Raw genomic sequence first — 127708 nt, forward strand, 5'->3', positions numbered from 1 at the left:
TTTTGTGTGTGTGTGTGTGTGTGTGTGTGTGTGTGTGTGTGTGTGTGTGTGTGTTAGCGTAATAAAGTACCAGATAATTTGTTTACTTTTATCCCATTACCATACTGTTTTGGTTATTATAGCTTTATTGTATATTTTGAAGTCAGGTACTGTGATGCATGCAAGTTTGTTCTTTTTAAGATTGCTTCAGCTATATGGGGTCTTTTGTGGTTCCATATAAATTTTAAGATCATTTTTTCTATTTCTGTGAAGAATGTCATTGGTATTTTGATAGGGGCTGCATTGAATCAGTAAATTGCTTTGGGAAGATGTACAATATGAACATTTTGATGGTGTTATTTCTTCCAATCCATTAACACAGGCTATCTTTCCATTTATTTTTGTCCTCTTCAATTTTTTCACTAATGTTTCTTTTCTCTTGCTGCTTTCAGTATTCCTTCTTCGTCTTTGTTTTTTGATAATTTGTTTATGATGTGCCTTGGAGATGTTTCTCTTTGGACTGAATTTAACTGGTGATCTCTGAGCTTTCTGTTCCTGGATGCTGGAAAATTTGTCTTTTTATGCCTGCACCATACTGTTTCATTTACTATAGCTGGATATCTCTCTCCAAACTTGGGAAGTGTTAGGCCTTTATTTTCTTAAGTATCATTTCTCTTCCTTACTTCAGGTATACCAATTATGCAGAGGTTATTTCACTTGAAAGTATCCCATAATTGCTGCAATTCTGTTTCATTTTTCCTTATTCTTTTATTCTTTTTGCTCCTCTAATTTGGATAATTTCATGTTCTGTCTTTGAGTTCATTGATTCTTTCTTCTGTTTGATCAAGTCTACTATTGGAGGTTTCTATCAAGTTTTTCAGTTCAGTTAATGTAGTCTTTATTTCTAGAATTTCTATTTGTTTTTTTAATTGATTGTATTTCTTTGTCAAGTTTCTTGTTTTGCTCCTGGATTGTTTTCCAAATATCATTTACTTTTCTGTCTGTATTTTCTTGTAATTCCCTGAACATCTCTAAGAGGAATGTTTTGAATTCTCTGTCAGACATTTTATAAATTTGCTGTTTTTCTGGGTCCATTGCTGGCACTTCGTTGATTTCTTTTGGTGGTGGTATATTTCTCTGTTCTTTCTTGATGTTTGTGTCTTTACATTGATGCCTATGCGTTTGAGGAGACAGATACCTCTTCCAGGTTTTATAGGTGCTCTTTGGTGATGTTAGACCTTTACTGATCAATATCAGAACTTCATCTCTGGTCTGTTTTTTTTTTTGTGATGGATTAACAGCACCCACCACCACTTAAGCACTGCACTGAAACTAATTTGATATAGTTAATTCCTGGACTCAGGGAAACTTCCTGCAGGGACTGGAACTTGAATTCTGTGCCTAAGGTAAATTGCTGCCTTACTGTTTTTCTCAGACTGGAAAAACTTTTTGTAGGGACCAAATTTTAATTGTCAGCCTTTTAGTCACTTCCAGGTCATGTGGGGTCACCACAGACACAACTGGCCTTGTGGAAATTTTGGCCTGGGACTGAGTCTTTCCTGAAAACTGTGCTCCCGGCAGTTCTGTCTCACCGACTGGTCTCCACTGTGTGGTGCCCCTACCCATTGGAAGGCAGATCAGCTGCCTGTGCTGCTTCCCAGTGCACCCCTGGGGGATCAGCCACTCCCCCTCCCCCAGCACTGCAAGTGTTTCCCATGAGGCAGGAATTTTTTTTAAGGAGTTGCTCCAGGGTTTACAATATCCATTTTTAATTTTTCACAATATACCTTCACATAATATTATACCTCTTCAACTGTAGTATAAGATGCATACGACACTATACGCCCACTTACTCCTTCTTTCCTTTGTGTCAGTGCTGTCATACATTTTACTGCTATGTATTTTATAAACTTCAAGATACATTGTTTATATTTTTGCTTTCAACAGTCATCTTCATAAGAAATTTTAAAATGTGAGAAAAGGTATCTTTCATGTTTACCAACATTTTTCATCTTCAGCATTCTTCACTTCTTTTTGTAGATCCAAATTTCCATTTGCTATTACTTTCCTTTTGCCTGATGAACTTCACTTAGGATTTCATTTAGTGCAGGTCTGTTGGTGATGGGTCCTTTTGGCCTTCAACCATCTGAAAAAAGGCTTACTTTTTACTTAAAAAATTTTTTTTATTCAGGTAAGAACATTTAACTTAAGATCTAACCTCTTAACAAAGTTTTAAGTGTACAATACAACATTTTAAACTTTACAACATTTACACAACATTGAGCAGCAGATCTCTAGAACTTAATCCTCTTGCATAACTGAAACTTTCTACCTGCTGGATAGCAACTCCCCGTTGTCCCCTCCCCCAGCCCTCGGACACCACCATTCCATTCTGTGCTTCTATGCATTTGACTATTTCATATCCTTCACATATATGTTCTCATGCAGTATTTGTCCTTCTGTGATGATGCCTAATTTCACTTAGTGTAATTTCCTCAAGGTTCACCCATATTGTTGCATATGTTAGGATTTCCTTCCTTTTTAAGGCTAAATAATATTCCATTGTATGCATATAGCACATCTTCTTTAACCATTCATCTGTCAATAGACATTTCGGTTGTTTCCACATCTTGGCTATTCTGAATAGTGCTGCAATGAACATGAGAATGTTAATGTCTCTTTGAGATCCTAATTTCAATTCTTTGACAAATAACCAGCAGTGGGATTGCTGATTCATATGTTATTTCTGTTTTTAACTTTTTGAGGAACCTCCATATCATTTTCCACAGTGGCTGCACTCTTTACATTCCCACCAAGAGTACACAAGGGTTCCAGAATCTACACATCTTTGCCCACACTTGTTATCTTTTTTTAAAATAACGGTCATCCTAACAAGTGTGAGGTGATATTTCATTGTGGTTTTGACTTGCATTTCCCTGTTTATTAGTGATTTTAAGCATCTTTTAATATACTTGTTGCCTGTTTGTATGTATTTTTTGGAGAAATGTCTGTTCAGTTCCTTTGCCCATTTTTTAAGTGGTTTATTTGTCTTTTTGCTATTGAGTTGAAGAAGTTCCTTATACATATACTTGTTGCCTGTTTGTATGTATTTTTTGGAGAAATGTCTGTTCAGTTCGTTTGCCCATTTTTTAAGTGGTTTATTTGTCTTTTTGCTATTGAGTTGAAGAAGTTCCTTATATATTTTGGATATTAACCCCTTATCAGATACCTGGTTTACAAATATTTTCTTCCATTTCATAGATTGCTTTTTCATTTTGTTAATTGTTTCCTTTGCTGTGCAGAAGCTTTTTAGTTTGATATAATCCCACTTGACTATTTTTTGCTTTTGTTTCCTATGCTTTTGGTGATATATTCGAGAAGTCATTTTCAAGACCAGTGTCATAAAGCTTTTACCCTATGTTTTTTTCTAGGAGTTTTACAGTTTCAGGTCTTATGTGTAAGTCTTTGATCCATTTGAGTTGATTTTTGCATATAGTGTAAAATAAGGGTCCAATTTCATTCTTTGGCATGTGGATATCCAATTTCTCCAACACCATTTGTTGGATCAACTATCCTTTCCCCATTGTGCATTCTTGGCACCCTTGTCAAAGATCAGTTGACTATATACGCATGGTTTTATTTCTGGCCTCTCTATTCTGTTCTGTCTGTATGTCTGACTTTATGCAAATACGAGGCTGTTTTAATTACTGTAGCTTTGTAATATATTTTGATATCGGGAAGTGTGATACCTCCATCTTTGTTTTCTTTCTCAAGATTGTTCTGGCTATTCAGGGTCCTATGTGGCTCCATGTGAATTGCAATTTGGTTTTTCCATTTCTATAAAGAATACCATTGGGGTTTTAATAAAACTTACATTGAATCTGTAAATCACTTTGGGTAGTGTAGACATTTTAACAATATTAAGTCTTCCAACTCATAAACACAGGATGCTTTTCCATTTATTTGTGTATTCTCTAATTTCTTTTATCAATGTTTTATGGTTTTCAGTATATAAGTCTTTCACCTCTTTAAGTTTATTCCTAAGTTTTTATGCTATTTGATGCTATTGTAAGTGAGATTGTTTTCTTAATTTCCTTTTTGGAAAGTTAGTTTTTTAGTGTACAGAAATGCAACTGATTTTTGTATGTTGATTTTGTATCCTACAATATCACTGCATTTATAAGTTCTAACAGTTTATTTTTGTGTGCATGAACCCTGAGGGTTTTTACATATAAAATTATGTCATCTGCAAACAGAAATAATTTACCTCCTTCTTTCCAAATTGGATGACTTTTATTTCTTTTTCTCAATTAATCTGTTTGCCTTCATTTCTGAAAGATTTTTTCCCTTGGCTAGATAAATTGAAATTGACTTTCAAAAGTCCTTTCAGCACTTCAAAGATGTTGTCACACTGTTTTCTGGTTTGAGTAATTTCTGACAAGATGATGGGTGTCATTCTTTCTCTGTTCTGTTAAAAAACTTTTTTTTTTTCTGGTTGCTTTAAGATTTTTCATACAATCACTTGTTTTCATAAATTTGATACTGTGTGCCTTTGTGTGGTTTTCATTATGTTTACACTGATGGGGGTTGTTGAGATTCTTGGATTTGTGGATTTATTTTGGAAACTTTTTGAGTGCTATTCTTTCAAATATTTTTTCTCTCTTCCCTTCTTTCTTGGATGCCAATTAAATGTATTTAGACTTTGTGATACTGTCCCACAGTTCACAGAGGCTCTGTTCTTCTTTTAGTTGTTTAAGTTTTTCCTTTTTGTATGTTTCGAGATAGGTAGTTTCTGTTCCTCTGCCTTTCAACTCACTATTCTTTTTCTTCTGCAGCTTCCAACCTGCAGTTAATCCCATTCAGTGTATTTGTTATTTCAGGTATTATGTGTTCATCGCTAGAAGTTCCATTTAGGTCTTTGTTATATATTTCATTTCTCCCTTGATTATACTCACACTTTTCTTTATGTCCATTAGCATATTTATCATACTTGTTCTAAGGTTCTTATCTGCTATCATCTCTCTCAGTTTTTAATCTATTTCTATTGATTTATTTGTCTCCTGGTTACGGATTACATTTCCTGCCTCTTTGGGTGCCTGGTAATTTTATATTGTATGGTAAACATTGTGAATTGTATGATGTTGAGTGCTGGGTTTCACTGTATTCCTTTAAAGAATGCTGTGTTTTGTCCCGTAAATAACATGGTTACTTTACTAGCAGATATATTTATTCCTTTAGAGGCTTTCTTTTAAGCTTGATAAAGTGGGTCCAGAGCAAACCTTCACTCTAAAGACATGGCCCTTCAAAGAACTCTGCCCAATGCCCTGTGTATTAGAAGCTTTTTCCATTCTGGTTGGTGGAATGAGAACTATTGCCAGTCTTTTGTGAGCTCTGGAATTGCTTGGTTCATTCTCTCTGATGATTATTTCCTCAGCATTGTGGGGTTTTGCCCCGCACAAAGACAGATCGGTACTTAGCCAAAGATTTAAGGAGCCCCCTCTGCAGCTGTCTGAAGCTTCTGCTCCGGGCAGCTGCTTCCTCTTCAGTATTCTGAACTGCACATTCTAGCTGCCTTGGCCTCCCTAAACTGTCATTCCTGTCTCCTCAGGTTCATGAGACTGCTGTAATCCTTTTAAATGTCCTTGCCCTGCACTGCAGCCTGTAAAGCTACTGACTGGAGGCAATCACAGAACACACCTGGTTTGTTTCTCTTCTTTCCTGTACTGTCTGCTGTCCAGCGTCTTCTAGTTCTTTGGTGCAGGAGGATAATTGCCAAAGCAGATGATCTGATTCTAAGTCTCTAATGTGCACATTTATTACAATAAATAAACTTTCACTCATAATTATTAAGTGTATTAGTTATCATAAATATAATAGCCCAATAAAACAGATACTATTATTATCATTATGTTCATTTCTAGATAAAGAAACGAGACATAGAGAAGTTAAAAATCTCATCTAAATTTGTATGCCTGAGAAATTTAGAGCTGGGGTTTGAACCCAGGAAATCTGGTCCACTTTTAAGCACTATACTGTACTGCCTCTTAAGGAAGTATAAAAATACAAAAACCTCTAAAGCACACTTAGATATTTGAAAATGGAGTAGACTGTAGCCCTTATCTCAAACTTAAAGAAGATGATGAATACAAAGTTACGGACTGTAGACAGGAGTTATTTTCACACCTACAGAATGGTTTGGGCCTGGATGCAATCAGTGCAGATCAGGATCAGGCTTGTGGGGGGTGTTCCATAAATACTGACACCACTGCTAGGGTAGGCAGGAGGAGAAGCATCCTTCCAATATAGAAGAATGCCCCCTGGACTGACCTTGACAAAATCGGCATTCCAAAGAGTGATGTGCTCAACTTGCCCAGCAAGGCTGAGAGTCAGCAGTTTGCAGGACAAACATGATTGTCTAGAGAGCAAATCAGAGAGGACACACTGCAATTAGGGAAGATGCTATGCAGACAGCAGAGTCAGGGTTCTACAGGGAAAGAAGTAACTGCTGACCGTATAAAACGGTCACTATCTCACGACCAAAGGTAACAGACCTGATACCTGACTTAATTTCCTTCATACTGGGGGAACTGTCTCCATTCATCATCCTCTTAGACTTACTCCCTTCTGGCAGTGAATGGGGTCCTCACAGTTCATCAAGTGCCTGCCCTTGCCTGTACAAACATCAGTCTTAGATTCTCCAGAGATGTCAAGAGTTCAGGGGATAAACGCTTTGCGTAGTAAATCTTATTGCTATTCTTTTGAAATTAATAACTAAGGATGCTTCCTAAAGAGTGACCTATCCTTTTGTGGCTGAATTTCTCAGCTATATTAACTCTGTACTGGGTAATTCCTCAGCTGAAAACCTCTCAGCCGTCTGCATATTATTTTTTTCCACAATAGGCTTTATAACACCTTGTCTTGCTTAACCTTGGAGGCCGACTGCATTTTATAGCTATGCTCCCAGATGTCTAGTTGTGCAAACCTTCCATTTCTTAGGTGCAAATGCCTCTCTTAGTCAATCTAACTTCCTTTCGTGTGAAGATGGTTTGGGCTTCTTTCCATCTTTTGGATGAAAAATGTACTTTCCATCTGTGCCAGTTATTAATTTATCGTCTTTCAGCTCCAAACCCACTTTTTCTTTATCCTGTTTTGTAAAATTGGAGCTGGACTATTGCCAGCTGGCTCGACATTATGTTTTGACAGTGAATGTGGATGGGACAACGCAAGGCTGGAAGTGGAAGGGGGGCCTTCATCTCCATCCAGTTTTCTGTTTTTCCATGCAGTGGCAAGTGGGTCAGCATGCAGGTGTCCCAGCCACGTTTCACAGCAGTGGGTGCCCTCCAGACAGTTTCCTTGCATGAGGACTGCAGGTGGCATGTTCCTGTGACAACCGGGAACTCTTCTCACAGGGCTGAATCGAGTCTTGCAGGGCCCCTTTCTGTGAGTTTCTAGGTTCCTTCCTTGTTCACTTAGTCCTAGGTGTAGTAGCTACTTTCTGCAGTTGCCTGCCTCTCTACCCTTAGAGTTCTCTTTTGCCCCTTTTAATAATTAACAACCCTTTATAATAATCAACAATTCTTTATATTAAATTTTTCCTATTCAAATTTCTGCTGTGATTTTTGTCTCTTGCCTCGACTCTGAATGATATAACAGCTCAGGACACTTTGGTCTTTGATTTTTATTTTTGAAAGATCATGACAATAATAAAGGAGTTTTTATTAGGATGTGTGTGTGCTCACCATCAATACAGTTTAAAAGAGGCAGTGTTGACAGTGGATAAGAGCATAGGAACTGAAGCCAAATAGACTTTGCAACTCCTAGCTGTGTGTTCTTGGGCAAGCTGTCTCTGTGCTCAGTGTCCCCACCTGTACAATGGCGATAAATGGGGCTGCCAGATAAAATACAATATGCCCAATTAAATTCAAATTTTGGATAAGCAACAAATAATTTCTCAGTGTAAGTATGTCCTAAATATTGCATGGGCATCCATCCTGTATTTTTATTTGCTAAATCTGGTAACCCTAATATCATATCACAAAAGGTTAAGTGAGTTAATGGGTGTACAGGGCTTGGAACAGACTTGGCACATAGCAATCTCCCAGTGGTTAGTAGTCCTTTTGTCTGTTACAGTGCACTAGCACCCTTTTCCTAGGATACTCTGCTGTGACTTGTGATGTTCCTGCTTCATTTTTTGCTCCCGCTAGGTGTGTTGCCCACAGCACCCCACCTTCCGTCTTTTTTTTTTTTTTTAAAAGATGACCGGTAAGGGGATCTTAACCCTTGACTTGGTGTTGTCAGCACCACGCTCAGCCAGTGAGCAAACTGGCCATCCCTATATGGGATCCGAACCCGGGGCCTTGGTGTTATCAGCACCGCACTCTCCCGAGTGAGCCACGGGCCGGCCCGCCACCTTCCGTCTTTCTAAGTAGCAAGGCCAGGTAGTCTTTTGGGCAGGAGTGGCCACTGACCAGGTCAGAGTATACATCTGACCCAAGGTAGATCAGTCATAGACTGGGCATCAGTCCATGAGGCAGCCTGACAAAAAGCACACTATCCAATCAGAGCAGTAGGAATGAGCTAAGCCAGTCAGAATCTAGGTTGGAGAGTATGGAAGGAATGGATCAGTGAGTATGGAAGGAAAGAAGCAGACGTGCAGAGATGAGAACGTTCGTCATGAGAGGTGCCATGAAGCGGAGAGAAAGAGGGCAGGTATCTTAAAACCACTGAAATCCTGATAAGTTGTCCAGCTCCAGTTCTCAGGTAGTCCTACAACAAACCCCTTTTCCTTGAGATAGCAGGAGTAAGCTTCTGCTTTGGCAAACAACACACATGCACACACACATACACACACATACACACACAATCTAGTAAATAAGCATTCCTACTTTATTTAACAAATTGTATGTCGTGCACTTTTAAAGGAAGGTGGGGATACAAAGTTGGGAAGCACCATCTCTCTTCTAGAAGACCTTGGAGTTTGGAGGATAAGGAATGCAGGGAGGACTTGTTCATACATAAGGGACAGTATATTACTCCCTTATCTATACATATGAGGGGTCTTCAAAAAGATCATGAAAAGATTCGTATTATCTTTTAATTCTATTTTCCAGAAACTTTTTGAAGTACCTTCAATGTGTATTTGTATATACACACATACACACACACACACACACACACACACACATGTTCTCATGCTAGTAAACTATGAGATGGGGCAAATTTCTTCTTTTCTTTCTTTCACCTCCATGCATTGAACTACATCTGACATTTGGTGTAATGTGAATGTTCTGGAGATTACAATCATGCAAAAGCAGAGAACACAGGAAGTAGAAAGCCTTAGGTAGCAGGAGAAGTAAGGCACTTTATAGCTTAGGGTAATATAAGTACAAACACCATATTTTAAAAAGTACGAACATGTAATTTCATGCACGTGTGTGCGTGTGCACATGTATACATGCATACAAACACATATATCAAAGACAGACTGAAGCTAAATGGATTTGCCACATCTAGAATGTTTAGAACACAGCTGGACAACTCCCCTTCGATGCATCACAGAATCATGTTTTCTGTGATTTCTAAATATTGTGAATGGCTAAATTGCTCTTAACCAAAGGCTTGGAGTCACATGAAAGAGAACAAAGAAGAATGGGGAGAAGGGAACTGGTAGTGCAAGCAGCAGCCACCAGGAGGTAGAAACACAATAGAAAGCAAGAACCACGCTTCGCACATTCTGCTAGAAGACTCCCTACAAGTGGGTGAAGCTAGCAAACCTGCTGGGACGGTCTTCATCACTCACGGGCTCAGGATATGTCAATCCGTGGCTACCAAATAAGCCAAAAATTCGCTGCGCCCTCTAGTGGAAGTCGGTGGTTTGTCTACAGGATGGATTACCGCATTGTACATACGAGAGGACAATCGTTTCTCTTGTTTGAAGAATTTACCGTGACACTTCGTCCCCCGAGGCCTCTAGCTCCTTGTCCATGTGCAGGATTATACACAGGCATCCCTGACTGAGGGGAGTCAATACTGTTCTAAGAACCCCCCAAAATATTTCACTTCCTCCTTGGTCAGTCATTCCAACTACCCACAACTTTTCTTTCCAGAAATTTATCCCTACTTTTTTCTTTTCTTTTTTTTTTATCCCTATCTTTTCGATCTAGTGCTGATGATATCTTGAAGGGATTATTACAGTTGAATAATGGAATGTTGCTATTCATTCACATTTTTTGAGCTTACCCTGTGTCAGGCACTGTGCTGTGTGTGTGTGTGTGTGTGTGTGTGTGTGTGTGTGTAATAGTCCAGGCTGTGTCCTAAGCACTTTACATATATTAACTCATTTAACCATCACAACAGCCCTAGGAAATAGGTACTATTTTACTGATGAGGAAATTGAAGGACAGAGATCACACAGCCAGCTAGAGCTAGAGGCAGGAGTTAAAGCCAAGCTGTCTGGCTTCAGAGTCCATACTCCTAGTCAGTATGCCATGCTTCCTTGGATTACAAATGTATAGCACAGGCCTTATCCTCAAATAATTTAAAAATCCAGTGGTCTATTCCCAGAGTTTGTTATCCTTTCAACGTAGAAGCTCTAAGTTCCAGCTCCTCCTGCCCTATCATCTCAAGCACGGAGGATAGTAGGGGTTGGAAACCAAGACAAGGGCTGCTGAAGATAAACCTGTTTTCTCTTTTCAGCTTCCCACTGTAGAACAGGCCAATACCCACTCTGAATGATAATTCGACGATCTTGTCAGGCTTTGTAATAACAAAACTTCAACCAAAGATTGCTTTAGGGTGATTTATTTGATCCAAGAAAATGATGTACAAATTAAACTACACTTTCCCAAAGAATTACACTATAAGTGCAGGGAGGGAATTTATTACTTTCTTTAAAAGGAGTCTGAGCAGATGAACACATCTGATAGAAAAGCAGGAGACTCACCGGAGAGCTCAGTGCAGAAGGCCCGTGGGCAGTGCGCACTGCAGGTCTAAGGATTTGCTATTTCTGATGTAGCAGCTAAATACACCGCAGCCTTGTCCTCTGTGAACCAAGTCTGATCAAAATTTCCCCCACAGTGGGTTAACGATCCAAGATGAGAACAAAACAAAACTGAAGAAGTGGAAAATAAACTGTCAAACTGCACTGTTGACAGAGGGATCCTATTTTCAGTGGTTCAGATGCCAGAAAGGGCAGGACAAGAATTAACTCCACAGATGGTTGGAATGCTAGAGCCCCCAGGTTGCAAAGCAGTAACATAAACTCAAATACCAGGGTCCTAAGCACCTCTATAGCTTCTGGCACCTAGCAACTCCCCCCCCCCCCCCCCCCCCACCAGTAGAAAACCTGGGGAATTGTCTCCTTTTTTTTGCTAAGCAGTAGTTGGGGTAGGGAAAGGTAGGCTTGGGCAGCTGAGATACCAGGACTGACCTTGAATGTAAATACAGTACTCAGTTCCTCATACAATTTAATTTATGTCTCCCTTATTCCAGTGAACAGGGCTTGCTGTCCCCTCATTGGAGGCTAATGTTTTTGGCCTCTCCTCCTTGCAATATATATATTTTTAATATTTTATATTCCTGAGTGAGAGAACTTATACAGCACTGTGTGTCGGGGCTGGGCTTTGGAGTCAGACGTGAGTTCACATCCTTATTAGCTATCTGACCTTGGACATGTCACAATCTCTTGGCTTTAGTTTGCTTATTTGTAAACTTGGGATGATGATGCTTAGTCCATTGAATTTTGAGGGTTTATTGAAACAATACACATGATTAGAGTTATTATTCTGTTATTACAGAATTCACATTGAGGTGTTACTTATACTTGTAAGATCTGTGTTTCCAAAGAAAGGTAAAATGGTGTAGTAACATCACAAGCAAACCCAGACTTCTAAAATTTCTGAGCTGGAAGAGGTTCTGGAGATCACCTGGGATAGGAAGGGTACTGAAAGGAGGAAGTGTGTGGAAAAGGAAGGTGAGGAATTGAGGAATTCAAAAGACAAACTTCATCTGAATTTAATTTATTCACTCTAAAAAAATTTTTTTAAATGTCTACCACTACAAGGGACATGCTAGACATTGTCATTGCCCTGAAGATTGTTGGAGTCTAGTAGGGGAGACAAGGTACAAACCCATTTTGTACTAAGTCTCGTGAGAGGACAGTTCTAAGGACAAGCACTTTGTTAATGACCCCAAGGCAAGCAGTATCACAGCTGCCCTTGGTCACCAATTGTGTGTCCCAAACTGTAACAGGCAATTCTTTCTAACGTCTAACTAAACATCTCGTGCTGTAGTTTAAGTCCAGTTCTTCCATCACAGAAGATGGAGAGCAGCTGGCCACCGTCTTCTGCGTCATCACCCTCTGGGGAGCTAGAGGCTGTTGTTAAGTTCCTCTTGAGGTCTGGATGCATCATCCATCATGGTTTGATGGAGAAAACAGGATGCAGACACTGTACTTCATTTTCGTGGCAAGTGAGCTCCCGTGGCAGCGTAGCGACACGGAGAACAGTGCGGGTTTGGCCACTGACAAGACGCTGGGGTAGGCAGCCACCAGGCGGGCGGTGCCTTCCCCTCAGCATGGTAAAGAAACGACGATGCGTCCTGATGCAACATTCCATCTCTGTCAGAACCACAGAAGTCCATTCCACAGCTTCAGTTTAGAGGACGGGGAAGTTTGCTTTCCATCCAGATAGTCAGTCATCTTCTTAGGGAGAACCAGATGGTAAGATGAGGAGTAGAGAGAATTCAAGACTGTATTTTAGTTCAATCCTGATTAATTTGATCTCACATTATCGATTATTTAAAAAGACACCTTTCTTTTGTATTAATCATGCCTTTTATTTTGTATGTTTCATGGTACTTTGACATCCTGCAAGCCCTGCTGGCTGGGAAGAGACTGCCCCTCCCTGGGCCAGCTAATTCCTAGACATAGAAAGGACTCTGCTGAGTGCGCCTTTCAAATGCAAACCAATCAATCCAAAGACCATACCCCCAACTGCTGCCTTTATCTAACACTCCTGTACCAAGCCAGTATTTCCCCGGCTCTAAATCACCCCAGGGCCAGGTGCCAAACAACCAGCGACCACCCTTAAAACCCAGAGCCTGCTGAAAATACTCAACTATTCCACCTTGCCTCACCATTCCTTCCCTAGAAAACCACAGCAAAGGCTCTGGGCCATGCTTTCCCCTCTCCTCCTTCTGCCTCCTGACTGACCCTGCCACTTCCCCATGTGGACTTGTATGGCACGGCATGTCCCCTTCCCTTGGGAAGTGTAAGTAATAAAACTTCTCTCAATGGCATTGAAGTCTCTGTGTCTGTTACCTTAGCACACCTGGTTAAAACAAATCCTGGGTGTCTTAGTCTGTTTTGTGCAGCTATAACAGAATACCTGACACTGGGTAATTTATAAAGAACAGACATTTATTTCTTACAGTTCTATAGGCTGGGAAGCCCAAGATCAAGGTGCTGCCATCTGGTGAGGGCCTTCTTACTGTGTCTTCACATGGCACAGGTCGAAGGTCGAGAGAGAGTGAACCCACTCCCACAAGCCCTGTTTATAGCAGCATTAATCACTCACGAGGGTGGAGCCCTCAGGACCTAACCACCTCCCAAAAGGCCCCACCTCTCAATACTGTGGCATTAGGGATTAAGTTCCAACACGCGAATTTGGGTAAAAATCTTAACAATTTATCACCTCTTAAATCACTTGGATAATATGCCTCAAATGGTAGTAATTTTAAACCACAAGGCACTGAATAGTGTTGCAGTAATCGTGCCCATTACTGAGGTAGTAACTTCCAGTCCAAGAAATGCTTTGTTATTTGCAAATACTGACCATTAAGCTTCCTTGTATTTTGTTACACTTCTCTCCCGGAAGCTCCACATTTTATACACATAAGCTTTCAAGAAGTATTCACAAGGTAGCTCATTCATCATTTCTCTGTCTAATGGTGGTCAGATGGATCTCTTCTGTCCTTTAAGAACTCTATGAAAAGGAACTGAATTTTGTTAAATACAAACGGTATTTACATGGTCTGCAAATGTATCGTTTTGCTATCATCAAAACACAAAACATCGATGAACATGCATCTCAATTTCTTTGTCAGCATTTCCATCTTCCTTTTTTGCTTTTCTCCCTTATTTTTTCACATCGTGCTGTCAGTGCCTCTCAGTTTCCATCTGAGGTTCTTTCCAGACATTTATCCTTTAAAAAGTGCTTTGCTTTAATCTACTTTCTTTCTCCTGCAGCAGAATCCAATAATACCTTGTTTGCATTACAGCTGGTCTCCTGAGACCAGACCTTCACATAAAGCAAATTCAGTTTGGCACACAGGGGAAGCAAGAGTCCTGGTTAAAAATTTTGTCTTGGTCAAAATCATACAGTGATGCAAAAGCTGAGTTCAGGGCTTCTGACTTCCAGGTAACTAACAGGAATCTTGGGCAATAATGTCTGTTATGGAGTGAATGCTTGTGTACCCCAAAATTCATATGCTGAAATCCTAACCCCCAATATGATGGTATTAGGAGGCGGGGCCTTTGGGAGGTGATTAGGTCATGAGAGTAGAGCCCTCATGAATGGGATTAGTGCCTTTGTAAGGAGACATGAGAGCTTGCATGTTCTCTCTGGTCTCTGCCATGTGAGGATACAAAGAGAAGATGGTCACATGTGACCTAGGAAGCAGGCCCTCACTAGACTCTAGATCTGCTGCACCTTGATTTTGTACTTCCCAGCCTCCAGAGCTGCAATACATTTCTGTTGTTTAAGCCACCCAATCTGTGGTATTCTGTTATAGCAGCCTGAACTGCCTAAGACAACATTCCTCCTAAAAAGTGTAAAACCACATCTGCATGATATGATCTCTTAAGAAGCCTTTTGGTCTGGATATATTTTCTGATAATATACTGTTAGAAATTAATACGGTGATTAAATAATATATCCAGGTAGGTCTGGGTTACTATGACCTCAAATTCCGTGCATTCCTGGATATTTACTACAGCCCTCTGTCCTTGTCCAGTGTTACAAACAAATTTATCTCCTGTTTGGCAGATCCACTTGTGGATGACACAACGGCTGAGGGCTGGCTAACAGTCGGGCGACAGAATTAAGATAAACCCTGCATTTTCTTTAACATTATATTTAGGCACTTTCCCATGTCCTTATTCTTCAGGAAGACACGTGATATTCCATCTTATGTATATGCTACAATATATTCAGCATTCCCCTATTTTTGGTCAGGTATGCTGTTTCCAATTATTATTTACTTATATATTATGCTACAATGGCCATCATTTTATATAAAAATAATTTAATAGGGACAAATGTAAAGACCTTTGTTTAGGCTCAAAAACTAAATCATATAATTATAGACACGGTTTTTGTGGTTTTCCAGCGGTTTCTAAATAAAAAATCTAGGATTTTTTGTTGTTGTTTACAAGTGCAGTATTTCCCAACAGTGCAATCAGCATGGTGTTCAGATCAGGAAAGCATTAATTCCATTGTGCTCTGTGCCAGTCACATTATATCTGAAATACTGTGTCTGTTCCAGGTGTCACCCTTAACAAGCAACATGGATAAATATTTAGAAGAGTTCAATAAAATTTGACAGTTATCAGATGAGGGATGACTAAAAGCAGTGAGAGATTTAACCCTGAAGAAGAAAAAACTTAACGTTATGAGATCTTAGATTTCAAATACAAGAAAGAACATTTTGGGGAAGATTAAACTTACTCCAATGCCTGAAAGCTGTGAGGTAGATTTTAGAAGAGGTGGCGTAGTGTGGTTAAAAGAGAAAAACCCCAACACTAGTGACACCCTAATGGACTTTAGTAGTCTGCCTTCCTGCCACTGAGGACCATGAGACTGGAAGAGCTGGCTCAGCTCAGAAGCGGCCCGAGTGTGACGCGCTGGTCCCTGCTCCTCCGCAGCTCTCACTCTTGGAGGCGGGCATTCTTCAAGGTTCCATTCCTGACCTCTCATCACTTTCTACTATTATCTTAGGTGAACTTAGCCACTTCCACAGCTTTAACAACCACTTATCTAAAGATGGCTTTTAAATCTGCATCTCTAGTCCAGACCTCTCTTGAGCTCCATTACCATGAGAAAAGTCTTTTCAAATGTAATATACCAGAAATCAGAGTGAATTATCTTCCTGCTGTCATTAGTCAGGACTCTTGGTTGTGTATGTCAGCTGGCTTAGGCAAAAAGAATAATTTATTGGTTTGTGTCAACCAAACCAGCTTCTTGCACATATAAAAGACTACTAGACTCTCTCAGTTTGTAACTTCCTGGATTCATCATCAGATTTTCCTTAGTACTGACTCACAATTCAGAAATACTAGGGAAGGCCTCAGATTGGGTCACATGCCCACACTTCAGCCTTTGGGAGGCTGTGGTCAGGGTACACAGTGTGAGCTACTGTGATGGAACCAGCTCGAAACTAGCGTCCATCCTGAAACAATCACTATAGCTAAGGAAATAGGGTCATGTAAAAAAAGGGGGGAGGGGGAGAAAGACTTCATTAGGTTCATGGACTCAGGTTGGGTCAGGGAAGAACAGGAAAGGGAAAAGGGAACAGTGCCACGTAGACAAAATAGCAAAGCCCACCACACTTCCCCATGCTGCTATGTCTTCTGTATTCTTAATCTCAACCAATGACATCTCTACCTACCTGGTCTTACAAACTGTGCCCCAACTTCTTAACAAACTTTCATTGGTTCCCCAGACAAAATCCAACCTCCTCAGCTGACCATCCAAATCCCTTCCCAGCCTGGCCCCAACCTGTCTTCCCAGCCTTGTCCCCCCTCGGTCTTCTGTTCCACTCCCAGCCTCCCCCTCACACCCGTACGCCACCGCTGCACTTGCTACAGTCCCACAGCACACGGGTCTTCCCAGCCTTGTCCCCCCTCGGTCTTCTGCTCCACTCCCTGCCTCCCCCTCACACCCGTACGCCACCGCCGCACTTGCTACAGTCCTACAGCACACAGGTCTTCCCAGCCTTGTCCCCCCTCGGTCTTCTGCTCCACTCCCTGCCTCCCCCTCACACCCGTACGCCACCGCTGCACTTGCTACAGTCCCACAACACACGGGTCTTCCCAGCCTTGTCCCCCCTCGGTCTTCTGCTCCACCGCGGCCTCCCCCTCACACCCGTACGCCACCGCTGCACTTGCTACAGTCCTACAACACACAGGTCTTCCCAGACCTGTCCCCCCTCGGTCTTCTGCTCCACCGCTGCACTTGCTACAGTCCTACAGCACACGGGTCTTCCCAGCCTTGTCCCCCCTCGGTCTTCTGCTCCACTCGCTGCCTCCCCCTCACACCCGTACGCCACCGCTGCACTTGCTACAGTCCTACAACACACAGAGCCCTGTTTTAGTCCTCCACATCTGCCCGCACTCATCCTTGGCCAGGACTGAATTGCCCTTTCTCACTTGTCACCCAGTATTTTCCTTCAAGATTTAGGTAGAATGTTGTCTTATCCTGAGGTTGAGCCTGCCCTACTCTCCGGGAATATCTGATCCCTTGACCTTCCGTGTTTTCCATGACACTGAATTCATATCTCTCACCAGAGTTTTATTTGTTTACATACACTCTCCAGGAATATCTGATCCCTTGACCTTCTGTGTTTTCCATGACACTGAATTCATATCTCTGACCAGAGTTTTATTTGTTTACATACACTCTCCAGGAATATCTGATCCCTTGACCTTCTGTGTTTTCCATGACACTGAATTCATATCTCTGACCAGAGATTTATTTGTTTACATATCTATCTACTCTCTAGGCCAAGAGCTCATGGAAGGCAAGGATAACAACTTATTCATCTTTGAAGTTAGTCCTAGCACAGGGCCTGGCATGTGATTGCTGGCTCATAGTGGATGGTTGTACATGTTTGATGATGAAAGGGACAATTTAAAATTCCAAATTTTAAAGATTTGGTAGTATTAATAACAGAAACCATATATTAACAAAGTTAGGGCTTCTTTCCCTCCTGCTTTTCAGAAATGAGAGTGGATTAAAGGATAATGAATGTGTTAACTTGGTTTCATGATTTGTACCTCAAATACTTGAAATTTATTAAATGCTATTGTAGCACCCACTGCCCAGTATTGCCATATACTTCTGAAGCTTTTCCCCTGTCATATTAGGCCAAAATGTAGGTATATTTTATCTTCCCTGGATTCAAAAGTGTACACCACGCCACTGGCAGGCAAATGGACAATGTACTTGTGGAGCTGGCCACACACACGTTAGACCATCTATTAGACAACTTGAATACACATTTTCAGTAATTAGTTTCCTTCCCTAGATTAGATTTCAAGAGTAAAGATTCCAAACAGTTGCAAGGTTTACAAGTACATTGTTATTACTAATACAGAACCTTTATATGTGAGTGCCATAACTTTGCATAGGCACTAGACTTTTTTCAGGATTATCTCTATCCCATCCTCTCTGATTAGCTTTCTCAGTGGGAGCTGAGAGCACGAAGCTCACCCAGCTGCCTCCTACCAGCCCAGCACATTACCTCTGCTTTGGTGGTGACGTGCCACTCATCAAGTTGTATCATTTACAACTTACCTTGCATTGTGTCATGCATTTGGGGGAATTCCTCAAAATCTAAGGACACCTATGAGGATGTTTTCTGCCTGGAGATGTCATCTAATCTATGTGGTCACAGGAGGAACACCTGAGAAGTGACACGCTGGATCTCATGGTCCTTAGTAGTATCGTTCCTCTTGTTAGAATGGATGGAGCTCTCAAAGGTCTACTTGCAAGAGGGAGGACCAACTTTCTCTAAAACAACTCCAGGTACACGGAAAATACCTGCAATCTCTGCCACTTTATCCTTTATTTTTGTATATTTTGCTTACTAGATTTTTTTTTTTTTTTTGGTCTGTTCTCCGTTTTATGGTCCACATCAGATCCTAAAGTGGAAGGAATATGAACATAAATTGATGTGCAGAATTGGTATCTCATTTTCATAATGACAGAGTTGAGAGAGTCAAAGGGGAGCAGAAACTGTGTATCACAGAAAGTCAGAGCTAGAAGGGACCTTTAGGCAACCCCCTTTATTAACAGATGTGGAATTGAGGCCCAAGAGGAGGAGGTGACCTGCCAAATTGGTAGAAGAGCCAGGACTAGATCCAAGATTGATGTAATTATTTGTAAAACCAACAGATATAAATGTGGATATTTGAGGCACTGGGACAGGCACTACCAGAAGAACAGAGAAAATTAAGTTACAACCTGGCCCTGGAAGACTTTACAGAACAGTGATGACAGGATACTTAACTCAAGTCTATGACAGCCTCCATGTTGCAAAAGCGTTAGTGGCTACTGTTGCTGCTGCTCATGTTGGCAATGAAAAGGTACAAGGGATATCCAAAATCACACTACCCTATCCACAACCCTGCCTGCCCCCCCAGCCCACTAGGGTTGACTGGAATGGTTGGATACAGATGTCTGGAAGCCAGGGGAATGGGCATTAAGGACTCTAAATCACAGACCTGTTCTCATTTAAGTTGCTTGGGCTTTCTGTGGCTTGGTTTTTCTCACCTACATCCCAAGTTCCTTGCATTTCTTGAGAGGAGGAGGATGGTGGTGAGATCCAACAGCACAGCACAGCAGTATGAATTCTCCTGGACCACTTGGGCCTTGAATCATGGTCCGACATGGGCCCTTCTCTTGGAACAACCCAGCTAGCAGTTACTGGTATCTGAGTATTGAGCAACTAGTGTATGTTAGACATACACAGTTAGCAACTGTGCATCCTAAGTCACACAGCCTCAGGTAATCCTCACAACAGCATTAAAGGCAAGGAATTAGCAGTTCCAAGAAGTTCATCAGTTTCTCTAAGGCTACACAGCTAGAAAGTAGCAAATCTGGGTCTGTAACTAGGATGGTCTGACTCTAAAGCCTATGTTTTTCATTAGAGCGTACTGCTTTTCAAGCATAAAATTATATGACATGTATCTTTTTAAAGTGCAAATCTCATGATATACACATATTTTAAATGCTGGATATCATGGTGCAACAAAGTTACATTGAAAGATAGATCCCTGGACTGGGAATAAGGATGCATGGGATCTTTGCCTGGCTTTGACATTGAAACATGACCACGGACACTCCTTTCTTCCTGTCTTTCGCAGTGGCAAATTATTTGACCTCACCTCAATTTTGTAGGAACAGCATAAAAATTACACCTTTAAAAAATCTGTAGTGCACCAAGTTCAACTCCTCAGACTTTGAGAGAAGTATTTCAGAAACATGCAATGTTGGTATGTCATAGGTTCCAATTTTAAGCTAAGTTTATGTTAGCTTAAAACTACTGTTTTAAAAAAACTGTTTCTTACATACATTTTGTAAAGAGCAAAGACTATTGCGTATTGTATTCTGAGGTGTTAACGTTACAACTTTGAGAACCTAAGTACCTTACTTGCGCCAAGGAGGATGGCAAAACTTGGGGGCTCCATAACCTGAGAATGATGTAGAGCACTGTAGATGGATAGAGAGTTGGGGAGTAAGGCAAGAAGGACCGCAGAGGATTAGGACTGGGGTGGATCGCTGAAGAAGTTAGGTTCAAAGGCTGACTCATCGGTAGTTGTCTTTGTGTTTACAGACTCAGAAAGGGCCCAACAATGGTTTGTTGAATTAAATCAAATCTCATATGAGGAAAGAAGGGAAACAATGAGATGAGAGCACGTGATATGTTTGTTTAGGAAGAACTTTGAACAGGCAAATCTCTAAGACATTAGAATAGTTTACTACTGGGATGGGGTCCACTTTTCCTAGCAATTATTATAAATGGGAAAAATACCTATCTAGGTGGATTTGACAAGGGGCTGTCCCACCTGGGGTAAGGCGAATCAACTGGGTAATTTCTGGAAGGTCCTTTTACCTGTTTTCTAAAATTTAGCTATGAACTCAGTGCCCAGGTTTTGTTGTGCCAGTTCTGAAGTACAATGTTGCCATCTAGTGTTGTTGCTGTCACATGCAATAGCACCCAACTGCCTATACACTTGTCTCATTAGGAAAACCCCCAACAGTGCAGTCTTTGCCCTTTCATGGGACAAAATAGACCTAAATAGTAAAGCCATACAGAAAATGGAATCAACATGAAATTATTCATTGAATTAAAATATTCTTTTGATAAGGATGTAAGAGTAGTTAGTCCAGCACTGTAACATGAAAATCCAGGGTTCGCATACACCGTCCATGGACTGACTATGTAAGGGTGCTACAGGGAACATGCGGGGAACTTGTTCTGTGTGCCTCTAATGGGTCGATATGGACCCCAGTGGTGGTGTGGGGAGAGAGATTACAGATCAAGCAGAAGTTTCCTGTGACTGGGAGTATCCAGACGTAGTGAAGTACTTTGTGGGAGAGGAGAAGAAGGCATTTAATTTAGCAAAATGGTTGGTCGAAACAATCTAAACCTCTTGATCCTAGAGTTGAGCTCCTTGAAGGCAGAGTTTTTACTGTCGCGTCCTGCGTTTAGCATAGTGCATGGTATGTTGTAGATACAGGAACTCACTTGGTGTTTTGTTGAATGAACATACAAGGGTACTTCAAAGAGTTTGTGGAAAAATAGAATTAAAAAATAACATGAATCTTTCCATGAACTTTTCAAGTACCCTCATATTCACTTACGATTTCCCTGAAGGAAAAAAACTAGCCCAAATAAAACTTGGACAGGTTGAGAAAGAATGAAAGAGCAGCCACTGCCATTAAGAGACCGGCCAGGCACTCACAGCTAAGCCTTGCCACTCTGTTGGACCTACACTATCTCACAGGAAACCAACCTCAGGCAAGGTTGCTTGGAGACCACGATAACATGACAAAACAAGGCCACTTCACAATTTTGTCTAAGCACAGACAAAAATAAGGTCACTGTGCCCCCCACAGAATACCAAACACCCTTTCTCTCAGCCAAAATGTGGCTTCTGCTTCTCTTTTACTGATTAGAGTTTATCCTTGGCTAGTGTTCCCTTCCTATAGACAGGATTTATAGACATACCAAATCACAGAATTGGCCCTGCTTTCTGACAGTGTCCAATCTACAATGAAATCCCAGTTCCTCAAATCACTGAAGCCCAAATCCTATAAAAAGTTCTAACACCCTCTTCCCAGGACACTCCACAGTCCTCATGGTGTGTCCTTCCTTGCTGCAATGAGTAATAAACCTAACTGCTTTAACTTATGGGGTTGTTCCTGGTGGTCTTTGAATGAAGGGCACTGACCAAGTAAAAGCTAAGAAAAAAAGAGCATGTTCCTAACCTCAAGTGCAGTATAAATCCCATATGAATCCTACCTTTGTGAAGGCTGTTAGTTACAGAACACCTCCTGAAAGAGGAGGGGCCTTACACAGTAATACCCATGAACACCTACTGAGGATGCTTTCTATGTGCCAGACATCACCTGCACACTTTACATGTATTACTTCATCTAATTCTCACAACAACCTACCTTCTGGGGCAGACACTACTATTATCCCCATTTTGTAGATGAAGAGACAGAAGTACAGAGAGGTTAAGTAATGTTCCCAGCATCAGACAGCAGCTAAGTGGTGAAGCCAACCTGGACATCTGACTCCAGAGCCCATGCTTCAAATAAATAGGGTTTTCAAGGCAGCGGGGAGGAGTGTGAGTGTGTGTTCTGGGGGAGGCAGAAAGCACGAGCAAACAGCAAGGCCAGGAATACAGGTCAGATCAGGTGGCTCCCAAGTTGGTGCCTGATCTTATTCTTAAAGGAATAAAGTGGAGGTATTGGGCTTGGACAGTGATTCTCTGAGAGTATCAATCAAACGTGGCTTATAATGCCCACAGCTTCCACATGTTATCTACGAGACACTAAAACATCATGAGCCCTTCAGAAAAGATATTTTTTAAAAAGGAACAGAAGAGGGCCGGCCCGGTGGCGCACTGGAGAGTGCGCCGCTTGGGAGCACGGTGGCACTCCCACCGAGGGTTTGGATCCCATGTGGAGACCGGTTCCCGCTCACTGGCTGAGCGCGGTGCGGGCGCAACACCGAGGGTTGCGATCCTGTTGCCGGTCAGTAAAAAAGACAAAAAGGAAAAAAAAAAAAGGAACAGAAGAACATAAGAAGTGCAGTTGGGATTAATTAATATTGCAAAAATGATGTGAATTACATTCTGGATTGTGACTCTCCTAAGCTGCTTTGCCACAGTGAAGTCAGCACAAGCCACTGTCAGAATCAGCTTCCTGTATGACCTCCTGGCAGAGGGCACAGCAAAGCTAAGAAGCTGCAGAAAACACAGATGGATCTGGCTTAAAACCTGTGTTCCAGTGTCATGAGAAGCCACTTACAAAAGAGTAAGACCAATGCTAAATTCTTAGATACACAGCTGCAAGTGAGAGAGTTCAAACAAGCCAGGCTCTCAGGCTGCAGTGCTGAAGGGTTAAAGCCGAGCAGTCAGAGTTGACAAAGTGAGTTACACGGTCTTACAGCAGGATACCAAGAGCACTTACAGCGAGGAATGTACTGTCCGGGTGTTAGGAATAGTCAAGACGTCTCTTCACCTGAGATGGGTGGAGCACAGTTCGGTATAGGAAGGGGGTAGGGGAAAGAGAGACTACATGAGCTCCCAAACCACCTTCCATCCGACAGCGTCTGGAAACATGAGAAGTAAACCACTGCTGTGAAAAGGTGAAGGTTAAAAGATGAACTTTGAACTTCTTTCCTAGATATTTAGGGCTTACCTTTCTCTGTATATATTACTCACTCTAATCAGGCAGCCCCAAATAACTGTGTACTCCACATTTCTTCGAAACACTCATTCCTTCCACCTGTACTGCCCCGAGCAACGCCATAAAATTACACTTAGGGAGGGGCTGTGGGCTGCCCTTGTTTGCCACACTCTTCTTGCATTTAGTGCAAAGGCATAAAAATAAGTAAAATTACTTCACTAAAGTTTCTAATCAAAAATTATTTTTGACAAGGATTTTGTTTTTCCTTTCCTTGCCGTTTCTCCCTTACCTTTTATTTTTCTCTGTTACAAGTATTGTACATAATGTATAATTTCATCTAGAAATTGACTCTTTGTTTTAAGCAAACAAAATATTTACTTAAAAATAAACAAAATAACCTTCCCAAGCAGAAAGGAAAACCTGGGGACTAAAGCACAACTAGACCATTATAAGACTCCCTTTTGTGTTATTCCCCACAACCTGGGAGGTGATCTCAAATACCTGAGTAGCCAGGATCAAAATCTGTAAAGATGTCAAACTTCTACATCATCAATCAAAGCTCAACTGAAGTTTTATCACAATGATTCTTAATAGTTAGCCCAATGGGAAACTTGACATCTTTCCACAGGTAGCATTGATCTTCCTGTCCCTTTCTCTCAGCTCTAAAATTAGGATATCCTTTGATACCTTCCTTTTTTGCTAATGGAAGATTGAAGATTAAATGAAATGTTTAACTGGCTTCAACAGGAATGACTAGACATGCTGGGAGTAGCTTGAGGTTGGATGGACTGTGGGAAGTATGCTCTTTGGGTGAAATAGATGCACCTCCAGAACTGCTCCTTTGAGCGCAGGCGCATACCAACAGTAAGATCAAGGACCAGGCCCTGATCTGTTCTGGAATTTTCGACAACGCACAGTAAGTGATTTTCCCAACAGGCTATCTGATTAGCTGTTGCTCATGATGATTCAAAGTAAAAACAAGAGACTTCCCCCATCTGCAAGTGGGGTACATAAAAGGTACAGGCAATAAATTCCTGAGAGTCCATTAATTGTAAGCTAAAAACTTAGTTATAAACAATGCAAGGTGGTGTTGAGACACAGAACTTACAGAAACAAATACGTGGTTACTCAGACAGCCAAGAACTGCTACGGAAGGCTTTAATCACCACATGTAAAAACAACATATTCATATATCAAAAATGGCACCAAATTCTTTATCATCACCATCAACATTCTAGAAATGAAATGATGCACTTCTACAAAACCTTCCTGTTCATAACTGAAAGATTTATAAAACTGTTTTTATAAACACTTTTTAAAAAAACCCTGAGGCTGATATCATTAAAGTGCAAAAGAAAAGTCACTATCAGCTGGAATTTATTCAAGGTTGAGTTTAAAACCATTTATCATTAATTTGCAATGTCTTCTCTCTACTCCTTCCTTCCACATTACCGTGGTGACAAAAGGGAAAACTGGCAAATGGCTGTGTCATATTTTATTATATACAACTAATCATATAATTCTCAACTCAATCTACTGACCAAAACAAGGAAATAACATTTTCATATCCATTAACTCTACACTATATTTTAAAATAGAGCGTACTTCAAAAAGTTGATGGAAAGATTCGTATTATCTTTTGACTCTATTTGCCATGAGTTTACACCCCGAGATACCCGCGTACGTATCAACGTCAGTTCTTCCTTGCAAGCGGTCGGCAGCACGTTCACAGACGAGAGTGGAACGCGCACTTTCCCAAGATGGCAACGGAGGACGCACGGCGCTGAGCTCACTCCGAACAAGCCAGCGAGGTGAGCGCCAGGCCTGCATGGCCTGCCTTGCAAGCGTTTTACTATGGGCTCTTGGTCACTTTGAGATAAGCTCTGCACATACCTAAAAGAAAAATACCTCCCTAATGTTACAACAGTTATTCAAGTGCTGACAGAGGAGGTGGGCATGTTAAATTGTTAAAAAGAGAGCCATGTTGAAGGGGGAACTATGTCAACATTCTTTAAATGTAAATAACAAATAAATAGAAAAAAATGATTTTCAAAATCTGAATTTCTAATGTCTCTAACAGTGTTTTTTGTGACTGAGTCTAGAGCCACGGCATGCTACCTCTTGCAAGACAGCCTAGTGACTTTGCCTCCAGTTATCTCCATGATGATCTCTAAGTTTTTAAAATATATTCTTTCTAAATATTCCCACACTTCATCTAAACTGGCAGTTAATCTGCACATCTCAGTCAAGAATCTTTGTTGCCACTTTGTTTCAAAGTTTTGTACATGCAAGTTCCTGTGTACCACCTACTTTCCACTGCACAATTATATGTATTCAGGGCTGTAACAAAAACTGGGGATATATGGCACTTTAAGAAATGCCATCCCTCCAGTGCGCTCACTGGCTGAGCGCAGTGCGGGCTACACCAAGCCAAGGGTTGCGATCCCCTTTCCAGTCACAAAAAAGAAAAAAAAAAAAAAAAGAAATGCCATCCCTAATCCTATTCTATACTCTACTTTTACTATTTCTTCATGCCTTCCCAATTGAAATGACTGAAGTGAATATAGGCATGGACACTTAACCAGAATTTTTTTTTGAAAAGTTAAATTGTGTTCACTAATTCTCAGCCAATAAAGACTCTGAACAATTATATGGGCAATTCCCCATCTGATACTTGAACTTCTATAGAACATCCCTATCAAATTGTTGTCTTGCCTTTGCTAGAATACCTTGAAGGGCAGGAATCTGTTCCAATATTACTTATTCTTCCTTACAATAGCATAGAGAAACAGATGGAACTAGGTAAACAAACTTCCATGAAACCTGAGTATGAATTGTATCTAACTTTTCAAGAGAGTCAGTAGACTGTCAATTGCTACTCAAAAGGATAAACCAGACTCATCCCAAGCATCCTGTGCTTTCTGCAATGATTCAAAATGGACTCAAAATACAAAATGGATTCAAAACACAACTTAGAAATATGAAGTTTAGAAATCATTGTTGAATGTGTATGTGTCGTAGGGGAGCAGATATAAACATCTTAGAAGTGACCATTGTAGCGACTCTAAAACAAAAAGTAATAAATGTTTTGAATAATAAAGAAAAGTCTCACTTTGGAGATGCAATAAACATCTTACATAGCAAGTCTTGGTGCAAGAATTCAAGAGCCCTGGCGGATGAACTGTAGGCCGATTTCAGTCTGCAGCACTGTCAGTTCAGATGCAGGAGGTGAAGACAGTGACGGGAGTGAGTCTGAAGCTGCAGCCTGCTATGCTAAGGCAACGGGAAGTGGGGCGCTCTATTTTCTCCTTCTGGCTTGTTTGCCAGCACTGCAAATAATTTTCTTGTTTCTGGTTTCTCTCAAGGTACTCAGACTTTTCCAGGGTTTTAAATCTCCCCTTCAGAAGATCAACAAAGCAACGTGTTGATTGATGGAACTCATAATACCAGAATTCAATTTACAAAGGATTGATTCCTCTAAAGGGACAAATTTATGTCAATATTTTTATTTTTTGAACATATATATAAATAAGTCTATTTGAACTAAAATCATTTATCCTGATAACACGCATGTAAACTTTAAAGACTCTGAATGACCTTGTTGAGATTCAGCTGATTCAATTTTGAATATCTTTCATCCCTATATGTTAAAATGGCAATGGTATCTATTTTTAACAAAGACTATGAGTAACAGACAAAAACAAAACAACAAAAAACCAACCTTAAAGTCAGAATGTATTTTTATATGGAGGCCACTTTTTTTTCGTATTGGTTTCAAAAAGTATCAGATAATTAACATTTAGTGGCTGGATGACAGGAGAGCAAATATTCCTGCAAAAAAGAATAGAATTTCCTTGATCACTGAGATCTGGAAGTGAAATCAATGAAAGTGTATCAAGTACTCAGGATAGATTTGGTTGGCATCAAAAACCACAAAGATCTTTGGATTCCAGGTATCATCCACACAGCTGTCATATAAATTTACATAGCTCCCGTCTTTGGAAGGAGGTCGCATGTATTTGGAGTCTCCGTTTATGTAATCTCCAATTAGCACTCGAGCAAGAAACATAGATTTATATGTTCTAAGTAGATGCCGCTGTTGCAAGCTGACACCGTGAATTTGGAATGTGTTTCCGTGCTTTATGTCATCTTTGCAGAAGCGACTGGAGTAAGCAGCATCTCTAGCAAAATAGGTTCCTTAAACAAAAAGGACCAAAAAAAAAAAAAAAAAAAAAAAAAACCAAGATTACTCCTAAGAATATATTGAACACAAGCAAAAACATCCTAATTGTCAGGAAAATAGACACGTGGAACGGTGTAACAAAAACAGATATGGGACTTCCTCATCTGCAGACCTTTAGAAAAGAATGGAAATCCATCTGTTATGGACAGCTGTGGTGCAGACGACCATAGGGATAGATTTGCTAGTCAAAAACATCCTAATTGTCAGGAAAATAGACACGTGGAACGGTGTAACAAAAACAGATATGGGACTTCCTCATCTGCAGACCTTTAGAAAAGAATGGAAATCCATCTGTTATGGACAGCTGTGGTGCAGACGACCATAGGGATAGATTTGCTAGTATAGACCAGTCCTCACCACACCCCCCACCACCCCCACCAAAATGTCACTCCCAGACTTCTATTTTCAAAAGAAATCTTACAAAGAAACCCAATAAATAAAACAGATAAAAACTGTCCAGTATTAAAAGTGTGGCAAGACCTGAGTTCTTACTGCTTGCTTGGTCCTCCCTCCCATTTCTGTTTCCTCTACCACTTTCTCACCTCACTCCCCTTGTCCAACATCCAGTGAAGCACTGGAGAGCACAATGAAAACTACCAGTCTACAAAGATTATTTCAAACCCCAAGAAACCATATTTCTATGATAGAGTAACAATTCAATAATATTTCTGGAAATTATAGCACCCCATATACAGGAAAAGATTTCTCTGACAGTGTGATGCTATTCATATCTGAGTACTCCAAAGGAAAAGTTTCATGGTTCACTGACTAAATATGAAAACTCAATGAAGCAGCCAACTCTTCTGAAATGGTAGTCATGAGAAATTGACATCAAGGGAAAACTTACTCTAAAAAATTTTGGAAATGAATTGCAAAGTCTCATATTCACCCAATATTGACTGGAATTTTGTTAACACTTTTCTGATCCTCTTACCGTTAAATAAATGGTAGTAGTTCAGTAGTTCTTTTAAACATTAATTTACTTTTTCAAAATGTAGCATATCCTCATCTTAAGTGGTAGTCAGTTCTCTTGCTGGAGGTAAGGTACAAAATAAGGACCAGAAAAATAAATGTCCATCCCTTACCTTTTCCCTCACATCTCTCCTTAATTTGCTTCAGTAGTGGACACAGATTGGAGAACTTGGCCTTTCACAACATTAGAAATAAGGTAAGGTATTCCCCCATTATTCCTTATTGCTCATTAATATTCTTACCTATCATTTTCTAAAAAACAAAACAAAACAAAAACACTAGTACCTATACCAGTGCACAATATAATTAATTTGTTTTATCATTCTTTATATATTTGCCATAAAGCAGTTTAGTGTGTCAGCTTATATACAGAAAGAACTTACACATGGAAATCAAATATAATGCAGAAATTGGCTAATGTGGACATGATGCCTTATCTCGATTGGGACTTGTAGATCTATTTAAGCTGGTAAAGGTGTAAGACTATTAAGATTCTTCCAACTTATACATGTAAAAAGTGACTATTCTGTGGCTGTGTGCCTGGAACCTAGTACGGTAACTTTTACCTTAGTGATTACCAAACCCCTGAATTATAAAAAATCAGTTATCTCTACAAAGAGGAAACTCTCTCCTAGGACTCAAATTGGACATGGAGTTCTGATAATTACCTTTTCCAAAGAGAGCACCATGTATACCATTTATTCTCCAATCGAAGTTATGAATGCAAATTGCTTCCACAAATTCACTGCTGGTGCCATGAAACAGCATTTGTTCATTAATCTGAGGAACACCTCTTTTTTTCTTTAGCTGAGCCTTTTTCCTAAAAACACAATACATGTAGACATAACAAAAGCACACATAGAAATATACTATAAGTAGCATTTATTAGCTTTTTAAGGAGCAAAGTTCAATAGAAAGAAAGGGTGAAACAGAAAATACTTCAAGATAAATCATAAGTGGACAAAGCAGCTCTGGAAAAGAAATAATTTCAAATGCTCTTGGACACATAAATCTTCCCATCAAAAATTATTAGTTAACATTGAGACTTAAGGTTAAAAGTTATATCAAAAATTGTAGTTATCCCAGACTATGTGCCATCATAGTAAAGGTAATTGATTGCCTAAACCTAAAGGCATGGTTTAGATACAAGCTTTACAGATACCTAAAAATGGGACTATAAACAAATAAATAATACAAACTTTAGAGTCTTTAGACACTGAGTTCCTTGAGCAGGAAACACATCTTACTTTTTTTATCCTGAGACTAGAAAATGTTGGTTGAATTGTACTGAATTTTGAACCTTATGGCTGGAAGGCACATGAAACCATCCAGTTTAACTCTCTTCCCTATGGACAAATCTCTTTTAAGACATAAAAGGATTATAACAGAAAAAAACCAAAAACTAAAAACAGCCTAAAATTCTTTCACAGAGAAATAAATACATAATTACATATTTATACAAAAAAGTTAAAAGCAATGACCTAGATCTACGTGCATTAACATGGTAAATCTTGAAAAATAATGTTGAATGTAAAAAGAATGTTACAAAAAGATATGCAGCTCAAAATAATACCATGCACTGTATTTACTACTATAGGTAGTAAAAATATAAAAATATGAACAAAAAGGCATTGCACCAACCTCAGGAGGAAAGGAGGACAGGAGGATGGAGATGGGGCAAACACTGCACCTGTATCTGTAATGTTTGTATCTTTTAAAATGTGAAGATGAAGAAAATGAGACAATCGTTACATGTTAAATTTGACTGGCAGGTACACGGGTGTCTGTAAACTATTTGGTACATGTTTATTTTGGAAATATTTCATTAAAAAGATGTTTGAAAAATTAAAAAGAACCTCCCACTTACGTGTCTGATAGCTAGCTATTCAAGGCCTGCTTCAGTCCATTTCAGTGTCAAGTGCTCGTGCTTTGCAGGACAGCATGACCTATCTGTGATCAGCTGTAGTTGTTAGAAAGCACATTCATCCCAGCAGTGAACCAAAATCTGCCTTCCCATTACTTCCACTGACTGGTCTCATTCTCTTCCGAACACAGAACAATTCAAATCACTCATATAAAACAACTCTGAAAATATCCCAAAATAACCATGAACACCTACTGAGGCTTTCTTCTCTAGGTTAAACATACACCTTCCCCTCAACTATTCCTCACATAGGATAGCTTCCAGGCTTTTCTCCATCCCAGACAGTCTTTATTAACAAGAACCTGCTGGATACCATCCAGTTTATCAATGTTGGTAAGAAACAGAAACAGTGTCCAGATATCAGACAGTGCGACTCTGCTAGCACCACTGAATTCGTCTTTGTAGCAGTGCCATCAAACTGCTTACAGAGATGTACAATTAAAACTCCCAGGACTTTTACAACCATACTTATCTTTTCTTGCTGTTTTTGCACAACTGATTTATAAACCTAATGTTGTAGTAGATTTATTTCTGTTAAGCTTCACTTGATACAGTAATTTTAAAAGTAAACATTAAATAATAAAGTAAAATATCTATGTCTCAGACAGGTTTTATAAACAACATGCAGCTTAGTGAATATGTGGGGGAATGGATACTTACATTTAAATGATGATAGAAAAAAAAAGGAAAACCATCTTTCTCAAGAGTCATTTGGCAAAGTGTATCAAAATTTAAACATATATGCTTTGATCTACTGGCTATAGTCTTTTCAGACCATTAAGCACGACATTAGAAGTATGTATATTAAGCAAATATTTACATCACAAAAAGCATGTTTTCAGTAAGAACGAATTATACTGACTCTCTTTTTCAGAACTTTATGTACTATCATTTCTTAAATGAACATTTGTTCCTTTTGTAACTAAGAAAAACAGATTTTTTTAAAAAATAAAAGATAATATTTGTTTTGACCCAGTTTCAATCTTCTGAGGTCTTTCTGACTCCTGATTCACTCACGTAACAAATAAGCTACCCCTTCTAGTTCTGAATCTTTCACAAGTGCGATAAGCAAGACTTCTGCATTTTCACCCACGTTCTTGATAAAAATGTTGAAGGACTCAAGAAGAAAGCATGGATACCATTTAAGTAATTCTTTGCATAAGACCTGGCATACAATTCTCCATCATAAGAAACTTTCTCAGCTACTTTATAGAAATCAAGTTAGATTGTCTAAAGGGTTTACCCATTCTCTCCTATGGTTATCCTATAGTTAGTTTGGCATTAGTGAATCTACATTGGTTTTTTCGAAGTAAGCATTTGTTTAATACATATCCTTCTAATGTCAAACTTCATGGTCTATAATGACAAGAATCCACTCTAAAAATTAGGATATTCACTTATCACTACTTTTCAGGTACAGATTAGAATGAACTTTGGTTAGAAAATTCACTCGAGTCTCTCTTAGATATTATAAACAAATTGTGGGTTAAAGAGCCTGAAGTAGAGGCACTGGCAGGCACTGAAAAAACTGCTTTATTACTGGATTGGATAGAGCATATATACCAGCTGAAAGCAGAGCCAGGCAGGGTGGTTAAAACTTCATACCCTCCACAGTATGGTTTACTCTAGTGCACACTACTAAGGTACCCATGATATGTGGACACTCAGAGGCTATGACTTTGGTGTGTTCCAGAAAGGCTAAAGTTGAGTTCCAGGGCCTCCTGAATGAACTTCAGCTAAAACTGCAAGTAAAGTCATAGGACTACACTACATTTTTCACAACCCTGCCCATCTTTGCCCAAACCCACATGCATTTCTGAACTTACTGAAAGTGCTAGGGCACCAGCTTCTCAAAGAAGTCTCAAATTTTGCATTCTCTTAGGACCTGGAGTGCCAAGAGAGCTAAATTGTGTATGCTGCGTGCTCTGCAGTGGAGCAGGAATATCTTCATGTTCTGGATTGACATGTTTGCCTAGGTTTAAACCAGTGGTGCTCCATCCTGATAACAACAGAATCACTTGTAGAACTTTTTAAAAATAAAAATAAAAAATAAAACATCTGGGTTCTGATTCAGTAGATCTGGGATAGGTGACAGATACCGCTACTTATTAAAGAGCTCCGTAGTGATCTGGACATGCAGCCCTGTTTGAGAATCTCTGATCTAAATCCACATTCTTGAAGAGAAGCACCTTTCACTGCTTACTTCCTTGCTGTCTTATCCTTCTCAACCCTGGATCAATACAACCATCTCCCCATCTGCTCTTATGTTTGTATTGCTGAAGTACATCAAACAACATCCCATGGTTTCTGCTACAAATACACATACACCAACTTCAGCTAAACCCTCGAGGCAGATGGAAATCCTATGGTTCCCGACTTAGCTCTTTCTCCCCCATTTCCCACAGTGGCCATTCCAAGTCCTCCCTTTCCCTTTTTCCTTCCCTCTTATTCACACCTCTCTAACACTGCATTCTCTGCAGATGACTTGACTTCTTATTTCACCAAGGAAACTGAATGTATTAGGAAGGAAATCCCTCACCTGACACCTCTCTTCATACCCTACCTCTGCTGATCTATAAACATAACTGGACCTCCCTTGTCTATCTCCTTCCTGACACATGTTCTCTGAATTCCACCCCATCACACCTCTTTAGAGCCTTAATCCACCAATTACCCTTCCCCTCTTCCTCCTGTCTTTTAAATTCTCCTTCTCTATAGGTTCTTTCCAATTACAGTGCTCATGTCTCTCTCATCATTAAATTAAAAAAACCTAACATAACAAAACAACAACACTCTCCCCAACTCCCCATTACCTATCTTCTCACACTTCTCATCCTCTTCACCGCCTTACTGAAAAAGAAGTCGACATTTGCTGTGTACACAATATATATAGTGTCTACCAACATTGCTTTCATCAAGGTTACCAATGACCTTCTTATTGCAAAATCCAAAGGATGTGATCCTGTGGAGGACACCTGCTTGCATAAATCACTTTCCTCCTCTAGCTTCTGTGACCCCACACCACATTCCACTGATTTTCTTCCACTTTCTATGGTTGGGTTTTTTTCTTCCTTTGTTCATCCCTTTCAGAGTTTGGTCCCTGGTCATTACCCCACATATTCTAACAACTCCAAAATCTTTGTCTCTAGTCTATATCACTCTCCTTAGCGTCTGATCCATGTATCAGCTGCTATCTATCAACCACTACTCCCTTCCCATCATCCCTAAAGACCAAGACCTGTTCCTACCCATATTCCTTTAGTCAATTAAAACAAGCTAGAAACTTGAGAGTTGTCCTTGCTGTCTCCTTTACCCACCCCACTGCACACGTTAAATCAAGCACCAAGCCCTATCATTCTACATCTTTAATATCTCAAAACTGTCCTCTTTGCTCCAAAACAGCAGACACCACTTCGGTTCAGGGCACCCAATGTGTCTCAGTTTAATTACTGAGACAATTTCCTAAACTGGTCTCTCTGCTTCACATGTGATCCCTTTAAATCAAGGTTTCTCAACTTCACCACTATTGATATTTTGGGCTGCATAATTCTTTGTTGTGGGGAGGCTGTCTTATGCATTGTAGGATGTTTGACATCCCTGGCCTCTATGCAGTAGATGCCAGTAGCACCATCCTACCCCATCACATGACAATCAAAAATGTCTTCAGTCATTACCAGATATCCCCTGATGGGCAAAATCACTCCAAGTTAAGAATCACTGCTTTAAACCCTTCTCCACAGTATGGCCTGATGAATTAGTTTTCTAAAATGAAAACCAGATCCATCACTCTCTTGCTTAAAGTCCTAAATGGCTTTCTACTGTACCAGAAAAATTCCCAAACCCCTTAGTTTAGTTTATAAGGGCCTGCATGGTCTGGCCCCTGCTAACTCTCTGACTGACTTCCACTCTGGATCCATTCAACTCAACTAAGGCTAGTGAAGAAAATCACACAACCACCCCAGTGGTTCAGCTACAAACTCCTGCATGCTCTGCCTCATGACTACCTTTCCAGTCTCCTTTCCTACTGTACATCCTAATTTCTATTATATTTCAAATTCTCTAATTTTCTTTATTCCCTCTTGTATCCATACTTTGGCTCATGCTGTTCCTGATGCCTGGGATGCCTTTGCCCTACCCTGTGGCCAGGTTAAGTGACACCTGCTTTAGAAAGTGCTCCTTAACACTCCCCTCTCCAGTGGCTGGCGACAGCTGGTGCAGGGCTGCCAAGAGCAAGAGGTGGAGTGGGTGGTGTGGCCAGGGCATGATAGGCAGTGCCAAGGAGTGGCACCCCACGAAAAGTGACCCTGGGTCTTCACTGAGCTTAAGGATTTGAGTGCCAAGGAGCCCAAGTAGAAGATATATGGAGTTTAGAGCCTGAGAATTTAGAAAAATTAATGCCAGTTCATGGGTAATTTTTCTTTTCAAGTGGCAGCCAGGAGAAGAACTAGAAGGCTCTGTGATTCATGACTCCAGACTTGACATGGTATTTTTTGCCAAGCAGGTAATTAATAATGCTTGTGCTACTCAAACTATAGTAAGTGTGTTATTAAACTGTACTCATCAAGGTGTCCATTTAGGAGAGACATGATCAGAGTTTTTAAAGAATTTTCACAAAGTTTTGAAGCAGCAATGAAGGGCTTGGCACTGAGCAATTTAGATGTGATTTGACAAGTACACAACAGTTTCGCCAGGCAGCAAATGTGTGAATTTGATGCATAGACATCAAATTTGCTGTCAGTTATATTCCTGTTGATGGAAGACTCTATGAATTAGATGAATGAAGAGGAGGACCGATTGATTTAGGTGCATGCAATCAAGATGACTGGATCAGCGCAGTGAGGCCAGTCATAGAAAAAAAGCATACAAATTACAGTGGAGGCAAAATTCCATTTAACTTAATGGCCATTGTGTCTCACAGAAAAATGATATATGAACACGAGATAGCAGAGTCACAAAAACAACTTGCAGAGAAGGAACCCGCAGATACAGATCAAGGCAATAATATGTTAAATGCTATTCAGTCAGAAGTTGCCAAAACTTGGATGCTTATTAAAGTACAGAAATTAAAAAGATACAAGATTGAAAATATCAGAAGGAAACATAATTATATGCCTTTCATTATGGAATGTTAAAGACTTTAGCAGAACACCACCAGTTAATATTACTGGTAGAAAAGGCAAAAGAAAAACGGAATGCAAAGAAAGCTCAGGCAAACAAATGAAGAGGATGCTCTGGGACGTGTACACATTTCTGCTTCTGCATTTATTTTCATGGAAACCATTAAGTATAAAGAACTTTAACATCCTAATTGGCTCAGTGCACGTTTGGCCACAGTACCAGTCTGACTTGTCTTTAATGCACACATTCATACACTTCCCTACCTGTATCAGGTACATGTAGTGCATATTAAATAAAAGTGATACTGAGAGTGTTTGCCCAAATCCCATTATTTCATATTGGATCTGAGAATTGTTGGTTTTCCTGGATATATAACTATTATAATGATCTTTAGAAAATGCACAAATGATATTTCCTACCTTTAATTATGCTTATTAATCTTTTGATCAGTTAAATACTTACAATTTATAAATGTGAGATCTTGATTAAACTAGATCTCCTGTTTATTCTCATCACTAATGGAAAAGAAGTTAGTATTCCTATCTTTGATACCTAAGTGTTTTGAGGATTTTAAAACTGAGTTTTATCTCCTATACCAATTATTTGAAAAAAATACAGTATTAATGCAGATGATTTGAAAAGAAAAAAGTACAATTTCTAGTGATTTTCACTGCTGCCAATAGAAAAGGTAGTAAACATTCCAATTTTAAAAAAAAGTACTCTCCACTCCACAACACACACCCTACTTTTGTTGACGAGAGTGGACTGATACCCTCACTTTGTGCTCTGTGATGTCATGTGCTCACCCTTACATTTCTGTGTTGCAATGGCTTGGCTCCTTGTCTATGCCACGGTCCTGCACACCATTATATCCCAAGTGCCTAGAATAGTACCTGTTACAAAGTATGTGCTAAAATATGTTTACTTGATGAAGGAAGGGAAGCAAGAAAGGCCTGGGCAGTGTGAAACTGATGCCCATAGACTCATGAGGGCCTGACTACCTATATGGTGAGTCATAGGTTATGTGACAATGAGATCGACTAAGTTATTTGCATTCTTCAGGAAGATGTCAAAATGATAGGCAGCCCTTACAATGAGACTCAGTATTTTGTACTGTTATGGCAGGTGGCAGGTTCATTTACTGCCATAAATTTCTAAAGGCTGATGTATGAAATCAATGCAGTTTTTACCAGAGTAAAACTGTTTTCAGTGAAATCCTTAGTATTAAATGTTTTGGAGATTCACTGGTATAGCTTTCCCACTAGGATTTAATTGAGGACTCAAATTACGAGGGAAACCAATATGAACTCCACTTCAGAGGCCTGATTAAGAATAACAAATTAAGGGGCCGGCCCGGTGGCGCACTGGATAAGTGCGCCGCTTGGGAAGCGCGGCAGCGCTCCCACCCGAGGGTTCGGATCCCACATACAGACCGGTTCCCGCTCACTGGCTGAGCGAGGCGCGGGAGCAACGCCGAGGGTTGCGATCCCGTTGCTGGTCCCCGGTCCGGTACGGGGGCAACACTGAGGGTTGCGATCCGTTGCCGGACACGGAAAAAGACAAAAAGACAAAAAAAAAAAAAAAAAGAATAACAAATTAAGTTTTCACCAGACCATTTTAGAAAAACATACTTTATTCACTGAGAGAATAAAATCAAAGAAGGTAGAGGCTTCTATCTTCCTCTATGAGACAATCATCTAAACAAACACTAAATAAAACCTTCTAAACTCAGTTAATCTCAGTTATTGTCAGAAATAAAAGTTGGTTTGGTCCAAAGACTCAAGACTATAAAGAACAAAAGCTAAAAGTCCCTTATTCAGGCCATATACTAACTAGTCAGAACTGTGAAAATATTCCATGTACCATTACCAAACAAAAGTCAGCCTAGTTCTCAAGTATGAGTATATAGAAATGAAATAAGTTATGGTCTGGAGTTTGCTTTAAAATATTTTAGCAACAACAACAACAACAAAAAAAGAGATAGATTACATGTAGTGAATCTTGATAAATGAACCAGCATGGGGTTCATTCTATTAGACCCTCTGCTTGTGTGTGTTTTTGAAATTTTTCTGAATTAAAAAATTAAAAACATATTAAAAAATATTAGAAATCAACTCTTCCACAAATATTAATTAAAAATAAAAAATCACTTATTTTAAGTATAGGTTGGTATAAAAATGATACAGCACAACAGGTTAATCTGGACAATACCTTAAGGTTTTCTGTAATGGGCTTTATTTTTAGGGTAAGTGCATACTGAGCAATCCAATGGGTCATTTCCAACCTAAATCTAGTAATGAATTGAAATTTTAAATCTACAGCATAAACTTTGGGTTAAGCAGGAAATCTGAAGGTATGTTTTAAAGTGTTCTTTAAAATAAAAAAAGGAAATGGCTACAGGCAAGATAGTGTGATTGTTAAAAAAAAATTCAATGTTTCCAGAGATTACAACATAAAAGGCTGAGCCAATGAAGTCCTATCAACAAAGCTAAATAGCTCCAGAGATTCTCTTGTAACTCTGACTTCAGACAAGAAGCACAGTTCTAAACCTTGAAAGGGGAGAGGGCTTCTCGCATCACAATACTGCAAGTAAAGCCTGGCATGTACTTTCAGAGCCTCTCTCTGCCACTCCTTGAGGGTGCTAAAGAAGAGCGCTGAGAGACAGGGCAAAATATGGCAAGAGAGAAAAACATAGCACTTCTATACCACTGAACATTAATACAATTAAGCATCTGTGCTTAGGTAAGGAGAAGATTCAGATTAGAAATGTCTCACCTACAAAAGAACTCCCATAAGTCTAGGTTTTGAATTCTCTGAATTCTTTTAATTCGGTTGCGATCCATTGTTTTCCCAAAGAGACCAGCAACTTCATTATATTCATGTGTTTGATTGTGCAGAGGAATAAGCTGGAAAAAGAAGTTTGAATAGTTTTATTAGGGTTCTTTCCAATTTCTTCCACAGTAGAGTTAGTCAGTTCTGCTCTTACCTGATAGGGTATGTCAGTATTCACATTCTCCCAATGTGGTGGCATAGGGATAGCCTCGTTTTCACAGATATAACTTTAAACAGCAAAAGACAAAACAAAATATTAGAAGCTAATTATAATTAGTGTCAGTGATTTAGCCTTTTCTCCACAGCTGACTTTTCACATTCAGAGTATTGTGACAAGTGCAATTAAGTGTAGCTCTTGGTTTATTTAAAAATATTTTTTGAATGTCCACTGTGTGCTAATTTTTAGGTGCTGAATTGTGAACTTTGATGGAAAATATCCATCCCTACAACATCAAAATTTCAAAAACAGTTGTTTAATTCTGTCTTGTTTTTTGGAAATTTTGGAATTTCCAAAAATTTCAAACCTATCTTTAACTTACTCTTTTCAAATCCATTTTAATTTGGGGTATTCTTTCAGAACTTCTTTAGGTTAATACCAGCCAAGCTTATCCCTCCACACAAATGGTAGCATTAAAGCATACATTTTTTGCACGTGTTCTTTTTTTTTTAAACTTAATATATTCTCAGAGATCTTTCCATATGAGTACATAGAGTATCCTCATTCCCAGAGCCTAAACAGAACCTGGGACATGGTAGACACTCAATAAATACTTGCTGAATGAATGAGTGCCTTCTATTTTAAAGAGGCATAGAATTCTATTGTATGAATATACTATAATTTATTTAACCAGTCCCCTATTGATGATATTTAGCTTGTCTTCAACTTTTTGCTACTATATTAAGAATGCTGCAAAGAACATGTCTGTGTATTTGTCATTTTACATGTACATTAGTCTATTTGTAGAATAACATCTTTGAAATAGAATTTCTGGATCAAAGGATACATTTATTCATAATTTTGACAGAAACCACCCAAATGCTGTCCTCAAAGGCTGTACTTATTGACATTCTCACCAGAAATGAAGGCAATGCCAACAACCTCTCCAAAAAGGTGTGTTGTCAAACTTCTGAATTCTGTCAATCTCATCGTAAAGAAATAGTATGATTTAATTTGTATTCCTCTTATTTATGAATGAAGTTGTATGAACTGTTCAAATTCTTCATCCACATTGGTCCTTTACTTAGAGAGTCCTAGAAGTACCTTATGTAATACAGAGATTAGCCCTTCAACTGTAATAATGAGTAAAAATATTTTCCTAATTTTTTCTCACTTTGCCAAAAGTACTTTTTAGCTATGGAAAAACATTTTTTTGTTATTTTTGTGTAGCCCATATCCCTAATTAACTCCTTCCCTACAAGAAGCATGTATTATGTGCTTTGCATGTAACAAATACTCAATATATTCTCACAATAAACAAATAAACATTTCTATCAGCTCCTACTGATCTTCATCACTCTACTGCATCCTACCTAACTATTCCTTTCCTTTTATTATCTTGCTTATTGTCCTCCATTGCGTTAATTCTCTCCCTCTCCTGTCTTTGCTCTAGGGTTTGTATAATTTGTGACAGGACAAAGTGCTTGACCCCCTCATGTACTTCTTCCCCCACAAAAGCATACCAGATATAACAACATACCACGGCAATCACATTTTCCATTACTATGTCTCATTTTCCCCCCAGATTGCACACGCTTTGAAGATAAGCAATTCCTTTTTTATATCCCTTGTTCTGAAGAATGTGGAGATGTAGCTGGTAAGGAAACAGTATTCTCTATATTTCACAGAATTACTAGAGCACCCATTTATAAATACTTGAATAACTTTTAAATCATGATGCTAAAATATAGGTCAAAAGTCTTGAGAAATAAACTGATAGAAACTTACATTGTTTCTTTCTTGACTTAATCCTTTCAAAATATCTCCGTGGGGGTAAATGAACATTACCTACAATTCACATGCCACCATTTTTTTTTTTTTTAGTTTTTTTAAAAATTCTTTGAACAGAAGGAATTTAAATACTTGCTTGAGGAATCATTACAGAAAACAGGAGACATGCTCTAAGATTTTTCCCTTCAGTTCCATTCGCATGAATAACAGATACTTATTCTCTCTTGGCATTTATACCTCTTTTTTCAGACTATATGCAGAGAGAGCAAGAAGGAAAATTGCAGCCTGGATCCAGGGAGCAGGCAGCTGTAGTATATAGTCCCATTGTGCCACCATCTTCCTTAAGCTCTTATTTAGTTGCTACGTTTGAAGTTACTTTCAGTAGTCGACCAGTTGGGACCAATGGAGATAGAGACAAAGTGGGCAATTTTCTAGGATTTATGGCTCAAATAACTGCATGGCTCTCTGAGTATATCCGGGGTCTTCAAAGAGTTCATGAAAAGATTTGTATTATCTTTTAATTCTATTTTCCCACAAACTTTTTGAAGTGCCCCTGCATTTCCAAGTTAACAATTCAAACCTACCTCAGCGGGTTATTTTAAGGATTTATAACTGAGACCATAGGCATTTTGCAACTACCATGCAAACTCTTCTAAAGAACTGCAGAAACATAATATACAAGGAGAAAGGAAAATAATAAAAGAAAAGGAAATAGCAATAATAATATTGCTATTTTGTCATCAAAAAAGAGATTAAATATTTAAAAGATCAATATTATGATCATTAAATGACCTACCCAAACATTTTTGGTCTATTTATATTTCTGTAAAATAGTAGGAAAGAGAAGGGAGAGGAAAACCCCACCCTTTCTACCCCATTCTCTTTACAGTACCTGAAAGCACTGATAGAAAAGGGGGCTCTTTTTATTAAGCGCTGTTTTCCAGTGATGAGATTCATTTGCTTCATTTCTGTATACAAAGACAAAGGTATTAGATACGTCAGAGAAACGTAGCGTGATATAAAGTGTCATGAAGATTACTAGCCACACTACATGATCAGTATGATGGAGCTTTGGGAGTGGCTGACCAGCATAGCATATTAAGGATACTTTACCACACATCTATTTGTCATGTCATAAAGGTGCTATTCAGGGGAGCACAGGTTCACTGTTTGATCTAAGCTCACACATAAAGATGCTAATTTCATACACTGCTCAGGATGCAGGTTCTATTCTTTTCTATATTTCATTTAGGTAAAACTGACACTAAAATATAAGAGCTCTAAACTTAGGAAAGTTAAGAGTACTAGAAAGAGAAAGAAATTATAGTATTAAATCTTCTGGCTGGTTTATTAAGTGGAAAATGTACTTTGATTTCCCCCAAAATTGTAAAAATGATAAAAGAGAAGTGATAAAAGATAAATTTACATTACCATTATAAAACTTGCACAACCCACAGAATTTCAAAAATTTGTACATTTCTTGCCTTCTCTTTAAATTGTATACCTAAACCAAAAAAATAGAAAACCTGGCTAGACCCAATAATACTTACATAAAAGATTTAGTGATCAAACACTAATTAACTAAAGGTATCATTTTCTTCTTTCATCTATGCCTCAGCAATGGCAATATTTACCAGATACATTTCTTCATTCCCACAAAGTTAAGTAGTAAATCTTAATGGAAGATTCTAGCCAGTTTATCTTGTCTAATTGACATCATTCCATTCTAAAATAAAGGGGTTCGCCCACCCAGGCAAATGCTAATATACAGTGTGTTCTGCCTTTACTGTATTCTCCCAGACTCTGCACACACTGGCATTACACTGTTCAGGGAAAAAGCAAGATCATTTTAGCACATGGTGCAAAATCTGCAGTGTCATCTTCTTAAACCATCTCATTTTGAGTTTACTTTTCACCATTTTTATAGAGAGACCTTGAGTTGGCTATTGGCAGAATGGTTGGAGCTAATAACTGCAAATAGTACATGTGAAACACTAATACCTAACCTTTGAAACAATATCATTATATAAAGGGTTGGGGAACTTGAGTTATTAGTATATGTGACTCCTATTTTTGATAAAAATATTTTCTAATAAACGGCATTATCTGACAGGAAGCTTCCAAAAAATACAGTTTGCTAGATAATATTCTTTTAAAAACACATGGCTTGCTGTACTATCTACCAAATGCTTTACCAAACTTCATCCTCTACATGAAGGCTGATGTCTATGTGTATCATTCTGTTTCAGTACTGCTTCAAAAATAACACATGTACACATGACTAAAAATGTCTACCAGACACCTCTGCCTAGACTGCAGCAGAAAAACAAATATCAGGACCTCCATAAAGGCAGCCTATTTGCCTAATATTAAAAAAAAAAGTCATAGTTAGTCAGGAGTAAGAATCTAACTGTTTTAACTTTTTAACTCTTGATAATAATAAAAAAAAGGCAAGAAAAACTGAAAAATTGGTGGGGCGATAATCATTAGATATTTGGTTGTATCAAATCCCCTTCACCATTTCTGGGTCTTCACTCATTCAAGGAAATTTCCTAAGTTTTCACCACCCTAACCAACCACAACACACTACTAACAGTGTCATAAAGACACTACTCACAGAAACTGGGAATGAACAGCTAGAGAAGTAAGTTGTGTAGCAAACAAAATGCACTTTTATTAAGAAAGCCTCCCCATTCAGGTCTTGTTTGCCTCTAACCAATAAACAGCTCATGTTAGCAGCTTGAAACTTAAGGGCCTGAATCCAACAGGTTTTTCAGGGGGTATCTAAATGCATACCCGCATATCATGGATGAAATCCAAAGTGGGATTAGCTGGCTAATCTGTGAGAGAGACCATTAAATCAGAAGATGGCAGAAGGCAATGTCCATTAGAGAAACAGTTTTCTGGCAAATACACCAAGAGCAAGGTCATGCAGCTAAACGGTGGTCTTGAAACTGTCACGAGCTACTGACTTTCTCACTTCATGCCTCAGTTTGATCCTTAAAATAAAAAAGTTTCTACCTATTTCAAAAGACTGATGGGGCGATGAATAAAATAATAGCTATAAAGTGTTTTGTGTTCTTTAGAAGACAAGCATTACATGAACTCAAAATACATGATAATCTCCACATATATTAATACATATAAGCATATAAACTTGCCTTTATAACAGGCAATGTTGCTCAAGAAGATTTTAAATCTTGAGTTTTTATAAAGGTATTTTTATGTGTAACAAAAAGGATTTACTTCACTGTTGGCAAATATGTCAACTAATCCTGATCTTCAGAGTTGTAGATTTTACTATATCAATATACTAAAAACACACAACTATTAGGGAAAAAAACATACCTGCAAAGTCTATCTTGTAGCTGAATTTGGAAGTAGTAAAAGAAATGGAGCCACAAGGGTTTGTTTTGAAGCTTTTTTCGATATCTTCACTGCTAACTGAACACTGAATGTTGGTGTCCGGCTTTAAGACAAACCAGAAAGTTTCATTTATCAGCTGTTCACATTATTGACTTGGCCACAGAGGTGGTACTGTGGTCACAGAGACAGAGAATATAGGGATGAGGGAAACTTCCTAATCACCTATTCTAGTTCCCAACACACAGGAAGGATCACAACTAAGCCAGCATATTGAAAATAGTTTAAGGAAAAATTTCCAGCAAAGAAACAAATGGTCGTAGTTCCCATCAAAAACTAGTTATAGTCCCTTTTTCTCAATTATTATAATTTTTACAAACTATTTCAATAATTATATTTTCTAAATGGCTCAAATTAAATCTTTAAACATTTAGATAAGGTTAAAAAAAAAAGACTGCAGTTTTTTGAGTATGAATTCAAACCTCAACTGAACTAGCTGTGTGACCCTGGACAAATTATGTTATCTCTTCCGAATTTCACTTTCTTTGACTGTAAGACAGTGTTCACATCTGCTTCTGAGTTGCTGTGAGGATAAAGGATATGATATATGTACAACACCTAACATAATACCTAACGTACAGAAGGTGCTTAGTATGGACTTGTTCTTCCCTTTCTCTTTGTCCACTCAAACTTGCAGTTGCTCAGATGTACTGATACCACGCAACTCTCAGTCACATTCGCCCTCTGTACACACAGTAAACACACACTGCTTCTTCTAAATAAACGTTTGTGGAAACCTGGGGAAAAGAAAAGGAAAAGAACTAGAAGAATTTCTACCTTTTCCTTTAATGAAGTTATTTGATTTCCTTAATGTTTGATTTCTTTCAAGTTCTGCATTCATAGTCATTTCGTGCATTAACAAGGTGATGCTAAGTGGAATCTAAACCCCTTCTGCTAAGTTCAAGGAAAGGAGATACCTGAAACATGTGCCATTTCCCACATTCTGCCAAGTAAAACCAGCCCCACTGGGTGTCTGATGTGTCCATGTCATCCACTTCACTATCTGTTGCTTTGGAAAAGCATTCTTCTGCTTTGTGAAACATCTCCTGAAAAGCCAGAAAGAGGCAGAGGAAGAAATAATTTTATTAACAATCAATATTCTTTTTACAGATCATTTTACCTCTTTACAAAGAACTGTATTCCAAGTGTCTTTCACATAGCAACTCTTTAAAAACAGCATTCTATTGTGCATATTGGCTCTGAAGATAAACATTTTAAAATATTGAGTATCACTGCTTAACAAATCAGGCAAATGATCATCATCTTAGGTAGGGTATATCGATGCCCATTCAACCATTTTAGTAAGCTACATCAGTATCTATGAGCACTTCAGTATAGCCCTTTCAGAATAGCCCTAAGAAATTTGTTTTATCATATATTCTCGTTATTTGTCAAAAGGATCCATGCCATCACAACTAGTTAAGATCAAATGCATCTGATTTTTTGTTTTAAACAGTCATTATTTCATTTAATGACACACAAATAGTATAATCCAATTTTAGTAAAAATACATCTATATTTACCCACATGAATGTATGTGTATATATGAGTATATGTCCACACACACTTAAAAAAAGTATGGATGTATATACAACAATCCGCTATAGTTTTTTCTAAGTGTTAGGATGATAATAATAGTTAACTCTTATATAGCTCTTATGTGCCAAATGCTACTGTAGGTACTATACAGATATTAACTCATTTAGGCTTTACAACAACCTATTTAAGATAGGTACTATTAATGCCCTAAATTTATAAATGAGGACACTGAGGCACAGAGAGGCTATACAATGGGGAAGTGAAGATTCATACCTAGGCTATCTGGCTCTAGGATCTGTGCACTTAACCACCATGTACACCCTTATACTTTGTTATCTACAATTTTATAATTTTGACTATACCAATTAACTCATGTACACATTGTCTTTGAAAAGATTTAAACATTTTGGGCAGTTATTGTGATGAAGAAGTCACTCGAAAGAGGACAAACAGGCAGTCAAAGAAGATTAAACTTAATGCTGAATTTGGGTTCCTGCCTTCATTCATAAAGGTTTTAAAATTATTGATTTAAATTTGTACAAATAATACATGAAAACATTCTCCTGGCCAAAGAAATCATAACATTCAAGATAAAGCTAAAGGTGTTTTTGACCATTCCTTCTATTCCTGGTATCTTCTCACCTTATTTCTCTAGGGTTTACCAATGCTATCAATTTACTGTGTATCTTTCAGATTCTCTCTCTCTCTCTGTGTGTGTAATCACATACATACATACAAACATATAAAGTTATTGGTAATTTGTTAAAAAATTTAATTCCCTGTATTTTAATTTTTTTTTCCAAGGAATATGTACTACTAGGTAATTTGGAAAATATTTGTTCACAATTTCATTATATAAAATGTCCATCCTGTTTCTAAAAGCTGTGTAGCCTGGGATAAGTCTCCATTACCTTGCCTAGGCCCCAGTCTCCTCTCCACAAAATGAAAACTTGAAGGCCCCTCTCTCAGGATTGCTGTCACAAATGACTGAGACAGTGCCGCAGGCAGTGCCTAAGCTCAGTGGAGGGGCTTGCTATTTTTTATTCGTGTTTGGAACACCAACGAATGATTTATAATTATGCTTTATAATTACTTTCTGTTTCTTTTCCTTCATGTTTTAAAGTTGACTGGCTGCTAAGATATGAAAAACAGAACACCCTAGGATCAAAAGTTTCAGGTTTAGGACTGTGTGGCTACTGTTGGAATCTTGCCGACATCGCCAATTGCTGTGCCAGGGGCTATGGCTAAGGCAAATGTCTGGAATCCTGCTCACAGCGCCAATTGTAGCACTCTTAATCCTGTTTGTGATGCCAATTGTCTAGCTCCATGACTATGCCAGTTGTCAGGCTCTTTTACCTGCTGGTAATCCTGTACCAACTGGGCTGATTGTTGAGCTAAGGCTGGGTCTGGAGCCCACCAGACCCCTCAAGCCCATTCACAGACTGGGTCGCAAACCCTTCACATGCCAGGCTGGGTCCCCAGACCGTTCACTTGCCAGGCTGGGTCACCAGACCCCTTACACACAGGTCTATGAGCTAGTTAACTGGCCAAAAGGTCCTTGGAGCCATAGGTTGGAAAACATATAGCCCACCCACCTGCTTCACTAAAACACATTCTCTCTCTCTTCCTCTCTCTGAAGAACACAAGAATAGCAACAAAACTAAAAAGATACATTGGCCCGCATGTGCACTAACTCCACACACACACACACACACACACACACACACACACACACACACACACAAAATTTGCTTACAAAGGATGTGCTAAAACCACACCCAACTGGACCCAAGGTGAGGGTCCTGACCAAACTATTCTATTTTCCCAACAAAGCCCCGCTATTTACTTTACATAGTTTAACCAGATAAAGAAGAAAATGATTTAAAATTTAAGATCAGTTGTACAGTCATCTATTCACACTCCTGTTTCTTCCTTCTATTATTGCTCACATCATCTGGCCATTTCACTGTGAGAGAGAGAGAAAGCAAGGGTGACCTAAATTTAGTTTTTCTTCTAAAAATAACTAGGAAATTTTGGAAAGATGACATTGAAGCTAATAGTTAAGATAAAAATTTGGCTTATGCGTTCTATCTTTTCTCTGTTAGAAAAGCAAATGGAAAATAGAATATGTGTGTGTTGTGCTACATAACACTGTACCTATGATCTCACTTCAAATTTTACAAAATTCTTTGGCAATTTACAGTATTTTGTTCCTTCACAACCCAATGTGCAGGAGAGAGAAATAACTATTTTTCAGGTAAAGTCAGGAAAAAACCAAAGCAGAGAATAATACAATTATTTTGTCCAGAATCATAGTTAGCAGTAGAAAAGACATTACAGAAACACCCAAGGCCTCCTGAATATCAGTTCTGCCCTAAGTTACAACGACCACTGCCTCATCTTCACATACAGATAGTCATTCCTTCTCTCCTCTGTTGCCAGAGCCTAATTTAATTGCTTTGCTTCACTGATACTCTGGCTTTCTTTCAAAAGATTCATTTCATGAGACTAAACTTTACAATTTTCTACAGTAAGTTTTCTCTCCAAAGGAATGGCTATTTTGTATAAAGAGGTTCAAAGAGTCAGTCAAGTTTAAATTAATATCTTAAAAGACTATAACCGTAGCAGTAATGGCTCTAGCTTAGAATACATTTATAGGTAATAAAAAGAACATGTACAAGTTATCAGCCATGGAGTAGGCATTTAATAAATGTTAGATGAATGAATTATTTCAGTCACAATGCCATATTCTGTCTGATTTTCCTGTTTTTAATTGGAAGATAACAGCACTTTATGCACAGCAGGCTGTGAAAGGAAAAAAAAGCTAGTATAGAGTGGCAAAACATTTCAGAAATTTTCAAGTGCAATGGGTGTACTGGTGGAACCTGTCTATAATGCTCTGTATTCTAAAGAGAATATTGACAGAGCTAGGAACAGTCAGCCTGGATCTTCACATTGAAAGGCTATGTGAAAAATGAGCTGAAAGTTAAAATCCTGTCTATATAAAGAAAATAACGCTGCCTTCCAGATTAGTTACAAGTTTTCTGATTAGATTATTACAACAAAGTATCATTTATTTTGTTAGTATAAACACAATACCTTGAGGAAATCATACTTGGTATTGAAAACTTCCTTGCCTCTATATAAAGAAGATCAAAACCTGACATTAAAGTCTTAAAAATGGGGCAGAACTTGCAAAATAACAAAGTAAGGAGTTCGGTGGACCCTCTCCCCAGCAAAACCACATTTTAACTTGTGAAAATTATTTTTACAACAAACATTTAAAGATTCTGGAAATTGTCATAAGGACATACAGCATTTGGAGAAACATTCATTCAAGAATATTTACTAAATCTCAAAACAGGTGAGAGTCATTAGCATTCGAATTATGGTCTGCACTGTTACCCCCATTCCCTCAGTTCTGTATGGAAGCTCAACCCCTAGCATGTGGAGTCAAAACACAGGAGCTCCCTCTCCCTCCAGTTCCCAGACTGCGGCTAGTTTTACCCTAGGAAGGGCAGGCTGATGGTGTTTCTCATTCTCTTCAGCCCAGAGGTGCAGAAGAAGTCACTGGTTAGATGACACAGAGGACCAGTCTCCCTTCCCCTACCTAGCCTCCATTCAAATAACGGAAGGTCTATTCTAGGTCCCGCAGACTGAGAATACTGTACTCTGATTGCCACCGCCCCAGTTTGCCCCTAGGTTGGAGGTTTCATGCCAAGAGCAGCAAGCCGAGAAGACCAGACCCACTGCCCACTCAAAGAGTGGGGTCACCCTGAAAAGAAAGGGCTCCCACCCCCAGCTGCAGGTGCAGTGGCACAGGGATTCTGCCTGGGGGAGAGGCATGCCATAAGGACAAAGAGCTCCACAACTCTGCCTGAGGGGACTGACTTTATTTGGAACAGAGAGTAGAGAATCCCATGACTAAGAGCATTATTGAAAACAATGGAGATCTTGATGAAAAACAATTAAGGAAAGCAAGGATGAAGCAAGGAGAATGGCAGAGCCGGCAAAGGTTTAATACAGAAAACCAGAGACAGCCAAGAAGAGCCCTCCTGGGATCACAGTCAAACTTTAAAGTCAAGAATGATCAAAGCATGACATGAGGCAGACTTGGAAACATTTCCTAAGCGGCACACATACCCACCAACACAGGGTGGGAACTTAACTGGCACAAAGGGCCTACACACAACTTCTGACCAAACACTGACTGAACAGTAAGCTACTCTGACCCAGGGACAACTCTTATGAAGCCAAAATTAAATATCCTTGGTGGTCTGGAAGACTGTGTGCATGCCCAAGGTTTGGCCCTCTCAGCAGCAATCCAGGAGGGAACCTCCACGCTACTAGTACTTAGCTAACTGTAGGACAAATAAATGTAAACTCCCCCAACTGTGACAGCAGCCTCTAAACAACTCACACATCCCACAGCCAGGAGTAAAAATCGACTCCCTAAGGGGACTTAAGCACAACTTTTGATGAGTAAGTGGTCTCTGGCAATCAAGGAGTACCACCTAAGTAGTCAGGCTAAGAGAAAAAAACAAGGGGGAAAATCTGAGCAGGGATATCAAGCTGCACACTGTAAAGGAGACAGATTTATAGAATTAGTTTAGCCAAGTCACTAAAGATAAACAAATAACCAAACAACCAACCCAATAATAGGAATTATTATCTACAGTTGCTACAATATGTTACCTAAAATATCCAGTTTTCAACAAAAATTATCACACACACACACAGAGCCCAGGAGGAATTTCTGCCTTCATGGGAAAGGTAAGAGAGCTGTGCTGCAGAATCCTGCAATTCAAGCTACAAATGAGCTGCACAGCCCTTGCGGTTTGTGAATTCAGTGTGGGGAGCTGCTAGGAGCCACATGACTGCATTAATCCAGGGAAGGAGTGAGTGCTGAGGCCCGCCCCACTCCCTGGATCCTGGGCTGCCATGGCATTCGCCATTTTGGGATCAGAGCCAACACCCGGGTGCATTTTTCCCAGCATCTCCACAACCCTGAGGCCCCCACATCACCTGAGCCCATGCAGCATCCTGCACCCTGGGAACAGGTGGTCCGGCATAGTGTGGAGGCCACGCTCAGGACAGAGGGAGTCAGTTTGTGCACATTCCGGAGCCAGAGAGCTCATCAATTGGGGCCTTCTGCCACTGACTGCAGCACTGCTCCCTTCAGTGGAGCACCTGTGCATCTCTCACAGAGGCAGTGAGTCCCTCCACAGCTCCAGCAAACCTGCCCAGAGCCATGTACTCCAGCTAGGAAACTGTGGAGTGCCTGCATGTCTCTCTCACAGGCACAGAACCCTGTCTGCAGCTCCAGTGAACCCTCCCACAACTACCCACCCCAGCAAGGGAGCTCTAGAGGGACCCAGAATCTCTCTTGGAGGCATAGGTGCCTGCTCACAACCCCAGTGACCTTGCATGGAGTAGCCCACTCCAGCTAAGGAGATGCAGAATGACCCAGTGTCTCTCTTGTGGGTGTGGGGGGCCTATCCATGACCCTGGAGACCATGCCCAGAGTGGCCCACTCCAGCCAGGGAGCTGCAAAGTGACCCAACATCTCCCGTGGAGGCACAGTGGCCCACCCACAACCCCAGTGACCCTGTGCAGGGCAGCATACTCCAGCTGAGGAGCTGCAGAATAATCCAATGTCTCCCTTAGGGGCATACAGGCCTGCTCACAACAGCAGCGGCTTTGCCCAGAGTGGCCCACTTCAGATGAGCAGCTACAGAAAGCCTCAGCATCTCTCCTGGGGGTGCACAGTCCTGCCCACAACCACAGTAATCCTTCCCAGAGTGCCACACTCCAGCCAAGGAGCTGCAGAGAGACCCACCATTTTTCTTGGGGGCATAAAGCGCACCCATGACTGCAGAAGCCTCACCCAGAGTGACCCACTCCAACAGTGGTGCTGCAGAGCAACCCAGTGTCTCTCTTAAGAGTGCAGAGCCCTGCCCACAACTCAAGCAGCCCCACCCAGAACAGCCCATTTCAATGCTAAAGCTGCAGAGTGCCACAGTATCTCTCTTGCGGGCACAACAGTGTGCCCACAATGACAATGGCCTTGCCCAGAGTGGTCCACTCCAGCTGAGCAGCTGCAGAGCACTCCAGCATCTCTCTTGGGGCGCAGGGTCCCACCCATGGCCACAGCAACCTTGCCCAATGTCACCCACCTTAGCTGAGGAGCTGTAGAAAACCCCAGTGCCTTCTTTGGGGAGTAAAGGATATGGCCCCAAGCACAAGTGACCTCAGCCAGAGTCATCCACCTTAGCTGAAGAGCTGCTGAGCAACTCATTGTCTCCCTAAAAGTCCAAGATCCTAATCTCAACCCCAACAATCCTGCCCAGGGTCACCCATTTAAGCCAAGAAGCTTCAGAGCACCTGAGTGCACCTATCAGGCACATGGGATCCTGGCCAGGGCACCACCATGCCTGTGCAGCACACTCCAGCTGACGAGCAACAGAGCATCCTGACACTTTTCCCAATATTCAAGACGTCATACAAGACCCCTGTGACCCAGCTCAGTGTCACCCACTTCAGCAAGGAGCTGCTGAGTGCCAAGCGCCTAGGCCATGAAAGCACTCATAGACAACTCTGACATTGAATATAGCTGAAGAAATCACATGGACATTACTGTGTTTAGCTGGAACCAAACCTAAAATACCCTACCCAACTGTCACTGTAGGACACATCTACAGGAAAGAGTCTCTCCCTTCAAATGCTACTGCAGAGTATTAGAAGAAGTGACAGCTCCACCAGATCCACAGACATTAATGTAGGGATACAAGAAACAAAAAAACCCAAAAAACAAGGAAACATGACACCCCCAAAGGAATACAATAATTTTCTCCTACCAGCCTCCAAAGAAAAGGAAACCTATGAAATGCCTGAAAAGATATCTCAAATAATAATATTAAGGAAACTCAATGAGATGCAAGAAAATACAAAGTCAACACAATGAAATGAGGAAAACAATTCAGGATCTGAAGGAGAAATTCAACAAAGAGATAGATATCATAAAAAAAGAACCAAGCAGAAATCTTGGAACAGAATAATTCACTCAACAAAATAAAAAACACAACTGAGAGCTTAAACAATTAGGCTAGATCAAGCAGATGGAAGAATTTCTGAACTTGAAGACAGGCTTTTTGAAATAATCCAGTTTGGGGGGTGGGGAGCAGGAAGAATTTCAAAAAATGAAGAAAGCCTATGAGATCTATGGGACAATGTTAAGTGTACAAACATACAAATTATAGGTATTCCAGAAGCGGAAGAGAAGGGAAAAGGCATAGAAAACCTATTTAATGAAATAATAGCTGAAAACTTCCCAAGTATTGGGAGAGATATGGACTTCCAAATCCAAGAGGCTCAAAGATCCCCAAACAGTTTAACCCAAAAAAGTCCTGCTCAAGACACATTGTAGTCAAATTGTCAGAAGTGAAGAACACAGAGAGAATCCTAACAGCAACAAAAGCATCAGGTTGCTTGTAAGGGAATCCCCATCAGACTAACAGCAGATTTCTCAGAAAAAAACTTGCGAGGAGCGAGTGAGATGATATATTCAAAGTGCTGGGGAAAAAGAAAAAACAACCCAAACAAAAAACCTGCCAGCCAAGAATACTGTAAATGCTGTCCTTCAGAAATCAAGGATAGTGTCTTTCCCAGACAAACAAAAACTGCAGGAATTCAGCACTAGACCAGCCCTATAAGAGATCCTTAAGGGAGTCCTACATCTGGAAGCAAAAGAATGATAACTACCACCATCATAAATGTGAAAGAACAAAACTCACTGGTAGAGCAGATACAAAACGAGAGGGAATTTATATCTTATCACTACAAAAGACAACCAAGTGATAAAGACAAGCCATAAATGAGAAAGAAAGGAACAAAAGATACAGAAAACAATCATAGAAAATTAATAAAATGTCACAAGTAAGGCAATACTTTTCAATAACAACCTTGAATGTAAATGGATTACATTCCCCCATTTAAAAGATATAGACTGGCTGAATGTATTAAAAAAACTAGACCCAATTATATGCCACCTACAAGAAGCTCACTTCACCTGTAAAGACACAGAATAATAGTGAAGAGTTGGAAAGATATTCCACACAAATGGAAACCAAAAATGAGCAGGAGTAGCTACACTTATATTGGATAGAATAGACTTTAAACCAAAAACTGTACAAAGAGACAAAGAAAGACATTATATAAAGATAAAGCGATCAATTCAGCAAGAGGATATAACAATTGTAAATTGGGGGAAGGCACCAAGAACATACATTGGGGAAAGAACACTAATTGGTGCTGGAAAAACTGGGTATGTGTAGAAGAATAAAACTATCTCCATATCTCTAACCATTTACTAAAACCAACTCAAAATGGATTAAAGACTTAAATGTAAGACTTGAAACTATAAAACTTTTAGAAGAAAACACAGAAGAAATGCTTCAGGACATAGGACTGAGCAAAAATTTTATGAGTAAGACCCCAAAACACTGGCAACAAAAGCAAAAACAAATAAATGGGATTATACCAAACTAAAAATCTTCTGCATAGCAAAGGAAACAATCAACAGAGCAAAGAGACAAGCTTCAGAATGGGGGAAAATATCTGCAAACTAAGTATCTGAGAAGGAATTAATATCCTGAATATACAAGGAACTCAAACAACTCAATAATAAGAAAGTAAATAATCTGATTAAAAAATGGGCAAAGGAGCTGAATAGACATTTCTCAAAAAAGTGCATACAGATGGCCAACAGGTATATGAAAGAATGTTCAATATCACTAATCATCAGAGAAATGCAAATGAAAACCACATTGAAATATTATCTCACCCAATTAGATTGGCTACTATCAAAAAGACTATTATCAAAATTGGCTATTATCAAAAAGACAGAAAATAAGAAATGCTGGCAAGAAAAAGAGAAACTCTAATACATTGTTGGTGGGATTGTAATTTAGTATAGTTATTGTGGAAAACAGTATGGAGGTTTCTCAAACAACTACAGATAGGACTACATAATATCCAGCAGTCCCACTACTGGGTATATACCCAAAGGAAAGAAAATTAACATGTCAAAGGGATACCTGCACTCCCCTGTTTACTGAAGCTCTATTCACAACAACCAAGATGTGGAACCAAACTAAACATCCATTGACAGATGATTGGATAAAGAAAATGTGTGTGTACACACACACACACACACACACACACACACAATGGAATACCACTCAACCATAAAAAAGAATGAAATTCTGCCATCTGCAGTAGCATGGAAGAGCTTGTAGAAAATTATGTTAAGTGAAATAAGAAAGAAACATACCACATGTTCTCACTAATATGTGAGAGCTAAAAAAAAAAAGTTGAACTTTTAGAAGTAGGGAGTAGAACTGTGGTTATTAAAGGTGGTAAAGGAGAGGAGGGTGTGGGGATAGTGAGAGGTTGGTTAATGGACACAAAATTACAAGCAGATAGGAAAAATAAGTTCTACTGATGTACAATAGAGTGCTAGGCATCTATAATTAACAATGATTAATTATATGTTGTCAAATGCTAGAAGAGAGGAGCCTAAATGTTCTGATCACAAAGAGATGAATTTTTGTGATGAATTTGCTAACTATCCTAGTTTGATCACTACACATTGTGTACATATTTATTAAAATATAACTCTGTACCCCATAAATATATATAATCAATATGTTTTGGTTAAATAAAAATTTGAAAAGTTTAATATAACAAATTAGATGTATACTTGCTCTACTTTCTTTTAATATCCTCCTTAAAAGACGTAAGATTATATAAAGTAATAATGATAAAAATGCATTGTTGGGTTTAAAACATATATTGACATAATATATATAGCAGTGATAGCATAAAAAGGTAGGGAGGGAATAGAGCTACACAAGAGTAAAATTTCTATATTTCATTAGAACTAAATCAGTATAACTCTGAAGAACATTCTGCTAAGTTAAGACACATATATTAAGTCCCAGAGCAAATGCTAAGAAAACACATCCAAAAAAATTAATTTAAAAACAAAAGGAATTGAAATGTTACAATAGAAAATATCCACTTAACACTATAGAAAACAATAAAGAAATGGAGGAACAAAAATAACATGTAAAATGTGGCAAATAAAAGAAAAATGGCTGATGTAAATAATAATATAACATGCAAATAAACAATAGCATTAAATTTGAGTGAATTAATCCAATCAAAAGGCAGATTTTCGGATTAGATTTAAAAAAATGAAAGATCCAACTATATGCTGTCTTTACAGGAATATATTTTAGATCTATGCACCAGATGGCCTCTGCCCAAAGCCAAGAGGGTGGGGCCACCCAAAGCCCTGGGGGTGGGGTTACCACCCTTGTGGGTTCAGAAGGCAAGATCTCTTCCCCATTGAGCCTAGAAAGCACAGCATTATACCACAGGGGATTATTCTATTCCTCGGCCTTAAGATTTCATGGTGCTTGCTTGGAACCTGTCATCCCTTCCTTTGTTCCTTTTTCTCCTTTTTTGTAGTGGAAATGTTTATCCTATGTCTATCCCACCATTGTATTTTGGAAGCACATAACTTGTTTGGTTTCACAGGGTCACAGCTGAAGGGGAAACTACCTCAGGATGAATCATACTTTGAGTGTCACCCATATCTGATTTAGATGATATTTAGATGGGACATTGGTCTTTACATCTTAAAGTTGATGCTGGAATGAGTTAAGACTTTTGGGGTGATTGGAATAAAATGAATGTATTTTGCATGCAAGAAGGACATGAATTTTGGGAGGACCAGAAGCAGAATGCTATAGACTAAATATCTGTGTTCCCTCAAATTCACATGTTGAAATTTTAACCCCCAAAGTGATGTTATTTGGAGGTGGGGCCTTTGGGGGATGAGGGGCCCTAGTTAATAGAATTAGGGCCCTTATAGAAGAGACCCCAGAGAGTACCCTGTCCCTTATGCTATGTAACAAGCATACACAGCAAGAAGACAGCTATCTATGAACCAGGAAGTGAGCCCACCATATACCAATCTGCCAGTACCTTGATCCTGGATTTCACAGCCTCTGGAACTGTGAGAAACAAATTTTTGTTGTTTACAAGCCACCCAGTCTATGATATTCTATTTTAGCAACCCAAATTGACTAAGACATACATGTACTAATAGAATAAAAAACAAAACACATGGGGGCCGGCCCGGTGGCGCACTGCTATAGTGCGCCGCTTGGGAAGCGTGGTGGCGCTCCCGCCGAGGGTTCGGATCCCACATACAGACTGGCCGCTCACTGGCTGAGCGAGGGGCGGGAGCAATGCCGAGGGTTGCGATCCCGTGGCCGGTCTTGGTCCGGTATGGGCGCGACACTGAGGGTTGCGATCCGTTGCCGGTCACGAAAAAAGACAAAAAAAGGAAAAAAAAAAACCCCAAAAACCAAAACACATGATCATCTCAATACATACAAAAAAAGAATTTGACAATAATCCAATATCCTTTCATGATAAAAACAGTCAACCAACTAAGAATAGAGTAGAACTTCCTCAATTCAATAAAGAACATTTACAAAAAAAACCCCCATAGCTAGCATCATACTTATATTAGTCCGTTTGTGTTGCTTATAACAAAATACACAGAACTGGGTGATTTATAAAGAAAGTGAAATTTATTGCTTACAGTTTTTGAGGCTGGGAAGTTCAAAGTCCATCTGGTGGTGGCGATAGTGACCCTGGGGTCTCACACTGCAAGATGGTGGAAGCAGACAGAGCAAGAGAGAGCAAGACAGACTCTTCTCTTCTTTTAAAGCCCCCAGAACCACGCCCCTGACCACCATTTTTAATCCATCGACTACTGGATGGTCCTACAACCCAATCACTTCTTCAAGGCCCCACCTTACAATTACCATAATAGGATTTCCCACCCTCTTAACAGTCACAGTGAGGGCTAAGTTCCTAATACATAAAACTTGGGGGACACAACTCAAGCTTCAGGGAGTTTTGGGGGGACATAATTCAATCCAATATAATACTTAATATAAGACTGAATACTTTCCCCCTAAGATTAGAAACAAGATGAGGATGTCTGCTCTCACCACTTCTATTTAATATTGTACTGAAATTTCTAACCAGAACAATTATCCAAGAAAAAGAAGTAAAATGCATCTAAATTGGAAAGGAAGGAGTAAAACTGTCTCTATATGCAGATGACATGGTTTTGTGTAGAATATTGTCAGGAATCCACTGAAAAACTATTAGAACTAATAAACAAATTCAGCATGGTTTCAGGATACAAAATCAATAAAAAACTCAATTATACTTCTGTACTTTAAAAAAGAACATTCAAAAATACAATTAAAACAATTCTATTCACAGTAACAACAGAAAGAATAGAATATTTAGTTATAAATTTTAAAAAGATGTGCAAAACACAGACATTGAAAACTTCATAACACTGCTAAAAGAAATTTTTTAAAATCTATATAAATAAAAAAGACATCCCATGTTCATAGATCAGAAGACTTAGTATTATTAAGATAGCAATACCTACCAAATTGATCAGATTCAATGCAATCCCTATCAAAATCCCTGCTGGTCTTTTTGCAGAAATTGACAAGCTGATCCTAAAATTCATATGGAAATGCAAAGGACCCAGAACAGCCAAGCAATCTAGGAAAAAAAAAAAAAAAAGAAGTTGGAGAATTCACACTTCCTGATTTCAAAACTAACTACACAAAGTGTGGTACTGCCGTGAGGTACATATATAAGGATCCTTCAAAATGTTTGTCAAAATGGAACTAAAAGATAATACAATGTTTCCATGGGCTTTTTGAAGCCCCTCGTACAATTCAATAAAATAGAACTGACAATCCAAGCATAAACCACTATATTCGTGGTCAATTGATTCTCAACAATGGTGCCAAGACAATTCAATGGGGGAAAAACAGTCTTTCCAACTAATAGCTTTGGGACAACTGGATATCCACATACAAAAGAAATGAACATGAACCACTATTTCATGTCCTACACAAAATTAACTCAAAATGGATCACAGACCTAAATGTAAACATCAAAACTATAAAACTCTAATAAGAAAACATAGAAATAAATATTTGTAACCTTGGGTTAGGCAGGTGGTTCTTAGATACAATACCAAAAGCACAAGCAACAAAACAAAAACATAGGTGAATTAGGCTATAACAAAATTAAAAACTTTTGTGCTGCCAATGATACCTCTTAGAAAGTGAAAAGACAACCCTTGTATTTGTTAATATTCTTTTTCTTAATCATAGAATATAAGATATTTGTATACAGGATATATAAAGAACTCTTACAACTCAATAATAGACAAATAATTAAACATAGCCAAAGGATATGAATAGATATTTCTCCAAGAAAGAAATATAAATGGCCAATAAGTACAAGAAAAATACTCAACATCATTAGTCATCTGGGAAATGCAAATCAAAAGTACAATGAGATACTACTTCACACTTACTGGATGGCTATAATAAAAAAGATAGACAATAATAAGTATCGTTGAGGATGTGAAGAAACCGGAACCTTCACACATTGTAAGACATCTACTGGTGCGAACATACAATGGTGCAGCTGCTTTGAAAAAGTTTGGCAGCTCCTCAAAGAGTTAAACATGAAGTTACCATATGACCCAACAATTCTACCCAAGAGAAGCAAAAACATACATCCACATGAAAACTTGTATGCAAATGTTCACAGAAGCATTATTCATAATAGCCAAAAAGTGGAACAACCCAAATGCCCATCAACTGATGAATGGATTAAAAAAGCTGTGGTACTTTGATACAGACATATCTTCTTTTAATGTGCTTCCATTTACTGCAGTTCTCAGATATTGCAATTTTTTTTTTTTTTGTCTTTTTTTTTTTTTCCGTGTCCGGCAACGGATCGCAACCCTCAGTGTTGCCCCCGTACCGGACCGGGGACCGGCTACGGGATTGCAAACCTCGGCGTTGCTCCCGCGCCTCGCTCAGCCAGTGAGCGGGAACCGGTCTGTATGTGGGATCCGAACCCTCGGGCGGGAGCACCGCCGCGCTTCCCAAGCGGCGCACTATCCAGTGCGCCACCGGGCCGGCCCCGATATTGCAATTTTTACAAATTGAAAGTATGTGGCAACCCTGACTCCAGCAAGACCATCGGCACCATTTTTCCAAAAGCATGCTCACTTCGTGTCTGTGTCACCTTTTGGTAATTCTCACAATATTTCAAATTTTTTTATTATTGTGATATCTGTCACGGTGATCTGTGATCAGTGATCTTTGATATTACTACTGCAATTATTTTGGGGTGCCACAACCCAAGCCCATATAAGACAATGAACTTAATTGATAAATGTTGTGTGTTCTGACTGCTTTGCCAACCAGCCATTTCCCCATCTCTCTTCCTCTCCTCAGCCCTCCCTATTCCTTGAGGCACAACAATATTGAAATTAGGCCAATCAATAACCCTACAGTGGCCTCTAAGTTTGCAAGTGAAAGGAAGAGAAATGCATCTCTCACTTTAAGTCAAAAGCTAGAAATGAGTAAGCTTAGTGAGAAAGGCATGTTGAAAGCCAACATAGGCTGAAAGCTAGACCTACTGCACCAGTTAAACAAGTCATAAATTCAAAAGAAAAGTTCTGGAAGGATATTAAAAGTGCCACTCCAGTGAACACACAGATGATAAGAAAGCAAAACAGCCTTATTGCCAATATGGAGAAAGTTTTAGTGGTCTGGATAGAAGATCAAACCAGCCGAAACATTCCCTTAAGCCAAAGCCTAATCCAGAGCAAGTTCCTAACTCTCTCCAATTCTATAAAGGCTGAGAGAGGCGAGGAAGCTACAAAAGAAACATCTGAAGCTACGAATGGATGTTCAGCTTTCCCAGCACCGTTTAATGAAGAGGAAGTCTTTTCCTCAATGTATGTTCTTGGTGCCTCTGTTGATGATCAGTTGGCTGTAAGCATGTGGGCTGATTTCTGGGTTCTCTATTCTGTTCCACTGGTCCAAGTGTCTGTTTTTACACCAGTATCATGCTGTTTTGGTTACTATGGCTTTGTAGTATAATTTGAAGTCAGGCAGTGTTATGCCTCTGGCTTTATTTTTTTCCTCAGGATTGCTTTGGCTCTTCAGGGTCTTTTGTTGTTCCATATGAATGTTAGGATTGTTTCTTCTATTTCTGTGAAGAATGTCATTGGTATACTGATGGGGATTGCATTAAATCTGTAGGTTGCTTTGGGTAGTATGAATATTTTCACAATGTTAATTCTTCCAATCCATGAACATGGAGTGTCTTCCCATCTTTTTGTGACCTTTTTAGTTTCTATCAGCAGTCATTTGTAGTTCTCATTGTAGAAATTTTTCACCTCCTTGGTTAAATTTATTCCTAGCGTTTTTTTTTTGTGTGTGTGTGTGTGTGTGTGTGTGACTATTGTTAATGGGCTTCCTCTCTTGATTTCTTTTTCTGCTAGTTCATTGTTGGGAGTATAAAATACTACTGATTTTGCATGCTGATTTTGTATCCTGCAACTTTACTGAAATTGTTTACCAGCTGTTTAAGAGTTTTTTTGTAGTTTTTAGGTTTTTGTATATATAGGATCATGTCATCTGCAAACAGGGACAGGGTGACTTCATCTTTTCCAGTCTGGATGCCCTTTATTTCTTTCTCTTGCCTGATTGCTCTGGCTAGTACTTCCAATACTACATGAAATAGGAGTAGTGAGAGTGGGCATCCTTGAAACTAGATCTGTACCCCTTGCCATATGCCAAAATCAATTCAAAATGGATTAAAGACTTAAATATAAGACCTGAAACTACAAAACTCCTAAAAGAAAACATAGGAGAAATACTTCAGGAAACAGGTCTGGGCAAAGACTTTATGAATAAAACCCTAAAAGCATAGGCAACAAAAGAATAAAACTCAAACAACAATAACAACAACAAAATGGTATTATATCAAACTAAAAAGCTTCTGTACAGCAAAAGAAACAACAGAGCAAAAAGACAACCTACAGAATGGGATAAAATAGTTGCAAACTATGCATGTGACATGGGATTAATATCCAGAATATATGAGGAACTCAAACAACTTAACAGTAAAAAAACAAATAACCCAATTAAAAAGTGGGCAAAGGAGCTGAATAGGCATTTCTCAAAGGAAGATATACAAATAAGTTTTAGCACTATATAGGGTGACTATAGTTAACAACAATTTATTACATAATTTCAAATAGCTAGAAGAAAGTTGAATGTCCCCAACACAAAAAAATGACAAATGTTTGAGGTGGTGTATATGCTGTATCTTGATTTTGACCACTGCACATTGTACACATGTATTCAAATACCACATTGTATCCTATATATATGTAAAACTATTACATGCTGATGGAATTTGGATGTGTTGTCCCCTCCAAAACTCATGTGGAAATTTGATCTCCAATGTGGCAGTGTTGGAAACTGACTAAGTAATGGGGGCGGATCCCTCATGACTGGATTAATGCTCTCCCTGGAGGAGAGGGGATTAATGAGTGAGTTCTCACTCTATTAGTTCCTGTGAGAGCTTGTTGCTTAAAAAGACCCTGGCACCTTCTCTCTCTCTCTTGCTTCCTCTTGCCATGTGATCTGCTTGTACCTGCCAGCTGCCAGCCACTTTTCTGCCATGAGTAGAAACAGCCTGAGGCCTGTGCCAGATGCAGCTGTCCCAGAATCGTAAGCCAAATAAACCTCTTTCCTTTATAAATTACCCAGTCTCAGGTATTTCTGTTATAGCAACACAAAATGGACTAAAACCGAAAACAGGTACCAGGAGTGGGGTGTTGATATACAGATACCTGAAAATGCAGATGCAGCTTTGGAACTGGGTAATGGGCAAAGGTTGGAGGAGTTTGGAGGACTTAGAAGAAGAGAAAAAGACAAGGGAAAGTTTGGAATGTCTTAGAGACTTATGTGGTGGTGAGCAGAATGCTTATAGAAATGTGGACAGTAAAGGCCATGTGGATGATGAGGTCTCAGATAGAAATGAGGAACTTATTGGGAATTGGACAAAAGATAACCCTTGCTACACCACAACAAGGAATCTGGCTGCATGGTGTTCATGTCCTTGGACTTTGTGAAAGTTGGAACTTAGGAGCTGTGTAGCAGAGTATGTGGCCAAAGAAATTTCTGAGCAGCAAAGCATTAAGGATGCTGCATGGCTACTTCTAACAGCCTACTCTGAGTTATGGTGGAAAAGGCATGATATAAAGCCAGAAATTAAAAGGGATGCAGAGAGTAAAGTTTTGGAATATTTGCAGCCTGGCCATGTGGTAGAGAAGCAGAGAGCAGGAGAAAAACACAAGGGTGAAGCAGATAAACTGGTTGCTAAAGACATTGCCTTGGCAGTGAGGCAATCAGATGCTAAGAACCAGGACAATGGAAAAAAATGTCCTAAAGGCATTTGAGAAGTCTGGAAGGGTGCCCCACCCTTCACAGGCCCTGAGTTCTAGAAGGGCTGAGTTGTCCCAGAGGACAGACCTGGGGCACAGCTGCCCTGGGGAACCTGCTCCCTGCATCCCAGCTGCTCCGGCTAGAGCGGCCCCAAGTGTGGTTTGTGCAGCAGCCCTGGAGACTAGAGGCTCAAAACCTCAGTGGTGTCCAAGTTGTGTTAAGTCTGTAGGCTGGCAGGACGTGAGAGCAGTGGAGCCATGGCAGCCTCCACCCAGATTCCAGAGGATGTATGGAAAAGCCTGGAAGCCCAGGCAGAGACCTGCTGCAGGGGCGAAGCCACCACAGAGGTCATCTACTAGAGCAATGCCAAGCAGAAAAGTGGGGTTAGAGCCCCCACAGAGAGCCCCCACCAGGGAAATGTCTAGTAGAGCCAAGGCAGCAGGGCTGCCGCCAGGACCCCAGAACTCTGGGGCCACTGGTAACATGCAATGTAGGCCTAGAAAATCCACAGGTACCAATGTGGCCAACTGGGCTGTGCCTGGCAGAGATGTGAGAACAAGGCTGCCTGATGCTTTGGGGGCCCAGATGCCCAATTGTGGCCAGGATGCAGGACTTGGAGTCAAAGAACATTATTTTGGAGCTTTAAGACATAATGTCTGCCCTGCTGGGTTTCTGACTTGTTTGGGGCCTGTTTTTCCTTTATTTTGGCCTATCCCTCCCTTTTGGAATATATACCCAATGTCTGTTCCACCATTGTATCTTGGCAGTAGATAAATTTGGTTTTGTTTTTCAGGTTCATAGCTGGAAGCACTTTTGCTTTTGGTTTCAGATGAGACTTTGGACTTTGGACTTTTAAGTTGGTGCTGGAGGAAGCTAAGACTTTTGGGACTGTTGGGATAAAATGATTGTATTTTGTATGTGAGAGTGACATGAGTTTTGCGGGGCCAGGGGTAGAATGATAGAGTTTAGATGTGTTGTCCCCTCCAAAACTCATGCGGAAATTTGATCTCCAATGTGGCAGTGTTGGAAACTGATTGAGTCATAGGGGTGGATCCCTCGTGACTGGATTAATGAGTGAGTTCTCACTCTATCAGTTCCTGCGAGATCTTGTTGCTTAAAAAGACCCTGGCACCTTCTCTCTCTCTCTTGCTTCCTCTCGCCATGTGATCTGCTTGTACCTGCCAGCTGCCTGTCACTTTTCCGCCATGAGTAGAAACAGCCTGAGGCCTGTGCCAGATGCAGCTGTCTCAGAATCGTAAGCCAAATAAACCTCTTTCCTTTATAAATTACCCAGTCTCAGGTATTTCTGTAATAGCAACACAAAACGGACTAAAACACATGTCAATTTAAAATTTAATTTAATTTAAAAAATCCAATTTTACAAAAAAAGACTTCACTAGAGGAAGTAACTGCAGAAGTAATGGAAATACCAAAAGAACTAGAATTAGAAATGGAGCCTGAAGATGTGATTGAATTTCTGCAATGATAAACTTTCAGTGATAAAACTTTCACGGATGAAGAGTTGCTCCTTTTGATGAAAAAAGAAAGTTTCTTGAGATGGAATCTACTTCTGGTGAAGATGCTGTAAACATTGCTGAAATGACAATAAAAGATTTAGAATATCACATAAACTCAGTTGATAAGGAGTGGCAGGGTTTGAGGGGATTGACTACAATTTTGAACTAAGTTCTACTGTGGGTAAATTGTTATCAAACAGCACTGCATGCTATAGAGAAATCTTTCATGAAAGAGTCAATGGATGTGGCAAACTTCACTATTGTCTTATTTTAAGAAATTACCAGAGCCAACCCAACCTTCAGCAGCCACCACCCCGATCACTCAGCAGCCATCAGAATTGAGGCAAGACCCTCCAACAGCAAAAAGATTATGAGTAGCTGAAGGCTCAGATGATCATTCATTTTTTAGAAATAAAGTTTTTTTTTTTTTCCTTTTTGTCTTTTTTCGTGTCTGGCAACGGATCGCAACCCTCAGTGTCGCGCCCGTACCGGACCGGGACTGGCAACGGGATTGCAACCCTCGGTGGTGCGCCCACACCTCGCTCAGCCAGTGAGCGGGAACCGGTCTGTATGTGGGATCCGAACCCTCGGCGGGAGCGCCACCACGCTCCCAAACGGCGCACTGTAGCAGTGCGCCACCGGGCCGGCCCAGAAATAAAGTATTTTTAAATTAAGGTATGTATATTGATTTTTTTGACATAATGCTATTGCACAGTTAATAGACTACAGTATAGTATAAACATAACTTTTATATGTACTAGGAACCCAAAAAGTTTGTGTGGCTCACTTTTTTGGGATACTTATTGTGGTGGTCTGGAACTGAAGCTGGAATATTTCCGAGGGATGCCTGTACAATGGAATATTATTTAATCTTAAAAAGGATAAGTACTGATAAATGCTGCATGGATGAACCTTGAAAACATTTTGCTAGGCGAAAGATACAAAAAGCAAAAGACCACAAATTGTATAATTCCACTGAAATATCCCACAAGAGGCAAATCTACATAGACAGAAAGTGCATCAGTGTTGCTTGGGGCTGGCAAGGAGTAGGACAAAGGGAAATGACTGCTAATGAATAGTTTCTTTTGGGGGTGGTAAAAGTATCCTAAAATTAAATGGTGGGAATGGCTGCACAATCCTGAGAATATATTAAAAAATAGTAAGTTGTATACTTTAAGTGGGTGAATTGTATGGTTTGTGAACCACATCTCAATAAAGCTATCTCTTTGAAAAGCCAAGAAACCAAGAATTTGACTCTTACAGTGAAGTAAAAAATAAAGGTTATTCCGAAAAAATGTTTCCAAAGCAAAGCATTCTGAAGGAAATGACAAAGAAATTCTAGAAAATGTTAGAACAGAGATAATGAATTAAAAGAAAACTATGAAATCATAAATAAATTACTTGGAAGGATTTATAGATTAGATAGATAAAAATCAGGTAACTATGTAAATTTTCTAGAAAAACACAAGTATCAAGGGTCAAGTCTCATAAGTTTTCTCACTAACTCCTGTATTTTTATGCCAGGAATGGGCCTCCATTTGAGACCACAGTATCTTTTACTTAGCCCCAAACACCATGAAGCATTTTATAAAGTTTTACTTTCTAGACTTTGTATTAGAAAACAATAGGTATCTTTAACAGCTTGATTGAGATATAACTGAGAAACAATAAACTGCACATACTTTAAGTGTACAATTTGATAAGTTTTGACACATGTACACATCCACAAAACCATCATCACAATGAAGATGATGAATATGTTCATCACATCCAAAAGTTTCTTCATGCCCCCGTCCACCTCCAGGCAACCACTAATCTGCTGTCCCTATAGATTAGTTTGCATTTTCCAGAGGTTTAGATACATATAGTTTGTGTCCTTGTCTCTCTGGCTTCTTTAACTCAGCATGATTATTTTGAGATTCATCCATGCTATAATGTGTACCAAGAGTTAATTCCTTTTTATTACTGAGCAGTATTCCATTTTATGGATCTATCAGTTTGTCCACTCACCAGTTGTTGGACACCTGGGTTGCTTTCAGTTTTTACTATTACAAATAAAGCTTCTATAACATGTATGTACAAATGTTTGTATAGATATACACTCTTTTCTTTTTTTTTTTTTTTTTGTCTTTTGTCTTTTTCCGTGTCCGGCAACGGATCGCAACCCTCAGTGTTGCCCCCGTACCGGACCGGGGACTGGCAACGGGATCGCAACCCTCGGTGTTGCTCCCGCGCCTCGCTCAGCCAGTGAGCGGGAACCGGTCTGTATGTGGGATCCGAACCCTCGGGCGGGAGCGCCGCCGCGCTTCCCAAGCGGCGCACCCATCCAGTGCGCCACCGGGCCGGCCCCTACACTTTCTTTTCTCTTGGTTAAATACCTAGGAGTTCAATGGCTGGATCATATGAAAAGTGTGTGTTTACATTTTTAAGAAAGTGATAAACTTTTAAAAAAGTGTATGTATTATTTTACATTCCTACCAGAAGTGTATGAGAGTTCTAGTTGCTCCACATCCTCACCAAGACTTGGTATTGCCAGTTTTTAAAATTTTAGCCAATCTAATAGATAGATGTCCAGTGGTATCTCACTGTGGTTTTAATTTGCATCTTCCTAATGACTCATGATATTGAGCATCTTTTCATGTATTTGTTTTCCATTTGTTTGTCATCTGTGGGAAAGTGTCTGCTCAAATCTTTAGCTTGTTTTTTAAAATTGGGTTGTTTTCTTTTTCTTGAGATTTGAGAGTTTTTACATATTCTGGGCACAAATCCATTATCTGATATATGCTTTACAAATATTTTCTCCTATCTGTGGCTTATCTTTTCATTCTCCTAATAGTATGTTTCGAATAGCAGAAGTTTTTAATTTTGATGAAGTCCAATTTATCATTTTTTTCTTTTATGAATCATGGTTCTTGTATCATGGTCAAGATATCTTTACCTAATCAGTGCTACAGAAATCTTTCTTCTATGTTTTCTCCTGAAATTTGAAGTTTTAGGTCCAGCATTTAGGTCCATGGTCCATTTTTCAATTAATTCTTATATGGTGCAAAGTATGAAATGAAGTTCATTTTTTCTGTTTTTGCATATGGATATCCAATTGTTCCAGCACTATTTGTTAAAACCTTCCTTTTTCCACTGAATTTCACATTTATAAAAAATCAGTTGTCTATATGTTTGTGGGTCCATTTCTTGATACCCCATTATGTTCCATTAATCAATTTCTCTATTTTTGGGGGTGGGGGATTAAATCTTATTTATTTTTTTAAAAACAAAATCATTAGGAAAATATACCACAGCCTTGAAACAGCAAACAGACTGACTATATTATCAAGTAGTAAGTTGGTAAAAAGACAACAAGGTCCTTATCAAGATGATAAGTTGCCATGCTGGGGCAAAAACACTGCATGCTGCAAAGGCCCAGGCAAAAATGGTATCTGGTAATGGGGGCTGCCCCTCCTCTGTTCTAAAGGAGTCACAGCTTGCCCTAACCCAAGTTGCTTACTTTTGATCCCTTGACCTTCCTGTTGCCAGGGGATTGTCTCAATAGGGCTCTGTTAATTCAGAGGGCTAAGCAAGCAATGCTGGGTTTAGGCTTCTTTCACTCTATTCTGTTCTGTGAAAATCAAGTTTTTCCAAATCCAGTACTTCACAACTCTCTTAAGTAACCAATAGTTCCTCATTACTGTTCATTCCTGGATATTGCTATATATCACAATCAAAACCCCCTTTCCCCTCAAGGGGAAAGTGTTACTGCAAGATTGTCCTGTCACCCTGCTGTGACAGTCTCAGAGCACATCAGGCAATGAGAGGGAAGCTCATTTTTCCCTCTCTCTCTTTTTTTTAATATTGTCTTCAGGTTAAAAGATTCAGAGTGTAAGAATTTCAAGGAATGCACATTTACATCTTGATGGCCAGAAAAGGAACCAAACTACTCTCCCTTTCAACTCCACATCTTAAATCAACTTCATGCCCTGTATATAAAACAAAACCAAAGAAAAGCAAAGGTCCAGAAATCCTTTTCCGCCTTCTAAATTAGTGATCTCATGGATTTTGTTTTAAAGCTTATGGAAAATGGTGTGGTGACAATTCTGGTAAACAGGAGGCTGGCAGCAAACAGAAACATGTCTCTTCAAACTCCACCAGATCATAGGCAAGTTAGAGGAACATGCCAGCCTGTTAGTACCTGCGCTTGTGTAGTAAGAAGAATCTGGTAACTTTGAGGGCTCTGGCTTGGTATAAGGGAGATACCTACTGCCAGGACAAGTACTTGCCACATGAAATTTAGACTCTAAAACACTCTCCTGTACTATCTCTGACCCAAATTTTAGCACCTGTTTTTTCCATTTCACTTTCTAGGATTTAAACAAAAGAACCAAGTGTCCAGAGGCAAATGACATATGCCTTAAACTTGCTGCCATCAACTTTACTTAAAAGACTAAAATTCCCATTCCTCTTTTTAAATAGATTCCTGCCCTCAGTCCGGATGGCCACTGGCAAAGACTTTTATTTCCCAATGGATAATGAGAGAGACTCCTTCATCTTCTTGGTCTCAGTCAGGATGAGGTGCATGGGGTCATCCACACACTTGGTCACACACTGTCTAGCTGCTGCTTCACCTGAAGCTCCTTACTCCCTGCACCTATTGAATCTTTGGCTTTGTCGCTGTGATGCATGGTACACTGGGCCAGGCGGTCCTGGAACTTCTCCAACTCATTGGTCACCAAGGCCTGGGCTTGAGCCAGAGGCACATGGCAGCTCTCGATGTGCTGGTGCACCTGCTGCATGGATGCCTGGCTGTCCTCACAACAGCTGGCGCTGCACCGGAACATGAGGCCCTGCATCCTCCGGATATTCGCTCTCTCCAGACTCTTCACCATGGAGTCCACTGCCTCCTGCACCCTAAGCTGCTGCAGCCCTGCCACAGCGACCCCGCGCTGCCCTGCGCCTCTGGCACCCACATGGTCTCAGCAACGGGCCCGCCCCTTCGCCACCGTGGCCTGGCTCCCCATCCAATTTCTCTAACTTGATGCCAACACTACACTATTTTGATTATGGTAGTTTCCCGCCCAATCTTTAAATTAGGTAGTGTTAGCATTCCAAATATTTTGTTCTTTTTCAGAATTGCTTTGGCTATTCTTGTTCCTTTAAATTTTGATTGGTATTGCATCGAATATATCAATCTATCTGGAGAGAACTGACATCTTAACACTGAGTATTCCAACCCATGAATGAGTCATATCTCTTGACTCATTTAGGTCTTTTAAAACCTTTTTCAGTAATGTTTTGTAGTTTTTAGTGTACAGATCTTGCATGTCTTTTATGCAAGATTCATGCCTAAGTATTTCATATTTTTGTTACTGTTGTAATGGAATTGCATTTTAAGTTAATTTCTAATTGTATATTGTTAGTGTATAGAGATACACTGATTTTTGTATATGGACCCTGCCTGTACCCAGCAACTTAACTAAGCTAATTTATTAGTTCTAGGAGCTTTCTGAAGATTCCACCAGATTTTCCATATAGGCATCATATCATCTGAATAGAGACAGCTTTCTTTCCTTCTTATAGTATATAGATTCCTACTTTTTTTCTTCCATTTTTATATTGGTTAGAACCTCCAATACAATGTTGAATAAAGAACGGGCAGTATTGCCTTGTTCCTGATCTTAGGGAGAAAGTATTCAGTCTTTCCCCAATAAGCTGATGTTAGATGTAGGTGTTTTGTAGATGCCGCTTGTGTCAGGGGCCCCTAAGATAACCCATAGGGTTAATAATTAGCTAGAAGAACTCACAGTACTCATGGTTATAGTTTATTACAGTGAAGGCATACACAGTAAAATCAGCAAAGGGAAAAAGCACATGGCATGAAGTATGGCAGAAACCATGTACAAACTTCCAACTGTCCCTTCCCAGTGGAGTCACATGGGACACACTTAATTCTCCCAGCAATTGTATGTGACAACATATGTAGTGTTGCCAACCAAGGAAGCTCAACTGAGCCTAGATGTCCAGGGTTTTTACTGAAAATCAGTCACATCAGCATATGGCACCCATGTGACTAAGTGTTACTGAAGCTCAAGAGCCTCAGAGGGAAAACAGGTGTTTACCATAAGTCACAACACTAGTATAGACTATCTGGACAAACTGGTACAGCATGCATGGCTCAAGGCCTCAGGCATGCAAATACATTCTTATTAGACAGATCATTTCAAGAGTTTAGTTCCTGGTACTGGGCAAAAAACAATCATGGAACAAGTTTTTCTCAAAAATGTGCAGAATTTGAGCAACCTAGGCTTGCTTAGTTAACCTCTTTCCCCCTTCACAGGTTGAGCAAGCTCCTTTCTATTCCTAGGTTGCTGAGAATTTTAATCAGAAATGAATATTGAGTTATGTCAAGTGTCTTTGTTTTTTGCATGTGTTAAAATGATCATATGGTTTTTCATTTTAGTTTGTTTAGATGGTGAATTACATTGATAGTTGTTCAAATATCAAACCATTCTTGCATTCTTGGAATAAATACCATTTGGTCATGATGAATTGTTTTATATATTTTTAAATTTGGTTTGCTAAGATTTTGTTAAGAATTTTTGCATCTATGTGCATGCAGGATATTGGTCTGCAGTTTTGACTGGTTTTAATATCAGGGTAAAGACAGCCTCATAGAGTGAGCTGTGAAGTATTACTTCCTCTTCAATTTTCTAAAACTTTGTGTATAATTAGTATTACTTCATTAAATATTTGGTAGAATTTCCCAGGGAAACCATCTGGTCCTGGAGTTTTCTTTGAGAGTAGGTTTCTTCTAAAAATTCAAACTCTTTAACAGATATTGGGCTATTCCTGTAATATGTTTCATCTTCAGTGAGCTTTGGTAGTTTGTGTCTCTCCAGGAATACGTCCATTTCATTTAAGCTGTTATATTAATTTACATAATGTTGTTCATAACATTCCATTAATATACTCTTAGGGTCCTTAGAATATGCCGTTACATTACCCTTTTCACTCTCATTACTGGTAATTTGTGTCTTCTCTCTTTTTCTCCTGATCTGTCTGCCTAGAGGTTTATCAATAGTATTGATGTTCTCAAAGAATCAGCTTTTTGTTTCATTGATTTTCACTGCTGTTTTCTGCTCCAGTGATTTTTACTCTAACTTTTATTATTTCCTTGCTCCTGCTCAATTTAACTTACACTTCTTTTTCTAGTTTCTTAAAAAGAAAGCTGTAGTCATTGATTTGTGACATTTCATCATTTCCAATATATGAACTAACTTAGCTATATATTTGTAAATTTATAACTAAGTGTAGCTAAGCACATAACAGTACTTCAACACTGTTTTAGCAGCATCCCATAAATTGAATTTGTATTTTCATACTTTTTACTTTTCCTTTTTGAATCATGGTCTATTTTAAAGTGTGTTATTTATTTACAAAATACTTAGAAATTTTACATATATATTTTTGTTATTGATTTCTAATGTAATTCCATTTTTGTCAGAAAGCATATTTTATATGACCTGAATTCTTATAAATTTATTGGGACATGCTTTATGGCCCAGAATATGGTCTAACCTGTTAAATGTCCTCTGTGTAGTTGAAAAAAATAAACAAACATGAATTCAGCTGTTGGTGAGTGGAGTATTCTATAAATGTCAATTAGATAAAATTACTTAAGTGTTATTCAAGTCCTTTATATCATTGCTTATTTTCTATCCACTTATTCCATCAGTTATTGAGAGAGATCCATTAAAATCTCCAACTGTAATTGGGGATTTTTCTATTTCTTATTGCTATTCATTAGTTTTGGTTCCTGTATTTTGAAGCTCTATTATTAGCTGTATAAATGTTTAAGGTTGCTATTGATTAATTGACTTCTTTATCATTAGGAAATGGCATTCTTTATCACATCATCACCTCTGAAATCTACTTTAATATACCACTCAAGTTCTCTCTTGACTAGTGTCAACATTATATATCTTTCTCTATTTAGTTTTATCCTATCTGTGTGTTTATATTTAAAGTGTGTTTCTTTTAGACAGCTTATACTTGGATCCTATTTTTCTAATTCAGTCCAACAATCTGTCTTATAATTGGGGTGTTTGGAGTATTTACATGTGGTATTATCATTGATATGGTTAAGTTTGAGTTTATCATCTCACTACTGCTTTTTTTTTTGGGGTTCCACCTGTTCTTTGTTCCCTTTTCATTCTTTTTCTATTTTTTTCTAATATTTTGGTAACTTTTATCTCATTTGTTGACTTATTAACTATAACTCTTTGTTTACACACACTATATGTTTATTTCTTCACTCTCTATGTACTCCCACATCCACTCCAATTTAACTTTTCTAGCTTATGGCCCACTACTCCCACCCCACCTTTGCTGAAAAAGAAAAAAAGCACTTGCTAGGATCTCTAATGAGCTTCATGTTGTTAAAGTCTATGCACATTTTTCAGTCCTGATCTTACTTGATCTCTCAGTAACATTTCACAGTTTACCAAACTCTGTCCTAAATTGCTCTTCTCTTAATGTCCATAACATCACACTCTCCAGATCATCTTATATTTTTGTCCACAAATTCTTAGTCTCCTTTACATCTTGATTTCTACTCAGACTAACTCTTAGAGCTCCTCATGGCTCAGTCCTAGCCCTTCTTCTTTGCTTTCTCAGCATCCACAAAACACTGTCTTTAGGGATTATAAAATAGTTCAAAGGCATTTTCAGAGGCAAAAGTAATAAAATACACTTGTTCACATACATTTTGTAAAGTAGAATTGTAAAATTAATGACAATTTTCACAAGAATCCCTTTATTTTCTTTAAAGTTACCACTCACTATTGCTCATTATGGATATGGAAGAATGATGCCAGCAAGATAACAAATATAAGTTCTCTGGCCTCACTCCTCCCCATCCCATGGTAAACATTGAAAGTACTGGCAGGAGTAGACCACCCGGGGTCAGTTACAAACAATGAACAGGAGTGGGGCTCACAGAACCAATGGAGGTACCACACCAGAGAAACTAGCCAACAGCACTATGCTGCAGGAAACATAGTCCACAGGTCTTCCAGGCTTAAATTGCTAGCTAGCTTCCCACACAGTCTGAGTGCTATAGTCAAGTCTTCTACAGACCAGGAAGAAATTTAGGTCAGTGATTACAAACAGAGGGAGTACGTGGCCTGCCCAACCTTCACAGCAGAAAAGTGATCTGACTAATCGCTGGTGCTTTCATTAAGTCTTCCTCAAGTCAGGAGGCAACTGCAAGTCAGTGATTATCAGTAGAGGAAGTACCTGGCCCCATCCAACCCCAACTGTATAGTGATGATTCCAGCAAACCTTGGTGCTCTGCTTATGCCTAACCTAACCTGGAAGGCAAGCCCAAGTTCACAAATATCAGCCTCTGCCCCTGCCCACTCTGTGGCCAAGCAGCAATCCCAAAGATCTCACCCAGCCTTGGAGCCCACCACTTAGCCCTGCCCAACTACAGATTCCAAACAACAGTACCACCCAGCCAGAGAAGAAAACCTGAAACCCTACCTGATCAGATACAATCACATAGCCCAGCCAGCAGCCCCATCTGATGGCAAAGTCCAGCCAGTGATCTCATCAGATCACAGAGCCCAGCCAGCAATATCATTCAACCTCAGAGCACAGGAAGTGGCCCAACCCAACTAAAGAACCCCACACTAAGGTCTGCTTCTCTGGTGTTGCTATCAGCCAATCCATCCAGAATCCCAGACTAGACAAAACAGTAAACATCCATCACCACCAAAGAATATGTGCAAAGGCCAGAAGAGGTGACCACCACCAATAGAAACTAATAAAGCTCCTCAAATAGACCCAGAAGAAATAAAGATCTATGAAATGACTGACAAAGAATTCTCTTAAAGAAGTTCAAGGAACTATGAAAAAATATGAATAGAAAAACAAAATTTGGAAAACAGTTCATAAAATGAGAAGTTTGACAAAGAAATATAAATAATTAAGAAAAACAAACAGAAATCCTAGAGATAAAGAACACAATAATTGAACTGAAAAATTCAATAGAAAGCTTCAACAGCAGACTTGATCAAGCAGAAAAAAGAATCAGTGAGCTAGAAGACAGGACACTTGAAACATCTAATCAGAGGAGCATAAAGAAAAAAGAATCAAGAAGGCCTAAAGAAATTATGAGACACCAACAAGCAAACAAACCTTCACATAATTAGAGTTCCTGAACGAGAAGAGAGAGAAAAAGGCCTAGAAAGCATATTTAAGAAAATAATGGCTAAAAATTCCCCAAATCTGGGGAAAGATGGCAACATCCAGTACAGGAAGCTCAGGGGTCACCAGTCAAGTTCAACCCAAAGTAGAGTTCACCAAGACACAGCATAATCAAATTGCCAAAAATCAAAGACAAAGAAAATATACTGAAAGTAGGAAGAGAAAAGAAATATATCACATTCAAGGGAGTCCCAATAAAGCATTCAGTGCATTTCTCAACAGAAACCCTGTAGGCCAGGAAACAATGAGATGATATATTCAAAGCAGTAAAGAAAAAAAATTTCAAAAATTAAAAACTGTCAACCAAAAATACTTTACCTGGCAAAGCTGTTCTTCAAAAATGAGGAATCAATAAATCTTTCCCAGACAAACAAAAGCTAAGGGAGTTCATCACCACTAAGTCTTCTTTACAGGAATTGCTAAAGAGTGTTCTTTAAAATGAATGAAAGGCTGCTAATTAATAACAATGAAAAAAGAAAAACATATAAAAGTAAAAAACTCATAGGTATAAGTAGTCATACAGAGAATTCTCTAATACTGTAATGAATATGTGTAAAGCAATTTTATCCCTACTAGGAAGGTTAAAAGACAAAACTGTTAAAAAATGACTGTAGCTACAATAAATTGTTAGAAGAATAAATGTAAATTTTGACATCAAAATCATAAAAAGGGAGGTGGGATAATGTAGAGTTTTGTATGCAATTAAAGGCAAGGTGTTTATCAGTTTAAAGTAGTCTGTTATAAAGATAAGATACTTTATGTAAGTCTCATGGTAACCACAAAGCAAAAATCTATAGGAGTTCACATAATACAAAAAGAAAGGATTCAAAGCATACCACCACAGAAAACTACCAAACATAAGTTAGACAGCAAGAGAGAAAGAAAGAAACAAGAATACTATAAAATAATAAGAAAACAAATTACAAAATGGCAGTAGCAAGTCCTTACCTATAAATAATTACCTTTAATGAAAATGCATTAAATTCCTCAATTTTTTTTCAACAGAATGGCTGGATGGGTAAAATAACAATATCAAACCATATGCTGCCTGCAAGAGACTCACTTTACTAGCAAGGACACATATAGACTGAAAGTGAAGAAAGAAAAAAAGATATTCCATGCAAATGGAAACTGAAAGACAGCAAGGATAGCTATATTTGTATCAGACAAATAGACTTTAAATCAAAATCTTTGGAAAGAGACAAAGGTCATTACATAAATGATAAAGGGGTTAATTCACCATGAAGACATAATAATTGTAAATATATATGCACCCAACATTGTAGCACCAAAATACGTAAAACAATTATTACATGATCTGAAGGGAGACTGAGACTGCAATAAATAGTAGAGGACCTCATACCCCACTTTCAACAAGGACAGATCATCTAGACAGAAAGTCAATAAACACTGGACTTGAATTACACTTTAAGCTATATAGACCTAACATACATATACATAACATTCCATCCAACAGCAGCAGAATATACATTCTTCTCAAGCATATATGGAACATTCTTCAGGAAAGATCATATATTATGCCACAAAACAAATCTTAACAAATTTTAAAAGACTGAAATCATATCAAGTAGCTTTTTGGATCACAACAGCATGAAAGTAGAAAACAACAACTGAAATCGTGGAAAATACACAAATGTGGAAATTAAACAACATGTTCCTAAACAACTAATGGGTCACAGAAGAAATAAAAAGGAAATCAGAAAATACTTTGAGATGAATAAAAATGGAAACACAATGCACCAAAACTTACGGGATATAGCAAAAGGAGTCCTAAGAGGGAAATTGTTAGTGATAAATGCCTACATCAAAAAAGAAAAAAAATCACAAATAATCTAATGCTACACACCTCAGACAACTAGAAAAAGAAAAACAAACTAAACCCAAAGTTAGCAGAAGGAAGAAAATAACAAATATCAGGACAGAAATAAATGAAATAGAGATTAGAAAAATAGAAAAAAAAATCAACAAAACTAAGAGTTGGTTTTTTGAAATGAAAAACAAAATAGACAAACCCTTAGCTAGACTCACTAAGAAACAAAGAGACTATTCAAAGTAATAAAATCAGAAAAGAAAGAGGAGACATTACAACCAATACCACTGGAATACAAAGGATCATAAGAAACTACTATGAACAAGTATACTCTAACAAATTGGATAACCTAGAAGAAATGGATAAATTACTACACACACACAACCTATCAAGACTCAGTCATGAAGAGAGATGGAAAATCTGAACAGAACAATAATGAGTAAGGAGATTGAATCACTAAAAAAATCTTCAACCAAAGAAAAGACTAGGACTGGACAGCTTCACCAGTTCTACCAAACATTTAAAGAAGAACTAATACCACCAATTCTTTTCAAACTCTTCAAAACATCAAAGTAGAGAACGTACTTCCAAACTCAATTTACAAGGCTAGCATTACCCTGATACCAAAACCAGACAACAACACTACAAGAAAAGAAAATTTTACGCCAATATCCTTGGTGAACATAGATGCAAATATCCTCAACAAAGTATTAGCAAACTAAATTCAAGAATACTTTAAAAGAAACATTCACCATGACCAAGTTGGATTTATCCCTGGGATGCAAGAATGGCTCAACATGTGCAAATCAATAAATGTAATATATCACATTAGCAAGATGAAGAAAAAAAATCACATGATCATCTCAATAAATGCAGAAAAAGCATCTGACAAAATTCAATTCCCTTTCATTATTTAAAACTCAACAGATTAGGTATAGAGGGACTGTTTGTCAACACAATAAGGGCCACATATAACAAATTTGTAACTAACATTCTCAATGATAAAAAATTGAAAGCTTTTCCTCTAAAATCAGGGACAAGACAAGGATGCCCACTCTTACCACTTCCTTTGAACCTAGTACTGGAAGTCCTAGCCAGAGCAATTAGGCAAGAGAAAGAAATAAAAGGCATCCTAATAGTTAAGGAAGAAGTGAAATTGTTTCTTATTTACTGATGACATGACCTCATATAGAGAAAAACTCTGGAAAAAAAAAAAAACCAACAAACCTGTTAGAACTAGTAAATGAATTCAGTAAAGCTGCAGGATAGGAAATCAATATACACAGATCAATGGTTTCTATTACCAATAGCAAACTATCCAAAAAGGAAATTAAGAAAACAATCCCATTTACAATAGAACAAAAAAATTAAATACATAAGCATAAGTTTAACCAAGGAGGTAAAAGACTTGTAAACTGAAAACTATAAAACACTGATGAAAGAAATTGAAGAAAACAGAGATAAATGGAAAGTTATCCTGTGTTTGTAGATTGGAAGAGTTAATATTGCAAAAATGTCTATACTACCCAAAGCAATTTACAGATTCAATGCAATCCCTATCAAAATTCCAATGTCATTTTTTCACAGAAATGGAAAAAACAACCCTTAAATCCATATGGAACTGCAAAAGACCTCAAATAGCCAAAACAATCTTGAGCAAAAAGAACAAAGCTGAAAGTATCACACTCCCTGGTTTCAAAACATATTATAAAGCACTCACAATCAAAACAGCACCTACTGGCATAAAAACTGACACATTAATCAATGGAATAGGATAGAAAACCCAGAAATAAAGCCACACATTTACAGTCACCTGAATTGTGACAAAAGTGCCAAGAACATACAATGGAGAAAGGACAGTCTCTTCAATAAACGGTGTTGGGAAAACTGTATATCCACAAACAGAAAAATGAAATTAGGCCTTTATCTTATACCATATACAAAAAATTGGCTCAAAATGAACTAAAGACTTACATATAAGACCTGAAACTGTAAAACTACTAGAAGATATCATAGGGGAAAAGCTCCACAACATTGGTCTGGGCAATGATTTTTTGCATATGAGCCAGAAAGCACAGGAAACAAAAGTGAAAATAGACAAATGGGATGGCATCAAACTAAACAGCTTACACAAGACAACAAAAAACCCCACAATTAACAAAGTTAAGAGACAACCCACAGAATGGGAGAAAATATTTGCAAACCATACATTTGATAAAGGGTTAATATGCAAAATATGTAAGGAACTCAAACAACTCAACAACAAGAAAACAAATAACCCAATTTAAAAAAAGGCAAAGGACCTGAACAGAGAATTCTCAAAAGAATACATATAAATGATCAATAGTTACCTGAAAAAATGCTAATGATCACTAATAATTAGGGAAAGGCAAATTAAAACCACACTAATATATCAACTCACATCAGTTAGAATGGCTTTTATCAAAAAGATTAAATATGTTGGAGAAGATATATAGAAAAAGGTACTCATACATTGTTGGTGAGAATGTAAATTGGTACAACCATTATGAAAAATGGTATGGAGGTTCCTCACAAAACTAAAAATAGAGCTACCATATGACCCAGTAATCCCACTTCTGTGTATACATCCAAAGGAACTGAAATCAATATGTCAAAGGTATATCTGCACTTCCATGTTCATTGCAGCATTATTCACAATAGCCAAGATATGGAAACAATGTAATTGTCCATCAACCAATGAATGGACAAAGAAAATGTGACATATATAAATAATGGAATACTACTCATCCCTAAAAGGGAACAAAATCCTATCATTTGCAACAGTATGGATAAATCTGGAGAACATTATGCTAAGTGAAATAAGCCAGGCAAAAAAAGACAAATACTGTGTGATTTCACTTATATAAGTCAAATGCAATAAAGTTGAACTCACAGAAGTAGAGAGTAGAATGATGATTACCAGAGGCTGGGAGTGAGGCAGTGGGGAGGGAGGGAATGCAGAATTGTTGATCAAAGTATACAAAGTTTTAGATAGACAGAAGGAATAGGTTTTGACATCTATTGCACAGTAGGTGACTAGAGTCAATAATAATGTATTACATATTTCAAAATAAGAGAGTAAGTTTCAAATGTCTCACCATAAAAAATAATAGGTAAGCCAGGTGATAAATGTTAATTAGCTTTACTTAATCATGCCACATTGCATACATGTATCAAAACATCACACTATACTCCATAAATGTATATAATTATGATTTATCAATCAAACATTTAAAAAATTTTTGTTATAACATCAAGGTCAAGGATTTGTATCCCTGTACCAACCAGCTGCCAAAAAAAAAATTTGTTTTAAAAAATCCCATTCTGTTTGGTCTGTGTTGGTCAGTTCACATCAGCTAGCATTCACTAAATATGGTCATGTAAAACCAAGTAAACTTTCATATTATTTTCATACAAAACCAAAACTCCACTTGCTTTGTTGGTAAGGGTAGAGAAGAGACCAAGACAAAAGAGGCATTCCTCAGCTAAAACAGGTAAAAGTCTTGATATTGCTGAGAAGCTTGTCAACTCAAATTTAATGCCAAATTGAATACCCAAGATAAAAACAAGCTCTTGACAAATTTCTTTATGAAATGATTCTGCTGGACGTCACACACTATCAATGGCACATCACATGGAAGAGTAATTGCAATTATTATTCATATACATGAGTTTTTGTCATATATTTTGTTTACAATTGGACAAACTACTTGTGGAGAAAATATGAATCACTCTTTGACAAATATATGATATGTGATGAGGTAAATGTACTTAAGAACTTTTTGTTCTGCTTATCAGTGGAAACTCACAGTACAAGGCAAGGTAGTTTTGATTTAGACAATGATACTTTTATGAGATATGTGACAGGTTGAAAAAGGTGCAACACATTCAAAACTGACATCAGAGGGGCCGGCCCGGTGGCGCACTGCTACAGTGCGCCGCTTGGGAGCGCGGCGGCGCGCTCCCGAGCCATATGCATATGTTTCAAAAAGTTAGTTAGTAAGAAATTATTCATGATTTCCTATTAATATTAAAAGAAAAAATACAAATTATCAATAATAAATATAAAAGATTTAAAATATCATGTAAAAGTTATTTAAATTAAGGGGCTGGCCCGGTGGCGCACTGCTACAGTGCGCCGCTTGAGAGCGCGGCGGCGCGCTCCCGCCGAGGGTTCGGATCCCACATACAGACCGGTTCCCACTCACTGGCTGAGCGAGGTGTGGACGCAACACCGAGGGTTGCGATACCGTTGCCGGTCCCGGTCCAGCACGGGCGCGACACTGAGGGTTGCGATCCGTTGCCGGACACGAAAAAAAGACACACACACACACACACACAAAAAAACAAAACTGACATCAGAGCTATACAGATAGCAAGAAAAGGTGCTGCTATATTACTAAATGATTCTTTAAATATTCACTGTGCCTCCTGATTGTAGCTGACTGTTGAAGGAAATAATGGAAACCGAATATCCTCGAATCTTGACTACTCAGAGAGCGTACTCTCAGATGTTGTGGAAAGAAAGGGCAGTGTTTTCAAGATTACTCTTTCCACTCAGGTTTGCTGGGTTGTCAAAGAAAAAAGTGCCGACAAGAGTTTCTGAAATGAGGGACAAGATAAAAACATTTCTTCATGATGCTGATAATACTAATACAGTCATTCCATGATTTCCAGAGGCCTGCTTATATGGAGTATAGCAGAGATATATTTAGAATTCTAAATATTCTGAACCTACTGCTTCAAAGCCAAAATACCCCAATTTTTAATGCTGAGAATAAGATGTCAGATTTTTCAAAGTCATCAAACTATGGTGCTAATGGCTCAATTGCCACAGTGTGATTACTCCCCAAACCTGACAGTTTTCTTCACTCACAGAGTGAGACTGGCTACACTACTATGGATATATAAAGAACACACGCAAATATTACAACAAAGCATGAAGATTCCAGACACTGAAGTATTCAAAAAATGACTTATGAATCCATTTGCTCCTATCTTTCAAACAATTGGGGGGATGAAGCATTCACCCCTATTGCTGTTTAATATATTTGTCAATTTGGTAACTAACATAGCACTAGAAAGCACTAGTCTTCAAGGAGAAATCTTCCCAGTTTCTCAGTCTATATTTGATCTTGATATTCCAAAACATCTCACAGAGCCAGCAAACACAAGCTGCAGTCTTGACAATCTATAATTGTGACATGGAACTTCCTAATTTCATAGAAATATAGGGGAAAAACTCAAAGTATCTAGGTCTAACCTTCATCTCAAGCTATCTATCACTAAATTTGATATAGATACTTTGTATAAGGCTGCAAAAAAATCATCCTTTTCAATAATAATAAAAACAATTTTTAAAATACTGATTTATTGCTTAAAATTGGTAGTCTGAATGGGTGTTAAAAGTTTGAAAAATACTGTCCTAGGGAATCTTATCTCCTCCCTTGATTTTAAAGGCCACCTATAGATGCTGAGGCTCACATTTCAATTTCTAGCCCAGCCTTCTCCTCTGAGCTCCAGACTCACCTCCCTACTCCAATTGCTTCAGTGACTCCACTACTTGGTGCCTCATGGGCACATTAAATCGAATGGGTTCAAAACCAAACTCTTGATATCCTCCATATGTCTTCTCGTTTTCCAGTCTCCTCCATCTCAGTGAAAATATCTCCTTCGCAGCTACCTGTGCCAGAATCCTGGCATTCATCATCCAAAGTGCAGCCTGAACTGATCCACCTCTCTCCCTCCTCCCACCCGTTCAGTCTAAGTCACCTCCACCTGTACCTTGGACTACTCTATAGCCTCCTAAATGGTCTTCCCACAGGCTCTTTTTCTTTTTTTGGCAGCTGGCTGGTACAGGAATGAAACCCTGGACCTTTGGTGTTATCAGTACCCTGCTCTAACCAACTGAGCTAACTGGCCAACTCTCCACAGCCTCTTATGTCCCTCTGTATTAGTTTTCTATTGCTGCTGGAACAAATTACCACAAACTTAGTGGCTGAGATAACACAATTTATCTTCTTACACTTCTGTAGAAGTCTTATATGGGTCTCACTGAAACCAAGTCCACCTTTCTCAAGGATATAAGAGAGAATCTACTTCCATGGCTTTTCAAGCACCCAGAAGCTACCCACATACCTTGGCTTGTGACCCCTTCCTTCATCTCCAAAGCCAGCAGTGTTGCATCTCTGACCATTCTTCCACAGTCACATCACTTATTTTGTCCTCATCTTCTACTTTTAAAGACCTTGATAATTACATTGGGCCCCCAAGGATAATCCAAGATAATCTCCCTATTTTAAAGTCAGTTGATTAGTTGATTAATTCCCCTTTGCCACATAACTTAACATATTCACAGACTCCAGAGATTAGGAAATAGATATCGTTGGGAGGCCATCATTCTACCTACCATACTCTCTAATACATAACTCATTTTCCACACAGCAGCCAGAGTGATCTTTTTTGAAACACAAATATGTTCATGTCACGCCTCATGTAAAATCCTTCAATGGCTTGCCACTGCTCAAAGGATAAAGTTCAAAATCCTAAACATGATCCACAAAACCATGCATGGTCTGGTTCCTATCTACCTGCTGGGCTCGCCTTCTGGTTCACTGTGCTCCAACCACACAGTCTTCTCTGCTTCTCAAGCGCCAAGCTCCCTCCTTTCTGCCCCAGGGTCTTTGCTCACAATATTTCTGTGGTCTGAGCAGCACTCCTTTCCTCCCACCCAACCTTTACCTGGCTAACTCTTGCTCAATCCCTCAGATCTCTATAAAAGTCACTTTCACGGGTAGCCTTTCCTGATCTCCTAGTCTAGTACTAGCTACCCCTACACTGTCATCATACTCTTTTTCCTTCATAGCTTTTACTACAATTGTAGTTAAATATTATTTGTGTAATTATTTATTTAATGTCTGCCTGCCTGCACCAGACTGCAAACCCATAAGGGCTTGGGCTTATTCTGTTCTGTTCATCACTGTAAACCCCGAGACTTGGCATCGACTGGCTTGTAATAGGTGTTCAATAAATAAATGAGTGCCATCAGATGTTATTTCAACAGCAGGTTCAACTCTTGGAGGTGAGTTGCATAAGCCAAAGACCACAACTTCTGACACAGCATTTTAAACCAGGTGGATTTTCTTACCCTATTCCTTCAAACCTCTACTACAAACAAGTGCTTCCAGCCTGTATCTCAAACTCTGTTTTCTTCCCTGATACTGAAAACTATTATAGTCCACTCTTATCTGTGGGGGATATATTCCAAGACCCCCAGTGGATGCCTGAAATGTTTGCGGCATCAAACCCTATATGTACTATGTTTTTTCCTACACATACATACCTACAATAAAGCTTAATTTCTAATTAGGCATAGTAAGAGATTAACAACAATAATAAAATAGGACAATTATAACAATACACTGTAATAAAAGGTATGTGAATGTGATGTCTCTCTCTCCAATATCTTGATATGTTTGAACTGTGGTTGACCGTAGGTAACTGAGACTGTATAAAGTGAAACTGCGAACGAGGGGGGACTACTGTATTTGACTCATTGCCTTGGCCTTGTGCTGTACCTGCCATGTCAATCCTAGGGAAGGACATGCCATTGCTCTACTCCTGCTCATGTGTTGCACTGCTAGAAAAAGGTTCTAAAAACATGGAGAGTTGGTGCCACATAAAAGTCATGCTTTTTTGTGGCTTAGGAACCCTGCCTCCATCTCTGACTCCCCCTGATTTTCCTCACAGGTCCTTCTCTACTCACTTCAAATCCTATGTCCTATTTAGACTGGAAAAAGTATGTGCTCTGGAGCCAGAAAGTTCATCAAACTTTAAGCCTTAGTATCATCACTAAAAAATGAGGACAATAATTTAATAATTATTTAATGATTCCTGTATCTCAGAGTTATTAGATAAGCCAAGTGTGGGCATACTTTGTTCAGCATTGCCCTAGCCACCAACACTGGCACGTCACACTACTCCCCTCAGTACACTTCTGCCATTAACACCATGTTTTCCTGGTGAAGGGTTTGTTTCCCAGGAAATAGTTTCATTGTTTTGAGTCTCAGATAGATATGGATCATGCTCTAAACTTAGCTAAATCCACAATTAGAACAATTACAAAGAATGCCAAGAAAATAAAGATATCAGTAAATGAATCTTTGACTGCATGTTGGTCCTTGGTAATAAATTACACTGTCAGGAACACATCTTCACAGACACTATGTTCTCTATAGAACTTTCATTTCCAGGAACTCATCCTACCTCCACTCTCACCTCAGCCCGTGCGTATATATGTAAAATATGCTGCCTGACTCAGAGTAGACATTCCAAAAATATTAGTCACCACTGCCCACAACCCCTCTTTCTTCGTTCTCTGAAGATGGCCACATTGAGCCTCTCATCATCAGACACACACTTTCTCCACTTCACTCCTTTAGCCAGACTGTACCAGCCATTCTTTCACTTGCATGGGCTTTGGTCACTTTGCTTCCCTTGACCTCCCCATAAGACTACTTCCATTAACTTGAAGACCTTGTTCAAATGTAACTTACTTTGGTAAACCTTCCTAGTCCCCCAGATACCCTTGGCTATCAACTTCTCTCCCAATCTATATTGCAAGTCCCTTGAGCGGCAGGCTCTGATTTGATCCATATTTGTATTCCCCCTCCCTAATGTCTTGAATGGTGTTTATTTTACATATAGTAGATACTTACTAAATATTTGCTGACTAAGTTTGGTTTACACATACTATGTTTGAACTATTAGAAGGACAACCAGTGGAGTTGTCTGCCACCTAGCTCAGGAGAGGGGTCAGAAACAAGGATGTACATCTGGCAGGCACACATTTACTAGAGTAATATTTAAAGCCTTAGAGCTCACCAAAAAAGGACGTGCTGAGAGAAAAAAAAAAAAAAAGATTAAAGGTTGAACATTTCAGAAGCAGAATAAGGCAGTACAGCTAACTCAAGATTATAACTCAAGGATAAATCATAGAAAAAAATCCATAGCAGTTCAGTTCCAGGGAAACCAAAAGGGAAGAATTTTAAGGAAAACTCCTAATGGCATCAAAGTTGCGGAAAGACAAAAGAGGATAAGGCATATAGGCTGCCACCGTATGTGGTGATTCAGAGGGTCTTGGTGACCACCTAGCAAGTAGTGTTGGAGGTAGAAGCTGAGCTTAAGGAGATGAGTATGAGTAAGAACAACAAAAAGTATGATTGCTCTTTCAACAAGCCTGGCAGCAAAAGGAGAGAGTCATTGCTCTAGGGTAGAACAGAAGCAGCTGTGAACATAAAATAACAGGGAAAGATGTCGCCACAGGTAAAACACTGCACTCATATAAGAGGGGACTTCAAAAAGCTCACGGAAAATAGAATGAAAAGGTAATACAAATCTTTCAATGAAGTTTTTGAAGCACCCTCATGCAAATGTTATCACTGCTACCACCAAGGAATGGAGTGGAAAGAGGACATGGGTATCAAGACAATTCTGTTGCTTAATCACTTGTATGATCTTGGGAAAATCACTTTCCCTTCCCTTAACTAACTAAACAGATTATTCTAATAATATAAGTTAATATAATGAGAAAGAATTTTGAAAGTGTTTATTACTTTCTATAAAGTAAGGGATTATTAGTACAATAGACGATTTATACTCTTGAATAGGTGTTTGTCATTTTCCAGTTCCTTGAATCAGTGTGACAGAGAGAAACTGCAACTCCTCATATCTAATACTGATCTTATTCCAGTCTCAGCAAAGAGGGATAAGACAATGACAAAGAGGCAGAGAAAAGCAGGATAAAGTCAGGATACATAAAGTCAAGGCAGGAATGGCAACCCCTCCAACTCCTTCCTTCAAACGCTGCCTCTTTCCTAAAGTAAGGAACATTAGTCATAGGCTATCTCCCATCAGGTGGATGGAGAAACACCAAGAGTTCATGTAAAACGTGCCTGCTGCTTCTGTCATCTGGCCTGCATTGGCAAGAACCTTATATTTACTTCAAGATTCCTGGTCAGTGAAAGGTGTGAATAGGATCATCACAGACCTTACGTCTGTCTTGAAAACTAAAATAAAATTGTGAACTGAGATAAAGTTTATTTATAATTCCTTGGTTACCTTGTTTGGGGTTTTCCCCCCAAGGAAATGTTGCAAGTCCAGTGGTGATTTTCCACTAACCATTTCATGGAGACTTTTCACATGGAAGGATAGGCTGCTTCTCCATAGTACCATGGCTAGGGTCAGTGTAACATTTCCTCAAAACACTTGTAAGTGGAACACGGTATCATGCGATAAGTATTTTTGCAATAGGAGGAATAGGAGGTCTATCTGCAGGTCACAGTGGCACATTAAGATCATGGATGCTACCAAAAATATACAGGGAGAATTTAAGCAGAATTCTTCAATTAAAGCAGTTAGCAATGGCCTTCCTTCACAAAATAGAATTTATTACCTCACTCAATGGAAGAGAATGGTGAACAGTGATTTAAATTGCTGGACAATGCAAAAGTCATCTACATTTATCTGTAGGACGCACTGTGGGGTTTTTTCGGTTTTTTAAAAAATCTTCCTAATTGTGTTTGGCTTAAGGTAACATTAAAATTAACTTTTATTCCTCAAACACAGCTAGACAGACTATCCAGATGCCCCTCCTATTAAAAGAAACTAACAAATTAGTAGAGAAACCCATATGCAGAATGTTGATTTTTTAAAACTAAACTGTGCTGGGCCGGCCCGGTGGCGCACTGGATAAGTGCGCCACTTGGGAAGCGCGGTGGCGCTCCCGCCCGAGGGTTCGGATCCCACATACAGACCGGTTCCCGCTCACTGGCTGAGCGAGGCGCGGGAGCAACACCGACGGTTGCGATCCCGTTGCTGGTCCCCGGTCCGGTACGGGGGCAACACTGAGGGTTGCGATCCGTTGCCAGACACGGAAAAAGACAAAAGACAAAAAAAAAAAAAAAAAAAAAAAAACTAAACTGTGCTTACTGACAGCATTAATATGATCACAGGAAGAAAAATAGGATTAGTAGGTAATAAAACACAGTAGTGGTAAGACATATTAGGGTGGCATATGGGCCAAAAGAAGAATGTGGGATTATATGTGAAAGGTTCACCACTATCAACAAAACTCGGCCTGCTTTGCTGAAATCAAGCAAAATCATAAGGGTAATTTCAGAGTAAACTGAGCATTCCTTACAAAGAATTCTCACAAACACACAAATGATACAATAGCAAATTCTGATGTATGTGTGATGCAGGAGGGAGAACTAACGGTGAGAACAAAGGACTCTTTCTAGCACAATACAGATACAGATAGATAAGAGATAGAAAGATACAAATAGATAGATATAAAATAGAGATTGTCAGTGGCAGATAGTGAAACTGAAAATATGAACATATGTACGTAAAGAGCACGTTTTTATAATTCTAAGTTATTTTTGCTAAAATCAAATGCAAGCAATTACTTTCCTATAATGTGGCTTAATTAGAGCATTATATGTATGTATCAAAAGAATCTTTGATGATGACTACTGTTACACCATGAACTGGGATGGAACCACAATGTACAACTACCAAATCCAGACGAACAGACTAGTTTCTGCAGGATAATAACTTAAGAACATAAGGAAATTTATTGATAAACTAACTTATCTGCAAATATATTCCAGAAATGGGGAGGACGGAGGAGAACTGATTATAGTAAAGGAGTTACTGCAAGGATGGAAACTGAGGGTTTTAAAGTAAATTTAGGCAGTTAACTCAGCATATGGGGTAGTTTCACATCTTTAGCTGAATAACTTGCTGGAATGTGACTCTGCCATTTTCTCCATCAACTCTTAAGTGGTAAATAGTGGACATTTACCGTGTTACTAGGAGACTTCAACTGTAACAAGAGATGAATGGCATGCTACCGGCAAACAGAGCCCACTCTTCCAGGGCAGCAGTGTAAATAAACGTGTAAAGCAAAGGAGTCAAAAATACATGCAGACATAACGCAAATACCAGAGTCAAACAAGGAAGGAGACAGACTTGGAGCTGAAATGTTCCAGATCATCAGTCTGTCCACTGAAAGAAGACATCTCAGAACTTCACCATCTTAGAACATACACTCGATCCCCCAAGTTTTAAATGGCTGGCTGTCCACCAAGAAGGGAAAAGGAGTACTGACGGTTCCTCTCAGGCCATTCAAGGCACAGGGGTCGCAACCCCTCGCTTTAGGTGGGTGGGACTGGCAGGTGCGCCTGAGGCAAAGGAAGATTAACAGGTTCCAAAGACAATAACTCCAGTTAGAAAGCAAAACACAAAGTTTAAAAAAAGGACGAAGGGAGAAAGGCGGAGAAACCACAGGAAGTAAAATAGTAATTGTCATAAGAAAGCAATGAAGCGTTGAAGAACCCCCGGGGCCATCTCCACAGCTCAGAAGGAAGAGACTGCGAGGCCGCAAGGCCCCCGGAACTCAACACCCGGCCTGACGCGGTGCCGGGGAGCGGTTCCCGGGAGCCCCCACCCGCCCTCTTCTCACAACCCCGCCCACTGGGCCCGCCCCGTCCCGCCCGGCTACTCACTGGATTCGCTTCCCACATAACGGAGGCGCGATCGAGCGGGGAGAGCCCGTGAGAAGGGGCTAGCCGCGGGGCCGGGATGGTGGGTTTTTTCCGAGGGTCCCCGGGAGCGAAAGGGCGGAGGGACAACCTTTACTCAGGCCGTCTCTCTCCCCCTCCCTGTCACTAACCAGCGCCTTCAGCCCACCGAACCTCCGGACTTCCGCCCGAAGCCGGCCAGTCAGCGCTGGCCCCGCCCACCCCCCGGAAGCTTGCCCCGCCCTGCTACTCTCTCTGTCAGGCTCGTGTGAGCTGGTCGTCACAGGCGGGGCTTGTGGCTGTCTGGGCGGTGAAGGAAGTTGAAGAGCCTCTAGCCCAGCCACCCTGCCCGTACCGCGTGCCAACCAAGTTATCCCAAGCTTCGGCTGGTTGTATTTCCTTCCTACAAAACTCTAGTGAGTGTAGCGGCCAAGAGTCAGAAGTCCTGAGAATTAGTCCCTGCTTGGCCAATGGCATTTGGGACAGACTTCATAATCTGACTCTCATTTTCCTCATCCTCAAAATGGAGATGGTGATAAAAGGGTGTAGTGACATTATTGAAAACGTTTAGCACAATATTTAGCATACAGTGAGAGTTCAATAATGGCGATTACTTGCCAGACACTGCTAGTCCCTGCCCTCATGGAGTATAGAATCTAGAGAAAAAAGCAAAAAGTAAGTAATTTAGAAAAATAAAAAGGGACAAGTGGTTTATAGGTAGTATGGCAAGTACAGGGTTCCATGAGAGCGTGCTTGCCTCGGGTAGAGTGTCGGGAAGCTCCCCCAAGAAGTTTAAACTAAGACCACAAGGCTGCACTGCTGAACTTACCGGGATAAAGAGAGCCAAGACAGTGGAATAAATTTTCAGACAAAGAAGTAGGATCTATGCATAGGAAACGAAGAAGAAACAGCTTCTATATCCTTCTGGGCTTTTCTGTACCTCCATACATTTTTTTAAAAAAACAAAATGTGATCAAAGAATACCTACAGATTTAGAACCTGATTTTTTTTCCACTTAATGTGATGTGGATATTCTTCCATTCCAATATGTATTAATCTATTTCATTATTTTAAAGTAGACTCATGTCGTTTCTTAGTTTGTATATATGCTACACACACACAAATACATACACAAACACACACACACATACATTTGTGATAGACATTTTAGTGGTTTTTAATTTTTTACTATTTCATAATATGCTGCAATAAACATTCTTGTACAAACATTTCTTCACATTTGTTTATTTACTTCCTTTCAATTAATTCTTATGAATAAAATTGTTCAATAAGAGATTGTGGGAATTTTTCCCAAATAGTTAACTAGTTGCCCCAGTATCATTAATTGAATAATTCATTCTTTCCCCTCTACTTTGAAGTGCCACAGTTAATCATAAACTAAATTCGCATATATATATATATATATACACACACACACATACATATCCGTTTTTTGAACATTCTCATCTATCAATTGTCTGCTTATTCCTATGCTATGCAATGCTGTTATGATTATTATAGCTTTGTAATATAATTCATTTTTCATATAAAACACTCCTCTCCTAATTCTCTTATTTTTCAAAATTTTCAAAATCATGAGTTTTCCCATTTAGGAACACATCTCTTCATGTCTTTTTATCTGTAAATACATTAAAAATTATTTTTCACATAGGTTTGCACAATTCTTGTGAAGTTTGTTCCTAAATATTTTATAGCTTTTGTGAATAACATGTTTCTCATTGCTGTAATTTAAGAAAGCTGTTGATTTTTTTGTTTATTTTGTATCCTACTACACTGTGAAAATGTCTTATTAGTTCTAATAGCTTGTTGGCTCATATTTCTGAATGTTTATATAGACAATCATGTCACCTGCAAAGCATGCAGTTTTATCTCTTCGGATTGTATTGACCAAAACTTCAGAAAATTTTTGAGGAATACAGGACAAGATAACGGACATTGAGCTTTAATACAGTAAGGCAAGCATGTGTCCCTAGTTGGTGCTAACTATTCTTTGAATACATTATCATCTTTAAAGAAATGTCCTTCTATTCCCAAATTACTACAAGTTTTTAATTGGGAAAGGATGTTAAATTTTATCAACTCTCTCTTAGGTTCTATTACCATATCTGTTTTTTACTTTAACTTATTAATATAATAAATTATGCTAATAGATTTCCTAATGTTCAACCCATCTTTGCATTCCTGAAATAAACTGTGCTTTGTCAAGTTGTATTATTTTTGAATACTGGGTTCAATTTGTTAATCTTGTATTTAGGATTAAAATTTATTTATAATTAATGAAATTGGTCCATTATCGCTGGTGATTTTTATGATTGTCTTTAACAACTTTTGTTATCAGAGTAATATTAGTGTTGAAAAGTGAACAGTAGCAATTTAAGGAATTTAGGAATTAGCTTTTCCTTGAAAGGGGAGAGGATTTTTATAAAGCAAGTTTAACTAGAAAGGTTAGGATCAGGTCATTGATTTTTTTGTGGGGTTGGAACTGTACTTCATTTCCTTGAATCCTTGGGGTTGCCTGGGCTGGTGGTAGGAGAATGGGATGAAGAGAACACAACTGGTTTGGATATTGGGTTGACAGGCCTTTAAAGTATGCTGCTATATGCCAAAGTTACATGAAGGGAACTATAAATGGCCGAGCACGTTTTAGTGATTTTATTTTTCCTTTCTTATTTTTACTGATTTAGGACCGATGAGTTAAAGAGCAAGTATCGGTGCCGGCCCCATGGCTCACTGGGGAGAGTGCGGCACTAGGAACACAGAGGCCACACGTTTGGATCCTATATAGGGATGGCCGGTGCACTCACTGGCTGAGCGCGGTGCAGACCACACCATGCTGAGGGTTGCGATCCCCTTACCGGTCAAAAAATAAAAATAAAGAGCAAGTATCAGAAGGTACATTAACAATCATTTAGTCCTAAGGTCACAAACTGATAGTTAATGGGCTTTAGCACGCACAGAGTATTTAAAATTTTTTTGATAAATGGCCACTATCATAAAACTGGGAAATTTCGTAGTATGGCTTTCCAGCTTCACTTTCTTTTTTTTTTGTCTTTTTCCGTGTCCGGCAACGGATCGCAACCCTCAGTGTTGCCCCCGTACCGGGCCGGGGACCGGCAACGGGACTGCAACCCTCGGTGTTGCTCCCGAGCCTCGCTCAGCGGGAACCGGTCTGTATGTGGGATCCGAACCCTCGGGCGGGAGCGCCGCCGCGCTTCCCAAGCGGCGCACTATCCAGTGCGCCACCGGGCCAGCCACTCAAGCTTCACTTTCACACTGTATTCTTATATGGCAACAACTGGCTGAAGCCATGCTGACTTCTTCAGACTAGGAATGGGCTCTCCGCCTCATTTAAATAACGTACCTGAGCCCTTTTAGATATTTGGGTTTGTAACTAATGACAATCCACCTCTTATTTTGCTGAGGAAATGTAATAGATCTAGGACTTTCTAAAATATCCTCCTAGAGAACAACTTCACTGCAGTCTCCCATGACTTTCTCAAGTATGGGCTCGATCGTTGAGGCCCAGCCTCTCACAGTCTTTCAGCAGATTGTTTCCTCTGTGTAATGCCTGTAATTTTCCCTGTTACATAGAGTCCAGTGTGGAGACTGTTTCCCTTTCCATCATAGTTCTGGGCAAAGTGCCATAGTAGCAGAAACTATGCATACTGACCATGGTCACTAGTTTTCTCAGGAAAATGACATTTTACTTTATCTTTCATATTTTCTGTTATGTTCAGGTGGGGATGTCATAAGCCATGCTAAACCCAGCCCAGGGATTCTGAGTGATTGCAGCCCTCCCACCTGCTTAAGTTTTTTAAAGATCTTTGAATGTCAAGAGAGTCAGGAGGAAATGCCCGAGGAAAGAAGAGAGAAGGAAAGGAGCAGAGGAGACCTCCCACTGGAAAACATGAAAATAATCAGATGGAGAAAACACATACATGAATGAAGACAGCCGCAAGGTGAAATTATAGGAAAGATCAATCTCCTCTAAGACAATAGATGAAGACAAAAGAACCCAATAAGTGTGTTATGCAGGATACAGTATTACCTGTTATCTTAATGTTATTATCATAATCGTTTTTATTTTTAAAAGCTACATTTACAGCCAGAATTGGGGGAGCACTAGGAACAAGTGGGAGACAAGCTGGATTAGTCAGAAAGGAGAAGCCAGAGACCAGTAGAAAGTGCAAAATGGGAGACAAGGGGCTAAAAGAGGGTAAAGGAGTGAGGGAGAAAAAGCTGCATTTGTGCCGATGGGCCTTGAATATAAAGACCCAGCCTCGGTCTGAAAAAGAGCCAACAATGAGGCAGCCCCAGAACCAGTGCTGCTGTTGAAGTCTGACACGTTAACAACCCCGGCAGGAATTAAGAGGTGAAATAAGCAAATGAAACATTCGCTGAAGCCGAGATAAGCATTCTTGGGAAGGAATTTTTCAAAAAATCAAAACGAATCCCACAAATCTTCTTAATTAGGAAACATGACAAGGAATCAAATTCAACCTAGAAAAAGTGAAGTGCTAAATAACTCACCCACACTAAATGGAAAGGCTCTATTGAAAATACCACTGATTATTAGTTTTAGCCGTTCAGGGAAATTATCTAAGCACAATGATGGGCATCAACATTCAGCTCACAGCAGCAGCCAAAAGCAGCAGCTGAGATGTGGCCGTCCTAATGAGAGGATGGAGACTTCTGAAAAGACGCGGAGCAGTGACATTCCTGGCTGGGGCTTTCCTTCTAGGAATGCCACATGAGGGTTTTGATCATCATATTGTAAAAAAAGACTTAAAAGGAGTCATCCAGAAAAGGGTGACACAAATGACTTAGAAAAGAGTGTGAGAAGCTTTGAGGTTAAAAGCAGAAAGCAGGAGAACACTTCTATAAGAAATAATCTTACAAATTAGGAGAGAGGGAGGCAAGTAAAAGCCTCGGGTGGTAAAAAGGCAGACAGAGGGTGCACTGCCTGGACTTAGGTCACTTCAGAAATGCATGGGATTAGCCTGTTCCAAATGAGCAGGGGGTGTCATGAAATGACAACAGATTATCCGATATGAGTTATTCTATTTTTCATTCAACAAATATTTAGCAGGCAACCTCCATGGAACTGTCTCTAGCCTTGTGGCTAGATTAGTGAACAAAACAGGTAAAACCCCCTGTCCTTGTGGAATTTATATGCTAGGCGGTGGGCAGGCCTTGGGGTAGGGGTGGGGAACACAGACAATAATATAGTATAATAAATAAGTACATTGTATAATATATTCTAAAGTGGTAAGAACTATAGAAAAAAACATAGATCAGGAACATCGGGAGTACTCAGGATGGTCCTCATGGAAAAGGTGACATTTGAGGACAACTTGGAGGAGGTACGGGAGTAAAATTAATAGATAACTCGTAACTAGGCAAAGAATATTCCATGCAGAGGGAACAGCTGGTGTGAAGTTCCTAGGCAGCAATACACTTGCTGTGATAAAGAAGGGGGTGGATGGTGGGTGGGGAGAATGTGTTTGGGGAAGGCGGAATGGGGAAAATGTATAGACTGAACAAAGCCTGGTATAATAATTAGCAAATACTGTACTTACCTTGCACCAAGTATGTGCCTGACACTGTTACAAGCACTTCATACTCATATATATTAACAAGTATAATTCTCGCAGCAACCCTATGAAGTGCCTACTCTTATTACTCCCATGTTACATATAAGGGAACTGAGGCACAAAGAGATTGATTAGCTTACCCGAGGCCAAGGATCCAAACGTTGGTGCCTGGCTCCAGAGCCCGTGCTCCTAAGGGCCACCTTATGCCATCTCTCACTGTGGTTTTAAGCCATCTACTTCTGATACCAGCCCTGATTACTCAGCCCTGGATTGATTCAAGCACCCTCCTAGGATAATGTCTTTCTTTTTAAAATAGCAGTGTTGCTCACTGCTTCATCACTTATGACCGTTCCCCTGGGCCTTAGTTCCCCTCCCCCATCAACTCAAGCACTGCTCTTTTCTGCAAGTTAACCCCAGGAGTCCATTGCTTCTGTCCAGCAAATCAAGGAAATATCTATGAACAGAGCTTCAGTTCAGTTTTTCAAGGGTCAGGGGATGCGGTACTTCTGTGGATTAATAATGTCCTATAGATCACTAAGAGACAGGACAGAGCATAAATTGAGTTTAAAAACTAGGTTTCACCATTTCTTCCACTCCAAAGGCATTGTGTGGAGAGAGTGTGTTTGTAATACAACCATCATCAGCTCCTGGCTTCTCTTCCTGTTCTCTCAAGACACAGCACCTTTATACAAAAAACCATTGACTCATACACTTAAAATGGATGAATTATATGGTATGTGAATTATACTTCAGTAAATCTGCTAAAACAAATTTTTTAAAAAAACCGAAAAGACAGGATCTTAGCTTTCTCCTCCCTCGTGTACCCTCCTTCTGACCTCTATCCCCCCTCACAAAGCTGCAGGGTACAAAGAACCACACTCAGAAAGATGTTCCCCATTCTCAAACCCCAAGCACTCCACCCAAAATTACAACTTTGTTTTGACTCCAGGAATCACAGCATTAAGCCAAGGAAAATAAATGACTCTTTCCCATTATACCTTTAGAATCAATTTTCCTTATTAGAAAAAAACGTTTTCTAATATTATTTTTATGTTAAAACAAACATGTAAAGTATGGAGTAGATGGCAATATTCACATAATGAGGTTTTGGAGTAGTTTCTTGCATGTGGCTAGCTGCTCTAAGCTGGTGGTGGGTGGGAGGGCACGCATTCTTTTCCACTGCAAGAGAGAGAGACTGGGATACACTGTTAGTGTCTACAACAGTCAGGAAACTCATGGACTGACCCAAGCTCTAGCCCTAACTAGCTGTGAGAAATTGAGCAAACCCCACCCCATTTTGGAGCCTCAGTTTCCCATCCCAAAAGTGAGATAATTGGACCAGGTGATCTCCAGGGTTGCTGCTGTCTCTCAAAGTTTGTGATTTGGTGTCATAGGAGACAAATCAGATGCTAGGCTCAGACATATCTGCACCAAGAGGCCCAGAGACATAGGGAGTGAAAGACACAGTTCCTGTCTTTGAGGAACTTTTCAAATACCAAAGGACACTAAAAAATGGCCACATATAAGACTTGACAAAGATATAAAGTAAATATACAAACCACCCAGAGAACACAAGGGGTGAGAAGCAGCTGAGAATAATGAATGGTCACATCTCTGGTCCAGATCCCCCTGCTGTGAATCATCAGTACAACTAAAAAGACAAGGAGGCCCTTTACCCTGCTGTCACCTGGGCCCTTAGGGCCAGGCCACCCTTACACAAAAGCATGCCTCGTTGATCTCCTGAATGGCTCCAAATCACAGAATAAGAAACTCAGAGCAGAAAAAGGATCTTAGCAATCATCTAATCCAAACCCCTCCATCTACATTCAGAATTTGGAATAATGTTTGTCTAGCTCTTATAGTATGTTTATCTGATAGAAGATTCCTAACGTTATCCCAAATTCCAAGTAATCCTGAAACTGGAACAGGAATGCATGTAATATTCTTCTCTTCAAACCCCAGTGAATTAAATATGGAATGATTTTAAGCTAAGTCTTATCAATGGCCTAGGGTTGACCAAGATCTGTCTGGCAACCACTTCTCAAAAAGCATTGCCCTAAAAAAAATAAATTCCTATCCTCTGTGGTAGAATATTTACACATTTTCTTATCTCATCCTTTCATTTCAGACCATTCTTAGTCCCTGAGGCTCTTTCTGAGCATTTCTGTAAGTCTCCACTCACACGTCTTTGCTTGTTTCAACATGCCAGGAGTTCTAAGAAAGTGAAACTAAAAGAAAATAGAAAGGAGAAATTGCTTGTGAGGTCCCTCCTGTTCAACTCTTTCATTTTCATTTATCCTGGGAGGATTTCTTTCAGCCCTAGACTCCAGGATTTGTACTTATTCTGGGATTATACTAAAAATCTCTACCTCTGGGAGAGATATTGGGGAAAGCTTGCCTAGATAATATAAGATTACTAAATATTTGACCCCTGGGAGTTTCTTGCAGTCCAAAATATTCTAGGGTGCAGAAAGGAGAAGTGGTCCCTCACAGATTGTCCCGAATAGGTATTTTCTTAGTGACTGAAAAGTGTGCTCATTTCTAACACGAGATGGCGCTGGCACACAGGCAGGAATGTCTCTGATTTAAAAAAAACAAAACAGAAAAACCATGAGCACAAACTTTCTAATAAGCTAGGGAATTCCTTTGTTTCTGGATGGACAAGACCAGCTTTTGTCAAGTACATTTTAGAATAGTTTTCGGAGCAGCAATAATCTAATCGTGCTGCTTTGCCCTAGATCAACAATGAGAGCAATATAATGTATGCTTAGGAGTAAAGGTATTTAAAAAGAACTATAAATCTGCAACTATTGTAGTGTCAAAAACAGACATAAGTGGTCAGGAGACTTAACAGCATTGTAATCAAAGATGGTAAGTCTTAAATTATTATTCTGATGTGAGATGGGTCTTTGCCAGTTAAATAATGCTAGTAAGAACTCAGGTAGCTTAAAATTAAATGAACTCTCCTACTACCCAACAAACCAAACTGTTTGAACTTACTTGGACTGTTGATAAATCACTTGGTGCATATGTTCACTATTTGAACATAACCACCAACTAGGTTCTGAAGCTAATATCTAAGCTGAGTCTGAGAGTTTTGGATTTGGAAAGGATCTTACATGGCCTCTGTCTTCCTCCCCATTCCCACAGTAATTTCCTCAACATGAACAAGTGGTCACCCACTCTGTTTAAACTCTCGTAGTAACAGCAAACGGACCACTCAGAGAAGCAGCTCACTATATTTCTAAATTGTTTCAAGAGTTAGGATGCTCTTCCTTAGACTGAGCCAAAGTGCAGCTTTTTGTAACTTCTACTCAAATATTCCCATTCTTCTTTTTAGAGGAAGGTGGGACAAACTGCCTTTTTCATGTGACTACTCCTCAAATATGTGATGCCTTAAGCCTTCTCAGCCCCAGACAGCATCAGGTTTTGCAACCATTTATCATATGACAAGGTTTCTGCATCTACCCTGGTTACCTTTCTCTGGCTTATCTCAAAATGTGATCTGATCACATGGCCAGCAACCCTATGTTAGTAGCCTTGATTTAAACACTATGCTTCTATGAATGGAGCCAAATTTGGTTAACTTTCTTCACAATTATTACACACTGTTTTCTCTTGGGCGCCTTTGGTCAACTAGAACTCCCAAGGTCATTCACGTAGACAAAGCAAGACCTGCCCCATCCTTGCAAATGCAGTAGATTTTTAGAATTAAAATGCAAGCGGCAAGCCCTATGCTGTCCTGAGGATTTAAGCTAGTAGCTGTTGTCTGTCAAAATTACTTAAAATCATTTAGTTCAGGCTCTGGTGCCAGACATACCTGGATTCAAAATATTGTTCCTCATCTTGGGCAAACGATGTCAGTTTCCTTATCTCTAAAATGGGGATACTATTACTACTTTCCTCATAGAGTGGTATAATTTAAATGTAATAATTTTGTGTAAAAAGTATATTTAACATAATTCCTGGCACACAGTAAATGCTCAATAAGTGTTTGTTTTATTAATATTATCCTATCAACCTTTATATTAACTATCCCTCCTTGTCTATGTCATATGAAAATCTGATGAGTATCTCCTGTGAGACACAGGCAAAAATACTATTTGGGAGGGGTAAAAAGAGATCTCCATGTCCCACCATCAGAGCTTCCCTTAAGGCTGATATATGCACTAATTAGCACTCTTTAGGTATAATTCCTACCCCATGGTTGTATCCACTGGCTAGCAGCCAATTTGAGTCTTATCACAAGGTAATTATGATAGATCTTGTCAAACGCCACACTGAGAGCAAGTATGGTTTTGATGCCTCTTCTTTCTGCTAATCTAATATCCCTATCAAAAACAGAATAAATGAAGACACGTTTTGTTTCTGAGATTTTGGATTGGCTCTGAGTGATCTCTGCTTTTCTAAAGACTTACAAAGAGTCTACTTAATAATCTGTTCAGTTGATGGGTTAAAGTGGTGAAATTGTGGGTTATTTCCCTGTTCGTTTCTATTATTATAATAATGTTTGTGGAGTAAATAGCTTTTTAAAATTCTGTTCTAGAATTCTGCCAGGGATAATTGTCAAGCTGACTGGCTTATAGTTTTTATAATATGCCCCTTTCCCCTTTTGAAAATAGGGACAACTTTCTCCTCTTGTCTGTTAACAGTTCTCCTATTCTCCATGCTTTTGCAAAGATTATTGACAATGGTTCTGGGAGTTCTTTGAGCAACCTGGGACGTGATTTGTCTAAGTCTGGAGATTTGAATTTATTAAGGGGGGTGAAAAGAACACCACACTAGTTTCTAGCTCTGGCTTTGCCATTTACTAGCTGAGAGAACGTGGGCAGGTTTTGACTTTGTTTTAGCCTAAATTTCCCCATCTGTGAAATACAGCATTTGGGCCAGATGAAGTTTTAAGTTCCCGTCAAGGTTTGATAGCCTATGTTCTGTCTCAAGTAACCTAACATTTTCCTGCTAACTTTTCTCATTTGTCCTGGCTTTGCAGTTTACTCTCAATAAAATTTGTCCTGCCCTTTTTCATATTGAACATTATTTTGGCTTAGAATTGCAATAAGTTAGTGTGGCACTCAGAGCACACTATTGGCCCAAGCATGTCATTCCAGCTTCATCTCCTGCTCCTGCCTGGTGCATCCCGTGGCCCTGGCTACTCATCCCAAATGTGCCTCCACATGCAGTCATTTTGCTAAGGTCGCTTCCCTAAGGTGGGATATCTCCCCAGCCACCCCTCAGTCAGATTCTACTCCTCCCTTAAGGCCCCATTTAGTTACCAATTCTCTTTCAGGAGGTGTTTTCTAACCACTCTGAGTCACAGTGTGCGCCTTTCTCTAGATTTCTAATGCATTCAGTGCAGATCATCTGACCCTTAATCGTAACAATGCCTTGTGGCCTCTGGGTGTGGATGTGTTGCTGAATTGTATCGTTATTGATTTACATGCCTTGGGTTCCCTCCTCCGCGTCGTCCTCCCTTCCCCATTTTGAGCACTGTCCTGGAGGTGCTCAATAAACCCTGGAGGAATATAGAATGAACTGGAAGCCATTATCAGTTTTTTTTCTTAATCAGAACATTTAGGTAATTATCTAATACCTGGAAGTTTCTTTTTCATCTTAGAAGTCATAGAAAGCTGAGCCTAATACTAGAAAACATTTCATTTTAAGACAAGAAAATAATTTTATTATACAATTGATAATGAAGGTAAAACTAGCTCAATTTCCTCTCCAAGCTACCACAGATAAGGGATTGAGAAAACTTGCAGAATGCAGTTGTCTCTTATATTTGTGGGAGATTGGTTCCAGGATCTCCTCCTTTCCCTGGGGATACCAATATCTGTGGATGCGCCAGTTCCTTACATAAAATGGCATAATATTTGCATATAACCTGCACACATCCTTCCCTATCATCTCAAGATTATGTTTACTACCTAATACAACGTAAATGCTCTGTAGTTGTTATACTGTGTTGTTTTCTAATTTGTTTTATTTTTAATTGTTGTATTGTTATTTTTTATTTTTGTTTTTTAATATTTTCAATCCACGGTTGATTGAATCCACCGATGCAGGATCCGTGAATTCGAAAGGCTGAATGTACACAAATTTACTAATTGATTCAGCATCAAGTCTGACTCTTTTGTGTCTTTTCTTTCCTATATTGGCCAAGACAGCCTAAATCTTGGGGTGGAGGCCAGGTTTATATTGTATCTAATAAGCAGTATAGTTACATTTCTTAATAACGGAGACACTGCTCTTTTTAGTCCTATATCATACCAGTTGTACATGGATTGTATAAATGTGTCACTGCACGGAAGGGGAGAGTTGTCTCCCCTTCCCCAACATTTGTGAAATAATTGTTCCTAGCAAATTGTAAGTTGTGATAAGTAATCTTAATAGAACACTTTTAGAATCACAACATTGTCATGACGGTACTATAGTTGTGAGAAAAGACTTGTGATAAAATGGTAACACAGAAAAAATAAAGTCTTTCCCCAAATCAGCTGCTCACAAGCTCACCAAAAATGTGAGAAACAGAGCCAAGACAGTAAAACACTCATTTGTCAACATGTGCTGAGCACCTACTGTGTACCAGACCCTGCTGGGGACATAAAGATTAGCAACGTAGCAATACACAAAAGATATATAGACCTTGCTCACAAAAAGTTCCTGGGCTTGGAGGACAGACAAGTAAATAAACAGATAACACCATGTGGTATGAGAAATGCTCCAATAGTGACTTGTGTATGCACTGCAGCCAGGGGCTGACATCTGAGCCAAAGGCAGGAGAAGAGGCGCAACTTTGTTCCACGGGGCATGCCCACCCGCAAACACTCACCCTTCTCTCTGTTCTGACACCTCTCTATGCTCACAAGGAGAGGATCAGTAACTTCTCCTGTGTTCGCTACCTCCGCCTCTAGGTAGTCTGCGATCACTAGGAAAAAGTCAGGAGCTGAAAGGTCAAGCCGTGTACTGTTGTGGTGAAAGCTACAGACTAGCGAGTCAGTCCCAGGCTTAGGAAACAGTGTTCATACAGCTCGTTCATTGCCCTGGCTGGGGGCGATACGCACAGATTTCCCAGGCAAGTGTAAGTAAAGCGGGTGCTTCTTAGTAAGCTCGTACTAAATGGGAGTATTCATAACTGCTCAGCGTAATGACAACTCTGGAGCTTGTTACAGGAAAGCAGAGGTAGAGGATATGAAACAGCAGCCTGGCCACATGCACTGCTGGGCTCATGAGGCGTGGGGACAGAATCTACTGCACCTCGGCTCCCTTTTGAGCAGCTATCATCCAGAAATCACACCATCTGCACCAGGTTTCCCCCTTTTCCCAAAGAGTGTTGTCTGACCTTGTCATTTCAAATCCAGGAAAGTACTTCCCCTGAGAAATCTGTCCCTGTCAAGGCACCCTCAACCTCCACATGCCTGAACCCCTGACCCCACCCCACCCCCAGCCTTCATTTGATTACAAATTCCAGGCCAGCCCATTGCCTAGACCATGGATTCTGCACCCAATCTCTCCTCCTCTGGTGCTTTGTCATCTCCAGATGACTGGGTGGGTTTCCTTTCCTCCTCATACCCCTGCTGAATCCCTTGGGAGAAGAGCTGTGATGCCTGTGAGGCTTGGGCAGCAGAGCTGGGATCTGAGAACACTGAGGCCCAGGGAAGTACAGTCCCTTGTCCAAGGCCACACTTCGTGTAAGGGGCCTGGTGAGAGCTGGGCTCAAAAGCAAGAGCCAGGCTGCTTTCCTAGCCTGCAGCTGTCTGCACATCCTGCCTCCTGCCTGCAGGAGGCTGAGCTCCATCGCTCTGCCTCAGCTTCCTCCCACCCACACAGGTGCCCGGTGAGGCAGAGGAATTTCAGTGGTGGTCCACACTCCCCTGTCACTGAGGCATCGTCAGTCCAGGAGGAAAAGGGATGGACTGGAGGCCTCCCCATAGGTCTTTCTCTTGCTGGAAACTCCTCCCCACGATGCTGTGATGATTAAGCAGCCATGTGAAAAAACACTCATTAAATACCATCAGATCCCAGCTGTGTAGAAACATGCACCTGATGGAGCAGATTGGGAATGGGACCTGGTTCTGTCACTTGCCAGCTCTTGCTCTTGGGCCTGCAACTATCTGTGGGCCTCCCTTTCTGTAGCTCTAAAATATGGACAGTAAATACTTACCTCCTCAATTTGTTTTGAAGATTAAATCTGATAATTCATGCCAAGCATGTGGCACAATGCCTGGCATATTTCCTGTACTCAGCAATATGTTTTACCACATGAAGGTGACTTTTGCCTTAAATGAGAGGTAATATTTTTAAACTTTATTTTCTGAAATTTAATATTTTATTAAGTCTATTAATGTATTTATTAATAAGAAAACACACATATCCTTAAAACATAAGAAAAACAAAAGTTCTTTCCAGAGTAAAAATTTTCACTGGTCCTTCAGCTCTGACGGCTGAATGAGACCTTACCTAAGAGGATAAGAGAAATAAACAGTAGCAGAAGGAGTATGAAGCTGTCTTATTCTGTTGTGGATAAAGGGCTTGGCTCTGAGTGTCCACAGAGGTCTCTACCAGATGGCACTAGGGGGATGTTTTAGAGCCCAGAGCATGATGCTCTATTATTCCCCGAATGTTCAGAGTCCAGCCCTGAAGTCACCTGCCCCAAGAAGAGACTTCTAGACTTGTGTTGACTAGAACCCTGTTGGAACACATCTCAGAGACACGCGTTTGCATCCAGACTTAGAGGCATGTGGGGAAAGTAAATAAGAAACGGAATGAGGAAAGCGACATAAGACTCAGTATCTGTATGTTCTGCTTCCCATGGTGTCTTCCAAGCAGTGGAAGTTCCCACCCCAACAGACGTGCGGGATTTTAGGACACAATACATCTCACTTTCCCATTTCTTGTCATGTTCTATCTTGCCAGGAGGCTATGGGACACACGAGAGGTCTGGAAACGTCCTTCCACCTGCCACGTGGAGCTTCCAGCTATGCTGTGAGGACAGCATAGATGGAACGCTCTGGGGACCATGTGGCGACACCCCCGCCCCCTAGAGTTGCTTGCCCTGCCCCGAGATCTTGTCCTCTCCATGGGTCCTTTTCCTGATGTCATCCTAGAACTCCTGTAAGATTGTTTACTTGGTCCTTGGAGCCAGCATGTGATTTTCTTCCAAGTCACAGGAACACTATTTCAGCGTGTGTGACCTTCCATCCACCTACAGCCTCCGCTTCCTTTAATCACACCGTAAGCCCCTGCGATCGGGCATCTGCCCAAACTCTCACCTGTACCTGCTCTCTCTCAAAAGCCAGCGACCCTCTTCTTCCCAAATCCGGTGACATTTCTAAGACTCCCTCCCCATGCTGATGGCTCTTTCCTTCAGGAAATGCTCTACATCATGTCCTCCTTTGCACGCTCAGTCATCTTCAGTTCTTTGGGGAATAAGTTGAGGAATGAACAAAGCAGTGCCCTATTTCTGCCTCTGCTACCCCTCCCAACGCATGCACACACACACTCACGTACACGCGCTCACACGCATGCACTGCTCCCTAAGTCCCTGGTGCGGGTCCTGCCGGGCTCGCTCCCCAGCCCGGCTCCTCTCTCTGTGCTCTCTGTCTCGGTGAGTTCATCCGATCTCATGTTTTTAGCTATCGCCTTTGATGGCAGCTCCCAGTCTTCGTTTCTAATTGTGACAGGTGTATTCTGTCTCATGGTTTGTATCCTTTTGGATTGAGTTACTAGAAGAGGTCAACCTTACCAACCTGTTACCAACCTTCCACAGGCTTTGCACCAGCTTGCTGAGTTCTACCCCGCCTGCATACTCCATTTTCAGCTTGTTGAGGAGACAGGCTGATGTGTAGACTTCTGTCAACCCACTTTCCAACCTATCTGTGTCTCTCTTTTATGCCATTACCAAGGACGAGCTGGTCTTCTCCCTTGCAAAGGCCACCCTCTCCATGTATACACTAGATGCCACCCCTCAAGGTTACTCAGACATTGTCCTAGCTTTCTCCCCTCTCTCCTGAGTCATCAGTTCTCTCTGCAAGAGCTCTGTCCCACGAGCATTCAGACCTGCTCCCATCTTAAAACACACACACAGGAAACCTCTTTTAACCTCACCTCCTACTCCAGCTACCATCCCATTCTCTCCTTCCCTACTCAGAAAAACTCCTTTAAATAGTCATTTACACTCATCATCTCAGATCTCTCTTCTCCTACGTTCTCTGTTGAAGTCACTCTGATTAGCACTTCACAGCACCCAGCCCTCCCTTTCTCCCCAGCGGACATACCACCACCACCAAAACCGTTCTTATCAAGGCCACCGATAATCTCTTGCCCACTACATCCTATGGTCATTTCTAAGTCCTCATCATACTGGGCCCCCCAGCAGCATTTGGCACAGTTGGTCACCCCGTTCTTCTTTAGCACACTTTCTTCACTTGGCTTCTGGGAAGCCACCCTCCTTGGGTTTTCCTCCTTCCTTCCTGGACACTCCTTTTCAGTTACCTTTGCTGATTTCATCTTATGTCCCCACCTCTTACTGTTAAAATGCCCAGGGCCCAGTCCTTGGACCTCTTCTCTTTCCTAATTATACTCTCTTACTTGGTGATCTTATCCAATCTATAGTTTTAATTTTATAATTACAAATTTATAATTACACGTGCACATACCCAATTGCCTATTCCCAATCTTTACTTGAATGTTTAATAGGTATCTGAATGCACCCAAAACTGAACTTCTGATCTTGATGGTGAAACCTGCTCCTCCTACAGCCTTCCCCATCTCAGTTAATGGCACCTTTCTGGTTGCTCAGGCTTAAAACTTTAGAGTTTTCTCTCTGTCTCTCTGTCTCTCTTTTTCATACTCTATTTTGATGCCTCTGCAAATCCTGTTCAATTCACCTTCAAAATATGTGCAGAATATAATGACTTCCAAGGTTACCTCCCTAGTCCTGCCACCATGTCATAGCTTAACTGGTCTCCTTCCTTCTACCTTGCTGCCTACACCCTATTCTCAACAGAATTCCTAGAATAATCCTGTTCAAATACATATTTGATCATGTCACTCCCCTGCTTCCCATGACAATCAGAGGAAAAATCAAAGTGTTTACACAGCAACCTGCACATCCGTCCACAGTCTGGGCTCCTGCTACCTGCCCGAACCCATTTCTGACCGCTCTCCCTTACTGTTGTCTACTCCACTCCAGCCACGCGGGCCTCTGCTGGTCCCCAGACATGCTGGGCAGCTGGGCATGGAACCACCTCAGGATCTGTGCACTTGCTGTCCCTTCTGCCTGGAATCTACCCCACAATCTCTCCATGACTCATCTCCCTACTTCCTGAACTGTAAGTGAGATTTGTGCAGTGAGGAAGGAGAGGAGAAGGCAGAGGTTAGAGAAAGAGGGGAAATTAATATTGAGTACCAACTGCATTATGTCATTTAATCTTCATATTAATCCTGGAAGCACTGACCTGGGTTTTTGTTTTTTTTTTGACCGGTAAGGGGATCACATCCCTCGGTATGGTGTTGTCAGCACCACAAGCGCATGGGCCATCCCTATGTAGGATCCGAACCCGCGGCCTCGGCGCTACTAGCGCCGCACCCTCCCGAGTGAGCCACGGGGCCGGCCCAGGACTGTCCTGGTTTTGATACCGGTTGGCAGGTTTTAGGTTCTTGGTCGAACCTTTCACAGAACCAATCAAAGTCCACAACATGGTGAGCACCTGCTCAGCAGAAGAAAAGGAAGGGGATAGACAGATGGAATGTTCAAACGGTTGGACTTTATTGTGACGCAAACACACACTCCAGAGTGTGCGGGGGCAGCCTCAAAAATGAGGACCACCTGTGGATTCCTAAGGGGAGGGTTTATATGCTGTTCTGGGGTGGGGGTGTTTCTCTATCCTAACTAAGGGGAGGAGGATCTAGGGTAATTAAGGCCTGTTAGGCCTATGTCAGGTTTCATCAGTTTCCTGTCATGCGTCCCTGAGTTCCTGAATTTCTGGTCGTGTGCACTGGAGTCACTTTCCCTTAACTTTGTCCTTTCCAGTCTAGTGTCACGGGTGGAAGATTGTATGACGGTGGTCTATACTTCGGTTCCTCCTAGTGTGCAGGTGCAGAGGTTTTTTGTACTCTGCAAAGTTCTAGGTGTAGCATGCTGATTGGTAGGGTGGTTAAGTTGTTGTCAGTGCATTATGGGTCCATTAACTGCCGGGCAAAGAGGTGGGAGTGCTGATCCAGTCTGAATATTTATGAACAGTGTCCCTGGGGCATGTCCCTGTTCTACCCTGCCTAAGTTTTAGAGATGGAGCAAATGAAGTTTAGGTTAAGGGACTTGAAATAACTCTGTTCCTTATCCAATGGGTAGAGCCAGGAGTCAAAGCCAGGTGGTGCGATTGTACCGGGCATACTCTCCTGTCTACCTGACAGGCAGTCGGTAAGCATCTTGTAAGACCATTCAGCCGAGATGTGTTTCTTAGCCCACACAGCAGATATAAAAATTTGAATTTATTGACAAAATTTATAGTTCAGGAAATTTTACATAAAATTCTATATTTCCAGCTTCGTTTAAAAATCTCTGGACCCACATTGCACCCATGGCAATCCTTGGCCAAATCAAGTAGTGGCGATCCCCTTGGAGAGCCTGCCCTCTCTGGTTGCTGTAATCCCCACTTCTTCCCTCATTTATATTCCCTACTTGGTCCTGCTAGATATTTGAGTTTGCAATGCCTTAGGCCGTGCTGTTGCTCCATTGTTTTTCCTGGTTTTCAAGAGAAAGCCTTCTGCCATATGGAAAGGAAGGGAGCAAAGGTTACAAAAATCAAAGATATGTCCCTTGTACTCAATTCAGCCTTATTGTTCCCCTGGAAAATGACCTCCAAGAAACTCTGGGAAGAACTGGAAAGAATGCTTCCTCCACATGCTTATTTAAAGCAAGTTAAGCAATTCTTTTTACCATTTGTCATATGTTTTTCTAGGAAAATTTATCATGTTGAACCTAAATGCAAAATACCAGTTGCTAATCAGACCTCATTTGCAGCTGTGATATGAAACAAGCCCGGAGAATTGTTGTTTTGAGGGGGTTGTTGATGTCATTGTACTGTCTTGTTTTGTTTTGTTGTTGTTTTGTTTTTCAAAGGAAGGATAAGAAGAGGAGGTATTAAAGCAACAATTCTTTCCAAAATTAAATTCTGACACTATGGTCTCCAGTGATTCTGACTAGGAAGCAAAAGGAACACCCAGAGCCAGCAGGGGAAGCCCTCCAGCACTCTCAGGTTTTCAAAGAACCTTTACAAAAGTGGGAAAGAGGGCACATGACCAGAGAAGAAAAGCCGAGTGTCACAGGCTTGTAGCCATAGTGTTAGCAAGGCTGGCGCTCAGAATGAGCTGAGACTTGCAAGAAATGCTCAGGAACAGTAAAAAGAGCTTTGTTAAGTATTTCTGAGCAGGAAGAATAGGGAACGGCCAGGTCCAGTGCTTGGGGCAGGTGGTGTAATGCTAGCAGATGACAGATACAAAGCTGAATTACTCAACTCCTACTCAGCTTCCATCTTCCCTATCTCTGGGAATGATCTTCAAACTAGAAAGTGTGGTATAAACACGGTTAAGAGGGAATTGCAGCCCTAGGTGTGAAGCGCCTTAGAAAATGAATACCTGGCCTTTCCAAATAAGCTCAGGTCTCCAGGCCCTGACAAATTGCATCCCAGGGGACTGATAGAACTTGTAGATTTAATCACAAAAGCATTGTCAGCAATCTTTCCGGGATCTCAGGAGTGAAGCCAAAGGATTAGTGATGGGCAGCTATCCCGAGCTGTCAAAAGGGGAATATGTAAATTTGGGAAATGTTGCACTGTTGAGTTTAACTTTGATCCCCAGCAAACTCTAACGTGTGTTATTAAACAGTCAGATTGTAATCGCTTCGAAAAGGAAGTGGTAATCTCAAGAAGCCAGCATAAGTTATGTAGAACAAACCACGTCATATGAACATTATTTCATATTTTTCTTTTTTTGAAAGGTTATCAAAACTCATAAGATTGTCCCAGAGGCTTTTGACAAAATATTTCATGATAAGATGAACAGTTAGGGAGCAGATGCTCTACAGCAGGCTGAAGGCACATCTGGTCAATCATTACATCCAGAAAGCACTGACTGAAGCAGATAAGTCAACCCAAAGAGAGGTCTAGAACAAGACGCCACTCGTCCTTGTTTAGGGCCCTGTTCTGTTAAAAAAAAATCTTTCAATGACATGAAAGATATGCCGACATATAAATGTGGGCTGACATAAAATGAAGAAATACAGGTCATATGCTGCATGACAGAAACAGGATATGGTTTGCCTGAGCAAGGAGCCGAAATAAACACAGTGGAATTTAATTGGGGAAAAGGAAGGTTCTTCACTTCGGTTTTAAAAAAACTCAGTTATTCAAACTATTGACAATAGTTACTGTGAAAAAGTGTTGAGGATTTTAGTTAACAAAAATCTCAATATAAGCACCAAAATTCTGATAGAGCTACAGAAAAGCTCGCGTTTGGTGGGCGGCATGTGGGGAAGCGTACCAGGTGGAGAAGGCTGCAGAGGGTGCTGGGCTGCCTGCCTCAGAGCATCGGGGCTCATTCTGGGTACCATGTTTCTCCTTCACATTAAACTTTGTGGGCCTTTGTATTTTTGTTAATTATAGAAGCAGATTATATTCATCACAGAAAACTTAGAAATGCAGAAAGGTATGAAGGAGTGGGCAGAGAATCAAGATGGTATAAAAGATGGTCCCCAGCATCACCCTGCCACACAATCAACCGATTTTCAACCATTAGAAAGCAAAGACTCTCCAGCTGGGGCTGCTAGAAGTCAGGGGACCTATGTAGTGTATGAAGATGGGAGAAGCCACAATGAGAGAAAGAAGGGACCACTCTGAACATTTCGAGCCCCAGCCACGTCAAGCTGGAGCTGTTGAGTGCTTGGAGCAAGAGCTGGTAAAAGCTGCAGCTATGCCCTTCATATGAGGTTGCTTGGAGGTGGCAGGGGAGAAGAGGGCTTTGGTGGCCCCCAGGCCAGCAAGACCACTAACAGGGTTCCTGTGGACCCACATAGGAGCGAGGGGGCCACAGACAACTGAAAAAAAGGAGCCACTCAGAGGCAGGTAAGTCATTGTAAGGGACTAGTGCATTGTAAGGGCCTGCCCCATGGGGAGCGTTTGGAGTGTGGGCAGTGGGAGAGACAGGCCCACCAGGGGAACATTGGAGCACAGCAAGGACAGCTGATCTGCCCTCCAATCAGCACAGGCCCACTCTGTGGAGACTGGTCAGGAATAAAGAACTGCAGATGGTGCAGTTTGCTGGAAAGACTCAGTCCCAGACCAGAGTTTTCACACAACCGAGGTGTACCGGACCTCACAAGACCTGGAAGTGCTTACAAGGTTAACAGTTAAACCCTGAGCTGCACAAAAAGCCTTCCCCAGAAAATCAGAAGCAAAGCAGCAACTTAGCTCAACCACAGAGCTCAAGTGCTGGTTCCCATAGGAAGTTCCCCTAGTTTAGAAGTAAGCAAAGGACAACAGATTAGTTCCAGTGCATAGTTTAAGTGGTGAGAACAGTGAGTAATCCAACACAGAACTGAAAGAAAAAACAAAATACCCAAAGATCAGAGACAAAGTTCTGATATTAACCAGTAAAGGTCTAACACCACCAAGAACACCTATAAAATCTAGAAGAGCTGGAAGCCCCCCAGGCCCCTGAGCCAGGGTGAGGAGAGCTTGAGTGCCTCAGCTACGCCCCCTGACATCCACATCCAGCCCAGCGATGATGACCGAGCTGCTGCCAGAAGCCCTGCAGGCTTCCGAGCTGAGGGGGGAGGGGGACCAAGGGCCTCAGCCACACCCCACCGCCCTCCAGCCCTCCACAACCAGGTCAGCAAAGAAGCCGGCCATGGGCCAGCCCTGCCCTCCACCCCCGTGTCCATACCCCTCCCCCACCCCTCCCCTCCTCCACAACATCATCTTAGAATGTAAAAAAATAATAATAAACAAAAATTTTTTTTATTGTCTTTTTTGTGACCGGTAAGGGGATCGCAACCCTTGGTGGGGTGTTGCCCGCACTGCGCTCAGCCAGTGAGTGCACCAGCCATTCCTATATAGGATCCGAACCCGTGGCAGGAGCGTTGCTGCACTCCCAGTGCTGCACTCTCCCAAGTGCGCCACGGGGCCGGCCCATAAACAAATTTTTTAAAAAGAAAGGTGTGAAGAAGAAAACAAAAATGATCTCACTATTTAGAGCTAACTGCTGTTATCGTTTTGGTGTAATTCAAATCTTTTTTGTGTGCCTCCTCCAGTGGTTTATGTAGAGTTTATATTCTAAGTATTTTTTAAAAAAATTAACATTACATTGTGAATTATTTCCCCAAGTCTTTGTATATACTTTGAAAACAGAGTTTTAAGCATTGCACAATACATTACAATATGACTATGTCTTAATTTGTTCTAATTGACTCACTCTTGGACATTTGCACTGTTTCTATTTAGAGGCAGGAAGGTGGCACCAGATTTTAAGGAGGATACTGACAAAGTAGTGAGCAATCCAGGGAGGCCAGCCAGGTTAGTGAAGGGTCTTAGAAATCATGTCACAAGAGGGGCAGTTCAACAAACGAAGAATGTTTATTACAGAGAAGGGCAAACTTAGAGAACCTTGATAGCCGTCTTCAATCTCTTAAAAAGTTGACAAATGGGAAAGGGAGTGAATTAATTTTGTGTGGCTCCAGAAAGTTGAGCTAAGACAACTGGAAAGAGGTTGGAGGGAGTCTGATTTCAGCCATTCATAGCAATTCCTGCTGCCCACCAATCCTCAAGCTTAGCATAGATGAGAGAGCCACTTGGGTTGGGAATTTGTAGACGATTCCTACTTTGAGTGGGAGACTGAAAGAATAACCTGTAAGATGCCTTCCGACTGGAAGATTTGGTGTTTGTTTCTCAATTATCAAACTGTCCTCCTTTGACCTCACTTATAGAAAAAATTTATGGCAGGTTAGAAGCAAAGAAGTTGATGTCATTAAATTTACCACTAGAGTAAGCATTGTAGCTCAGAGATATAATATACGAGGGTATTTCAAAAAGCCCACAGAAAGATTTGCATTATCTTTTAATTCTATTTTCCCACAAACTTTTTGCAGCACTTTTGTACATCTTTGCAAGTACTCTGTATTGGCTCACTTTTCACTGTCAACAAAGCATTTTTTCATACAGGCCTTATAATTTAAGTCTTGTAACAGCTTTGTGAAGTAGGTGTTGACATTATCCCACTTTTAAAGGGGAGAAAATTGAGGCCCAAAGTGCTAAAGTGACAAAGCTCAGTTCTTCACTTCCAGTTCCCTGCACTTCCCACAATGCAATGCTGCTCTTCCCACGTGGGTTCCTGGGGAAAATAATGTGATATTTTTGTCTTACATCCTATCCTCTTTCTGTTCAATGATCTCTAAAATGCAGATCTGATCATGCCAGCCCCCTGCTTTAAATTCTTCTTTGGCTTTCCGTTGCCTCCCACAGTGACTGTTAAGCCAGCAGGGAGGGTCTGGGGAGAAGAGAGTGGTGCACATTTCAGAATCTTGGGAGGAAGAGAAGTACGGCTAGAAGCAGCAGAAGCAATAAGACATTATCTGAAAAATTAGAGCAATTGGTTCATAAACATATTTCTTGCTTGGGAGAGACCCTTTTAGGAGAGCACATTATTTTAAGGGTGCGGAGGAGCGCATGGGACTTTTATTTTCATCAAAGGGGCCACAGGTTTTGTTGTTGTCATTGTCTGAGAAACAGCAACACTGACCTAAGGAGTGAAGTAATGTCACCTCTGTCATATATCAAATTTCCAAACATGTATGGGCCTGTGTCTGGACTCTATCTTCTTTGATTAGTCTATGGCTCCTGTGCCAAAGCCATATCATCTTAGTTATTATGACTTCATAAAGTGTTTTGATCTCTGATAGGGCAAGGGCCCCAATTTTTTTTCCTTCAAAATTGTCTTAGCTATTCGCAGCTCTTTGACCTTCCATATTAATTTTAGAATAAGCTTTTCAATTTCCTTGGGGGAAAAAACCAAACTCATTTTGATTTTAATTGCAATTGCACTGAATCCACAGGTTAAAATTGGGGGAGAGCTCACAACATAAGGACCCATTTATTTGGGTGTGGCAGAGCCTGTTGAGTACCTACTCATCAGCAACCTGCCCCACTTCACTCCTTTTCTTATCTGCAGAGGGTGCTTCCCATGATAGAGACTGGAAATAAGATTCTTTCCCATCCTCCCTTGCTGACGAGCAAGGCTTCACCTCTCAGCCCTGGGAAAAGGGACATGAACTACTGTTTTAGGGGAAATTTTGATAAAAGTAGATGTGTAAAGAGGTGTTTCTTTTACTTTCTTCAGAATTGGGCCATGTGGGGCCAGCCCGGTGGCGCACTGCTACAGTGCGCCGCTTGGGAAGCGCGGTGGCGCTCCCGCCGAGGGTTCGGATCCCACATACAGACCGGCCGCTCACTGGCTGAGCAAGGTGCTGGAGCAACACCGAGCGTTGCGATCCCGTTGCCGGTCCCGGTCCAGTACGGGCGCAACACTGAGGGTTGCGATCCGATGCCGGTCATGAAAAAAGACAAAAAGGAAAAAAAAAAAAAAAAGAATTGGGCCATGTGAAAAGGACTTTACACTAAGACATCCATCATGCCACTGTGAGGGGACAAATCTGAGGATAAAAGCCAGCTGGAGATGTGTCAGGAACCATGGAAAGAACCTGAGTGTTTGATGGCAACTTTGAGTTGCAGAATTAACCAACCCTGGACCTGCCCATGCTGGACTTCTTATGTAAAATATAAGAATATTCTTTGAAGACATTTCTTGTTGGGTATCTGTTACTTGCATGTAAACACACCGTAATTAGTATACCAGATCTTTTTTCATTTCCTGCAGTAATACTTTATCATTTCCTCCACAGGCGTCTTATGCATTTTTCTGAATAAGACATTTTTTAAAATTACATTTCTAACTGTCTATTACTGGTGATTAGGTAGGCTATTGGTTTCTTTGTTGGTCTTATATCCAGGTTAGTAATCACTTATTAATTCCAACAGTTTATAACGTCTCTTACAGACTATCATATCGTTTGCAAATAAGGACAGTTTTTCTTTTGTTTTTAAATTCTTTTATTTTTTATTTTTCTTGTCTTATCACAATAACTAAGACTTCAGGTATAGCACTGAAAAGAAGCAGTTATAGTGAGCAGCTCTGTTTCCTCCTCGCTTGATAGGAGTACTTATTAACTTTCATCTTTCAGGGCTTTTTCATAGCCCAACTCCAGCGGGCACTGTTCATAATACATTGCCATTATGAGTGATTGTGTAATATATTTTTATAAATGTTTTTTATTAGGTTAAGGTGTTTCTTTATGTATCAGTTATGATTAGGCTTGGCTGCAAGTAACACAAAAAGACGAAATACCAGTAGATTATATAAGACAGGAACTTATTTTTTAAACTCAGAATATCCAGAAGTAGTTAGTTCAGGACATAAATAGTGTGCCATAGTCTCAGAGATCCTGGATCCTATCATCATTTTGTTCCATCACGTTAATAGTAGAGGTAGAAAAACATATACTTTCCTCAAGAGATGAAGCAAAAGCATTCAATAGAATTTCTCATTGAGTTATGATTTTTAAAAAACTCTTAATGAACTAGGACTGGAAAGTGTGGCTGAGATTGCTAATTTCATCCCAGTATTTATTTTCCACTTCTTCCTTGTAAAAGAAACCTCAATGCTTTCTTCTGAATTTTAAAATTCATTATCACAAATTTATCCATTTTGTCTTACGATTTGTTTAATCTGTATTCTAATGTGGTGTGGATCTGTTCCCTTTTTTGTTCTCAATATTGTTTATTTTTGCCTTTTTTCTGCATTAGCCTTGCTAGACATTTTTCTTTTATTCAAAAACTCAAATTTTATTAACCTTTTATTATCTCTTGTTTTCTAATTCATTGACTTCTACTTTATGTTTATTATTTCCTTTCTTCTACTCTTCTTAGCCTACTTCTGTATTTTGTTTTTTCCGTTTTTTTTGAATTCATTGCAAATTCATTTACTTATTATCTTCTTTTTGTTTATAAGTAAATCTTAGGTTCTAATTTCACCTTTTAATTCCACTTCAACTGCATCACATGTTTTTACATGACCCTTTTACTTTTATTTAGTTTAAAATATTTTGAACCTTCCATTATGATTTTCTCTTGAACCCAAAACTTAACTAGAAAGGTATTTATTATTTCCAAACATGCATTTTTTCTTTTTTGTTTTGCAAACTCTCGCTTTTGCTTGTAGATGTCTAGACTAATTGCATAGTAATCAAAAAAATATGTATGATGGGAATTATTTAAAAATTTAAAAAATCTTTGTGATAAGACCAACTTTGTAATTTTCCTTACATGTAAAAATTGTAATCTTTATTTATTGGGTGCTATTAGATTTAAAAAAAATACTATTAGATAAACTTACAGATACCTTCCTTAAATATTCTTACCAGGTTTTGTTTGTTTGTTTTTGTCTATTTGTTTCATCATTTTCTGCTAGAGGAATGTTAAAAATCTCCTACTATGTGTATAAAATAAAATTATCATTTTTCAGCTTTCATATGATTTGAAACCATGTTATTAGGTACATGCAAGGTCATGATTGCTACACATCTTGGAGAATGGTTCATTTTATTACTATGTAATGTCTCTCTTTTTCCCTATTTGCTTTTTTTGTCATAAATTCCATTTTGTCAAATATTATTACTGCTCAATATTTTAGGATTTGAAGGATCTTTCTTCCCCTCACCCTTTATTTTCAACCTTTCATATTGGTAGTATTTTAAGTGTGTCTTTCTTGTCAATTGCATATAGTTGGATCTCTTTTTGTCTTTTATTCATTTTGATAATCTCTGCTTTCAGTCGTTGGCTTTAATCAATATGCAAGTATTGTGAGTTATTACCTTCTTTTGTCTTTTCTGTTTCTTATGGGTTTTTTTGCTTCTTTTTTTTCTGTTTTCCTCTGTGCTTTTGGATTGGTAGTCTTTATGGTTACTTTTTTCTCTGACTGGATTTGAATCTGTAGTGTGCGTTTCTATTCTTTAAATAATTATCCTATTCTTAGATGATTAACAGTCATGCACTCTTTTTTACTAATAAACATAAACTTGTTCAGTGTTGTTATTCTCTTCCTGGTCCTATATATTCTCCATCCTTAAATTGGGTCTTGTCTGTGTAACTTGCTTTTGCTAGTGGCTGTTGGAAAATATGATTCAAACAGAGGATTGAGATGTTCCTGTGCATTGGAGCTTGCCCTTCTTTGGTTACTGGAAGCCCTTCTACCGCCACGTAGACAAGCCTGGGCTAGCCTTCTAGAGGATGAAAGGCCACAAAGAGAGAGACACTAGCTGTTCCAATGGCCCCAGACATGTAAGTGAGGTCATCCTGGACCACCAGCACCTGCCAAGCCAGCTCCTATCACAACTGTCCAGACAACACACAGAATCATAAAAAATAATACAGGTGTGATTTTTAAGCAACTGTGTTTTGGGGTGGCATGTGATGCAGCCAAATGCAATTGATATACTGTCTGTCTTGTTCAATTTCTCCCTGTTTTTTTTCACAATTTTTCTTCATTTTTAATGCATCTAATCCTTTTTCATGTCTTTAATTATCTTAAACTTACTGTTTAAGTTTTTGTCAGGCTACTTGATAAAATTGTTTTCAACTGGAGTGAATTATTAATTTTGTTGATCGTCTTTCTTAGCATTTGTTGTCTACATATATTTTGGAAGGTTTGCAGGCTCATTTTGAATGAGACGCATTCTGTTTTGTTTCATTTGTTTTGTTCTCACTGTGGTTGAGAAATCTTGTGGATGCTGTCACCGAGCACCCTGTACCCTCGGTCCATAGTCAGGTCTTGTGAAAGTTTTCTGGGGCTCCTGTCCCACAGTGTCATTGAAACTATTACAGAGCCAGTCACAGCACTGGCTTTGCATCAGATGACTTTATTTCAGCTTTGAACTTCTAATCAGTTTCTGGTTAAAAGTCTGAGTTTTAGATCTCTCTAGTTCCATAGCTTCTGAGAGAGCCAGACCCTGGTTTTGGATAGTTAGCCTGGTTCTAGCATGTCTTGTATAGATACTTAGTCTCTGTGACCCTAAAAGAGCCAAGATCCTTTCCATTGCTGCCTGGTTTGGGCCCAGAGCCCTGCAAGCCCATGGCTTCATCCCCACTCACTGCTTTGCAGTGATCATAAAGAAGATTTTTCTTGCTTTTGAATTTGGCTATATCTTTTTTTTTTTCCTTTTTGTCTTTTTTCGTGTCTGGCAACTGATCGCAACCCTCAGTGTCGCGCCCGTACCGGACCAGGACCGGCAACGGGATCGCAACCCTCGGTGCTGCGCCCACACCTCGCTCAGCCAGTGAGAGGGAACCGGTCTGTACATGGGATCCAAACCCTCGGCGGGAGTGCCACCGCACTCCCAAGCAGCGCACTGTAGCAGTGCGCCACCGGGCCAGCCCTGGCTATATCTTTTTACACCCCGTCTTTCTTTACTTTGTACTTAGAGCACAAGGGATATGTAGAAGTGCACAGTTAAAGAGAGCCAACTTGACTGGAGGTCCATTTTATATAATTTTTTTTCCTAAAAATTAAAATATAAACTCTGTAGGCTGGCGTGCAAGATCCTTCACAACTGAAATCCACTTCCCACTCCACTGCCAGGCACTCTACACTCCCCTCACATCAAGTTACCTCCTGTTTCCTGCACACAGCACATGCTTTTATTCTTCTGTGTATTGACATATGCTGTTCCCTCTGCCAGAACAGCCCTCTTGCCACACTTGTAATCTTCAAGACCTTGATCAAAAATCATTTCAACTGGGAAGTTGGGTCCAGATCCTACAGGTTGTTATTTATTCTTACTCTGTGCAGATTACAGTTAATCCACCAAATCTGTGGGTTCCACATCTATGCATTCAGCCAGCTGTTGAATTCAACTGGGTGTACTAATCGAGCTAACATAGAGAGTGCTTTGTATTGTTTCTTACATATACAAGATGCTATTTTAACTCTTATTATCAAATCAAAAATAAACTCATGTTTTGAATTAAAAAAAATGAAAATATTTGGGAAAAAACCCAACAATATAAATAAAAAATAACAATACAACAATAAAAAATAACACACATTAAAATACAATATAACAACTATTTACTTAGCATTTACATTATGTTAGGTATTATGAGTGATCGAGAGATGATGTACATTATAGGGGAGGATGTGTATAAGTTGTATGCAAAATACTGTGCCATTTTATATAAGGGACTTAAGTATTCACAGATTTTGGTATCTGCAGGGGTCCTGGAACCAATCCTTCAGAAATACTGAGGGACAACTGTATTGCACAGTGCATTCTGTATTTTTCTATACTCCATTTTTGCATACTGCTTATGTGATCCAATTGTGGATTTTGGTACCTAAAATCTCCCCGGCTAGGCTGAGAGCTGCCTAAAGACAGACACTGTCTTAGTCATATCTGTATTCTTGTAAGTTAGCAAAGAACCTGGCACAAAGTATGTACTCAATACATGTGTACAGAGTGAATGGATGAATCGTATGATGTGCAAGATGGTAAACACACAGTACGTGTTGCTTATTGTCATATTATTACCTCCATGTTCAATTGCTGTTTATCTAAGTGTCCACTCTGTGCAGGCTTAATGCACTATATTTATCCACTGCATTTAGAGATATGGAGAAAGCAATGTACACATTTTTTCCATGAAGTTTTTTTTTTTTTGTATCATAGCTATTAAGCTAACTCTGCATGAAGCCAGTTAAGATATTCCAATATACCTTTTGTAAAAGTGTGGTTTTTACAACTATTAAAGAAAGACAGTACAAATAGTCTCACTTTCTTTCTCAATTTCATGGTATTCTTCAAAAAAGTATGGGGGAGGATGTTAGCATAAGCTCTATTTCTTTCTAGAAAAGTTAAAAATGATGGAAAAAGCTTAATTACTTCAAGCTTTAGTACATTTACATGCTTTAACATCTATAAATACCCAGTTCTATCTTTCTTTCAAATACGATTCTATCTCAGGAGAAGGGTTACTTTTTGACAAGAAGATAATTTATCAAGAAAAATGGCACTAAATGGTATGCTGTGCGAGCAAAAACATTTGCCAAAGTGTCCAACGTTTCTGGAATCCTTCAAGACACTGTCTCTTCCTCAGGAACAGACTGACGGCTCTGTAACGTGGAAGAAACAAAGCAGTTTTCATGCTGCTGGGAGTTACCTGTGCTCTCTCGTCCTCCAGCTTAGTTGCAAAGCTATGGCAAAAACGAAAATTCAGCTGAGTAGCATTTTTGTTTTAAAAACACTTAAAATTCATCTCAAATCTCTATTTCTTTTTGAGGGGTGAGAAACTAAATCCATTCTAACAAGTAATTGTCAGCACCACGCTCAGCCAGTGAGCGAACCGGCCATCCCTATATAGGATCCGAACCCGTGGCCTTGGTGTTATCAGCACCGCACTCTACCGAGTGAGCCACGGGCCGGCCTTACAAGTAATTGAACAAGCCAACAAATACCCTGAAGCTACTGCCTTCTCTGGCACCCATCTACCCTCAGTTCCTCCTGGGACCCCCTCCCCCAAAGCCCTGGCCAGTGATATCCCCAAAAGCCCACTCTCACCTGGTCCAGTGATTGGCGTGGTAAGGCGCATTCTGGCCAACAGAATTCTGTGTTGGGCAAAAGTTATGTGCGGAAAATGTGGGTAGGAGGACTAGAAAATGAATGTGAAGTTACCATCCTGTTCAACTGCCAAGCTTTGCTCCCTCATGCCAGTAGTCTCAGCTTTCTGAAATCCTGAAATGGAACTCACGTGAGATTTCTTCTCCCAAGTGACTCAGCAAATAGGAGCCTAAAATTTTTTCCCAAATCACTATTTTCCCTCATATTCCTAATTCAAGCTCAAAGCTTTATTTCATTTAACAGACAATTAATTACTTACTCTGATCGACGCTGTATTTTCCTATGGATATAAACTTGGAATCCATGGTAAGCCCTTGGAAAGAATTTAGAGTTTTGACAATTTAGAATTTGGAATCAATTTCAATGTCCACAGAAAAGATCCAAAGTTGATAAGCTGCCTTTTCTCCTTGAGTGACCAACCATCTCACCGCACTTGAGAGATTGTCATAATCCAGAGAAGGGGATAAGGGAGAGAGACATGCAGAGTTTTATTTACAGAAATAATATCTGGAAATGTCTTTTGGCTTACTGTCTTGATCATTTATGCTAAGCAACTAAGAATGCTTGAAAAGGAGAAGAAATTTAGTTTCATTTCATTTCAGATCACACGTGTGGTAGGCCCTGTGCCAAGTTCTAGAGCAGCTCTGTTTGGTAGAAATATATGCAAGCCACCTGTGTGATTTTAAAGTTTCTACTAGCCACATTAGAACCATTAAAAAGAAATAAGTCAAATTAAGTTAAATATTTTTATTTGACCCAGTACAACTAAAACATCATTTCAACATGTAATCAATATGAAAAATAAATGAGATATTTTACTTTTTTTTCCACACTAAATCTTCAAAATCTGTTGTGTATTTTACGCTGTGAGTTGAAGCTGGTGGTGTTTCTGCTTGTAACATTATCTTAAAACTTTTGGGACCCTCCTATAAGTCTTACTGTGGTTCACACACTAGGAAAAATGTCACACCCCCAAATCTCCTCCAGATAAGCTATTCTCTACCGTGGGCTTCTGTTGAAGCTGCGCAGGATTCTTTAGGACCTGTTTTCTTGTTGTTATTTCTGTTTTGTTTTGACTAAACAGTTTGCTAAGGTATTACCTTACATCTCTCCAAGGTCTTAACCAAGCATTTCCTAGTCACACGTTTCATTTCATCTTTAGGCCACGTTCCCTTGACCATCCCCCAAATCTTATTTTTGTCCAGAGCCATTTCCTTATTTACCATCCACTGCTGTCTATCTGGAGAGGCAGGGGATCTTCAAACTCTGAAGATTCTGCCTCCTTTATATTTAACTTTTTTTTTTCTTGAGCTTATCCCTCTCCCCTCAAATTTTAGTATAAGCAGCAAGAAGAAGGCAGGGCCACCTTTCGCCCTGCCTGGAAGTCTCCTGAGCAAGATCTCCCAGTTCATTGGGTACATTTTCTATTTTCCACATTACTGCAGGCAAGAGGGCTGCTGAATTTCTTCTACTTCATAATGGATCCTCTTCTCTCTACTTTCCAGCACCATTTTTCTTACTCTTCTTTAATCCCTGACAGACAGCCTTTTTGAAAGACATCAGGCTTCTGCTAACCATCTCTTTGTTGCTCCAGGTTTTCACTAATACTCTACTCGAGGTCCTTCCAGTTCCTGCCCACCACTGCCCCAAAGCCCTCCCATATTTTTAGCTTTTGTTTTGCAGCAACGCCCCACTCACCTCTTACCTTCTACACTCTGCTTCAGACTCCCCTGCCTGTTCACATTTCCGTCCAAGGCCCCTCCAGCCAGCTCCGGACCCCCATCCGGGCAGAGAGTAGAGGATTCTCTTCCAGAACCTCTGCCCCTTCTGAAGGTCCTGGGAAATGTGCGTGATTCTAACACATCCCTCCTACGGTGGGTTTCCCAGAGGCGCTCTCTTGGTAAAGGGCTAAAAGACAGGGTTAGTGAAAAATGCTGTCTTCAAAAACAAACAAACAAACAAACTTTTCAGGACACCAAATATTTTTCATCTGGAGAAAAGTATCAAAATTCTGTGGAAAACATCTTCAACTCTCTGTTTGAGGGCAAGGTCCATAGAATGAGATCCATGTGTAATATTTTAGAAGAAAGGAAGCAAAAATGTAGGATTAAATTTACGTTAGGCTAATGTGAGTTATTATTGCTTTACTTTTATTTTTAAACAGCGGTAGCTCAGCAGTGGGAGAGTGCGTGGCTGAAGCTTCTTCAGCCCACAAAGCCCAGTTTCCTCATCTCTAAAGTGAGCATTATAATTATAGTTACCTCATACAGTTGATATGAGGGTTAGAGGAGATGCAATGTATGTGAAGTCACCAAGCAGAGCCTCTAGCACACGATCAATAAATTATCCTGGACTCATTAACATGGAAACCACACCAATGACTCCTTATGGTTCCTCTGCAGCCTCCATTTATCTTTCCAGAAGGTTCTGAAGTCAGAAATCTGTTCTCCAACTCCCTGGAAAGGATGCAGTGGCCTGGAAGAAGTAGGGGGAAGGACAACTTCCCTCCTGCCCTCTTAGTAATTAGATTCTCTCTTGTACTAAAAATATAAATAAATAAAAAAGTTAAAATCCCAAATTTAGGACTACAGAATGTGAAACTCTCCAGGGTCTCCATTAAATCTTTTCCCAAATGACCACTTTAGTGACGAAACAGGACCAATTTAGTTTTATTTCTGCACTAAATCCACCCTCGAGCTCATCTCTCTGGGTTTCTCTCCTCCCCAGCCCAAAGCTCCCTCATCCTGCTCCCCAGGACAGTCCTTCAGCTCCTCCCAAGCAGCAAGAGGCTGGAAGCCCAGACTCCCACTGTGCTGTCCAGCTGGAAAAAGCATGGAATTGGACAAAGGAGAGGATGAGCAAGATGAAAAGGAGACTTGGACGAGGAGGAACTCGAGTAGGTTGGAGAGGAGAGGTGGAGAGGAGAGGTGGCGAGGAGCCAGGGTGGTGCGTGTGAGGGGAAGGCACGGGGTCGAAGGACAGGAGTGTGACGCGCATGACGAGCTGTGGAAGGACTGAGCTGGGAGGGAACCTGCTGCAATTCCACACGCCTCCTCCCTTGCTCTGTCCTTGCCTTCCTCTTTACGTGATTCTACCATTTTAGATGGTCACATCTGATTTCTTTGCTCCCTTCCAGCTTAGTCCAGGTCAAGTTGTCTCTTGCTGTGGAGATGGCAACAGCCTTGTCACCAGTTGGTCCCCTCATCCCCAACCCACCAACCTGTTCTTCATCCAGCAGCCTGAGTGACCTTTCTTTAATCGGATCTCATCCCCAACGCAGGCCCATACTTAAAGTCCTCTGGTGGATCCCTGTGGCTCCAGGGTGAAGTCTGCACTCCTTACGGTGGCAGGCCAGGCCCGTGTCACCCGTCCCTGCCTGCCTCTCGGCCAGTCTTTCTGCCATCCTCTGCCTCTCTCAGCAGCTCGGTGTGCCCAGAGCCCTGCGTCCCCGGCCACTTTGCTTTTTCTTGGCTCTCTGTCCTTTCTCTTTCATCAGTCCAACTTCTGTGCCTTTGAACATGGTATTTACTCGTTACCACTCTCTCCTCCTAGAATCCTTCCAGCTGTTACCACCCACCACCCCCCAGCCCACACAGCCTCCTACCCCAGCCCCTGAGCCTGCAAAGCTGACCCAGCCATAGGGGTTCACCTCCGCCTGAGCTTCTCTCAGCACCGGCTTGTCTGCCTCTGAGAGCAGGAAGAGAACTGCTCCAGGACAGAGACCCTACCTAATTAGCATTTAGAATGGTTTCTGGAAGGTTGGTGGGAAGGAGTTCCATCCTGTTGACTGGGGGAATGAATGGCAAAGCAGAGAAGGGCGGTCAGGAGGGATCCGGGGGAGAGGTTTGGGGAGGAGGAGAAGTAGGAGAAAACATAGAGGAGAAAACCAGTGTTTGGGTAAAAGAAACACTTCCTTTTGCTGGGGTGTTGACTTCTACTGAAGCACGGGCAGGGGGGATCTGAGCAGTACGCTGGGTTCTTTCTGCTGCATCTGAAGGCAGAATAGGGGTGCAAAGGAGTGGGGGTCTCAGACCCTGTAACCAGCCCCACTTGGGCATCATCGCCTCCCCTCCAGGGCCCCTCTTCCTGGACTTCCAGATGTCTAACTTCCTTCCCTTGGCACTAGCTCCGTCCCTCATTGCACCCCCAAATCCACCAGGGAAAAACTCCCCCATTCTTCTCTCTTGCTCCAGTGTTCCCACTTTCTCCACTCCAACCTTGCCTTATTTCACATGTCCCCCCTCCTCACCCTGAGCCCCCCAATTCATGCATTTTTCCATGTCCCAGGAGCTCGTGCTATTTATCCGTTTGTCCGTCTCCTCACTGGCGGAGTGCTGCCTCCACTTTCAGCTTTCTAATGCTGCTAACCACACGCAAATTCTGTTACAACAACAAGAACATTTATAGACAGTTATTTTTTAAGACCTCCAAGGTAGTTAATTACATCTACCCAAGATACCACTTTGACTAACTCCTCTAACGTTGCAAGACCTGCCTTGTCGCTGAAGATTCATGTCTCCCCGGCTTGTTGAGGGTCAGTTACTCGTGGGGTTTTATCAGTGCAGGCAGAGTGGAAAGATAATGGAGAACAGATCAGGGGACCCCATTGCCCCTCCTCAGCTGCCTCCTGATCCTCTGTTCTTTGGTGCAAATACCATCCACGGTGCTGCAGCACCATGGTTTATTTTTATCTGTTTATTTTGCAATTAACAGAGAGAAGGAGCCTCTTTCTGATGTGTTGCTTCCCGGGTTCAATGTGTCTACCTACCTTGACCCCTTTACCAGCCTCTGACATCACAGCGTGGCTGCCCAACCACAAAAGATTTATACTTATTTTTATATAATGGAAAACTCATTGCCGGACATCGAGTTACTCACTTTGATTTGTTTTCTTTGGAAGAAGTGGCCGGCGGTGGTGGCAGCACCCAAAGCTGGGTCATTAACATGGCAGCAACAGCAACAAAGACCTTTACAGCCGCTGCCTGTAAACCGTGGATAAAGTTCAAGCATTTATTCTGTTTGAGGCCTCCCAGTGTCTATAAAAGCCCAGCACGATTATATGATCAGTGTCGAGACCCACTTTCCCCTCTTTGTGCTCTGGGGTACATTTCCTTGCCCTGTCCCTCCGTGTTGCCACCGCAGCTGCTCTGGCTTTAATAGCAACCCAAGGCTCACACTATTGGAGTGTTCCTTGGGCTTTGTTTTAAACATGGTTTTTGCTTGTGTTAACTACCGCCTGGCTCTCTGACACCCGTGAATGGGGCTATGCGGGGCTGTCAATCAACAACAATAATAATGCCATCTGGGTTTGAATAGTACTAATGAGAAGAAGAAAAAGAGGGGTACTGTGTGTTAACATAGTACCTTTGTCCCAGAAGCTCAGAGGGCGTTCAGGGTGATCATTCATGCGTGCTCCGAGCACTGCTTGGCGGTAGATATGATGATCCCACCATGGGGGCCTGAGACACAGAGAGGGCAAGCGGCTGGCTCAAAGGTCACACAGTAAGTCAGAGATGGCATATAATTTAGCTGTTGTGAGTCTCTCAAAGCACTGGCCTTGCGGATCACACTGAACTATAACTCGCTGTGCATCTGTTTTCAAAATCTAGCTGTAAAAAGAGCTGAATAATCTAGTTGTTCCGTGCCTCATGAGATGAAGAAAAGGAGGAAATGAAAAAAATGTTCTAGGGTGGAGGACAGACCTCAAAGTTCCTCAGTATTCTAGAAGAGCCCATCCAAGGCAGGGGCAAGGCGGGAGAGGGTGCTGGGATGCCAGCATAGCAGTCCGAGAGGCATCTGGGATTTCCGTGGGGCAGGAGGGTGGTGGAAACATGTTAAGTAAAGCTGAATCGATAAAGAGAAAGAGAGGTCTCCCATGTAGGTGAGAGAGCGTGCTAATCACACAGCCGAAAAGCTCACCGAAGGCCAAGTAAGGAGCAGCCATCCAGAAGGAAGGATATTGCTGAAGGCTCCTGAAACTTCCCTGTTTGGTCTAAAAATCCCATTTTTCACTTTGAAGATCACATCGAGGTCCTGGGGCCCTATCTCTCCCTTCTCAATCCCCTTAGTGCACAGAGAGATTCAAACCTGACTCTGCCACTTCATAGCAGTGGATACCTAACTTTGCTGTGCCTCAGTTTCCACCTCTGTGAAATCAGTTAATAAACTTACCTCCCTGGGTTATCTGGCATATTGCAATAACTTCCAAATTGATCTCCCCAACTTCAATCTCTCCCTGGTATCCTCTCTCAATGGGTTGTCCTGAGGATTAAATAAGTTGATATACAAAATGCTTAGAATAGTGCATGCCACACAGTGGGACCTCAACAAATGCATCAGTGGTAGTAGATTGTTGCTATTGTTATCATTATATTTATCATCATCATCATCATCATCATCATCATCATCATCATCCTGTAGTTTGCTGGCTGCTTATTCCTGAGCAGATAAGAAATAAAACAAGCGTCCATGAAGGAATAGTTCATTCGTATGAGCACATACAGCTAAACTACCCAGCATCTCTTCCCTTCTTCTGTGCGTCTGTTGCTTTTAGTAGCTGTACTGTGCAGATTAGCACTTAATTATTCTCCCTCACTCCATGTCTTGAGTTTGTCTCCTCCAATAGACTCTAAATAAATGCACAGTAACGCATCTAATTATTCTTACTTCCCACAGCACCCAGCTCTCCTCTTGACGAGCAGCCTGTGCTCAGAAGATACATTTTACCTTTCCACCAGGTCTCGAGCACCTGCCTGTTCTATCCTCTGAGTTGGGAGCCTCCAAGGATGTATTAGGCAGGGCTCTTGTCCTAGGAGAACACACTTCCTGTGTAGAAAAGATAAGCAAATGTGAACGATTTTCAAACCTTAGCATGCATCAGAATCACTTGGAGGGCTTGTTAAAACAGAATGCAAGTAGAATGACTTTGAATGCTCACCTAAATTTTACTTTTATTCTTTTTCAGTGGAACTGTTGAAAGTTTGTCAGAAAAGGAGTAATGTGATCAAAGCATTATCTCAGGAAGATCCACGTTGGAATACTGTAGAGGATAATCGATGAGACCTGGGAGAGATCGAAGTTGGGGAAATCAGTTCGGAAGTAACTGTGATATGCATAGGTAAGAGAGAAAAGTGCTGCACTAAATAATTAATCGATTTATTGATTCTGAAATCTTCCAAAAACTCTCATTAAATCATTACATTCTTCATTCCCTCTCCCTTGCAGAGAGCCTCTAAATACTTGAGGGGACACCTGCTGCCCTATAAGTTTGTTATTTATGGTATTGTCTGTCAGATGTTTTTGTTCCTGACCCAATTTAGAGACACTCTATCACTGGGACTGAATCTGAGGCGCTCTCTGGTTTCCAAGGCCAGCATTCTTTGGCAATAGGCAAACAGATTTATAATCCCTCCCCGGATCCTCAGCAAGACCTGCCCCCACATTTCTGCAAGCTCCCTCTTCATCTCTGACCACACGTAGGGCTTCTAACCTGGCACTTGGTATTCTGGCTCACGTCTTCTCTTTTCTAGGAGATCTGAGCTTCTTGAGGACAGAGTCCACACCTGCTTCCATGTCTGAGTCCCTGATTTTCAGTGAAGTGCCGGTCACAGAGTAAGAAGGTGCCTGAGAAATCTTTACTGGGGGGCGGGGGGAACCTTTATTAAAAGTATCTAATAATAAAAAGAAAAAGAAAAGTATCTAATATGGTTTATGTACTCAAATACATATGCCACATCTCATGTAGCTATCATTGTGAAAGCACCTGGCTTACAGGATTTCTCTTTCAGACAAAATTTATTATATTCGCATCGGAAGGCAGTATTCATCAGGTCTGCCTCCAAGAATGAGAAATCACCTCATTAAATGAGTAGTTTTCAAAACACTACATGACTTTCCCTTCCCTCCTTCCTTCCTTCCCTCCTTCCTTCCTTCCTTCCTTCCTTCCTTCCTTCCTTCCTTCCTTCCTTCCTTCCTTCCTTCCTTCCTTCCT

General features: G+C 40.1%; 1 protein-coding gene and 1 pseudogene across 4 annotated transcripts; both read right to left on the bottom strand.

Annotated features, from left to right (window-relative positions):
- Positions 1-27171: 27171 nt before the first annotated feature.
- PARP11 (poly (ADP-ribose) polymerase family, member 11) lies at positions 27172-89544 on the bottom strand. 4 transcript variants are annotated; one of them, XM_008572013.1, is made up of 8 exons: positions 89314-89544; positions 45059-45187; positions 44067-44187; positions 41611-41686; positions 38925-38997; positions 38714-38844; positions 29565-29716; positions 27172-27878 (listed from the first exon to the last, which is right to left on the bottom strand). In XM_008572013.1, exons 1-8 carry the CDS (start codon positions 89329-89331, stop codon positions 27562-27564), a joined length of 1017 nt encoding a protein of 338 aa, XP_008570235.1. In that variant the 5' UTR covers positions 89332-89544; the 3' UTR covers positions 27172-27561. The 4 variants fall into 4 exon arrangements, with proteins under 4 accessions (XP_008570235.1, XP_008570237.1, XP_008570236.1 ...); XM_008572015.1 differs by lacking the exon at positions 89314-89544 and adding an exon at positions 88611-88684; XM_008572014.1 differs by lacking the exon at positions 89314-89544 and adding an exon at positions 58228-58254.
- Positions 69139-82940, bottom strand: LOC103589930 (annotated as a pseudogene).
- Positions 89545-127708: the final 38164 nt, after the last annotated feature.

Source organism: Galeopterus variegatus, unplaced genomic scaffold (genome assembly GCF_000696425.1).
Source record: "Galeopterus variegatus unplaced genomic scaffold, G_variegatus-3.0.2 Scaffold745, whole genome shotgun sequence".
NCBI classification, from domain to species: Eukaryota; Metazoa; Chordata; class Mammalia; order Dermoptera; family Cynocephalidae; genus Galeopterus; species Galeopterus variegatus.

Coding starts and splice junctions, on each gene's coding strand:
- PARP11 (XM_008572013.1), bottom strand. Junction 38,998..41,610: donor TTTTCTATCAGTGCTTTCAG/GTACTGTAAAGA, acceptor TGCTGTTTAAAG/TTATATCTGTGAAAACGAGG. Junction 27,879..29,564: donor TGGTGCTCTCTTTGGAAAAG/GTAATTATCAGA, acceptor TTTTTGTTTAAG/GAACCTATTTTGCTAGAGAT.